Consider the following 144,179-nt stretch of genomic DNA (forward strand, 5'->3'; position numbering starts at 1 on the left):
TCGGTAACAAGAGGGCACACACATAACGATCGGTAACAAGGGGAACACACAGAACGATCAGTAAGAAGGGGGCACACACATAACGATCAGTAACAAGGGGAACACACATAACGATCAGTAACAAGGGGCACACACATAACGATCGGTAACAAGGGGAACACACATAACGATCAGTAAGAAGGGGGCACACACATAACGATCGGTAACAAGGGGAACACACATAACGATCGGTAACAAGGGGAACACACATAACGATCAGTAAGAAGGGGGCACACACATAACGATCAGTAACAAGGGGAACACACATAACGATCAGTAACAAGGGGAACACACACAACGATCAGTAACAAGGGGAACACACATAACGATCAGTAACAAGGGGAACACACATAACGATCGGTAACAAGGGGGCACACACATAACGATCGGTAACAAGAGGGCACACACATAACGATCGGTAACAAGGGGAACACACATAACGATCAGTAAGAAGGGGGCACACACATAACGATCGGTAACAAGGGGAACACACATAACGATCAGTAACAAGGGGGCACACACATAACGATCGGTAACAAGGGGGCACACACATAACGATCGGTAACAAGGGGGCACACACATAACGATTGGTAACAAGGGGGCACACACATAACGATCGGTAACAAGAGGGCACACACATAACGATCGGTAACAAGGGGGCACACATAACGATCAGTAACAAGGGGCACACACATAACGATCAGTAACAAGGGGCACACACATAACGATCAGTAACAAGGGGGCACACACATAACGATCGGTAACAAGGGGCACACACATAACGATCAGTAACAAGGGGCACACACATAACGATCAGTAACAAGGGGCACACACATAACGATCGGTAACAAGGGGCACACACATAAAGATCAGTAACAAGGGGGCACACACATAACGATCAGTAACAAGGGGGCACACACATAACGATCAGTAACAAGGGGGCACACACATAACGATCGGTAACAAGGGGCACACACACAACGATCGGTAACAAGGGGGCACACACATAACGATCAGTAACAAGGGGGCACACACATAACGATCAGTAACAAGGGGGCACACACATAACGACCGGTATCAAGGGGCACACACACAACGATCAGTAACAAGGGGGCACACACATAACGATCGGTAACAAGGGACACACACATAACGATCAGTAACAAGGGGGCACACACATAACGATCAGTAACAAGGGGCACACACATAACGATCGGTAACAAGGGGCACACACATAACGATCAGTAACAAGGGGGCACTCACATAACGATCAGTAACAAGGGGCACACACATAACGATCAGTAACAAGGGGGCACACACATAACGATCAGTAACAAGAGGGCACACACGTAACGATCAGTAACAAGGGGGCACACACATAACGATCAGTAACAAGGGGGCACACACATAACGATCGGTAACAAGGGGGCACACACATAACGATCAGTAACAAGGGGGCACACACATAACGATCGGTAACAAGGGGGCACACACATAACAATCAGTAACAAGGGGGCACACACATAACGATCGGTAACAAGGGGGCACACACATAACGATCAGTAACAAGGGGGCACACACATAACGATCAGTAACAAGGGGGCACACACATAACGATCGGTAACAAGGGGGCACACACATAACGATCGGTAACAAGGGGGCACACACATAACGATCAGTAACAAGGGGGCACACACATAACGATCGGTAACAAGAGGCACACACATAACGATCGGTAACAAGGGGGCACACACGTAACGATCAGGAACAAGGGGGCACACACATAACGATCAGTAACAAGAGGGCACACACGTAACGATCAGTAACAAGGGGGCACACACATAACGATCAGTAACAAGGGGGCACACACATAACGATCGGTAACAAGGGGGCACACACATAACGATCGGTAACAAGGGGGCACACACATAACGATCAGTAACAAGAGGGCACACACATAACGATCGGTAACAAGGGGGCACACACATAACGATCAGTAACAAGGGGGCACACACATAACGATCAGTAACAAGGGGGCACACACATAACGATCAGTAACAAGGGGGCACACACATAACGACCGGTAACAAGGGGCACACACATAACGATCGGTAACAAGGGGCACACACACAACGATCGGTAACAAGGGGGCACACACGTAACGATCGGTAACGAGGGTCACACACATAACGATCAGTAACAAGGGGGCACTCACATAACGATCAGTAACAAGGGGGCACACACATAACGATCGGTAACAAGGGGGCACAGACATAACGATCAGTAACAAGGGGGCACGCACATAACGATCAGTAACAAGGGGGCACACACATAACGATCAGTAACAAGGGGGCACACACATAACGATCAGTAACAAGGGGGCACACACACAACGATCAGTAACAAGGGGGCACACACATAACGATCGGTAACAAGGGGGCACACACATAACGATCGGTAACAAGGGGGCACACACACAACGATTGGTAACTCGGGGCACACACACAACGATTAGTAACAAGAGGGCACACACATAACGATCGGTAACAAGGGGCACACACACAACGATCAGTAACAAGGGGCACACACATAACGATTGGTAACTCGGGGCACACACACAACGATTAGTAACAAGAGGGCACACACATAACGATCAGTAACAAGGGGCACACACATAACGATCAGTAACAAGGGGAACACACATAACGATCAGTAACAAGGGGAACACACATAACGATCAGTAACAAGGGGAACACACATAACGATCAGTAACAAGGGGAACACACATAACGATCGGTAACAAGGGGAACACACATAACGATCAGTAACAAGGGGAACACACATAACGATCGGTAACAAGGGGAACACACATAACGATCGGTAACAAGGGGAACACACATAACGATCAGTAACAAGGGGAACACACATAACGATCAGTAACAAGGGGAACACACATAACGATCGGTAACAAGGGGAACACACATAACGATCAGTAACAAGGGGAACACACATAACGATCAGTAACAAGGGGAACACACATAACGATCAGTAACAAGGGGAACACACATAACGATCAGTAACAAGGGGGCACACACATAACGATCGGTAACAAGGGGGCACACACATAACGATCGGTAACAAGGGGGCACACACATAACGATCAGTAACAAGGGGGCACACACATAACGATCAGTAACAAGGGGGCACACACATAACGATCGGTAACAAGGGGGCACACACATAACGATCAGTAACAAGGGGAACACACATAACGATCAGTAACAAGGGGAACACACATAACGATCAGTAACAAGGGGAACACACATAACGATCAGTAACAAGGGGAACACACATAACGATCAGTAACAAGGGGAACACACATAACGATCGGTAACAAGGGGAACACACATAACGATCAGTAACAAGGGGAACACACATAACGATCAGTAACAAGGGGCACACACATAACGATCGGTAACAAGAGGCACACACATAACGATCAGTAACAAGGGGGCACACACATAACGATCAGTAACAAGGGGGCACACACATAACGATCAGTAACAAGGGGCACACACATAACGATCGGTAACAAGGGGCACACACATAACGATCAGTAACAAGGGGGCACACACATAACGATCGGTAACAAGGGGAACACACATAACGATCAGTAACAAGGGGAACACACATAACGATCAGTAACAAGGGGAACACACATAACGATCAGTAACAAGGGGAACACACATAACGATCAGTAACAAGGGGGCACACACATAACGATCGGTCATAAGGGGAACACACATAACGATCGGTAACAAGGGGAACACACATAACGATCAGTAACAAGGGGAACACACATAACGATCAGTAACAAGGGGAACACACATAACGATCAGTAACAAGGGGAACACACATAACGATCCGTAACAAGGGGAACACACATAACGATCAGTAACAAGGGGAACACACATAACGATCAGTAACAAGGGGGCACACACATAACGATCGGTAACAAGGGGAACACACATAACGATCAGTAACAAGGGGGCACACACATAACGATCAGTAACAAGGGGGCACACACATAACGATCAGTAACAAGGGGAACACACATAACGATCAGTAACAAGGGGGCACACACATAACGATCGGTAACAAGGGGAACACACATAACGATCGGTAACAAGGGGGCACACACATAACGATCGGTAACAAGGGGAACACACATAACGATCGGTAACAAGGGGGCACACACATAACGATCGGTAACAAGGGGAACACACATAACGATCGGTAACAAGGGGGCACACACATAACGATCGGTAACAAGGGGGCACACACATAACGATCGGTAACAAGGGGAACACACATAACGATCGGTAACAAGGGGGCACACACATAACGATCGGTAACAAGGGGGCACACACATAACGATCGGTAACAAGGGGAACACACATAACGATCGGTAACAAGGGGGCACACACATAACGATCGGTAACAAGGGGAACACACATAACGATCGGTAACAAGGGGAACACACATAACGATCGGTAACAAGGGGGCACACACATAACGATCGGTAACAAGGGGAACACACATAACGATCGGTAACAAGGGGGCACACACATAACGATCAGTAACAAGGGGGCACACACATAACGATCAGTAACAAGGGGGCACACACATAACGATCGGTAACAAGGGGAACACACATAACGATCAGTAACAAGGGGAACACACATAACGATCAGTAACAGGGGGAACACACATCACGATCAGTAACAAGGGGAACACACATAACGATCCGTAACAAGGGGAACACACATAACGATCAGTAACAAGGGGAACACACATAACGATCAGTAACAAGGGGGCACACACATAACGATCGGTAACAAGGGGAACACACATAACGATCAGTAAGAAGGGGAACACACATAACGATCAGTAACAAGGGGAACACACATAACGATCAGTAACAAGGGGAACACACATAACGATCAGTAACAAGGGGAACACACATAACGATCAGTAACAAGGGGAACACACATAACGATCAGTAACAAGGGGGCACACACATAACGATCAGTAACAAGAGGGCACACACATAACGATCAGTAACAAGGGGAACACACATAACGATCAGTAACAAGAGGGCACACACATAACGATCAGTAACAAGGGGAACACACATAACGATCGGTAACAAGGGGGCACACACATAACGATCGGTAACAAGGGGGCACACACATAACGATCGGTAACAAGAGGGCACACACATAACGATCGGTAACAAGGGGGCACACATAACGATCAGTAACAAGGGGCACACACATAACGATCAGTAACAAGGGGCACACACATAACGATCAGTAACTAGGGGCACACACATAACGATCGGTAACAAGGGGCACACACATAACGATCGGTAACAAGGGGGCACACACATAACGATCAGGAACAAGGGGGCACACACATAACGATCGGTAACAAGGGGCACACACATAACGATCGGTAACAAGGGGGCACACACATAACGATCAGTAACAAGGGGCACACACATAACGATCAGTAACAAGGGGGCACACACATAACGATCAGTAACAAGGGGGCACACACATAACGATCAGTAACAAGGGGCACACACATAACGATCGGTAACAAGGGGCACACACACAACGATCGGTAACAAGGGGGCACACACATAACGATCAGTAACAAGGGGCACACACATAACGATCAGTAACAAGGGGGCACACACATAACGATCAGTAACAAGGGGCACACACATAACGATCAGTAACAAGGGGGCACACACATAACGATCAGTAACAAGGGGGCACACACATAACGATCAGTAACAAGGGGCACACACATAACGATCGGTAACAAGGGGCACACACACAACGATCGGTAACAAGGGGGCACACACATAACGATCGGTAACAAGGGGCACACACATAACGATCGGTAACAAGGGGCACACACATAACGATCAGTAACAAGGGGGCACACACATAACGATCAGTAACAAGGGGGCACACACATAACGATCAGTAACAAGGGGGCACACACATAACGATCAGTAACAAGGGGGCACACACATAACGATCAGTAACAAGGGGCACACACATAACGATCGGTAACAAGGGGCACACACATAACGATCAGTAACAAGAGGGCACACACATAACGATCGGTAACAAGGGGCACACACATAAAGATCAGTAACAAGGGGAACACACATAACGATCAGTAACAAGGGGAACACACATAACGATCAGTAACAAGGGGGCTCACAGATGACGATAGGTAACAAGGGGAACACACATAACGATCGGTAACAAGGGGAACACACATAACGATCGGTAACAAGGGGGCACACACATAACGATCAGTAACAAGGGGAACACACATAACGATCAGTAACAAGGGGAACACACATAACGATCAGTAACAAGGGGAACACACATAATGATCAGTAACAAGGGGGCACACACATAACGATCAGTAACAAGGGGAACACACATAACGATCGGTAACAAGGGGGCACACACATAACGATCGGTAACAAGGGGGCACACACATAACGATCGGTAACAAGAGGGCACACACATAACGATCGGTAACAAGGGGGCACACATAACGATCAGTAACAAGGGGCACACACATAACGATCAGTAACAAGGGGCACACACATAACGATCAGTAACAAGGGGGCACACACATAACGATCGGTAACAAGGGGCACACACATAACGATCAGTAACAAGGGGCACACACATAACGATCAGTAACAAGGGGCACACACATAACGATCGGTAACAAGGGGCACACACATAAAGATCAGTAACAAGGGGGCACACACATAACGATCAGTAACAAGGGGGCACACACATAACGATCAGTAACAAGGGGGCACACACATAACGATCGGTAACAAGGGGCACACACACAACGATCGGTAACAAGGGGGCACACACATAACGATCAGTAACAAGGGGGCACACACATAACGATCAGTAACAAGGGGGCACACACATAACGACCGGTATCAAGGGGCACACACACAACGATCAGTAACAAGGGGGCACACACATAACGATCGGTAACAAGGGACACACACATAACGATCAGTAACAAGGGGGCACACACATAACGATCAGTAACAAGGGGCACACACATAACGATCGGTAACAAGGGGCACACACATAACGATCAGTAACAAGGGGGCACTCACATAACGATCAGTAACAAGGGGCACACACATAACGATCAGTAACAAGAGGGCACACACGTAACGATCAGGAACAAGGGGGCACACACATAACGATCAGTAACAAGAGGGCACACACGTAACGATCAGTAACAAGGGGGCACACACATAACGATCGGTAACAAGGGGGCACAAACATAACGATCGGTAACAAGGGGGCACACACGTAACGATCAGTAACAAGGGGGCACACACATAACGATCAGTAACAAGGGGGCACACAGATAACGATCGGTAACAAGGGGGCACACACATAACGATCAGTAACAAGGGGGCACACACATAACGATCGGTAACAAGGGGGCACAGACATAACGATCAGTAACAAGGGGGCACACACATAACGATCAGTAACAAGGGGGCACACACATAACGATCAGTAACAAGGGGGCACACACATAACGATCAGTAACAAGGGGGCACACACACAACGATCAGTAACAAGGGGGCACACACATAACGATCGGTAACAAGGGGGCACACACACAACGATTGGTAACTCGGGGCACACACACAACGATTAGTAACAAGAGGGCACACACATAACGATCGGTAACAAGGGGCACACACACAACGATCGGTAACAAGGGGGCACACACATAACGATCAGTAACAAGGGGGCACACACATAACGATCAGTAACAAGGGGGCACACACATAACGATCAGTAACAAGGGGGCACACACATAACGATCAGTAACAAGGGGCACACACATAACGATCGGTAACAAGGGGCACACACATAACGATCAGTAACAAGAGGGCACACACATAACGATCGGTAACAAGGGGAACACACATAAAGATCAGTAACAAGGGGAACACACATAACGATCAGTAACAAGGGGAACACACATAACGATCAGTAACAAGGGGGCTCACAGATAACGATAGGTAACAAGGGGAACACACATAACGATCGGTAACAAGGGGAACACACATAACGATCGGTAACAAGGGGAACACACATAACGATCAGTAACAAGGGGAACACACATAACGATCAGTAACAAGGGGGCACACACATAACGATCAGTAACAAGGGGAACACACATAACGATCGGTAACAAGGGGGCACACACATAACGATCGGTAACAAGGGGGCACACACATAACGATCGGTAACAAGAGGGCACACACATAACGATCGGTAACAAGGGGGCACACATAACGATCAGTAACAAGGGGCACACACATAACGATCAGTAACAAGGGGCACACACATAACGATCAGTAACAAGGGGGCACACACATAACGATCGGTAACAAGGGGCACACACATAACGATCAGTAACAAGGGGCACACACATAACGATCAGTAACAAGGGGCACACACATAACGATCGGTAACAAGGGGCACACACATAAAGATCAGTAACAAGGGGGCACACACATAACGATCAGTAACAAGGGGGCACACACATAACGATCAGTAACAAGGGGGCACACACATAACGATCGGTAACAAGGGGCACACACACAACGATCGGTAACAAGGGGGCACACACATAACGATCAGTAACAAGGGGGCACACACATAACGATCAGTAACAAGGGGGCACACACATAACGACCGGTATCAAGGGGCACACACACAACGATCAGTAACAAGGGGGCACACACATAACGATCGGTAACAAGGGACACACACATAACGATCAGTAACAAGGGGGCACACACATAACGATCAGTAACAAGGGGCACACACATAACGATCGGTAACAAGGGGCACACACATAACGATCAGTAACAAGGGGGCACTCACATAACGATCAGTAACAAGGGGCACACACATAACGATCAGTAACAAGAGGGCACACACGTAACGATCAGGAACAAGGGGGCACACACATAACGATCAGTAACAATAGGGCACACACGTAACGATCAGTAACAAGGGGGCACACACATAACGATCGGTAACAAGGGGGCACAAACATAACGATCGGTAACAAGGGGGCACACACGTAACGATCAGTAACAAGGGGGCACACACATAACGATCAGTAACAAGGGGGCACACACATAACGATCGGTAACAAGGGGGCACACACATAACGATCAGTAACAAGAGGGCACACACATAACGATCGGTAACAAGGGGGCACACACATAACGATCAGTAACAAGGGGGCACACACATAACGATCAGTAACAAGGGGGCACACACATAACGATCGGTAACAAGGGGCACACACACAACGATCGGTAACAAGGGGGCACACACGTAACGATCGGTAACGAGGGTCACACACATAACGATCAGGAACAAGGGGGCACACACATAACGATCAGTAACAAGGGGGCACACACATAACGATCGGTAACAAGGGGGCACAGACATAACGATCAGTAACAAGGGGGCACACACATAACGATCAGTAACAAGGGGGCACACACATAACGATCAGTAACAAGGGGGCACACACATAACGATCAGTAACAAGGGGGCACACACATAACGATCAGTAACAAGGGGGCACACACACAACGATCAGTAACAAGGGGGCACACACATAACGATCGGTAACAAGGGGGCACACACACAACGATTGGTAACTCGGGGCACACACACAACGATTAGTAACAAGAGGGCACACACATAACGATCGGTAACAAGGGGCACACACACAACGATCAGTAACAAGGGGCACACACATAACGATCAGTAACAAGGGGCACACACACAACGATCGGTAACAAGGGGCACACACACAACGATCAGTAACAAGGGGCACACACATAACGATCAGTAACAAGGGGCACACACACAACGATCGGTAACAAGGGGCACACACACAACGATTAGTAACAAGAGGGCACACACATAACGATCAGTAACAAGGGGAACACACATAACGATCAGTAACAAGGGGGCACACACATAACGAACAGTAACAAGGGGGCACACACATAACGATCAGTAACAAGGGGGCACACACATAACGATCAGTAACAAGGGGGCACACACATAACGATCAGTAACAAGGGGGCACCCACATAACGATCGGTAACAAGGGGGCACACACATAACGATCAGTAACAAGGGGCACACACATAACGATCGGTAACAAGAGGCACACACATAACGATCGGTAACAAGGGGGCACACACATAACGATCGGTAACAAGGGGAACACACATAACGATCAGTAACAAGGGGAACACACATAACGATCAGTAACAAGGGGAACACACATAACGATCAGTAACAAGGGGGCACACACATAACGATCGGTAACAAGGGGAACACACATAACGATCAGTAACAAGGGGAACACACATAACGATCAGTAACAAAGGGAACACACATAACGATCAGTAACAAGGGGAACACACATAACGATCGGTAACAAGGGGGCACACACATAACGATCGGTAACAAGGGGAACACACACAACGATCAGTAACAAGGGGAACACACATAACGATCAGTAACAAAGGGAACACACATAACGATCAGTAACAAGGGGGCACACACATAACGATCGGTAACAAGGGGAACACACATAACGATCGGTAACAAGGGGAACACACATAACGATCAGTAACAAAGGGAACACACATAACGATCAGTAACAAGGGGAACACACATAACGATCAGTAACAAGGGGAACACACATAACGATCAGTAACAAGGGGGAACACACATAACGATCAGTAACAAGGGGAACACACATAACGATCAGTAACAAGGGGAACACACATAACGATCGGTAACAAGGGGAACACACATAACGATCAGTAACAAGGGGAACACACATAACGATCAGTAACAAGGGGAACACACATAACGATCGGTAACAAGGGGAACACACATAACGATCAGTAACAAGGGGAACACACATAACGATCAGTAACAAGGGGAACACACATAACGATCAGTAACAAGGGGAACACACATAACGATCAGTAACAAGGGGCACACACATAACGATCGGTAACAAGGGGGCACACACATAACGATCGGTAACAAGAGGGCACACACATAACGATCGGTAACAAGGGGGCACACATAACGATCAGTAACAAGGGGCACACACATAACGATCAGTAACAAGGGGCACACACATAACGATCAGTAACAAGGGGGCACACACATAACGATCGGTAACAAGGGGCACACACATAACGATCAGTAACAAGGGGCACACACATAACGATCAGTAACAAGGGGCACACACATAACGATCGGTAACAAGGGGCACACACATAAAGATCAGTAACAAGGGGGCACACACATAACGATCAGTAACAAGGGGGCACACACATAACGATCAGTAACAAGGGGGCACACACATAACGATCGGTAACAAGGGGCACACACACAACGATCGGTAACAAGGGGGCACACACATAACGATCAGTAACAAGGGGGCACACACATAATGATCAGTAACAAGGGGGCACACACATAACGACCGGTATCAAGGGGCACACACACAACGATCAGTAACAAGGGGGCACACACATAACGATCGGTAACAAGGGACACACACATAACGATCAGTAACAAGGGGGCACACACATAACGATCAGTAACAAGGGGCACACACATAACGATCGGTAACAAGGGGCACACACATAACGATCAGTAACAAGGGGGCACTCACATAACGATCAGTAACAAGGGGCACACACATAACGATCAGTAACAAGAGGGCACACACGTAACGATCAGGAACAAGGGGGCACACACATAACGATCAGTAACAAGAGGGCACACACGTAACGATCAGTAACAAGGGGGCACACACATAACGATCGGTAACAAGGGGGCACAAACATAACGATCGGTAACAAGGGGGCACACACGTAACGATCAGTAACAAGGGGGCACACACATAACGATCAGTAACAAGGGGGCACACACATAACGATCGGTAACAAGGGGGCACACACATAACGATCAGTAACAAGAGGGCACACACATAACGATCGGTAACAAGGGGGCACACACATAACGATCAGTAACAAGGGGGCACACACATAACGATCAGTAACAAGGGGGCACACACATAACGATCGGTAACAAGGGGCACACACACAACGATCGGTAACAAGGGGGCACACACGTAACGATCGGTAACGAGGGTCACACACATAACGATCGGTAACAAGGGGGCACACACATAACGATCAGTAACAAGGGGGCACACACATAACGATCAGTAACAAGGGGGCACACACATAACGATCAGTAACAAGGGGGCACACACATAATGATCAGTAACAAGGGGGCACACACATAACGATCAGTAACAAGGGGGCACACACACAACGATCAGTAACAAGGGGGCACACACATAACGATCGGTAACAAGGGGGCACACACACAACGATTAGTAACAAGAGGGCACACACATAACGATCAGTAACAAGGGGAACACACATAACGATCAGTAACAAGGGGGCACACACATAACGATCAGTAACAAGGGGGCACACACATAACGAACAGTAACAAGGGGGCACACACATAACGATCAGTAACAAGGGGGCACACACATAACGATCAGTAACAAGGGGGCACACACATAACGATCAGTAACAAGGGGGCACCCACATAACGATCGGTAACAAGGGGGCACACACATAACGATCAGTAACAAGGGGCACACACATAACGATCGGTAACAAGAGGCACACACATAACGATCAGTAACAAGGGGGCACACACATAACGATCGGTAACAAGGGGAACACACATAACGATCAGTAACAAGGGGAACACACATAACGATCAGTAACAAGGGGAACACACATAACGATCAGTAACAAAGGGAACACACATAACGATCAGTAACAGGGGGAACACACATAACGATCGGTAACAAGGGGGCACACACATAACGATCAGTAACAAGGGGAACACACATAACGATCAGTAACAAGGGGAACACACATAACGATCAGTAACAAAGGGAACACACATAACGATCAGTAACAAGGGGGCACACACATAACGATCGGTAACAAGGGGAACACACATAACGATCAGTAACAAGGGGAACACACATAACGATCAGTAACAAAGGGAACACACATAACGATCAGTAACAAGGGGAACACACATAACGATCAGTAACAAGGGGAACACACATAACGATCAGTAACAAGGGGGAACACACATAACGATCAGTAACAAGGGGAACACACATAACGATCAGTAACAAGGGGAACACACATAACGATCAGTAACAAGGGGGAACACACATAACGATCAGTAACAAGGGGAACACACATAACGATCAGTAACAAGGGGAACACAGATAACGATCAGTAACAAGGGGGCACACACATAACGATCAGTAACAAGGGGAACACACATAACGATCAGTAACAAGGGGGCACACATAACGATCAGTAACAAGGGGAACACACATAACGATCAGTAACAAGGGGGAACACACATAACGATCAGTAACAAGGGGAACACACATAACGATCAGTAACAAGGGGAACACACATAACGATCAGTAACAAGGGGGAACACACATAACGATCAGTAACAAGGGGAACACACATAACGATCAGTAACAAGGGGAACACACATAACGATCAGTAACAAGGGGAACACACATAACGATCAGTAACAAGGGGACACACATAACGATCAGTAACAAGGGGAACACACATAACGATCAGTAACAAGCGGAACACACATAACGATCAGTAACAAGGGGCACACACATAACGATCGGTAACAAGGGGGCACACACATAACGATCGGTAACAAGAGGCACACACATAACGATCAGTAACAAGGGGGCACACACATAACGATCGGTAACAAGGGGGCACACACATAACGATCGGTAACAAGGGGGCACACACATAACGATCAGTAACAAGAGGCACACACATAACGATCAGTAACAAGGGGGCACACACATAACGATCAGTAACAAGGGGGCACACACATAACGATCAGTAACAAGGGGGCACACACATAACGATCAGTAACAAGGGGGCACACACATAACGATCGGTAACAAGGGGGCACACACATAACGATCAGTAACAAGGGGGCACACACATAACGATCAGTAACAAGGGGGCACACACATAACGATCAGTAACAAGGGGGCACACACATAACGATCAGTAACAAGGGGGCACACACATAACGATCGGTAACAAGGGGGCACACACATAACGATCGGTAACAAGGGACATACACATAACGATCGGTAACAAGGGGGCACACACATAACGATCAGTAACAAGGGACATACACATAACGATCGGTAACAAGGGGGCACACACATAACGATCGGTAACAAGGGGCACACACATAACGATCGGTAACAAGAGGGCACACACATAACGATCGGTAACAAGGGACATACACATAACGATCGGTAACAAGGGGGCACACACATAACGATCGGTAACAAGGGGCACACACATAACGATCGGTAACAAGGGGGCACACACATAACGATCGGTAACAAGGGACATACAGATAACGATCGGTAACAAGGGGGCACACACGTAACGATCAGTAACAAGGGGGCACACACATAACGATCGGTAACAAGGGGGCACACACATAACGATCGGTAACAAGGGGGCACACACATAACGATCGGTAACAAGGGGCACACACATAACGATCGGTAACAAGGGGGCACACACATAACGATCGGTAACAAGAGGCACACACATAACGATCGGTAACAAGGGGGCACACACATAACGATCAGTAACAAGGGGGCACACACATAACGATCGGTAACAAGAGGCACACACATAACGATCAGTAACAAGGGGGCACACACATAACGATCGGTAACAAGGAGGCACACACATAACGATCGGTAACAAGGGGGCACACACATAACGATCAGTAACAAGGGGCACACACATAACGATCAGTAACAAGGGGGCACACACATAACGATCGGTAACAAGGGGGCACACACATAACGATCGGTAACAAGGGGCACACACATAACGATCAGTAACAAGGGGGCACACACATAACGATCGGTAACAAGGGGCACACACATAACGATCAGTAACAAGGGGGCACACACATAACGATCAGTAACAAGGGGGCACACACATAACGATCGGTAACAAGGGGCACACACATAACGATCAGTAACAAGGGGGCACACACATAACGATTAGTAACAAGAGGCACACACATAACGATCAGTAACAAGGGGGCACACATAACGATCGGTAACAAGGGGGCACACACATAACGATTAGTAACAAGAGGCACACACATAACGATCAGTAACAAGGGGAACACACATAACGATCAGTAACAAGGGGAACACACATAACGATCAGTAACAAGGGGGCACACATAACGATCAGTAACAAGGGGGCACACACATAACGATCAGTAACAAGAGGCACACACATAACGATCGGTAACAAGAGGCACACACATAACGATCGGTAACAAGAGGCACACACATAACGATCGGTAACAAGGGGGCACACACATAACGATCGGTAACAAGGGGCACACACATAACGATCAGTAACAAGGGGGCACACACATAACGATCGGTAACAAGGGGGCACACACATAACGATTAGTAACAAGAGGCACACACATAACGATCAGTAACAAGGGGGCACACATAACGATCGGTAACAAGGGGGCACACACATAACGATTAGTAACAAGAGGCACACACATAACGATCAGTAACAAGGGGAACACACATAACGATCAGTAACAAGGGGAACACACATAACGATCAGTAACAAGGGGGCACACACATAACGATCGGTAACAAGGGGAACACACATAACGATCAGTAACAAGGGGGCACACATAACGATCAGTAACAAGGGGCACACACATAACGATCAGTAACAAGGGGGCACACACATAACGATCAGTAACAAGGGGAACACACATAACGATCAGTAACAAGGGGGCACACATAACGATCGGTAACAAGGGGGCACACACATAACGATCAGTAACAAGGGGAACACACATAACGATCAGTAACAAGGGGGCACACACATAACGATCGGTAACAAGGGGGCACACACATAACGATCAGTAACAAGGGGGCACACACATAACGATCGGTAACAAGGGGCACACACATAACGATCAGTAACAAGGGGAACACACATAACGATCAGTAACAAGGGGGCACACATAACGATCGGTAACAAGGGGAACACACATAACGATCAGTAACAAGGGGGCACACATAACGATCAGTAACAAGGGGGCACACACACAACGATCAGTAACAAGGGGAACACACATAACGATCAGTAACAAGGGGAACACACATAACGATCAGTAACAAGGGGGCACACACATAACGATCAGTAACAAGGGGAACACACATAACGATCGGTAACAAGGGGAACACACATAACGATCAGTAACAAGGGGAACACACATAACGATCAGTAACAAGAGGCACACACATAACGATCAGGAACAAGGGGAACACACATAACGATCAGTAACAAGGGGAACACACATAACGATCAGTAACAAGGGGGCACACATAACGATCAGTAACAAGGGGGCACACATAACGATCAGTAACAAGGGGGCACACACATAACGATCAGTAACAAGGGGGCACACACATAACGATCAGTAACAAGGGGAACACACATAACGATCAGTAACAAGGGGAACACACATAACGATCGGTAACAAGGGGGCACACACATAACGATCAGTAACAAGGGGAACACACATAACGATCAGTAACAAGGGGAACACACATAACGATCAGTAACAAGGGGGCACACACATAACGATCAGTAACAAGGGGAACACACATAACGATCAGTAACAAGGGGGCACACACATAACGATCAGTAACAAGGGGAACACACATAACGATCAGTAACAAGGGGAACACACATAACGATCAGCAACAAGGGGAACACACATAACGATCAGTAACAAGGGGAACACACATAACGATCGGTAACAAGGGGAACACACATAACGATCGGTAACAAGGGGAACACACATAACGATCGGTAACAAGGGGAACACACATAACGATCAGTAACAAGGGGGCACACATAACGATCAGTAACAAGGGGAACACACATAACGATCAGTAACAAGGGGGCACACATAACGATCAGTAACAAGGGGAACACACATAACGATCAGTAACAAGGGGAACACACATAACGATCGGTAACAAGGGGAACACACATAACGATCGGTAACAAGGGGAACACACATAACGATCAGTAACAAGGGGGCACACATAACGATCAGTAACAAGGGGGCACACACATAACGATCGGTAACAAGGGGAACACACATAACGATCAGTAAGAAGGGGGCACACACATAACGATCAGTAACAAGGGGAACACACATAACGATCAGTAACAAGGGGAACACACATAACGATCAGTAACAAGGGGGCACACACATAACGATCAGTAACAAGGGGAACACACATAACGATCGGTAACAAGGGGGCACACACATAACGATCGGTAACAAGGGGGCACACACATAACGATCGGTAACAAGGGGGCACACACATAACGATCGGTAACAAGAGGGCACACACATAACGATCGGTAACAAGGGGGCACACATAACGATCAGTAAAAAGGGGCACACACATTACGATCAGTAACAAGGGGCATACACATAACGATCAGTAACAAGGGGGCACACACATAACGATCGGTAACAAGGGGCACACACAGAACGATCAGTAACAAGGGGCACACACATAACGATCAGTAACAAGGGGCACACACATAACGATCGGTAACAAGGGGCACACACATAAAGATCAGTAACAAGGGGGCACACACATAACGATCAGTAACAAGGGGGCACACACATAACGATCAGTAACAAGGGGGCACACACATAACGATCGGTAACAAAGGGGCACACACATAACGATCAGTAACAAGGGGGCACACACATAACGATCAGTAACAAGGGGCACACACATAACGATCGGTAACAAGGGGCACACACACAACGATCGGTAACAAGGGGGCACACACACAACGATCGGTAACAAGGGGGCACACACATAACGATCGGTAACAAGGGGCACACACACAACGATCGGTAACAAGGGGGCACACACATAACGATCAGTAACAAGGGGCACACACATAACGATCAGTAACAAGGGGGCACACACATAACGATCAGTAACAAGGGGGCACACACATGACGATCAGTAACAAGGGGCACACACATAACGATCGGTAACAAGGGGCACACACATAACGATCAGTAACAAGGGGGCACTCACATAACGATCAGTAACAAGGGGCACACACATAACGATCGGTAACAAGGGGCACACACATAACGATCGGTAACAAGGGGCACACACATAACGATCAGTAACAAGGGGCACACACATAACGATCGGTAACAAGGGGGCACACACATAACGATCGGTAACAAGGGGCACACACATAACGATCGGTAACAAGGGGCACACACATAACGATCGGTAACAAGGGGCACACAAATAATGATCGGTAACAAGGGGCACACACATAACGATCGGTAACAAGGGGCACACACATAACGATCAGTAACAAGGGGGCACACACATAACGATCAGTAACAAGGGGGCACACACATAACGATCGGTAACAAGGGGCACACACATAACGATCGGTAACAAGGGGCACACACATAACGATCGGTAACAAGGGGGCACACACATAACGATCAGTAACAAGGGGGCACACACATAACGATCGGTAACAAGGGGCACACACATAACGATCGGTAACAAGGGGCACACACATAACGATCGGTAACAAGGGGGCACACACATAACGATCAGTAACAAGGGGGCACACACATAACGATCAGTAACAAGGGGCACACACATAACGATCGGTAACAAGAGGGCACACACATAACGATCAGTAACAAGGGGGCACACACATAACGATCAGTAACAAGGGGCACCCACATAACGATCAGTAACAAGGGGCACACACATAACGATCAGTAACAAGGGGCACACACATAACGATCAGTAACAAGGGGGCACACACATAACGATCAGTCACAAGGGGCACACACATATCGATGGGTAACAAGGGGCACACACATAACGATCGGTAACAAGGGGCACACACATAAAGATTGGTAACAAGGGGCACACACATAACGATCGGTAACAAGGGGCACACACATAACGATCGGTAACAAGGGGCACACACATAACGATCGGTAACAAGGGGAACACACATAACGATCGGTAACAAGGGGCACACACATAACGATCAGTAACAAGGGGCACACACATAACGATCGGTAACAAGGGGCACACACATAACGATCGGTAACAAGGGGCACACACATAACGATCAGTAACAAGGGGCACACACATAACGATCGGTAACAAGGGGCACACACATAACGATCGGTAACAAGGGGGCACACACATAACGATCAGTAACAAGGGGCACACACATAACAATCAGTATCAAGGGGGCACACACATAACGATCAGTAACAAGGGGACACACACATAACGATCAGTAACAAGGGGCACACACATAACGATCAGTAACAAGGGGACACACACATAACGATCAGTAACAAGGGGCACACACATAACGATCAGTAACAAGGGGAACACACATAACGATCAGTAACAAGGGGAACACACACAACGATCAGTAACAAGGGGCACACACATAACGATCAGTAACAAGGGGCACACACATAACGATCAGTAACAAGGGGCACACACATAACCATCGGTAACAAGGGGCACACACACAACGATCAGTAACAAGGGGGCACACACATAACGATCGGTAACAAGGGGGCACACACATAACGATCGGTAACAAGGGGGCACACACATAATGATCGGTAACAAGGGGGCACACACATAACGATCAGTAACAAGGGGGCACACACATAACGATCAGTAACAAGGGGCACACACATAACGATCAGTAACAAGGGGCACACACATAACGATCAGTAACAAGGGGCACACATATAACGATCAGTAACAAGGGGGCACACACATAACGATCAGTAACAAGGGGGCACACACATAACGATCAGTAACAAGGGGGCACACACATAACGATCAGTAACAAGGGGCACACACATAACGATCAGTAACAAGGGGCACACATATAACGATCAGTAACAAGGGGGCACACACATAACGATCAGTAACAAGGGGCACACACATAACGATCAGTAACAAGGGGCACACACATAACGATCAGTAACAAGGGGGCACACACATAACGATCAGTAACAAGGGGGCACACACATAACGATCAGTAACAAGGGGGCACACACATAACGATCAGTAACAAGGGGGCACACACATAACGATCGGTAACAAGGGGGCACACACGTAACGATCAGTAACAAGGGGGCACACACATAATGAAACGTAGGCCTGAAAAGATCAGCTGACCTATCAAGCCTTTCCCTTACGGTAATGGTGCAACTTACATACATCACAACCCCTCCCGCCCCTCCCCCCACCAACCAGACACACAATCTCCCAGGAGAGGTGGAAAAAAAACAGGGAAAAATGCTTGGGAAAAAGAACACTGGGAAATTCCTCTCCAACCTCACGAATTTGATTGAGTTTTTTGAAGGGGTAACCAAGAAGATAGATGAGGGCTGTGCAGTAGACGTGGTCTACATGGACTTCAGCAAAGCATTTGACAAGGTACCGCATGGTAGGTTGTTGCATAAGGTTAAATCTCACGGGATCCAAGGTGAGGTAGCCAATTGGATACAAAATTGGCTTGACGACAGAAGACAGAGGGTGGTTGTCGAGGGTTGTTTTTCAAACTGGATGCCTGTGTCCAGCGGTGTGCCTCAGGGATCGGTGCTGGGTCCGCTGTTATTTGTTATTTATATTAATGATTTGGATGAGAATTTAGGAGGCATGGTTAGTAAGTTTGCAGATGACACCAAGATTGGTGGCATTGTGGACAGTGAAGAAGGTTATCTGGGATTGCAACGGGATCTTGATCAATTGGGCCAGTGGGCCGATGAATGGCAGGTGGAGTTTAATTTAGATAAATGTGAGGTGATGCATTTTGGTAGATCGAATCGGGCCAGGACCTACTCCGTTAATGGTAGGGCGTTGGGGAGAGTTATAGAACAAAGAGATCTAGGAGTACAGGTTCATAGCTCCTTGAAAGTGGAGTCACAGGTGGATAGGGTGGTGAAGAAGGCATTCGGCATGCTTGGTTTCATTGGTCAGAACATTGAATGCAGGAGTTGGGATGTCTTGTTGAAGTTGTACAGGGCATTGGTGAGGCCACACTTGGAGTACTGTGTACAGTTCTGGTCACCCTATTATAGAAAGGATATTATTAAACTAGAAAGAGTGCAGAAAAGATTTACTAGGATGCTACCGGGACTTGATGGTTTGACTTACAGGGAGAGGTTAGACAGACTGGGACTTTTTTCCCTGGAGAGTAGGAGGTTAAGGGGTGATCTTATAGAAGTCTATAAAATAATGAGGGGCATAGATAAGGTCGATAGTCAAAATCTTTTCCCAAAGGTAGGGGAGTCTATAACGAGGGGGCATAGATTTAAGGTGAGAGGGGAGAGATACAAAAGGGTCCAGAGGGGCAATTTTTTCACTCAAAGGGTGGTGAGTGTCTGGAACGAGCTGCCAGAGGCAGTAGTAGAGGCGGGTACAATTTTGTCTTTTAAAAAGCATTTGGACAGTTACATGGGGAAGATGGGTATAGAGGGATATGGGCCAAGTGCAGGCAATTGGCACTAGCTTAGTGGTATAAACTGGGCGACATGGACATGTTGGGCCGAAGGGCCTGTTTCTATGTTGTAACTTCTATGATTCTATGATTCTATGATTCTATAACCCCTGAAGGCAATTAAACAAGTTCCAGGAGACCACGGTGATTGAGATATCTGTCCCCCAACACCCACCTTTTGTGAGACAGTAGCTCCACGCAAATCCCTCTCGGGATCCCTGACCCCTTTCGTGCCCCTTGACCCCGCTCATGCCCGATGGCCTCTTTCGTGGCTCTTTCCTCATCCCTCTGATGCCCCACTGGACCCTGTGACCCCTTGTGCCCCATGACCTCGCTTATGCCCCACTGACCTCTCCTGTGCCCCACTGAACCATTGTGTCCCTCTGACCCCTCTCTTGCTGCTCTGGACCCTTGGGTGCCCCACTAACCCCGCATCTCCCTCTGACCCCCCCTGTGTTACACTAGGCTGTTTTTCTCATTATATTATTTGAATCTGTTTATGTTGAGGCCTGTGTCCAGTTGGTGAATTGTCTGTCAGGGGGTCTCAGCTGACAGTCAGTGGAATCAATTTGATAAATAAGAGGTTAGTGTGCAAAATTAAAGCACATGGGATTGGGGGTAATATACTGGCATGGATTGAAAATTTGTTAACAGACAGGAAACAGAGAGTAGGAATAAATGGGTCTTTTTCGGGGTGGCAGGCAGTGACTAGTGGGGTACCGCAGGGATCGGTGCTTGGGCCCCAGCTATTCACAATATGTATCAATGATTCGGATGAGGGAACCAAATGTAATATTTCCAAGTTTGATGACGACACAAAACTAGGTGGGATCGTGAGTTGTGAGGAGGATGCAAAGAGTCTTCAAGGCGTTTTAGACAAGTTGAGTGAGTGGGCGAATACATGGCAGATGCAGTATAATGTGGATAAATGTGAAGTTATCCACTTCGGAAGGAAAAACAGAAAGGCAGAGTATTATTTAAATGGTGATAGAATGGGAAATGTTGATGTACAAAGGGACCTGGGCGTCCTTGTACACCAGTCACTGAAAGCAAACATGCAGGTGCAGCAAGCAGTTAGGAAGGCAAATGGTATGTTGGCCTTCATTGCAAGAGGATTTGAGTATAGGAGCAAGGATGTCTTACTGCAGTTATACAGGGTCTTGGTGAGACCACACCTGGAGTATTGTGTGCAGTTTTGGTCTCCTTACCTAAGAAAGGATATACTTGCCATAGAGGGAGTGCAGCGAAGGTTCACCAGACTGATTCCTGGGATGGCGGGACTGTCGTTTGAGGAGAGATTGGGTCGACTCGGACTGTATTCACTCGAGTTTAGAAGAATGAGGGGATCTCATTGAAACGTATAAAATTCTGACAGGGCTAGACAGACTGGACGCAGGGAGGATGTTTCCCCTGGCTGAGGGGTCCAGAACGAGGGGTCACTGTCACAGGATATGGGGTAGAACATTTAGGACTGAGATGAGGAGAAATTTCTTCACTCAGAGGGTGGTGAACCTGTGGAATTCTCTACCACAGGAGGCTGTGGAGGCCAAGTCACTGAATATATTTAAGAAGGAGCTAGATAGATTTCTAGACACAAAAGGCATCAAGGGGTATGGGGAGAGAGCGGGAATATGGTATTGAGATAGAGGATCAGCCATAATCATATTGAATGGCGGAGCAGGCTGGAAGGGCCGAATGGCCCACTCCTGCTCCTAGTTTCTGGGGACACCGGCCTCACCATAGACAGGTTCAAATAATTTCAGAGGCACTGAGCGGCTGCGGAACAATTTGCTCCATGGTTCTGGCACACAGTCAGTGCCAGCCGGTTGATTTATATTTAAAGTAATTGAGCTGGAATATTTAATTCACTGGGGGCAGAGTTTGGGAATTGCTCCAACAATGTGAAGCAGGCCTGCAGCCCACACTCAGCACCTGTCAATCAGCCCGAGGGCGCACCGCGCCTGCGCGCCTCTCCCTCCCCCCCCGGGGCGGGGCTACCTGGTGACGCCATCACGTTGTGTTTACGTTTCTTTTAGCCGGGCCGAGCGGAGCCGGTGCGGGCCGGAGGGAGCGGCGGACGAACGGACGGCGGAGGAGGAGGAGGAGGAGGAGGAGGCGCGGCGCTCGGCCGCTCGCACCGTGCGCGCCGCTCGCTGGCCGGTAAGAAGGCGCGGCGCGCTCCCGGGTCGGGTCGCGCGCTTCCGCCGCTGTCCCCGATTGGGGCGTACCTGGAGGCGCGCCAGGTTACCGCTGATTGACGGCAAAGATAACCAATGGGGAGAGGCGGGGGCGGGACTTACGGCTGGCCACCAGGTTAGGTTGAGCGGGCAGTCCCACCCAGCAGGTTAGGTTGAGCGGGTAGTCCCACCCAGCAGGTTAGGTTGAGCGGGCAGTCCCACCCAGCAGGTTAGGTTGAGGGACTGACCCAGCAGGTTAGGTTGAGGGGCTGAGCCAGCAGGTTAGGTTGAGGGACTGACCCAGCAGGTTAGGTTGAGGGGCTGAGCCAGCAGGTTAGGTTGAGGGGCTGAGCCAGCAGGTTAGGTTGAGGGGCTGAGCCAGCAGGTTAGGTTGAGGGGCTGAGCCAGCAGGTTAGGTTGAGGGGCTGACCCAGCAGGTTAGGTTGAGGGGCTGAGCCAGCAGGTTAGGTTGAGGGGCTGACCCAGCAGGTTAGGTTGATATTGCCCTCTCCACCAGCAGGTTTGATAAGAGAAGGAAACTATGGGGAACATCTGGGCAACAGCGATCACAGCCTAATAAAGTTTAAAATAATGGTGGAGGAAGACGTAAGTAAAACCAAGACCAAAGTAATAGATCAGAAAAAAGCTAATTTTGAGGGAATGAGAATGGAAAATAAACTGGAGAAGATAAACTGGAAACAAATATTGATAAACAAAGAGATTGAACAGCTGTGGGAAATATTTAAAATGATTGTCAACGGAGTTCAGAACAAATATATGCCTCTTAAAAAAAAACTAGCCAATAATGAAACAGGATGGGTGAATATTATCAGAGCGAGCCAGCATGGATTATTAAAGGGTAAGTCATGTCCAATGAAGTTGAATTTTTTGACGATGTAACTAATATGGTAGATAAGCGAGTGTCTATGAATGTTATTTATATGGCCTTCCAGAAGGCAATCAATAAGGTTCCACATAAGAGACTGTGCATGGAATTAGCAGCAACCTATTGACATGGGAATTGGTTAGGAGGTAGGAGAAAGAGAGTAGGGATAATGGGTATGTATTCAAATTGGCAGGATGTGACTACTGGTGCCCCTCAGGGATCCGAGCTTTTCAATATATTTATAGAAACATAGAAACTAGGAGCAGGAGTAGGCCATTCGGCCCTTCGAGCCTGCTCCGCCATTCAATATGATCATGGTTGATCCTGTATCTCAATACCATATTCCCGCTCTCTCCCCATACCCCTTGATGCCTTTTGTGTCTAGAAATCTGTCTAGCTCTTTCTTAAATATATTCAGTGACTTGGCCTCCACAGCCTTCTGTGGTAGAGAATTCCACAGGTTCACCACCCTCCAAGTGAAGAAATTTAGAGTCATAGAGTCATACAGCACGGATAGAGGCCCTTCGGCCCATCGTGTCCGCACCGGCCATCAGCCCTGTCTACTCTAATCCCATATTCCAGCATTTGGTCCGTAGCCTTGTATGCTGTGGCATTTCAAGTGCTCATCCAAATGCTTCTTGAATGTTGTGAGGGTTCCTGCCTCCACAACCCTTTCAAAATTTTCCCTATCGTCCCAGGGTGGGCTCGAACCACCAACCTTTCAGTTAACAGCCGAACGCGCTAACCGATTGCGCCACAGAGACACGACACTAATTTCTCCTCATCTCAGTCCTAAATGTCCTACCCCATATCCTGAGACTGTGACCCCTCGTTCTGGACCCCCCCAGCCAGGGGAATCATCCTCCTTGCATCCAGTCTGTCTAGCCCTGTCAGAATTTTATATGTTTCAATGAGATCTCCTCTCATTCTTCTAAACTCGAGTGAATACAGGCCGAGTCGACCCAACCTCTCCTCATGCGACAGTCCTGCCATCCCAGGAATCAGTCTGGTGAACCTTCGCTGCACTCCCTCTATGGCAAGTATATCCTTTCTTAGGTAAGGAGACCAAAACCGCACACACTATAAATGGCTTAGATGAAGGAATAGAGAGTCGTATATCCAAGTTTGCTGAGACACTAAGTTAGATGGCACAGTAAATAGTGTAGATGGGAGCAGAAAGTTGCAAAGGGACATTGATAGATGTGAGTGGGCAAAACTGTGGCAGATGGAGTTCAATGTGGGGAAGTGTGAGGTCATCCACTTTGGACATAACAACAACATTTATAATGTGCCTTTAATGTAAAACGTCCCAAGGCACTTCACAGGAGTGATTATCAGACAAAATTTAACACCGAGCCTCATAAGGAGATATTAGGAGAGGTGACCAAAAGCTCGGTCAAAGAGGTAGGTTTTAAGGAGCATCTTAAAGGAGGAGAGAGAGTTAGAGAGGTGGAGAGGTTTAGGGAGGGAATTCCAGAGCTCAGGGCCTAGGCAGCTGAAGGCACGGCCGCCAATGGTGGAGCGATTAAAATCAGGGATGCGCAAGAGGCCAGAATTGGAGGAGCGCAGAGATCTCGGAGGGTTGTAGGGCTGGAGGGGGTTACAGAGATAGGGAGGGGCGAGGCCATGGAGGGATTTGAACACAAGGATGAGAATTCTAAAATCGAGGCGTTCCAGGACCGGGAGCCAGTGTAGGTCAGCGAGCACAGGGGGTGATGGGTGAACGGGACTTGGTGCGAGTTAGGATACAGACAGCAGGGTTTTGGATGAGCTCAAGTTTATAGAGGGTGGAAGATGGGAGGCCGACCAGGAGAGCATTGGAATAGTCAAGTCTAGAGGTAACAAGGGCATGGATGAGGGTTTCAGCTGCAGATGAGCTGAGGCAGGGATGATGATACGGAGGTGGAAGTAGACGGTCTTGGTGATGGAGCGGGTGTGTGGTCGGACTCTCATCTCAGGGTCAAATAGGACGCCAAGATTGCGAACGGTCTGGTTCGGCCTCAGACAGTGGCCAGAGAGAGAGATGGAGGCTGTGGCAGGGAATGGGGTTTGTTAATATTTACTCTGATCTTAATAAGAAAGATAGATCGGAATATTTTCTAAATGGTGAGAAGCTGGAACTGTGGAGGAGCAGAGAGATTTCTGGGTCCAAGTAGAGAAATCACTAAAAGCACAGGCACAAAAATGTATTAAAAGGGCTAATGGAACGTTGGCCTTTATTTCAAGGGGGCCAGAATACAAAGGGGAGGAAGTTATCTCACAGTTATAGAAAGCTCTGGTCAGACCCCATTTAGGGCTCAACATTGATTTCAATAACTTCAGATCATAACCACTGCTCCCATATCAGTTAGTGCCGGTAATGGTTCTGCTGATACCATTTACAGCTCCTCTAGACCCATCTTTTGTTTCTTAACCTGTCCCATTCCCACCCTCCTTGCCTTGCATCATCATCCCTTTTGTCATTTAATCACTCCTGCCCTCCACCCTATCACAGACCTTCCCTTTTGTTCTTTCCTCCCCTCCCCCCCTTTCCCTTGCTTAAAAACTTTAACTCTTTTAACTTCTTCAAGTTCTAATGAAAGGACTTCGACCTGAAACGTTAACTCTGTTTCTTTCTCTGACTTGCTGAGCTTCTCCAGCGTTTTCTGTTTTTGTTTCAGATTTCCAGATTTTGCTTTTGATTTCCCATTTAGAGTATTGCGTTCAGTTCTGGGCACCGCACTTCAGGAAGGATATATCGGCCTTGGAGGGGGTGCAGCGCAGATTGATGTCGGGGCTAAAAGGGTTAAATTATGAAGACAGGCTGCATAGACTCGGCTTGTATTCCCTTGAGTGCTGAAGATTAAAGGGTGTTTAAGATGATTAAAGGAGATGATAAGATAGAGAGAAACTATTTCCTCTGGTGGGGAAATCCAGAACAAGGGGGCATAAGCTTAAAATTAGAGCCAGGCCGTTCAGGGGTGATGTCAGGAAGCACTTCTTCACACAAAGGGGAGTGGAAATCTGGAACTCTCTCCCCCAAAAAGCTGTTGAGACTGGGTCAAGGGTATTAAGGGATACAGAACCAAGGCGGATAGATGGAGTTAAGATACAGATCAGCCATGATCTAATTGAATGGTGGAACAGACTCGAGGGGCTGAATGGCCTACTCTTATGTTCCTACGTTTTACAAAGAATTACATAGAATGTACAGCTCAGAAACAGACCATTTGGTGTTTATTCTCCACTCAAGCCTCCTCCCACTCCTCTTCATCTCACCCTAAGGGATACACACAATAAACTCACAGGTAATGATGGCGAAATGGCAGAGATATTGAATAGTTACTTTGCCTCAGTATTTACCGGGGAGACTAATAAGGTGGGCAGGACATTAGAAGAAGAGATCAAAAATGATATAAAGATATTTAAGATAGAAAGGGCAGAGATAATTGATAAACTAATCGAACTTAGAGAAGATAAAACCCCTGGTCTGGATGGATTGCATCCAATATAGTAAAAGAAGTTAGGGAGGAGATAGCAGAGGCACTATTACATATATATAAAAATTCATTGGAAAATGGCATAGTGCCAGAGGACTGGCGGACAGCTAATGTGATTCCTATATTTAACATAAGAACATAAGAAATAGGAGCAGGAGTAGGCCATCCGGCCCCTCGAGCCTGCTCCGCCATTTAATCAGATTATGGCTGATCTTCAACCTCAACTCCACTTTCCCTTAGAGTCCAAAAACCTCAGCCTTGAATATACTCAGTGACTGAGCATCCACAGCCCTCTGGGGTAGAAAATTCCACATATTCACAACCCTCTGAGTGAAGAAATTCCTCCTCATCTCAGTCCTAAATGTCCGACCCCTTATCCTGAGACTATGCCCCCTAGTTCTAGACTGTCCAGCCAGGGGAAACATCCTCTCAGCATCCACCCTGTCAAGCCCCCTTAGAATCTTATATGTTTCAAGGAGATCGCCTCTCATTCTTCTAAACTCCAGAGGGAGATAGAACAAGTCCAGGGAACTATAGACCAATTAGCTTAACGTCGGTGGTAGGAAAGATAATGGAATTTTTACTCAAAGATGTAATAGAAAAACATCTAGAAACCGAAAATATAATAAAGAATAGACAGCACGGATTTCAGAAGGGAAGGTCATGCCTGACCAATCTAATTGAATTCTTTGAAGAAGTAACAGAAAGAGTAGACAAGGGTAATGTAGTAGATGTAATATACTTGGATTTTTAAAAGGCCGTTGATAAGGTACCATATAATAGATATATGACTAAGGTCAGAGCATGTGGAGTCAGAGGACAGGGAGCAGAATGGATAGCAAGTTGGCTCCAAAACAGAAAACAGAGAGTAGGGGTTAAGGGTAGTTACTCAGACTGGCAAAAGGTGGGAAGTGGTGTTCCACGGGGATCGGGGCTGGGACCGCTGTTGTTCATCATTTACATCAATGATTTGGACTCGGGAATCGGAAGTACAATTTCAAAATTTGCAGATGACACCAAATTAGGGGGTTATAGTTAATACTGAGGAAGACTGCGACAAAATACAAGAATAGGCTAATAAGCTTGCAGGATGGGTGTGTAAATGGCAGATTAATTTCAATATTTTAAGTGATGAAAAGCTAGGAACAGTGGAGGTCCAAAGAGATTTAGGGGTCCATGTACATAGATCACTAAAATGTAGTCGTCAGGTACAGAAAATAATCAAAAAGGCTGATGAAATGTTAGTATTTATAACGAGAGGGCTAGAATATAAAGGGGAGGAAGTTTTGCTGCAGCTACACAAAGCTCTGGTTAGACCACATCTGGAGTTCTGTGTACAGTTCTGGGCATTGAATCTTCGATAGGATATATTGGCCTTGGAAGGAGCAGCGCAGATTCACCAGAATGTTACCAGGGCTCCAAGGGTTAGATTAGGAGGAGAGATTACATCAACTAGGCTTGTATTCCCTGGAATATAGAAGGTTAAGGGGTGATTTGATTGAGGTTTTAGGATTTTGAAAGGAATTGATGGGGTAGATGGGTTTCAGCTGGTGGGGGGAGTCTAGGACAAGGGGGCATAACCTTAAAATCAGAGCCAGGCCATTCAGGAGGGAAGCCAGAAACACCTCTTCATGCAAAGGGTGGTAGAAGTGTGGAACTCTCTCCCACAAAAAGCAGTAGATGCTAGCTCAATTAATCACTTTAAATCTGAGATCGATCGATTTTTGCTAGCCAAGGGATATGGAGCCAAAGGCGGGTAAATGGAGTTAGGATACAGATCAGCCATGAATGGTGGCACAGGCTTGAGGGGCTGAATGGCCTACTCCTGTTCCTATAAGTGTGAGGCTGTGCAGTTTGGTAGGAGGAATAAGGAGGCCCCATACTCCTTGGAAAATAAGGATCTAAATGGGGTAGAGGGATCAAGGGATACAGAAACACAAATCACTAAAAGTAGCGACTCAAGTTAACAAGGCAATAAAAAATGCAAACAATGCATTGGGGTTCATTTCAAGAGGAATAGAATCGAAAAGCAAGAGAAGTTAAGTCGAACTTGTATAGAACCTCGGTTAGGCCACTCTTAGTGTACGATGTACAGTTCTGGTCTCCTTATTACAAAAAGGAGATAGAGGCACTGGAGAAGGTGCAAAAACGATTTGCAAGGATGATACCAGAACTGAGAGGTTATAACTATCAGGAAAGACTGAACAGGCTGGGGCTCTTTTCTCTAGAAAACAGAAGGCTGAGGGGTGACCTGAGAGAGGTCTTTAAGATTGTGACGTAGAGACACAACCTGTGGGGAGCCCAAAAATGGCGGCCAAAAATCTAAAGAATTCAGTAGAAACTTCTTTACCCAGAGAGTGGTTAGAATGTGGAACTCATTACCACGTGGAGTAGTTGAGGTGAATAGTGTAGATGCATTTAAGAGGAAGCGAGATAAGCTAGATTAGGATGATTAAGAAATTGATAAAGAGGGAGAAAATTGAATGAGAGTAAACTAGCAAGAAATATAAAAACAGATTGTAAGAGCTTCTACAAGTATATAAAAAGTAAGAGAGTAGCGACAGTAAACCTTAGAGGCAGAGACAGGAGAAATTATAATGGGGAATAAGGAAATGGCAGAGATGTTAAACAAATATTTTGTATCTGTCGTCACAGTAGAAGACACACACAACATACCAGAAATAGTGGGGAACCAAGGGTCTAATGAGAGGGAGGAACTTAAAGTAATTAAGATTAGTAAAGAGAAAGGACTGGAGAAATTAATGGGACTAAAAGCCAACAAATCCCCTGGACCTGATGGCCTACATCCTAGGGTTGCTGACTGCAGAGATAGGGGATGCATTGGTTTAGATCTTCCAGAATTCCCTAGATTCTGGAACGGTCCCTGTGGATTGGAAGGTAGCAAATGTAATCTTGCTGTTCAAGAAAGGAGGGAGAGAAAAAACAGGGAACTACAGGCCAGTTAGCCTGACATACGTAGTAGGGAAAATGCTAGAATCTATTATTAAGGAAGTAGTAACAGGGCACTTAGAAAATCATAATATGATTAGGCAGAGTCAACATGGTTTTATGAAAGGGAAATCGTGTTTGACAAATCTATTCGAGTTTTTTGAGGGTGTAACTAAGGGTAGATAAGAGGGAATCAGTGGATGTAGTATATTTGGATTTTCAAAAGGCATTCGATAAGGTGCCACACAAGAGGTTGTTACACAAGATTAGGGCTCATGGGATTGGGGGTAATATATTAGCATGGATTGAGGATTGGTTAACGGACAGAAAACAGAGAGTAAGAATAAACGGGTCATTTTCAGGCTGGCAGGCTGTAACTAGTGGGGTGCCGCAAGGATCAGTGCTTGGGCCTCAGCTATTTACAATCTATATTAATGACTTAGATGAAGGGACCGAGTGTAATGTATCCAAGTTTGCTGATGATACGAAGCTAGGTGGGAGAGTAAACTGTGAGGAGGACACAGAGTCTGCAAAGGGATATAGACAGGTTAAGTGAGTGGGCAAGGAGGTGGCAGATGGAGTATAATGTGGGGAAATGTGAAATTATCCACTTTGATAGGAAGAATAGAAAAGCAGAATATTTTTTAAAAGGTGAGACACTAAAGAATGTTGGTAGTCAGAGCGATTTGTACATGAATCACAGAAAGCTAAGATGCAGGTACAGTAAGCAATTAGGAAGGCAAATGGTATATTAGCCTTTATTGCAAGGGGTTTGGAATATAAGAGTACGGAGGTCTTGCTACAGTTATACAGGGCTCTGGTGAGACCACACCTGGAGTACTGTGTACAGTTTATCTAAGGGAAGACATACTTGCCTTGGAGGCGGTGCAATGAAGGTTCACTAGATTGATTCCTGGGATGAGAGGTTTGTCCTATGAGGAGAGGTTGAGTAAAATGGGCCTATACTCTCTGGAGTTTAGAAGAATGAGAGGTGATCCATTGAAACGTATAAAATTCTCAGAGGGTAGATGCTGAGAGGTTGTTTCCCCTGGCTGGAGAGTCTAGAACTAGGGGGCATAGTCTCAAGGAAAGGGGTCGGCCATTTAGGACTGAGATGAGGAGGAATTTCTTCACTCAGAGGGTTGTGAATCTTTGGAACTCTCTACCCCAGAGGGCTGCGGATGCTCAGTCGTTGAGTCTATTCAGGACTGAAATCATAGAATCATAGAATGGTTACAGCTCAGAAAGAGGCCGTTCAGCCCATCAAGCCTGTGCCGACTCTTTGTAAGAGCAATCCGGTTAGCCCCATTCACGCACTCTTTCCCCGTTGCCCTGCAAATTTTTTTCCTTTCAAGTACTTATCCAATTCCCTTTTGAAGGCCATGATTGAATCTGCCTCCACCACCCCCTCGGGCAGTGCATTCCAGATCCTAACCACTCGCTGTGTAAAAATGTTTTTCCTCATGTCGCCTTTGGTTCTTTTGCCAATCACCTTAAATCTGTGCCCTCTGGTTCTTGACCCTTTCGCCAATGGGAACAGTTTCTCTCTATCTACTCTGTCCAGACCCTTCATGATTTTGAATAACTCGATCAAATCTCCTCTCAACCTTCTCTGTTCCAAGGAGAACAACCCCAGCTTCTCCAGTCTATCCACGTAACTGAAGTCCCTCATCCCTGGAATCATTCTAGTAAATATTTTCAGCACCCTCTCTAAGGCCTTCACATCCTTCCTAAAGTGCGGTGCCCAGAATTGGACACAATACTCCAGTTGTGGCCGAACCAGTGTTTTATAAAGGCTCATCATAACTTCCTTGTTTTTGTACTCTATGCCTCTATTTATAAAGCCCAGGATCCTATATGCTTTTTTAACTGCTTTCTCAACCTGTCCTGCCACCTTCAAAGATTTGTGCACATATACCCCCAGGTCTCTCTGCTCCCACACCCCCTTTAGAATTGTACCATTTAATTTATATTGCCTCTCCTCATTCTCCCTGCCAAAATGTATCACTTCACACTTCTCTGTGTTAAATTTCATCTGCCATGTGTCCGCCCATTCCACCAGCCTGTTTATATCCTCTTGAAGTCTATCACTATCCTCCTCACTGTTCACTACACTTCCAAGTTTTGTGTCATCTGCAAATTTTGAAATTGTGCCCTGTACACCAAAGTCCAAGTCATTAATCAAAAAAAGCAGTGGTCCCAGCACCGACCCCTGGGGAACACCACTGTACACCTCCCTCCAGTCTGAGAAACAACTGTTCACCACTACTCTCTATTTCCTGTCACTTAGCCAATTCTGTATCCATGCTGCCGCTGCCCCTTTTATTCAATGGGCTTGAATTTTGTTGAAAAAGCCTATTATGTGGCACTTTATCAAATATTTCCAATCCATATACAGAACATCAACTGCATTGCCCTCATCAACCCTCTCTGTTACCTCATCAAAAAACTCGATCAAGTTAATTAAACACGATTTGCCTTTAACAAATCCGTGCTGGCTTTCCTTTATTAATCCACACTTGTCTAAGTGACTATCAATTTTGTCCCAGATTAACATTTCTAAAAGCTTCCCCACCACTGAGATTAAACAGACTGGCCTATAGTTGCTGGGTTTATCCTTACACCCTTTTTTGAACAAGGGTGTAACATTTGCAATTCTCCAGTCCTCTGGCACCACCCCCGTACCTAACGATGTTTGGAAGATTATGGCCAGTACCTCCGCAATTTCCACCCTTACTTCCCTCAGCAACCTGGGATGCATCCCATCCGGACCGGGTGACTTATCTACTTTAAGTACAGCTCGCCTTTCTAGAACTTCCTCTCTATCAATTTTTAGCCCATCCAGTATCTCATTTAAATCTTCCTTTACTGAGACTCTGGCAGCATCTTCTTCCTTGGTAAAGACAGATGCAAAGTACTCATTTAATACCTCGACCATCCCCTCTGCCTCCATGAGTAGATCTCCTTTATGGTCCCTAATCGGCCCCACCTCTCCTCTTACTACCCGTTTACTGTTTACATGCCTGTAGAAGATTTTTGGATTCCCTTTTAAGTTGGCCGTCACTCTATTCTCATACTCTCTCTTTGCCCCTCTTATTTCCTCTTTCACTTCCCCTCTGAGCTTTCTATATTCTGCCTGGTTCTCATTATTATCAACCTGACATCTGTCATACTCCCCCTTTTTCAGCTTCATCTTACTCACTATCTCTTTTGATGTGGAGATGCCGGTGATGGACTGGGGTTGACAATTGTAAACAATTTTACAACACCAAGTTATAGTCCAGCAATTTTATTTTAAATTCACAAGCTTTCGGAGACTTCCTCCTTCCTCAGGTAAATGTTCAGGAGCTTCTGAACATTTACCTGAGGAAGGAGGAAGTCTCCGAAAGCTTGTGAATTTAAAATAAAATTGCTGGACTATAACTTGGTGTTGTAAAATTGTTTACAACTATCTCTTTTGTCATCCAGGGAGCTCTGGCTTTAGTTGCCCTACCTTTCCCCCTCGTGGGAATGTGCCTACACTGTACCTGAACCATCTCCTCCTTAAAGGCCGCCCACTGTTCAATTACAGTTTTGCCTGCCAATCTTTGATTCCAATTTACCCGGGCCAGATCTGTTCTCATCCCACTGAAATTGGCCCTCCTCCCATGAAGTATTTTTACTCTAGATTGTTCCTTGTCCTTTGTCATAACTAATCTAAACCTTATGATGTTATGATCACTGTTCCTTAAATGTTTTGGATTTTCAAAAGGCATTCAGTAAGGTGCCACATAAAAGGTTGTTATGCAAGATAAGGTTGGGGGTAACATTAGCATGGATAGAGGATTGGAAAGCAGACAGAAAACAGAGAGTAGGGATAAACGGGTCATTCTCAGGTTGGCAGACTGTAACTAGTGGGGTGACACAGGGATCAGTGCTCGGGCCTCAGCTATTTACAATCTATATTAATGACTTGGATGAAGGGACCGAGTGTAATGTATCCAAGTTTGCTGATGATACAAAGCTAGGTGGGAAAGTAAGCTGTGAGGAGGACACAAAGGGCTCGATTTTTGGGTGAAGGAGCCAGTGCACTGGGGGCGGGCGGGCCCTGAAAATCGCTGAAATCCCGAGCGGGTTCAGAGCCCGGCTCCAACCTGCCAACTTCCGGGTTCCCCAGTGACGGGTCGGGTCTGCGCGCGCCTCCCGAATGCGGAAGTCCCACCGGCAATTAAAGCCGGCGGGATGATAGTTTGTCAGCTAGTTGAAGTATTTAATTGTCTTGACATTTTGGCAGGGGTGCGATTTTGGAGGATCCTCAGCGTGTTTCCCGTGCTGTGGGAAACACTCTCTGTTGCAACAGTGTTTCAGCTGGCAGCCAGTGGGAGATGCAAATGCTTATTTGACAGATGGGGAGAAAAGGTCATTTATTACAGCAGGGCATTCTGTCACTTCAGACAAAGTTTTGGCTGCAAGATCTTTGTGTTTTTGCTCCAAATTCTTACTTTCCACCCAAAACTCTGCAGTTCAAACATATTTGCCTACTTTGCGGACCCCCTCAAACTCACACCATCAGGATGGGGGGTCGCCATGGCTGCATTCATCACTACATCCGAGGACGAGCAACATCACCAGCCTCGCCAGGCATGACGTCCACCTCTGCCACGTGGAGCTCCACAACACAGTGCTGTGCCACAGGCATCTGCACAAGAGCACAGAGGGCAATAACAGAGAGAGCGATGTCGCAGGAGGCACTACCCTCGCCACAGGGTCTACAGATCGAGGCTCAGCTTCCTGGACCTCTCTGAGGAGCAGTGCATAAGGAGGCTCAGAGTCAGTCGCCAGGTAGTCGCAGACATCTGCAGCCTCCTTCATGCCGAGCTGCTCCCGGCTGGGCCGAGCAGCATCTCCTTACCTGTTGCTGACAAAGTCATCACTGCCCTCAACTTCTTCGCCTCCGGATCATTCCAGGGTGGCACCGGGGATGTCGCCGGGGTCTCTCAGTCATCTGCACACAAGGCATAAGGCAGGTCACCGACGGCTTGTTTCGCAGGGCCTCGCACTACATCAACTTCCCCATGGACGACCTCAGCCAGACAGAGAGGGCAGTGGGATTCCACTCCGTGTCTGGCTTCCCACGGGTGCAGGGTGTAATCGACTGCACCCATATAGCAATACGAGCACCTCCACATGAGCCAGGACTGTTCATCAACAGGAAGGGCTATCACTCCATCAACACTCAGCTCTTTTGTGACCACCGCAAGAGATTCCTTCACGTGTGCGCCAGATTCCCTGGCAGCTGCCATGATTCCTTCATCCTCCGGGAATCCAACACCCGCCCCTCTTCCACAGTCCAAACCCCCGTAAGGGCTGGCTCCTTGGCTGCACACATGGTTCATGACATTTCTGAGGAATCCTATCACTGAGCAACAGTGTTGATATAACGACAGCCACATCGCTACCAGGTCTATAATTGAGCACTTCAGGTGCCTTGATCATTTGGGGGAGCGTTTCAGACAGAGTGGGACGCATTATAGTCATCTGTGGTTCCCTGCACAACATGGCACAACAGAGAGGGGTATCGCTGGAGGAGGCCCCATCCACATCTACCACTCACATTGAGGAGGAGGAGGAGGAGGAGGAGGAGGAGGAGGAAGAGCAGGAGCAACCCATGAGCAGAACAGCGGCTCACCTGACTGCTCGTGAGTCGTTGATATGTGAACGTTTCTCCTAACATCAGACAGTGTGAAGAGTCCAGTCCTCAGACCACCTGGATAGAGCAACGCCCACATCAGCCCCCTCCCTCACCCCTCCCTGCACAATACTGGCCTGCAACTACACATACACCCACTGTAGAGTGACCCAATTGTTTGTGTTCATGGTGAACCTCATGAAAGGGCCTTATCACAGAAGCCAGTCAAGAATGGCCAAGACGAGGTAATAGTGGTGACAATAATAATATTTAACAAAAAGCAAAAAAAAACATGACAAACCGTCAAACACTCTTGTGCATCCCCTTCGTGCTCACAAAACCTTTGCCTTTCTCTTCCGACCAGTCCTATGTGCTGCTTCCCCTGTGGCTGCAGCAGAGATAGTGCCAGGTTGCTCTTGTTCATGCCCTGACCGATTAGATGCTTTGGACCTCGCCCTCTGGGTTTTGGTGCCCGTGAGGGCCCCTCCAAAGACTGGTCCACCTGCACCTGTGCAGGGGCAGACTCGGCCACCTGGAGAGGAGGCAGCATTGCTGGTACTGGTTGAGAGGGAAGCAAAGGGTGAGACGTGGGAGTGCTTTGAGTGGCGTCCCCACTTCCATGTCCCCTTTCGCCATCATCCCTCCCCTGGGCCAGGCCCACATCACTCCTACCACTCTGCTGGACGACAGTTTGGAGGACATGTGTGATGCCTTGAAAGGCCAGTGCTAGTGTATCTGCCTGCCTGTTTAAGGCGGCAGAATGTTGTTCACCCTGAGTCCGAACGGCCGTTGTCAGGGCCTGAACGGACTTATTTGTGAGCTGTGCTTGAAGCTCAATGGAGGCTAGCCTTCCCTCCATCGCATACATTCCTGCACATCCCTGTGACAGTATCTCAGAGAGTTGCTCACGTCCCTGTGACACTATCTCAGAGATTCCCTCCTTTACCTGTGCCACCATTCCACTCATGCAGGAGTTGGACTCCTCCATCCTCTGTGCTATTGTGGAGAGTGCGCTTGGCACCTGTTCCAGCACCTCGCAAATGTGCTGCTGTCCCTCGATCATTCTCCTTTTAAAGGATGGCCCCCAGGGTTCAGCATCTGTGTCCAGCTGAGCAGAGCCTGGAGAGGAGTGCTCCCACTGACGCGGACTCTCCACAGCTGCCCCTGCCACCAGTATCTGCTCATGCTCACATGTGTGAGATAACTCACCAGGTGCCAACCCAACTAACTGTGGACTAGGACCCACCGAGGTGTGAGTATCGGCGCTGGTGGATGGCTCGCTCAGATGTGACGGTGCCCCCTCAGAGTCCGGCAGGTCCTCTGAGGAATCACCCTCTCCCGTCACAGCGGTCGCTGAAGGGCCTGTAAGAGAACAGAAGGCAATATTAAGTATGATCACAGATGTGTGATGTTGCGATGAGCATACTGAGATGCTGAAGATGGCGAGGCATGTTAACATCAATTCATATTGTGTGTGCTGAATGTTAAAGTTCTGTCACCAGATGTTTGTCGGGTGGTAGTCTCGACGTCTCCGACAGACAGGCACTCGAGGGTGTGACTCAGCTCCAGCGCCTCCTGCTCAGCGTCTGTGAGGACAATGATTTGTTGCGGCCCCCCTCCGGTCCTCGCCCTCTCCCGTGCATTCTGGACTCTCTTCTCCTATAAGGGGAGAAAGTACAAACGTGTGAGTGAGTGATGGTGACCTGGTCAACCGATGAATGCATTGGTTTGGGTGCGGCTGACCGTGAAAGAGATGCACAGAGGGTGAGTATGAGACAGAGCCATGAGATTGTATGAGGATTGGGTTGAGTGGCAGTGGTGGGATGAGTACTGGGGAGGTGAGGAAGTGCAGGTAAGTTGAGGATGAGCTTTGAGTGGGTGTGAGGAGTGATGTGATAGAGTAGTGTTGGCAGTGCAGAATGAGTTGGGCGGTGGGGACGGTGATGTGGAAGACGGAGTGTAGGGGAATGAGTAAGTGTACTCACTTTGACTGACCTGGTTAGGTCATTGAAACGCTTCCTGCACTGGATTCAGGTGCGGGAGATGTTGCTGCTGCTGGTGACCTCCTCTGCCACCTCGAGCCAGGCCTTCGAGTTGGCAGAGGCAGGCCACTTCCTCCCGTCCGTCGGGTAGAACACATCCATCCTCCTCCTCCTCACCCCATCCATTAGCACCTGGAGTGAGGCATCGCTGAATCCAGGAGCAGCCTTTCCCCTGGGCTGCTCCATTGTGCTGTGTGGGTGTTTGCTCCAGGAGCGGCCATTGGGGGACTTCCCCTTTAAATAGAGCTCCTCCTGCAGACAGCCTGTGACGCGGGGGCGCAGTCCGCCCACTGCACAGCTTTCGGACGGCAAACTCGGAAGCCACGTTAAGTGGCTCCAATTGACCCGCGATTGCGTGGGAAACATTTTTTATTGGGGCGGGTTACCCACGCGCCCAATCGCCCCCCCCACCCGCTACCATCCCGCCTCCCCGCTAATATCGGGGCCAAAGACTCTGCAAAGGGATATCGACAGGTTAATTGATTGGGTAAGAAGGTGGCGGATGGAGTATAATGTGGGGAAATGTGAGATCATTCACTTCGGTAGGACGAATAGAAAAACAGAATATTTTTTAAATGGTGAGAAACTATTAAATGTTGGTGTCCAGAAAGACTTCTTACAAGAAACACAAAAAGTTAGTATGCAGGTACAGCAGGCAATTAGGAAGGCAAATGGCATGATGGCCTTTATTGCAAGGGGGTTGGAGTACAAGAGTAAGGAAGTCTTACTACAATTGTACAGGGCTTTGGTGAGACCTCACCTGGAGTACTGTGTACAGTTTTGGTCTCCTTATCTAAGGAAGGATATACTTGCCTTAGAGGGGATGCAATGAAGGTTCACAAGATTAATTCCTGGGATCAGAGGGTTGTCCTATCATAGAATCATAGAATCATAGAAGTTACAACATGGAAACAGGCCCTTCGGCCCAACATGTCCATGTCGCCCAGTTTATACCACTAAGCTAGTCCCAATTGCCTGCACTTGGCCCATATCCCTCTATACCCATCTTACCCATGTAACTGTCCAAATGCTTTTTAAAAGACAAAATTGTACCCGCCTCTACTACTGCCTCTGGCAGCTCGCTCCAGACACTCACCACCCTTTGAGTGAAAAAATTGCCCCTCTGGACCCTTTTGTATCTCTCCCCTCTCACCTTAAATCTATGCCCCCTCGTTATAGACTCCCCTACCTTTGGGAAAAGATTTTGACTATCCACCTTATCTATGCCCCTCATTATTTTATAGACTTCTATAAGATCACCCCTTAACCTCCTACTCTCCAGGGAAAAAAGTCCCAGTCTGTCTAACCTCTCCCTGTAAGTCAAACCATCAAGTCCCAGTAGCATCCTAGTAAATCTTTTCTGCACTCTTTCTAGTTTAATAATATCCTTTCTATAATAGGGTGACCAGAACTGTACACAGTACTCCAAGTGTGGCCTCACCAATGCCCTGTACAACTTCAACAAGACATCCCAACTCCTGCATTCAATGTTCTGACCAATGAAACCAAGCATGCCGAATGCCTTCTTCACCACCCTATTCACCTGTGACTCCACTTTCAAGGAGCTATGAACCTGTACTCCTAGATCTCTTTGTTCTATAACTCTCCCCAACGCCCTACCATTAACGGAGTAGGTCCTGGCCCGATTCGATCTACCAAAATGCATCACCTCACATTTATCTAAATTAAACTCCATCTGCCATTCATCGGCCCACTGGCCCAATTTATCAAGATCCCATTGCAATCCTAGATAACCTTCTTCACTGTCCACAATGCCACCAATCTTGGTGTCATCTGCAAACTTACTAACCATGCCTCCTAAATTCTCATCCAAATCATTAATATAAATAACAAATAACAGCGTACCCAGCACCGATCCCTGAGGCACACCGCTGGTCACAGGCATCCAGTTTGAAAAACAACCCTCTACAACCACCCTCTGTCTTCTGTCGTCAAGCCAATTTTGTATCCAATTGGCTACCTCACCTTGGATCCCATGAGATTTAACCTTATGTAACAACCTACCATGCGGTACCTTGTCAAATGCTTTGCTGAAGTCCATGTAGACCACGTCTACTGCACAGCCCTCATCTATCTTCTTGGTTACCCCTTCAAAAAACTCAATCAAATTCGTGAGACATGATTTTCCTCTCACAAAACCATGCTGACTGTTCTTAATTAGTCCCTGCCTCTCCAAATGCCTGTAGATCCTGTCCCTCAGAATACCCTCTAACAACTTACCCACTACAGATGTCAGGCTCACTGGTCTGTAGTTCCCAGGCTTTTCCCTGCTGCCCTTCTTAAACAAAGGCACAACATTTGCTGCCCTCCAATCTTCAGGCACCTCACCTGTAGCGGTGGATGATTCAAATATCTCTGCTAGGGGACCCGCAATTTCCTCCCTAACCTCCCATAACGTCCTGGGATACATTTCATCAGGTCCCGGAGGAGAGATTGAGTAGAATGGGCCTATACTCTCTGGAGTTTAGAAGAATGAGAGGTGATCTCATTGAAACTTATAAGATTCTGAGGGGAGCTTGACAGGGTAGATGCTGAGAGGTTATTTCCCCTGGTTGGACAGTCTAGAACTAGAGGGCATAGTCACAGGATAAGGGGTCGGCCATTCAAGACTGAGATGAGGAGGCATTTCTTTGGAATTCTCGACCCCAGAGGGCTGTGGATGCTGAGTCGTTGAATATATTCAAGGCTGAGATCGATAGATTTTTGGACTCTATGGGAATCGGGCAGGAAAGTGGAGTTGAGGTCGAAGATCAGCCATGATCTGATTGAATGGTGGAGCAGGCTCGAGGGGCCTTATGGCCTACTCCTGCTCCTATTTCTTATGTTCTTAGATGAGGGAGAAAGGAATCGAAGGATATACTGATAGGCTTAGATGAAGTAGGGTGGGAGGAGGCTCGTGTGGTGCATAAACACCGGCACAGACCAGTTGGGCCGAATGGCCTGTTTCTGTGTTGTAAATTCTATGTTAGGTTCAGAGGAATGCACCACCCAGCAGGTTAGATTCAGGGGAAGCCCCACACAGCAGGTAAAGTTGAAAATCTCCTCTGCACCCTCTCTAGTGCAACTACATCCTTCCTGTAATGTGGTGACCAGAACTCTACGCAAGCTGTGGCCTAACTAGTGTTTTATACAGTTCCAGCATGACCTCCCTGCTCTTATATTCTATGCCTTGGCTAATAAAGGAAAGTATCCCTTATGCCTTAGTACCTTATCTACCTGTCCTGATACCTTCAGGGATCCATGGACATGCACTCCAAGGTCCCTCATTTCCTCTACACCTCCCAGTATTCTCCCATTTATTGTTTACTCCCTTGCCTTGTTTGCCCTCCCCAAATGCATTACCTCACACTTCTCTGGATTGAATTCCATTTGCCACTTTTCTGCCCACCTGACCAGTCCATTGATATCTTCCTCCAGTCTACAGCTTTCCTCCTCACTATCAACCACACGGCCAATTTTTGTATCATCTGCAAACTTCTTAATCACGCCCCCTACATTTAAGTCCAGATCATCAATATATATCAAAAAAAGCAAGGGACCTCGTACTGAGCCCTGCGGAACCCCACTGGAAACAGCCTTCCAGTCACAAAAATGCCCGTCGACCATTACCCTTTGCTTCCTGCCGCTGAGCCAATTTTGGATCCAACTAGCCACTCTCCCTTGGATCCCATGGGCTTGTACTTTTTTGACCAGTCTGCCATGTGGGACCTTGTCAAAAACCTTGCTAAAATCCATGTACACTACATCAAGCGTGTTACCCTCATCCTTGTTACCTCCTCAAAAAATTCAATCAAGTTAGTCAGACACAACCTTCCCTTAACAAATCCATGCTGACTGTCCTTGATTACTCCGTGCCTTTCTAATTGATGGTTTATCCTGTCCCTCAGAATTGATTCCAATAATTTGCCCACCACCGAGGTTGGACTGATTGACCTGTAATTCTCAGTCTATCCCTCTCTCCCTTTTTAAACAACGGTACAATGCTAGCAGTCCTCCAATCCTCCGGCATCACGCCTGTATCCAGTGAGGATCGGAAAATGGTCAGAATCTCCACTATTTCCTCCCTTGCTTTTTACAGGCTGGGATACATTTCATCCAGGCCTGGTGATTTATCAACTTTCAAAGATGCTAATCCCCTTAATATTTCCTCTCTCACTATGTTTATCCTATCCAATATTTCACACTCCTCCTCCTTAACTACAATGTCCGAATCGTCCCTCTCTTTTGTGAAGACAGATGCAAAGTATTCATTAAGAGCCATACCCACATCTTCCGTCTCCACACACAGTTTACCTTTTTGGTCTCTAATAGGTCCTGCTCTTTCTTTAGTTATCCTCTTGATCTTAATGTATTAATCAAACATCTTTGGGTTTTCCTTGGTTTTACTTGCCAATATTTTTTCAGGCTCTCTCTTTGCTTTCCTAATTTCCTTTTTAATTTCACCCCTGCACTTTCTATACTCCTCTTGGCTTTATACTTTCTGCAGTATTGAGCTCTCGGTGTCTGACATAAGCTTTCCTTTGCTGCCTTATCTTACCCTGTATGCTCCTTGTCATCCAGTGGGCTCTAGATTTGGCAGTCCCACCCTTTTTCTTTGTGGGAACATGTTTACTCTGAACCCCTTGAATCTCCCCCTTGAATGCCTCCCACTGCTCTGACACTGATTTACCGTCAAGTAGCTGTTTCCATTCCATTTTTGCTAAATCGCTTCTCAGCTTAGTAAAATTGGCCTTTCCCCAATTGAGAGCTTTTACTCCTGTTCTGTCTTTGTCCTTTTCCATAACTGTGCTAAATCTAACTGATTTATGATCAAAATGCTCTCCCACTGATACTCCTTCCACCTGCCCAGCTTCATTTTGTAAAACTAAATCCAGAACTGCTCCCTCTCTTGTTGGGCTTACTACGTACTGGCTAAAAATGTTCTCCTGAATGTAATTTAAGAATTTTGTTCCCTCCATACCTTTCACACTCTTTGTATCCCAGTTAATATTCGGGTAGTTGAAATCCCCTACTATTACTGCCCTATTGTTTTTGCACTTCTCAGAAATTTGCCTACATATTTGCTCTTCCATCTCCCTCTGAGACTGTTTGGGGGTCTATAGTACACTCCCAGTAGAGTGACTACCCCTCTTTTGTTCCTTAGCTCAACCCATATGGCCTGATTTGATGATCCTTCTAACATATCATCCCCCCTCACAGCTGTAATTGTTTCTTTAACCAAAATTGCCATCCCCCTCCATTTTTCAATGTTATGTCCCCTTGTCCCAGACTCCCCCATCAGCGGAAAAACTTTCTCTCTATCTACCCTATCAATTCCTGTTTGGTCCCAGTAGGTTTGGTTGAGCAGTGAGATGGTTGCAAGTTAATTCAATTGATGTAGAAATGATATTAGGCACAATATGTTTCATTATAGGATAATTACAGGATCTGGAGTTTGAAGCAAGCACTGGTCAGAATTAAGGTTCCAACATTGTAGATCTGATTCTCTGGCCTGTCCTCCCTGGGAGCTCGGATTTACACCTTCTAAACAGAGATTAGGTTGTGTAATATGTAGGTTGTGGATATTAGGTTGTGTAATATTAGGTTGTGTAATATTAGGTTGTGTAATATTAATATGTAGGTTGACATCTCATGCGTCGCTCGTGTATTTACTTGGATTGGGCCCTCCCCATACTCGGGAGGCTACGGCTCAGCACACTGTGTCAGGCATCATGCTCTCTCGTTCTGTAACCTAATTGGTGAAAGGAACTTCACGGCACCATCACACTCAGACACAAGACTTTTAATATAGACAGAGAGACAGACAACGAGACAGACCGGCAGGTAGACAGACAGTTAGACAGGAAACAACACAACAAGGAACCAACACAAGGAAAAATAGAGAACGAGAAAATACAGACTCCAAATGCACGGATCTGAAATTATGAAACACATCGAATTGGCCACTGTGCTGACATCTCCCCTCCCCACACTGGTAGACTGCTGTGAAGAGAATGGAGGATATGACCAAGGTCAGTGACACTGACTGTTCAGACCAGGGGCCTGCGGAAGGTCCACCAGAAAGATGAGATACAAGTCCTGGAGCTCGAGATGAGCTTCATTGGAACTGAGTAGGAAGCCAAAGGTCGGAGTGGGAATGGGCAAAGTGAAGTGAAGAGAAGTATAATTCGGGGAATTATGGGCTTGTACTGGACGTCCTTGGAAAGCCCATCACCGGAGATGGAGGGAGATGTCCAGGAAGGAAAGGGAAGAGTTAGAGATGGACTAGGTGAGGGTGAGAGATGGGTGGGGATTGGAAGCATACGTCTGGAATTTCCAAGAGATTCTCCGGTAGGAGATGGTAAAATTACATAGAATGTACAGCACAGAAACAGGCCATTCGGCCCAACTGGTCCGTGCTGGTGTTTATGCTCCACACGAGCCTCCTCCCTCTCCTCTTCATCTAACCCTATCAGGCTATCCGTCTATTCCTCTGTCCATCTTGTACTTATCGAGCTTCCCCTTAAATGCATCTATTCACCTCAACCACTCCTTGTGGTGGCAAGTTCCATATTCTAACCACTTTCTGTGTAAAGACGTTTCTCCTGAATTCTTTATTGGATTTATTAGTGACCATCTTATATTTATGGCCCCTAATTTTGGACTCCACTCAAATGGAAACATCTTCTCTACGTCTACTCTATCAAACCCCTTCATAATTTTAAAGACCTCTTTTAGGTCACCCCTCAGCCGCCTTTTTTTTAAGAGAAAATGCCGTAAATGGCTAAAAATGGCCGTTTATGCCATGTCCCTGATGGTTTCACTAGTCATGGCAGGAGAACCACGGAAATTCAATCGTCATTGTTCATGAAATTCTCCAGCTAGGAACGAGAGCAGTAAGCAGCACCAGAGAGGGGCCTGAGTGGGATTGGAATGGAGAAAGGCATAGTCTGAACCCAGGTGGGTTCCCATAGCAACACTGTTTATCTGGAGGAAGTGAATGGAGTTAAAAGAGAAGTTGTGTAAGGTGAGAAGAAGTTCAGCTGAAGGTTGGTGGTGCGAGAGGATGGTTGGGCTGCTATTCAAAGAAGAAGCAGAGAGCGTGGAGACTGTCCTGGTGAGCGATAGAGTGCAGAACATCCTCGGTCAAAGGGAGATAATTGGCTAAAGGATCTTAAAACATTAAAGTGGTGCAGGGCATCGGAGGAATCATCAATACAGGTGGGTAGGAACTGGATAAAAGTGGAAAGGTTAGTCTCGATGGAGGTGGGAAACAGCTGGATAATGGGGGAAGGATAGAGTCTAGATAATGGTGGGAAGGGACTGGACAATGGGGGACGGATAGAGTCTAGATAATGGTGGGAAGGGACTGGACAATGGGGGACGGATAGAGTCTAGATAGAGGTGGGAAGGGACTGGACAATGGGGGAAGGTTAGAGTCTAGATAGAGGTGGGAAGGGACTGGACAATGGGGGACGGATAGAGTCTAGATAGTGGTGGGAAGGGACTGGACAATTGGGGACGGATAGAATCTAGATAGTGGTGGGAAGGGACTGGACAATTGGGGACGGATAGAATCTAGATAATGGTGGGAAGGGACTGGACAATGGGGGATGGATAGAGTCTAGATAGAGGTGGGAAGGGACTGGACAATGGGGGACGGATAGAGTCTAGATAGAGGTGGGAAAGAGCTGGACAATTGGGGACGGATAGAATCTAGATAATGGTGGGAAGGGACTGGACAATGGGGGACGGATAGAGTCTAGATAGTGGTGGGAAAGAGCTGGACAATGGGGGATGGATGGGTTAAATTGGGACGTATAGCGCCTGTTTTTTAGGCGCTCGTGGCCAACTAAGACTCAAAAATGGGGTCTGAGATGCGCGTGCACGTCCAACGGGAAGTGTGCAGGACGCCATCTTGGTAAAGGGGTTTGTGTGTGCACACCTAATGAATGCTGGCAGCCTGCAGAGTAGGTGGATTATGATGCGAGTCAGTGCACAACGCTGATTTCCTAGAATCATAGAAAGTTACATCACAGAAGGAGGCAGAAAAAGAGCTATCCAGCTGAATCCCACTTTCCAACACTTGGTCCGTAGCCCTGTAGGTTACGGCACTTCAGGTGCACATCCAAGTACTTTTTAAATGAGTTGATGGTTTCTGCCTCTACCACCCTTTCAGGCAGTGAGTTCCAGACCCCCACCACCGTCTCCTCAGCTCCCCTCTAATCCTTCTACCAATTACTTTAAATCTATATCCCCGGTTATTGACCTCGCTGCTAAGCGGCTCTCTATCCACTCTATCTAGTCCTGTCATAATTTTATATACCTCAATTAAACCTCCAAAGAAAACAACCCCAGTCAATCCAATCTTTTCTCATAGCTAAAATTCTCCAGCCCTGGCAACATCCTCGTAAATCTCCTCTGTACCCTCTCTAGTGCAATCGCATCTTTCCTGTAATGTGGTGAGCAGAACTGTACGCAATACTCAAGCTGTGGCCGAACCAATGTTTTATACAGTTCTAGCATAACCTCCCTGCTCTTATATTCTATGCCTCGGCTAATAAAGGAAAGTATCCTGTATGTCTTTTTAACCACCTTATCTACCTGTCCTGCTACCTTCAGGGATCTGTGGACATGCACTCCAAAGTCTCTCTGTTCCTCGACACCTCTCAGTATCCTTCCATTTATTGTGTATTCCCTTGCCTTGTTTGCTCTCCCTAAATGCATTACCTCACACTTCTCTGGATTGAATTCCATTTGCCACTTTTCTGCCCACCTGACCAATCCATTGATATCTTCCTACAGTCTACAGCTTTCCTCCTCACTATCAAACACAAGGCTAATTTTTGTATCATCTACAAACTTCTTGATCAAGCCCCCCCATTCAAGTCCAAATCATTAATATATACCACTAAAAGCAAGAGACCTGGTACTGAGCCTTGCGGGACTCCACTAGAAACAGCCTTCCAGTCACAAAAACACCCGTCGACCATTACCCTTTGCTTCCTGCCACTGAGCCAGTTTTGGATCCAACTAGCCACTTTCCCTTGGACTTTGACCAGTCTGCCATTTGGCAGGGGGATGGGCACCAGGATGTAGCATTGGAAAGGAGAAACAAGGGGCACAAAGTAAAGGGGGAGAAAGATAGTACTGTTGCAAGTAATAGTGCAGTATTAGGTGGGATCAGACTAACAGAGTGTAAAGAAAGTCTAAGACTGGTTTACAGTGCATGTGTGTAAACACACAAAGCGTGGTAAACAAGGTTGGTGAGCTGCAGGTACAAATAGCCACATGGGAATATGATGTTGTGGTGATAACGGAGACCTGGCTCAAAAAAGAGCAGGATTGGATACTAAATATTCCTGGATACAAGGTGTTCAGGAAAGACAAGGAGGGAAAGAAATTGGGGGGCGGGGGCAGGGTGGCAGTATTGATTAAAGAGAATATTGCAGTACTGGAGAGAGAGGATGTCCTGGAGGGGTCAAGGACAGAATCTATTTAGTTTGAGTTAAGAAACAATAGCGGTCCCATTACACTACTGGGTGTATTCTATAGGCCACCAACCAGTGGGAAGGATATAGAGGAGCAAATTTGGAGGGAAATTACAGAGAGGTGCAAAAGCCATAGAGTAGTGATAACTGGGGACTTCAACTATCCTAATATAGACTGGGATAATACAAGGGGCAAAGAGGGGGAGGAATTTTTGAAATGTGTTCAGGATAACGTCCTTGACCAGTACATTTCCAGTCCAATGAGGAAGGAGGCATTGCTGGACTTGGTTCGAGGGAATGAGGGGGTCAAGTGGAGTAAGTGTCAGTGGGGGAGCATTTAGGGAGCAGCGATCATAGTGTCATAAGGTTTAGAATAGCTATGGAAAAGGACACGGACCACTCTAAAGTAAAAATACTCAATTGGAGGAGGGCCAATTTCAATGGGATGAGAACAGATCTGGCCCGGGTAAATTGGAATCAAAGATTGGCAGGGCAAAACTGTAATTGAACAGGGGGCAGCCTTTAAAGTGGAGATGGTTCGGGTACAGTCTAGGTATATTCCCACGAGGCAGAAAGGTAGGGCAACTAAAGCCAGAGCTCCCTGGATGACAGAAAGATAGTGAAGCAGAAAAAAGGGGAGTATGACAGATGTCAGGTTGATAACACAAGTGAGAGCCAGACAGAATATAGAAAGTTCAGAGGGGAAGTGAAAAAGGAAATAAGAGGGGCAAAGAGAGTATGAGAATAGACTGGCGGCCAACATAAAAGGGAATCCAATAGTCTTCTACAGGCATGTAAACAGTAAACGGGTAGTGAGAGGAGGGGTGGGGCCAATTAGGGACCATAAAGGAGATCTACTCATGGAGGCAGAGGGCATGGCCGAGGTACTAAATGAGTACTTTGCATCTGTCTTTACCAAGGAAGAAGATGCTGCCAGAGTCTCAGTAAAGGAAGATATAGTTGAGATGCTGGATGGGCTAAAAATTGATAAAGAAGAGGTACTAGATAAATGTGAGGTGATGCATTTTGGTAGATCGAATCGGGCCAGGACCTACTCCGTTAATGGTAAGGCGTTGGGGAGAGTTATAGAACAAAGAGATCTAGGAGTACAGGTTCATAGCTCCTTGAAAGTGGAGTCACAGGTGGATAGGGTGGTGAAGAAGGCATTCGGCATGCTTGGTTTCATTGGTCAGAACATTGAATGCAGGAGTTGGGATGTCTTGTTGAAGTTGTACAGGGCATTGGTGAGACCACACTTGGAATACTGTGTACAGTTCTGGTCACCCTATTATAGAAAGGATATTATTAAACTAGAAAGAGTGCAGAAAAGATTTACTAGGATGCTACCGGGACTTGATGGTTTGACTTATAGGGAGAGGTTAGACAGACTGGGACTTTTTTCCCTGGAGAGTAGGAGGTTAAGGGGTGATCTTATAGAAGTCTATAAAATAATGAGGGGCATAGATAAGGTCGATAGTCAAAATCTTTTCCCAAAGGTAGGGGAGTCTATAACGAGGGGGCACAGATTTAAGGTGAGAGGGGAGAGATACAAAAGGGTCCAGAGGGGCAATTTTTTCACTCAAAGGGTGGTGAGTGTCTGGAACGAGCTGCCAGAGGCAGTAGTAGTGGCGGGTACAATTTTGTCTTTTAAAAAGCATTTGGACAGTTACATGGGTAAGATGGGTATAGAGGGATATGGGCCAAGTGCAGGAAATTGGGACTAGCTTAGTGGTATAAACTGGGCGACATGGACATGTTGGGCCGAAGGGCCTGTTTCCATGTTGTAACTTCTATGATTCTATGTGATAAAGGCGAGCTGTACTTAAAGTAGATAAGTCACCCAGTCCAGATGGGATGCATCCTCGGTTGCTGAGGGAAGTAAGGGTGGAAATTGCGGAGGTACTGGCCATAATCTTCCAAACATCCTTAGATGCAGGGGTGGTGCCAGAGGACTGGAGAATTGCAAATGTTACACCCTTGTTCAAAAGGGTGTAAGGATAAACCCAGCAACTACAGGCCAGTCAGTTTAACCTCAGTGGTGGGGAAACTTTTAGAAACGATAATCCGGGACAGAATTAACAGTCACTTGGACGAGTCTGGATTGATTAGGGAAAGCCAGCACGGATTTGTTAAAGGCTAATCATGTTTAACTAACCTGATAGTTTTTTGCTGAGGTAACAGAGGGTAGATGAGGGCAATGCAGTTGATGTGGTGAATATGGACTTTCAAAAGGCGTTTGATAAAGTGCCGCATGGTAGGCTTATCATCAAGATTGCAGCCCATGGAATAAAGGGGGCAGTAACAACATGGATACAGAATTGGCTAAATGACAGAGAGTAGTGGTGAACGGTTATTTTTCGGACTGGAGGGAGGTGTACAGTGGTGTTCCCCGGGGTCAGTGCTGGGAACACTGCTTTTCTTGATATATATTAAGGACTTGAACTTGGGTGTAGAGGGCACAATTTCCAAATTTGCAGATGACACGAAACTTGGAAGTGTAGTGAACAGTGAGGAGGATAGTGATAGACTTCAAGAGGATATAGACAGGCTGGTGACATGGGCGGACACGTGGCAGATGAAATTTAATGCAGAAAAATGCGAAGTGATACATTTCGGTAGGAAGAACGAGGAGAGGCAATATAAACTGGAGGGAACAATTCTAAAAGGGGTCCAGGAACAGAGAGATCTGGGGGTATATGTGCACAAGTCATTGAAGGTGGCAGGGCAGGTTGAGAAAGCAGTTAAAAAAGCATATGGGATCCCGGGCTTTATAAATAGAAGCATAGAGTACAAAAGTAAGGAAGTCATGATGAACCTTTATAAAACACTTGTACGGCCTCAACTGGAGTATTGTGTCCAGTTCTGGGCACCGCACTTTAGGAAAGATGTGAAGGCCTTAGAGAGGGTGCAGAGGAGATTTACTAGAATGATTCCAGGGATGAGGGACTTTAGTTATGTGGATAGACTGGAGAAGCTGGGGTTGTTCTCCTCAGAGCAGAGAAGGTTGAGAGAAGATTTGATCGAGGTATTCAAAATCATGAAGGGTTTAGACAGAGTAGATAGAGAGAAACTGTTCCCATTGGTGGAAGATTCAAGACCCAGAGGACACAGATTTAAGGTGATTGGCAAAAGATCCAAAGGTGACATGAGGAAAAACTTATTTACACAGCGAGTGGTTAGGATCTGGAATGCACTGCCTGAGGGGGTGGTGGAGGCAGATTCAATCATGGCTTTCAAAAGGGAACTGGATAAGTACTTGAAAGTAAAAAACTTACAGGGCTATGGGGATAGGGCGGGGGAGTGGGACTTGCTGGATTGCTCTTGCATAGAGCCGGCTTGGACTCAATGGGCTGAATGGCCTCCTTCCTTGCTGTAACCTTTCTATGATTCTATGATTCTGTGATGTTGGACCTTGTTAAAAGCCTTTCTAAAATCCATGTACACTACATTAAATGCGTTACCCTCATCAACCCTCCTTGTTACCTGCTCAAAAAATTCAATCAAGTTAGTCAGACATGACCTTCCCTTAACAAATCCATGCTGACTGTCCTTGATTAATCTGTGCCTTTCTAAATGACGATTTATGCTGTCCCTCAGAATTGATTCCAATAATTTGCCCACCACCGAGGTTAGACTGACTGGCCTGTAATTACTCGGTCCAACTCTTTCTCCCTTTCTAAACAACGGTACAACGTTAGCAGTCCTCCAATCCTCCGGCACTATGCCTGTATCCAGGGAGGATTGGAAAATGATGGTCAGAGCCTCCGCTATTTCCTCCCTGGCTTCTTTTAACAGTCTGGGATACATTTCATCCGGGCCTGGCGATTTATCCACTTTCAAAGATGCTAATCCCCTTAATACTTCCTCTCTCACTATGTTTATCCATTCCAATATCTCACATCCCTCCTCATTTGTGAAGACAGATGCAAAGTATTCATTAAGAACCATCCCCACATCTTCCACCTCCACACACAGGTTACCTTTTTGGTCTCTAATAGGCCCTACTCTTTCCTCAGTTTTCCTCTTGCTCTTTATGTATTTATAAAACATTTTTGGGTTTTCCTTGATTTTACTTGCCAGTAATTTTTCATGCCCTCTCTTTGCTTTCCTAATTTCCTTTTTAATTTCACCCCTGCACTTTCTATCCTCCTCTAGGCTTTCTGCAGTATTGAGCTCTCGGTGTCTGACATAAGCTTCCCTTTTTTGCCTGTATGCTGCTGCCATTTTGCGACTCCACATTGCACCCAGCGCCCTGTCTTAGCCTCACACAGCTGAACACAACATTAAACGGCATGAACGACCCCCCCCCCCAGCACTATTTAAAGGGAGCATGACGTGTTTCCAGGTTGCTGGATTATTTCTGCTGGCTGCTGGTACAATTGTACCCTGTTTTGAAAGTTTCCTATACTTGGCTAAAGTTGAAGTAACTACTCTCCAGGGTGTGTCTGGCTGATCTTGCAGTCATTTTTGTGTCATTTAAATATTGTGCTGAAAAAAGTTGATTCCAGGCATGGGTGGCCTGGTCGGGCTTCCTCTGGGAATTGAACATGACTGGGAGAATGAAGAGAGGCCTCGCAGAGCAGGGTAAGCTGCTAGACGAGGAAGGAGGAGGAGAAGGAGGAGGAAGTGCAGAGGAGGTGGAGGACGAGGAAGGGAGGCTCCAAGGCCCTTTCTGCCAGGGCTCCACGTGGTCAGATTATTCTTGAGCGATACCAGTAACCTCAACTCCACCTCCCCTCTTCACTACCAGTCCCACACTCCTCACCTTTCCTCTCTCTCTGACCATCACATCGTCCTCTTTCTGACAACAAATATTGTTTCCTCCCTCAGTTCACCGCAGAAATAAAAACCACCACCAAAACCAAATGCAAATTCAAATCCAAATTCAAATCCAAATTTATCAATTCACTCATTAAATAATGCATATGAAATGAAACTCTTCACCTTTGTACATTCCCTCAGTGCCTGTCGTTCGTCTGCCTTTACCTTTCCTCGTGCTCCTATGGGTGATGGAAGGCTGCTGACCTTCAATGGAGGAGTGTGCAGATGGCCGTGGAGGATGACCTCGAGGAGCTCTGGGCCGGGGAGGCCCGGATGCAGTCTGCACCATCACGGCCTGGGCTGTAGCAATCTGGCCTGACTGGCTGACAGGCAACAGCAAGGGCACTGGTGGAGAGGCAGGGGTGGGAGCAGGAATGCTGTCATCCTGAGAGAGGACAGCAGGTTCGTCTCCCATGGCGCCCTGCCACTCTCCCGGGGCGGTGCCTCAGCACTCCTGGTGATCAGCTGGAGAACAGATTGCTGGACAGCTGTGATGCCCTGGAAGCCCCTTTCAATAGTGGGACCCAGAGCCACGACAGCAGCAGTCTGAGCTTCCAAATGCAGCAGTCAGACCTTGGATGGTAGATGTTTGTGCTGCGGTGGAAGCTGTGACATTGGTCATCAGACGCTGTGGGTTCCACGGCTTTGCTGATTGAGGTGACCACATGTGGGAAAGGATGGCTCCAAGCTCTGTGCCAAGTTAGAGCTGGACTCCTCCATGCTCCTTGACATTGTGTACTTCTGGAAAACTTTCTAGTGCCCCAAGCACTTGGTGGTGTCGGCCCATCAGCCTTCTTCTGTAGCCTGGCCCATCGGAGTCATCATCTGACTCCTCTGCAACAGTACCATTGTGCGACCTCGCCCTCTGGCGAGCTGGCACCTGCAGTATCCATTCCCCCCGCCCCGGCTCCTGCGCACTTGTGCCCGGTGTCTCACCACATGCAGATCCCTCCTCTACCCTAGCCTCAGTCTCTGAGCTGGTGGCTGCGAGTGTAAGATCGAGCAACAGTGTGTCTTCATCATCACTGTCGTCTTCCTCTCCCTCCTCTGTCTGGGAAGGTTCCAATTCTTGGGTATCTGGAATGACAAAGGGACATGGGTTGAGTTGTGGAGTGGGGAGAGGAGAAAGTAAGAAATGCTGCTTACACCACCTGCAGCGCATAAGTCAGAAAAGATTGTGGGATGAGGGAGAAGTGGGAAGAGGGAAGGAGGATTAGGTTTAGAGAGACCCTCATCATCGATCCCTCCAGCGTTGCCAGTGGCTGCGGCCTCAGCGATGGCCCTTTCAATGATGGCTAGCACTGTCTCCTCCATGGGGGTTAAAACGTGTGGGCACACATGTCCTCCTCCAGCTCTCTGTTGCTGCCTCCTGTTATGTGCCATTGTCACCTGCAAGAGGGAAGTATGTCAGTGAGTGTCCTGCAAGATGTTTAGGTGATGGGGCTGTCATGGTTGAATAGCTGCCTGTGTGTGAGTTGTGGGTGTGAGGCTTGCAACACTGCTAAGTGTGTGAGGGTGAGAGGAATCATGTGAACAGTTGAGTACTGATTGATAGAGATTGTTGGTAGTGGGGTGATGGGAGGTGTGGTGAATTTAGCAGAGGGTGAGGCTAGTGGTGCAGTTGGTAAGAGATGCCACTTGTAGCATTAACTCACTCACCTTGACAACTCGTGTCAGTTCATTGAACTTCTTCCTGTTTTGCATTCCTGTTCGTGGTGGGATGCTCCTGGCATTGACCTTGTCGACTACTTCCTCCCACTGCCTCTTCAGCGTATGTCTGGAGGGCCTCCTGCCCCACTGCGGATACAGGTTGCCTCTCCTTCTCACCATGTCCTGCACCAACGCCTCCAGTGCATTATCAAAGAATCTTGGTGCAAGCTCTCTCGCGTGTTCAGCCATTCTTCAATATATTACAGCACCGATTCAGTTCACCAACGACTCCCACCACTTCTTGCAGCCACAATGCATTTTCCCTTTAAGAGATGCAGGCTGCCTTTAAGTGGTACTAGCCACACGTGTTATCAGGCTCCCTGCTGATGCGTGCAGCCAATGAACAGCACAGATAGCACTGGCTGCACACAGCAATCATGTAAAGAGAGGGGGCAAAACTTGACCTCCTCTTGGGAAATAAGGAAGGGCAGGTGACAGAAGTGTTAGTGAGGGATCACTTTGGGACCAGTGATCATAATTCCATTAGTTTTAAGATAGCTATGGAGAAGGATAGGTCTGGCCCAAAAGTTAAAATTCTAAATTGGGGAAAGGCCAATTTTGATGGTATTAGACAGGAACTTTCAGAAGTTGATTGGGAGAGTCTGTTGGCAGGCAAAGGGACGTCTGGTAAGTGGGAGGCTTTCAAAAGTGTGTTAACCAGGGTTCAGTGTAAGCACATTCCTTATAAAGTGAAGGGCAAGGCTGGTAGAAGTAGGGAACCTTGGATGACTCGGGAGATTGAGGCACTAGTCAAAAATAAGAAGGAGGCATATGACATGCATAGGCAGCTGGGATCAAGTGGATCCCTTGAAGAGTATAGAGATTGCCGGAGTAGAGTTAAGAGAGAAATCAGGAGGGCAAAAAGGGGATATGAGATTGCTTTGGCAGATCAGGCAAAGGTGAATCCAAAGAGCTTCTACAAATACATAAAGGACAAAAGGGTAACAAGGGAGAGAGTAGGGCCTCTTAAGGATCAACAAGGTCATCTATGTGCGGAACCACAAGAGATGGGTGAGATCCTGAATGAATATTTCACATCGGTATTTACGGTTGAGAAAGGCATGGATGTTAGGGAACTTGGGGAAATAAATAGTGATGTCTTGAGGAGTGTACATATTACAGAGAGGGAGGTGCTGGAAGTCTTAACGCGCATCAAGGTAGATAAATCTCCGGGACCTGATGAAATGTATCCCAGGACGTTATGGGAGGTTAGGGAGGAAATTGCGGGTCCCCTAGCAGAGATATTTGAATCATCCACCGCTACAGGTGAGGTGCCTGAAGATTGGAGGGTAGCAAATGTTGTGCCTTTGTTTAAGAAGGGCGGCAGGGAAAAGCCTGGGAACTACAGACCAGTGAGCCTGACATCTGTAGTGGGTAAGTTGTTAGAGGGTATTCTGAGGGACAGAATCTACAGGCATTTGGAGAGGCAGGGACTAATTAGGAACAGTCAGCATGGTTTTGTGAGAGGAAAATCATGTCTCACGAATTTGATTGAGTTTTTTGAAGGGGTAACCAAGAAGATAGATGAGGGCTGTGCAGTAGACGTGGTCTACATGGACTTCAGCAAAGCATTTGACAAGGTACCGCATGGTAGGTTGTTACATAAGGTTAAATCTCATGGGATCCAAGGTGAGGTAGCCAATTGGATACAAAATTGGCTTGACGACAGAAGACAGAGGGTGGTTGTAGAGGGTTGTTTTTCAAACTGGATGCCTGTGTCCAGCGGTGTGCCTCAGGGATCGGTGCTGGGTCCGCTGTTATTTGTTATTTATATTAATGATTTGGATGAGAATTTAGGAGGCATGGTTAGTAAGTTTGCAGATGACACCAAGATTGGTGGCATTGTGGACAGTGAAGAAGGTTATCTAGGATTGCAACGGGATCTTGATAAATTGGGCCAGTGGGCCGATGAATGGCAGATGGAGTTTAATTTAGATAAATGTGAGGTGATGCATTTTGGTAGATCGAATCGGGCCAGGACCTACTCCGTTAATGGTAGGGCGTTGGGGAGAGTTATAGAACAAAGAGATCTAGGAGTACAGATTCATAGCTCCTTGAAAGTGGAGTCACAGGTGGATAGGGTGGTGAAGAAGGCATTCAGCATGCTTGGTTTCATTGGTCAGAACATTGAATGCAGGAGTTGGGATGTCTTGTTGAAGTTGTACAGGGCATTGGTGAGGCCACACTTGGAGTACTGTGTACAGTTCTGGTCACCCTATTATAGAAAGGATATTATTAAACTAGAAAGAGTGCAGAAAAGATTTACTAGGATGCTACCGGGACTTGATGGTTTGACTTACAGGGAGAGGTTAGACAGACTGGGACTTTATTCCCTGGAGAGTAGGAGGTTAAGGGGTGATCTTATAGAAGTCTATAAAATAATGAGGGGCATAGATAAGGTCGATAGTCAAAATCTTTTCCCAAAGGTAGGGGAGTCTATAACGAGGGGGCACAGATTTAAGGTGAGAGGGGAGAGATACAAAAGGATCCAGAGGGGCAATTTTTTCACTCAAAGGGTGGTGAGTGTCTGGAACGAGCTGCCAGAGGCAGTAGTAGAGGCGGGTACAATTTTGTCTTTTAAAAAGCATTTGGACAGTTACATGGGGAAGATGGGTATCGAGGGATATGGGCCAAGTGCAGGCAATTGGGACTAGCTTAGTGGTATAAACTGGGCGACATGGACATGTTGGGCCGAAGGGCCTGTTTCCATGTTGTAACTTCTATGATTCTATGATTCTACTGCACGAATGTAACACGCTGCCTGCAGCGCAATGAACGGGCGCGGGTTAATCACAAACCATGATCCCCATGCCCGTTTTCGGGGGTTATCCAATTTAACCCCCGTAGAGTCTAGATAGAGGTGGGAAGGGACTGGACAATAGGGGAACGATAGAGTCTAGATAGAGGCCAGAGGTCCCTGGATGACAAAAGAGATAGAGAGTCAGATAAAGCAGATAAAAGGGGCCTGTGACGGATGTCAGGTTGGTAATACAAGTGAGAACCAGGCAGAATATAGAAAGTTCAGAGGGGAAGTGAAAAAGGAAATAAGAGGGGCAAAGAGAGAGTATGAGAATAGACTGGCGGCCAACATAAAAGGGAATCCAAAAGTCTTCTTTAGGCATGTAAACGGTAAATGGGTAGTAAGAGGAGGGGTGGGGCAGATTAGGGACCATAAAGGAAATTTACTCATGGAGGCAGAGGGGATGGCCGAGGTACTAAATGAGTACTTTGCATCTGTCTTTACCAAGGAAGAAGATGCTGCCAGAGTCTCAGTAAAAGAAGATATAGTTGAGATACTGGATGGGCTAAAAATTGATAAAGAAGAGGTACTAGAAAGGCTGGCTGTACTTAAAGTCGATAAGTCACCCGGTCCGGATGGGATGCATCCTAGGTTGCTGAGGGAAGTAAGGGTGGAAATTGCGGAGGTACTGGCCACAATCTTCCAAACATCCTTAGATACGGGGGGTGGTGCCAGAGGACTGGAGAATTGCAAATGTTACACCCTTGATCAAAAAAGGGTGTAAGGATAAACCCAGCAACTACAGGCCAGTCAGTTTAACCTCAGTGGTGGGGAAACTTTTAGAAATGATAATCCGGGACAGAATTAACAGTCACTTGGACGAGTGTGGATTGATTAGGGAAAGCCAGCACTGCAAAGGCTGTTAAAGGCAAATCGTGTTTAACTTGATTGAGTTTTTTGATGAGGTAACAGAGAAGCTTGATGTGGGCAATGCAGTTGATATGGTGTATATGGACTTTCAAAAGGCATTTGATAAAGTGCTGCATAATAGGCTTCTCATCAAGATTGCAGCCCATGGAATAAAGGGGGCAGTAGCCACATGGATACAGAATTGGCTGAGTAACAGGAAACAGAGAGTAGTGGTGAACGGTTGTTTTTCGGACTGGAGGGAGGTGTACAGTGGTGTTCCCCAGGGGTCGGTGCTGGGACCACTGCTTTTCTTGACACATATTAATGACTTGGACTTGGGTGTACAGGGCATAATTTCCAAATTTGCAGATGGCACAAAACTTGGAAGGGTAGTAAACAGTGAGGAGGATAGTGATAGACTTCAAGAGGATATAGACAGGCTGGTGACATGGGCGGACACTTGGCAGATGAAGTTTAATGTGGAAAAATGCGAGGTGATACATTTCGGTAGGAAGAACGAGGAGAGGCAATATAAACTAGAGGGCACAATTCTAAAAGGGGAACAGGAACAGAGAGATCTGGGGGTATATGTGCACAAATCGTTGAAGGTGGCCGGGCAGGTTGAGAAAGCGGTTAAAAAAGCATACGGGATCTTGGGCATTATAAATGGAGGGATAGAGTACAAAAGTAAGGAAGTCATGATGAACCTTTATAAAACACTGGTTCGACCACAACTGGAGTATTGTGTCCAATTCTGGGCACCGCACTTTAGGAAGGATGTGAAGGCCTTAGAGAGGGTGCAGAAGAGATTTACTAGAATGATTCCAGTGGATAGACTGGAGAAGCTGGGGTTGTTCTCCTTGGAACAGAGAAGGTCGTGAGGAGATTTGATAAATGTATTCAAAATCATGAAGGGTCTAGACAGAGTAGATAGAGAGAAACTGTTCCCATTGGCGGAAGGGTCAAGAACCAGAGGGCACAGATTTAAGGTGATTGGCAAAAGAACCAAAGATGACATGAGGTAAAACTTTTTTACACAGCGAGTGGTTAGGATCTGGAATGCACTGCCTGAGGGGGTGGTGGAGGCAGATTCAATCATGGTCTTCAAAAGGGAACTGGATAAGTAGTCGAATGTAAAGAAGTTGCAGGGCTATGGGGATAGGGTGGGGGGGTGGGACTGGCTGGATCGCTCTTACATAGAGCCGGCGCGGACTCGATGGTCCGAATAGCCTCCGTCCATGCTGTAACCTTTCTATGATTCTATGATTCTAGGTCGGGAGGGACTGAACAATGGGAGAAAGATAAAGCCTAGGTAAGAGGAAATTATTCAGTGAGACATGACCAGGCTGAAATTGGGGTGCAGTTTGAAATGGGCCGTCCAGACAGATTGAAGACGATTAGAGAGGTGGACAGACAGACAGGTAGATTTGGAGATAGATACAACCGGTGTTTACATGTATAGATGGACAGTTCGACAGAGGAATGTGCAGAAAGATAGATGGAAAGAATGGACGCTAGATAGAAAGACAAGTAGACAGACAGATGGAATCCCCGTCTCAGGGTACACATGGTATAGGTTACAGGGGGTGCGGGGGTGCCTTGTGTTGGGGGTTCCCACGCTCCTGTTTGGGGCTCAGTCTCCTGGTTTACGTTCTAGCTCTGCTGTGGCCCAGTTTTCTCCCCCTCAGTTATGATATGTGTTGAGTTGTTTCCTGGTTTTGATTTCTTACCTTGTCCTGTCTGCAGGCCAGCGGTCTGTGTCAGTGAGCACTGGCCTCACTACTGCACCTGCGATTACTTTGCTTTGCTTTTTATACAAAAGGATTTTTGAAATTTCTCATTATTTCTGATGCAGGGAGTATGCTGGTGAGTAAATGCTGGAGATGTCAGGCAGTCCGCTGCCCCCAGTCCCAGGGATTGATATATTTCTTTGTAATCAACACAGAATCTCACAGCCAGCTGTTTACGTGTTACCTTTTACACATGTTGAGGGGCTGAGATCACGAACAGCAGAGAGTCGGACTGATCCCAGGGAAGTAAAGCAAACTCAATGCCTGGTGTCACTCCTGTGGAGTGGGTGAGGTGACTCTGGACTTCCTGCGCTCATGGCAGTCAGTGCTCACTGCTCCTGCACTTTACCCATAGCCTGTTTATCCCGGAAGGGGCTTTGTTTAATTTATGTTATGATTTGGAATGGAGTTTACAGTCGGTTTACAAAGGGATAGCTCCCAGAGACACACTGGCCATTTAGACGCTTGATGAAGACAATTAGGTGAATACCGGTCGGAACTGCCCACTCTCTGCATATTTATATCAGCTTTGAGTCAGTGGTCATTGAAGACACCCTAACGATGTTCACACCCTTAGTGATAGAGTGAGATTTCATTAGTTTGCTCAGTGGTGCAGGGCTGGCGGGGGCTTGGCTAAACAGACTGTAGTGGCCCACGCTCTCTCCGCAAGGGGGAGGTTTCCCATTCTAGGTGCTAACTTTGTTTGGTCGCTCAGCGAGGCAATGTTCAACACAGAGCACTGAGGTCAGCAGTCATCCTTTCTCTCTCTCTCTTTCTCTCTGGAGAAGTCAGTCTAGAGCAGTCTGTGCGTGGAACGGCCGGAGATACAGAGAGGTCTCACTTTCCTCTTCGGCCAGTGAGGGAGGCTATGAGACTCCACAACGAGGCGTGAACATGAGGAAAGGTTAGTGCTGGTTACTACAGGGGCTGCTCGACCTTGTGAGTGAGTTCAGCCATCACAGAGGGGCGGAGTTGTGTAATTTATTATTTATGCATATATCGCACTGGAAAACTTCATTCGGTTCATTCATTTATTTGATGTAAAATAAGCCAGTTTATTAGTTTACAGTTAACTTTGTCTCATTAGAGTGCTTTTCAGTCTGCCTTCCGAAAAGATGGCAGTGCTTGTAAGATCATCGTATCCAGTACACATAGAAGAGCTCTTACTGTAATGACCCTCCCTGGTTATGCTATAATTTATATAGATATCGGACAGCAAAGGTGCACTCCAGATCATAGAGGACACGATGCCCAAATGTAGGAGTGGTTGGTGATACTTAACCCAAGAGAATATCTGCTGTAGACAAGTGAAAGTTGTAACACCGAGTTTGGTAGGATGGACGAGCACCTGTAGTGCTGGACGAGCCTGCCATTAGCCACTTAGTATGTAAGGAGGGAAGAACAAACTAACTTGCATTTCTATGGCACCTTTCATGACCTGTTTGGATTTCCCAAAGCCAATTAACTATTTTTGAAGTGTAGTTACTTTTGTAATGTAGGAAACGCAGCAGCCAATTTGTGCAAGATCCCACAAACAGCAATGTGATATATTAACCAAATAATTGTATTAAAATTTTGGTTGAGGGATAAATATTGGCCCGGACACTGAGGAGAACTTCCCTGCTCTTCTCCAAATAGTGCCGTGGGAGCTTTTACCTCCACCTGAGTGGACAGACGGGGCCACTGAGCCAAGGTTGACACCTAATGACATTTACTTGCTATAATGCATCTAGCAGTGTACCTACTGTGATGTACTTACCATTATGTACCTAAGAGCGCACCTATCCTCTGTACATACGCAGTGGGAGGAGCCTTCCTGCAATTGCCCAGGAGCCTCATTTCGACCCTCCACATCAGTTTGATTAAAAACTTAACTTGCTTAATTTTACAACTTTAAGACTTTCTTTGTCTCTCTCTCGCTCTGTCTCTCTCTCGCTCTGTCTCTCTCTCGCTCTGTCTCTCTCTCGCTCTCTCTCTCTCGCTCTGTCTCTCTCTCTCGCTCTGTCTCTCTCTCTCGCTCTGTCTCTCTCTCGCTCTGTCTCTCTCTCGCTCTGTCTCTCTCTCGCTCTGTCTCTCTCTCGCTCTGTCTCTCTCTCTCTCGCTCTGTTTCTCTCTCTCACTCTGTCTCTCTTACGCTCTGTCTGTATGTTTCGCTCTTTCTGTCCCTCTCTGTCTCTGTCTCTGTCTCTGCCTCTCTCTGTTTCTCTCTCTCTCTGTCTCTCTCTCTCTCTCTGTCTCTCTGTTTCTGTCTCTCTCTGTCTCTCTCTCTGTCTCTCTGTCTGTCTCTCTCTCTGTCTCTCTGCCCTCTCTCTCTCTGTCTCTCTGCCCTCTCTCTCTCTGTCTCTCTTTCTCTCTCTCTCTGTTTCCCCCTCCCTCTGTTGTTTGTGGAAACGTGTCAAATGTTTTCCCCAACTTTTTACATTCTGTCATTTGTAGAAACTGTCTAATGACCCTCTTCTAACCGTCTCTGAACCTTCCAGTTTAGGGGTGGACAAAGGATGACCTTATTTTCCCCCTTGAGGGACAGGAGCAGGTGATCACTCAGAAGGATGAATTCTATCCTCACCCCAATGCCTTCCCAAGGCCTTTCTTTACTTATTGGACCTTTCGCAAGAACCACAACCCATTACTCAGCCCACAGGCCCATGGCCTCAACAGGTCGCATTTAGACTCCAGCCAAGCAGGAAATAGTCTCAATTTAAACCTCTTGGAACATTGGCAAGTATAACTCCTTTGTTTGAGTTTCAGCTTTACACAATTCAAGGATTAACCCTTTGTTATATAGACTTCTGTATGGTTTAGAAAGGCCAGTTTTCTGACAAATGCCCCATTGCAAAGATGGAAGGTTTGGTTTCTGCTTCTTTGCAAAGGACCTCCATGGAGCCCGTGTTTGAATGGACCATGTTGACATGTCACACAATTAATACCTGAGGCAGCCATTATCGTCAGAGTCGAAGGGACACAGTCAGGGCTGGGGGATTCTGAATTATTTGGCAGATTTTCAGACCGGATGAGTGATGTAGATCTGTATAAAAATGTAGCTTCTGATTTTCTTAGGCAGGTTATTGTTGTGAGCTGCTGTTTAATGTTTGTTGTGAGTTTGTTGGTGTGAAGTTTGTCTTTTTGCTCTGAATTCTTTTGATTTTCCCGTCCTTTGTCTCTTCTTGTCTCAAAGTCAGAAACCGAGTGGTGGGCCTCTGCCAGTCCTGCTCCCAGTAGTCCTCCCTCCCCCATGGGAGAGCACTTAGCCTTTGCTCGGGACCGTGGGCTGAGGACAGGCAGCCCTGGGCGTGGAGAAACGCTGGGCCCCATTTTAACTCCCTGCCCCTGGCAGACACCGGGCTTGGGAGACAGTTAAAATATCTCCTCATGCTCTTTTGAGCAGGACACCCGCAGGGAGGCAGTGGGGTCATATTTTAAACATGCAGATCAGACCCAATGATGTCAGTAATTTTATTCCGAGGCCTTCCCCCACCCCCAGGCCAAACCTGCTGGGAGGAAAATCGCGGGCCAGATGAGGCCCAGCAGATAAGTTTTAAAGTGTTATTTTAGGTTTCCCTGTGGGCCTGGAGGGGCAGGGCTGCTCCATCCAGGCCTCTCTTACCCCAGGCACCCTCACTCCCCCCCCCCGATCGCATCCAGAGCCCCCTCCCGACACTTAGCTGGGAACGCCTGCCGCCGAATTCCTGCTCCTGCCCTCTGGCCAGGCAATGGGTCTGGCCATGCGGGAGTCAGAGAAAATTCATGCAAATCAGGCCCGGCCGTTAAGACCAGAGAGACTCCTCCTCCCCGGACTCCCCGAGTTCGCCACCCACTTCGGGGCTCGTGTCTATCATACACACCCCCCCCCCTTAAAATCGGGGCCTCTGTGCCCCCATTTTATAATTGAGCCCTGGGAGACACCACTAGTCACATCCTACCAATTGGAGTAAAGACCCATTATCCTTACCCTCTGCTAACCAACTCCCTACTCATGTTCATAAGGTTGCCTCCAATTCCAAGCGCTCTCATTTTTGTTAACAGTCTCTACTGTGGAACCTTATCAAATGCCTCCCGAAATCCATATAAATAACATCCACAGACATTCCCTTATCTACCACATTAGTGACCGCCTCAAAAAATTCAACTAGGTACGTTAGACATGACTTACCCGTTCATGCTGGCTCTCTCTGATCAGCTCATATTTGTCCAAATGCTCAGTCACTCTGTCCCTAATAATTGATTCTAATAACTTCCCACAACTGACGTTAGACTAATAGGCCTGTAATTTCTTGGTTTATCTCTCCTACCCTTCTTAAATAATGGAGTGGCATTGGCAGCTTTCCAATCCAAGGGGACAATTCCTGTATCAAGAAGGTGAGTTTGAGTTCCAGGTTGGATGTGGGTGGGTTCGAGTAATTTGCGTCCCGCCGGTTTGGAAGTTCCTCTTTGAAGTAAGAGCCATTGTGTCCCATGCAATATTGTAACACACCGTCACCATGATAACTCTGCTGCTCTAGAAATGCCTGGCACTGTTTGCAAAGTCTTAAGATAATTGACAAGCCACAGTTAATATTGTTGAGCAAAGTTTGCTCAGTATTTCTGGAGACTTTGTGCGAGCAGTGAGATAGTTCCTGTCATTAAAGTACAGTTTTTGTTTTAACCCAGGTCCTGCAGGTGAAAGGCCAGGGCCTCAGCCTCCTGTGCCACCTAGTCGGAGAGCACAACCTGGCTCAGCGTCCATGATGGATTTGAACCTAGGTCACAAAAGGAAAAAGGTAATATTTTTAAAAATCTTTTTTGTTTCGCTGTAAAAACTCATACCTATATAAATTATTCAAAATCTCATTCTGCATACACTGCCATTATAAACTCCTATGACCATATTTATCATGGAAACTGTCTGTATTAACTGGTCACGCTGTAATGACGCCCCTCCTACCATGGCTGTACCACCTCAGTATGTGTCTCCCAGTTCCTCAGCCCGTCCACCAGAGAAACTCCCAACTCTACTTTCCTGCTTCCCAAGTTGTCATGGGGTTTGCTATTTAACTATAATAATAATTTAAAATCAAAGTATTGTATAAAAATAAGGACAGAGTGTATGACTAAAATTGGGATTGAATTATGACTGGGCGCTTGGTTCAATTATCCCCCGCCCCTAGAATCATAGAATCATACAGCACAGAAGGAGGCCATTTGGCCCATTGTGCCTGTGCCGGCTCTTTGAAAGAGCTATCCAATTAGTCCCACTCCCCTGATCTTTCCCCATAGCCCTGCAAATTTTTCCTTTTTAAGTATTTTAAGTATTTTAAGTATTTATCCAATTCCTTTTTGAAAGTTATTATTGAATCTGCTTCCACCGCCCTTTCAGGCAGCGCATTCCAGATCATTACAACTCGCTGCGTAAAAAAAATTCTCCTCATCTTCCCCTCTGGTTCTTTTGTCAATTACCTGTGTCCTCTGGTTACCGACCCTCCTGCCACTGGAAACAGCTTCTCCCTTTGTATCTATCAAAATCCTTCATAATTTTGAATATCGCTATTCAATCTCCCCTTAACCTTCTCTGTTCTAAGGAGAACAATCCCAGCTTCTCCAGTCTCTCCACATAACTGAAGTCCCTCATCCCTGGTACCATTCCAGTAAATCTCCTCTGCACCCTCTCTAAGGTCTTGACATCCTTCCTAGAGTGTGCTGCCCAGAATTGGACACAATATTCCCGCTGAGGCCTAACCAGTGATTTATAAAGGTTTAGCATAACTTCCTTGCTTTTGTACTCTGTCTCTATTTATATGCACGATCCCAAATGCTTTTTCAACCATCTTCTCAACCTGTCCTGCCATCTTCAAAGATTTTTTATGTGCACCCCCAGGTCTCCCCGTTCCTGCACTCCCTTTAAAATTGTACCATTTAGTTTATATTGCCTCTCCTCATTCTTCCTTCCAAAATGCATCACATCATGCTTCTCTGCATTAAATTTCATCTGCCAGGTGTCTGTCCATTTCACCAGTCTGTCTATGTCCTCCTGAAGTCTGTTACAATCCTTCACATTGCTTACTACATTTCTGAGTTTCGTGTCATTTGCAAATTTTGAGATTATACCCTGTATACCCAAGTCCATGTCAAAATATATCAAAAAGAGCAGTGGTCCTAATATTGACCCCTGGGGAACACCACTATATACTTTCCTCCAGTCTGAGAAACTTCACCACTACTCTCTACTTTCTGTCCCCTAGCCAATTTTGTATCCACGCTGCCACTGTCCCTTTAATCCCATGAGTTTTAATTTTATTAATAAGTTTATTATGTGGTACTTTATCAACCACCTTTTGAAAGTCCATATACACAACATCAACCGCACTACCCTCATCAACCCTCTCCGTTACTTCATCAAGGAACTCAATTAAGTTTGTCAGACACGATTTGCCTTTAACAAAACCGTGCTGACTTTTATTTATTAACCCATGTTTTTCCAAGTGCCAATTAATCTTGTCCCAGATTATTGTCTCTAAAGGTTTCCCCACCATCGACATTAGACTGACTGGCCTGTAATGGCCGGGTTTATCCCTCTCCCCTTTATTGAACAGGGGTGTAACATTTGCAATCCTCCTGTCCTCTGGCACCGTCCTCATATCTAAGGAGGATTGGAAGATTGTGGCCAGAGCCTCCAAAATTTCCACCCTTACTTCCCTCAATAACTGAGGATGCATCCCATCGGGACCGTGTGATTTTTCTACTTTGAGCACTGCCAATCTTTTAAGTGCCTCCTCTTTATCTGTTTTTATCCTTTCCAATTTCTCTACCCCTCTTCTCCTTTACTGTGACATTGGCAGCATCCTCTTGCTTTGTGAAGACGGATGTGAAGCATTCATTCAGTACCTCAGTCATGCCCTCTGCCTCCACAAGAAGGTCCTTTTTGGTCCCTAATCGGCCCCACCCTTCCTTTGACTACCCTTTTACTATTTATATATTTATAAAAGACTTTTGGATTTCCTTTTCTGTTACCCACTATTGTTTTCTCATACACTTTCTTTGCCCCTCTTATTTCCTTTTTCAATTCTCCTCTGTACTTTCTGTATTCAGCTTGATTCTCTCTTGTATTATTATCCTGACATTTACCATAAGCCTCCTTTTTCTGCTTCATTTGAATCTCTATATCTTTAGTCATCCAGGAAGCTCTAGTTTTGGATGCCCTTCCTTTCCCCCTCATAGGGGTGTACCCGAACAATCTCCTCTTTGAAGGCCTTCCATTGGTCATTTACTGTTTTCCTGTTAATCTTTGTTTTCAATCTACCTGGGCCAGATCCCTTTCCAACTCACTGAAATTAACCCTCTTCCAATTGAGTATCTTCACTTTCGATTGTTCCTCATCCCGTTCCATAACTACTCTAAACCTAACGATATTGTGATCACTGTTTCCCAAATGCTCCCCCACTGAAACTTGCTCCACTTGCCCCACTTCATTCCCCAGAACTAGATCTAGAACTGCTTCCTTCCTCATTGGACTGGAAACATACTGATCAAGAAAATTCTCTTGCACACATTTCAGGAATTCCTCCCCCTCCTTGCCCTTTGGACTGTTTCCCCCCCAGTCTATATTAGGATAATTGAAGTCCCCCATTATCACTGCTCTGTTGTTTTTGCATCTTTCAAAAAATTGTTTGCAGATTTGCTCCTCCATCTCCTTCCCATGATTTGGGGGTCTATAGTAAACACCCAGCAGCAATACAGCACCTCTTCTGTTCCTTAACTCCAACCGAGTAGATTCTGTCTTTGAATCCTCAAACACACCATCCAATACCAGGTCTGTAATAGTATCTTTGATCAATACTGCCACCTCCCTGCCCTTTTTCCTTCCCTATTCCGCCTGAATACATTCTAACCCCACTTCACCTGATGGCTTTGTTCAGTCTTCACTCCCATGTTCTCTGCCTCAGGAGACTTACTGGTGACTATTTCAAAGTCAACGCATCAAAGTATGGAAAAGAGAAAGAAAACCAGTCAATTTGTGCTGGTCTCTTCACACCTGGAGCAGGAACTTTACAAGTGCCTGCCAATCTGCAAACTACCCCCACCGATAACAATTAGCCTCTCAGTGACATCAGGTTTTACAGTAATTGGACTTTGTGGCCTGAGTGTGGCCTGCAGCTTAGTGTCAGCAGCAGAAGAATAGTGTTACATTGCTTTGGTATAAAACAGCGCATTATCCATCTTATCGGGAGCAACTCCACAGGAGATCCCCAGACCATGAAATAAATTTACAAGAATATCCTCAACGTCAAAACTGCAAACCATGACCAGAAAGGATTGTACTTCCACAGCACGTAACACAGGAAGTGCTTCACTTACACTGAATTACTTTAAAGGCAGTGACAGTTGGCAAATTGCAGCAGGCATTTTGCACACAGCAAGATCCCACAAACAGCAAAGAGGGGAACTTGTTTTTGGTGGAGTTGGTTGATAGAGGAATATTAGGAGGACGTCTGGAGAATTCCAGGCTTGTGTTGAAGTACATGGACTCTTTAACATTCATCCAAACCGATGCAGAACAAACATATGGGGTCTCAGTTTAATATCTCCTGTGAAGGATGGCACCCCGATAATACAGCACCCCCGATAATACAGCACCCCGATAATACAGCACCCCGATAATACAGCACCCCGATAATACAGCACCCCGATAATACATCACCCCCGATAATACAGCACCCCGATAATACAGCACCCCGATAATACAGCACCCCGATAATACAGCACCCCGATAATACAGCACCCCGATAATACAGCACCCCGATAATACAGCACCCCCGATAATACAGCACCCCCGATAATACAGCACCCCGATAATACAGCACCCCGATAATACAGCACCCCGATAATACAGCACCCCGATAATACATCACCCCCGATAATACAGCACCCCGATAATTCATCACCCCCGATAATACAGCACCCCGATAATACAGCACCCCGTTAATACATCACCCCCGATAATACAGCACCCCCGATAATACAGCACCCCCGATAATACAGCACCCCCGATAATACAGCACCCCCGATAATACAACACCCCGATAATACAGCACCCCCGATAATACAGCACCCCGATAATACAGCACCCCCGATAATACAGCACCCCGATAATACAGCACCCCCGATAATACATCACCCCCGATAATACAACACCCCGATAATACAGCACCCGCGATAATACAGCACCCCGATAATACAGCACCCCCGATAATACAGCACCCCCGATAATACAGCACCCCGATAATACAGCACCCCGATAATACAGCACACCGATAATACAGCACCCCGATAATACAACACCCCGATAATACAGCACCCCCGATAATACATCACCCCCGATAATACAGCACCCCGATAATACAGCACCCCGATAATACATCACACCCGATAATACAGCACCCCGATAATACATCACCCCGATAATACAGCACCCCGATAATACAGCACCCCGATAATACATCACACCCGATAATACAGCACCCCGATAATACATCACCCCGATAATACAGCACCCCGATAATACAGCACCCCGATAATACATCACACCCGATAATACAGCACCCCGATAATACATCACCCCCGATAATACATCACCCCCGATAATACAGCACCCCCGATAATACAGCACCCCGATAATACATCACCCCCGATAATACAGCACCCCCGATAATACATCACCCCCGATAATACATCACCCCCGATAATACAGCACCCCCGATAATACAGCACCCCGATAATACAGCACCCCGATAATACATCACCCCCGATAATACATCACCCCGATAATACATCACCCCCGATAATACATCACCCCGATAATACAGCACCCCCGATAATACAGCACCCCTGATAATACAGCACCCCGATAATACATCACCCCGATAATACATCACCCCCGATAATACAGCACCCCCGATAATACAGCACCCCCGATAATACAGCACCCCGATAATACATCACCCCCGATAATACAGCACCCCGATAATACAGCACCCCCGATAATACATCACCCCCGATAATACACCACCCCCGATAATACAGCACCCCCGATAATACAGCACCCCCGATAATACAGCACCCCCGATAATACAGCACCCCGATAATAGAGCACCCCCGATAATACAGCACCCCCGATAATACATCACCCCCGATAATACAGCACCCCCGATAATACAGCACCCCGATAATACAGCACCCCCGATAATACAGCACCCCCGATAATACAGCACCCCGATAATACAGCACCCCCGATAATACAGCACCCCCGATAATACATCACCCCCGATAATACAGCACCCCCGATAATACATCACCCCCGATAATACATCACCCCCGATAATACAGCACCCCGATAATACAGCACCCCCGATAATACAGCACCCCGATAATACAGCACCCCCGATAATACATCACCCCCGATAATACAGCACCCCGATAATACATCACCCCCGATAATACAGCACCCCGATAATACAGCACCCCCGATAATACAGCACCCCCGATAATACATCACCCCCGATAATACAGCACCCCGATAATACAGCACCCCGATAATACAGCACCCCCGATAATACAGCAACCCGATAATACATCACCCCGATAATACATCACCCCGATAATACATCACCCCCGATAATACAGCACCCCGATAATACAGCACCCCGATAATACATCACCCCCTATAATACATCACCCCGATAATACAGCACCCCCGATAATACAGCTCCCCGATAATACAGCACCCCGATAATACAGCACCCCGATAATACATCACCCCCGATAATACATCACCCCGATAATACAGCACCCCCGATAATACATCACCCCCGATAATACATCACCCCGATAATACATCACCCCCGATAATACATCACCCCGATAATACATCACCCCCGATAATACAGCACCCCGATAATACAGCACCCCGATAATACAGCACCCCCGATAATACAGCAACCCGATAATACATCACCCCGATAATACATCACCCCGATAATACATCACCCCCGATAATACAGCACCCCGATAATACAGCACCCCGATAATACATCACCCCCGATAATACAGCACCCCGATAATAGAGCACCCCCGATAATACAGCACCCCCGATAATACATCACCCCCGATAATACAGCACCCCGATAATACATCACCCCCGATAATACAGCACCCCGATAATACATCACCCCCGATAATACATCACCCCGATAATACATCACCCCCGATAATACATCACCCCCGATAATACAGCACCCCCGATAATACAGCACCCCGATAATAGAGCACCCCCGATAATACAGCACCCCCGATAATACATCACCCCCGATAATACAGCACCCCGATAATACATCACCCCCGATAATACAGCACCCCGATAATACAGCACCCCCGATAATACAGCACCCCGATAATACAGCACCCCCGATAATACATCACCCCCGATAATACAGCACCCCGATAATACATCACCCCCGATAATACAGCACCCCGATAATACAGCACCCCCGATAATACAGCACCCCCGATAATACAGCACCCCCGATAATACAGCACCCCGATAATAGAGCACCCCCGATAATACAGCACCCCCGATAATACATCACCCCCGATAATACATCACCCCCGATAATACATCACCCCCGATAATACAGCACCCCCGATAATACAGCACCCCGATAATACAGCACCCCCGATAATACATCACCCCCGATAATACAGCACCCCGATAATACATCACCCCCGATAATACATCACCCCGATAATACATCACCCCCGATAATACAGCACCCCGATAATACAGCACCCCCTATAATACATCACCCCGATAATACAGCACCCCCGATAATACAGCTCCCCGATAATACAGCACCCCGATAATACATCACCCCCGATAATACATCACCCCGATAATACATCACCCCCGATAATACATCACCCCCGATAATACATCACCCCGATAATACATCACCCCCGATAATACATCACCCCCGATAATACATCACCCCGATAATACATCACCCCCGATAATACAGCACCCCGATAATACAGCACCCCGATAATACATCACCCCCGATAATACAACACCCCCGATAATACAGCACCCCGATAATACATCACCCCCGATAATACATCACCCCGATAATACATCACCCCCGATAATACAACACCCCCGATAATACAGCACCCCGATAATACATCACCCCGATAATACATCACCCCCGATAATACATCACCCCCGATAATACATCACCCCGATAATACAGCACCCCGATAATACAGCACCCCGATAATACAGCACCCCGATAATACAGCACCCCGATAATACATCACCCCCGATAATACATCACCCCCGATAATACATCACCCCCGATAATACATCACCCCCGATAATACAGCACCCCCGATATTACAGCACCCCCGATAATACAGCACCCCGATAATACAGCACCCCCGATAATACAGCACCCCGATAATACAGCACCCCGATAATACATCACCCCCGATAATACAGCACCCCGATAATACATCACCCCCGATAATACATCACCCCGATAATACATCACCCCGATAATACAGCACCCCGATAATACATCACCCCCGATAATACATCACCCCCGATAATACAGCACCCCCGATAATACAGCACCCCGATAATACAGCACCCCCGATAATACATCACCCCCGATAATACAACACCCCGATAATACAGCACCCCCGATAATACAGCACCCCGATAATACAGCACCCCGATAATACAGCACCCCCGATAATACAGCACCCCGATAATACAACACCCCGATAATACAGCACACCGATAACACATCACCCCCGATAATACAGCACCCCGATAATACAGCACCCCGATAATACATCACCCCCGATAATACAGCACCCCGATAATACAGCACCCCCGATAATACAGCACCCCGATAATACAGCACCCCGATAATACAGCACCCCCGATAATACAGCACCCCCGATAATACAGCACCCCGATAATACAACACCCCGATAATACAGCACACCGATAACACATCACCACCGATAATACAGCACCCCCGATAATACAGCACCCCGATAATACATCACCCCCGATAATACAGCACCCCGATAATACATCACCCCGATAATACAGCACCCCGATAATACAGCACCCCGATAATACAGCACCCCCGATAATACATCACCCCCGATAATACATCACCCCCGATAATACAGCACCCCGAGAATACAGCACCCCGATAATACATCACCCCCGATAATACAGCACCCCCGATAATACAGCACCCCGATAATACATCACCCCCGATAATACATCACCCCGATAATACAGCACCCCGATAATACATCACCCCCGATAATACATCACTCCGATAATACAGCACCCCCGATAATACAGCACCCCGATAATACATCACCCCCGATAATACATCACTCCGATAATACAGCACCCCCGATAATACAGCACCCCGATAATACATCACCCCCGATAATACATCACCCCGATAATACAGCACCCCCGATAATACAGCACCCCGATAATACATCACCCCCGATAATACAGCACCCCCGATAATACAGCACCCCGATAATACATCACCCCGATAATACATCACTCCGATAATACAGCACCCCCGATAATACAGCACCCCGATAATACATCACCCCCGATAATACATCACCCCCGATAATACATCACCCCCGATAATACATCACCCCCGATAATACATCACCCCCGATAATACAGCACCCCCGATAATACAGCACCCCGATAATACAGCACCCCCGATAATACAGCACCCCGATAATACAGCACCCCCGATAATACACCACCCCCGATAATACACCACCCCCGATAATACAGCACCCCCGATAATACATCACCCCCGATAATACGTCAACCCCGATAATACAGCACCCCGATAATACAGCACCCCCGATAATACAGCACCCCGATAATACATCACCCCCGATAATACATCACCCCGATAATACATCACCCCCGATAATACATCACCCCCGATAATACAGCACCCCCGATAATACAGCACCCCGATAATAGAGCACCCCCGATAATACAGCACCCCCGATAATACATCACCCCCGATAATACAGCACCCCGATAATACATCACCCCCGATAATACAGCACCCCGATAATACATCACCCCCGATAATACATCACCCCGATAATACATCACCCCCGATAATACAGCACCCCCGATAATACAGCACCCCGATAATAGAGCACCCCCGATAATACAGCACCCCCGATAATACATCACCCCCGATAATACAGCACCCCCGATAATACAGCACCCCGATAATACAGCACCCCCGATAATACAGCACCCCCGATAATACAGCACCCCGATAATACAGCACCCCCGATAATACATCACCCCCGATAATACAGCACCCCGATAATACATCACCCCCGATAATACAGCACCCCGATAATACAGCACCCCCGATAATACAGCACCCCCGATAATACATCACCCCCGATAATACATCACCCCCGATAATACAGCACCCCGATAATACAGCACCCCCGATAATACAGCACCCCGATAATACAGCACCCCCGATAATACATCACCCCCGATAATACAGCACCCCGATAATACATCACCCCCGATAATACAGCACCCCGATAATACAGCACCCCCGATAATACAGCACCCCCGATAATACAGCACCCCGATAATACAGCACCCCCGATAATACATCACCCCCGATAATACATCACCCCCGATAATACATCACCCCGATAATACAGCACCCCGATAATACAGCACCCCGATAATACAGCACCCCCGATAATACATCACCCCCGATAATACAGCACCCCGATAATACATCACCCCCGATAATACAGCACCCCGATAATACAGCACCCCCGATAATACAGCACCCCCGATAATACATCACCCCCGATAATACAGCACCCCGATAATACAGCACCCCCGATAATACAGCACCCCGATAATACATCACCCCGATAATACATCACCCCGATAATACATCACCCCCGATAATACAGCACCCCGATAATACAGCACCCCGATAATACATCACCCCCTATAATACATCACCCCGATAATACAGCACCCCCGATAATACAGCTCCCCGATAATACAGCACCCCGATAATACAGCACCCCGATAATACATCACCCCCGATAATACATCACCCCGATAATACAGCACCCCCGATAATACATCACCCCCGATAATACAGCACCCCGATAATACAGCACCCCGATAATACAGCACCCCCGATAATACAGCACCCCGATAATACATCACCCCGATAATACATCACCCCGATAATACATCACCCCCGATAATACAGCACCCCGATAATACAGCACCCCGATAATACATCACCCCCTATAATACATCACCCCGATAATACAGCACCCCCGATTATACATCACCCCCTATAATACAGCACCCCGATAATACAGCACCCCGATAATACAGCACCCCCGATAATACAGCACCCCGATAATACATCACCCCGATAATACATCACCCCGATAATACAGCTCCCCGATAATACAGCACCCCGATAATACAGCACCCCGATAATACATCACCCCGATAATACATCACCCCGATAATACATCACCCCCGATAATACAGCTCCCCGATAATACAGCACCCCGATAATACAGCACCCCGATAATACATCACCCCCGATAATACATCATCCCGATAATACATCACCCCGATAATACATCACCCCCGATAATACATCACCCCCGATAATACATCACCCCAGATAATACATCACCCCCGATAATACATCATCCCGATAATACATCACCCCGATAATACAGCACCCCCGATAATACATCACCCCCGATAATACAGCACCCCGATAATACATCACCCCCGATAATACATCACCCCCGATAATACATCACCCCAGATAATACATCACCCCCGATAATACATCATCCCGATAATACATCACCCCGATAATACATCACCCCCGATAATACATCATCCCGATAATACATCACCCCGATAATACAGCACCCCCGATAATACATCACCCCCGATAATACAGCACCCCGATAATACAGCACCCCGATAATACATCACCCCCGATAATACAACACCCCCGATAATACAGCACCCCGATAATACATCACCCCCGATAATACATCACCCCGATAATACATCACCCCCGATAATACATCACCCCGATAATACATCACCCCGATAATACATCACCCCCGATAATACATCACCCCGATAATACAACACCCCCGATAATACAGCACCCCGATAATACATCACCCCCGATAATACAGCACCCCGATAATACATCACCCCCGATAATACATCACCCCGATAATACATCACCCCCGATAATACAACACCCCGATAATACATCACCCCGATAATACATCACCCCGATAATACATCACCCCCGATAATCCATCACCCCCGATAATACAGCACCCCGATAATACAGCACCCCGATAATACATCACCCCCGATAATACATCACCCCCGATAATACAGCACCCCGATAATACATCACCCCCGATAATACAGCACCCCGATAATACAGCACCCCGATAATACATCACCCCCGATAATACATCACCCCCGATAATACAGCACCCCGATAATACAGCACCCCCGATAATACAGCACCCCGATAATACATCACCCCGATAATACATCACCCCGATAATACATCACCCCCGATAATACAGCACCCCGATGATACAGCACCCCCTATAATACATCACCCCGATAATACAGCACCCCCGATAATACAGCTCCCCGATAATACAGCACCCCGATAATACAGCACCCCCGATAATACATCACCCCCGATAATACATCACCCCGATAATACATCACCCCCGATAATACATCACCCCCGATAATACATCACCCCGATAATACATCACCCCCGATAATACATCACCCCCGATAATACATCACCCCGATAATACATCACCCCCGATAATACAGCACCCCGATAATACAGCACCCCGATAATACATCACCCCCGATAATACAACACCCCCGATAATACAGCACCCCGATAATACATCACCCCCGATAATACATCACCCCGATAATACATCACCCCCGATAATACAACACCCCCGATAATACAGCACCCCGATAATACATCACCCCCGATAATACATCACCCCCGATAATACATCACCCCGATAATACAGCACCCCGATAATACAGCACCCCGATAATACAGCACCCCGATAATACAGCACCCCGATAATACATCACCCCCGATAATACACCACCCCCGATAATACAGCACCCCCGATAATACATCACCCCCGATAATACAGCACCCCGATAATACAGCACCCCCGATAATACAGCACCCCGATAATACATCACCCCCGATAATACATCACCCCGATAATACATCACCCCCGATAATACATCACCCCCGATAATACAGCACCCCCGATAATACAGCACCCCCGATAATACATCACCCCCGATAATACAGCACCCCGATAATACATCACCCCCGATAATACAGCACCCCGATAATACATCACCCCCGATAATACATCACCCCGATAATACATCACCCCCGATAATACATCACCCCCGATAATACAGCACCCCCGATAATACAGCACCCCGATAATAGAGCACCCCCGATAATACAGCACCCCCGATAATACATCACCCCCGATAATACAGCACCCCGATAATACATCACCCCCGATAATACAGCACCCCGATAATACAGCACCCCCGATAATACAGCACCCCGATAATACAGCACCCCCGATAATACATCACCCCCGATAATACAGCACCCCGATAATACATCACCCCCGATAATACAGCACCCCGATAATACAGCACCCCCGATAATACAGCACCCCCGATAATACAGCACCCCCGATAATACAGCACCCCGATAATAGAGCACCCCCGATAATACAGCACCCCCGATAATACATCACCCCCGATAATACATCACCCCCGATAATACAGCACCCCGATAATACAGCACCCCCGATAATACAGCACCCCGATAATACAGCACCCCCGATAATACATCACCCCCGATAATACAGCACCCCGATAATACATCACCCCCGATAATACAGCACCCCGATAATACAGCACCCCCGATAATACAGCACCCCCGATAATACAGCACCCCGATAATACAGCACCCCCGATAATACAGCACCCCCGATAATACATCACCCCCGATAATACATCACCCCCGATAATACATCACCCCGATAATACAGCACCCCGATAATACAGCACCCCGATAATACAGCACCCCCGATAATACATCACCCCCGATAATACAGCACCCCGATAATACATCACCCCCGATAATACAGCACCCCGATAATACAGCACCCCCGATAATACAGCACCCCCGATAATACATCACCCCCGATAATACAGCACCCCGATAATACAGCACCCCCGATAATACAGCACCCCGATAATACATCACCCCGATAATACATCACCCCGATAATACATCACCCCCGATAATACAGCACCCCGATAATACAGCACCCCCTATAATACATCACCCCGATAATACAGCACCCCCGATAATACAGCTCCCCGATAATACAGCACCCCGATAATACAGCACCCCGATAATACATCACCCCCGATAATACATCACCCCGATAATACAGCACCCCCGATAATACATCACCCCCGATAATACAGCACCCCGATAATACAGCACCCCGATAATACAGCACCCCCGATAATACAGCACCCCGATAATACATCACCCCGATAATACATCACCCCGATAATACATCACCCCCGATAATACAGCACCCCGATAATACAGCACCCCGATAATACATCACCCCCTATAATACATCACCCCGATAATACAGCACCCCCGATAATACATCACCCCCTATAATACAGCACCCCGATAATACAGCACCCCGATAATACAGCACCCCCGATAATACAGCACCCCGATAATACATCACCCCGATAATACATCACCCCGATAATACATCACCCCCGATAATACAGCTCCCCGATAATACAGCACCCCGATAATACAGCACCCCGATAATACATCACCCCGATAATACATCACCCCGATAATACATCACCCCCGATAATACAGCTCCCCGACAATACAGCACCCCGATAATACAGCACCCCCGATAATATATCACCCCCGATAATACATCATCCCGATAATACAGCACCCCCGATAATACATCACCCCGATAATACATCACCCCCGATAATACATCACCCCCGATAATACATCACCCTGATAATACATCACCCCCGATAATACATCACCCCGATAATACATCACCCCCGATAATACATCACCCCCGATAATACAGCACCCCGATAATACATCACCCCAGATAATACAGCACCCCGATAATACAGCACCCCGATAATACAACACCCCCGATAATACAGCACCCCGATAATACATCACCCCCGATAATACATCACCCCGATAATACATCACCCCCGATAATACATCACCCCGATAATACATCACCCCGATAATACATCACCCCCGATAATACATCACCCCGATAATACATCACCCCCGATAATACATCACCCCGATAATACAACACCCCCGATAATACAGCACCCCGATAATACATCACCCCCGATAATACAGCACCCCGATAATACATCACCCCCGATAATACATCACCCCGATAATACATCACCCCCGATAATACAACACCCCGATAATACATCACCCCGATAATACATCACCCCGATAATACATCACCCCCGATAATCCATCACCCCCGATAATACAGCACCCCGATAATACAGCACCCCGATAATACATCACCCCCGATAATACATCACCCCCGATAATACAACACCCCCGATAATACAGCACCCCGATAATACATCACCCCCGATAATACAGCACCCCGATAATACAGCACCCCGATAATACATCACCCCCGATAATACATCACCCCCGATAATACATCACCCCCTATAATACATCACCCCCGATAATACAGCACCCGGATAATACATCACCCCCGATAATACATCACCCCCTATAATACATCACCCCGATAATACAGCACCCCCGATAATACAGCTCCCCGATAATACAGCACCCCGATAATACATCACCCCCGATAATACAGCACCCCGATAATACAGCACCCCGATAATACATCACCCCCGATAATACAACACCCCCGATAATACATCACCCCCGATAATACATCACCCCGATAATACATCACCCCCGATAATACAACACCCCCGATAATACATCACCCCGATAATACATCACCCCCGATAATACATCACCCCCGATAATACATCACCCCGATAATACAACACCCCCGATAATACAGCACCCCGATAATACATCACCCCCGATAATACATCATCCCGATAATACAGCACCCCGATAATACATCACCCCCGATAATACAGCACCCCGATAATACATCACCCCCGATAATACATCACCCCCGATAATACATCACCCCGATAATACAGCACCCCGATAATACAGCACCCCGATAATACATCACCCCCGATAATACAGCACCCCGATAATACAGCACCCCGATAATACAGCACCCCCGATAATACAGCACCCCCGATAATACATCACCCCGATAATACAGCACCCCGATAATACATCACCCCCGATAATACAGCACCCCCGATAATACAGCACCCCGATAATACATCACCCCGATAATACAGCACCCCGATAATACATCACCCCCGATAATACATCACCCCCGATAATACATCACCCCCGATAATACAGCACCCCCGATAATACAGCACCCCGATAATACAGCACCCCCGATAATACATCACCCCCGATAATACAACACTCCGATAATACAGCACCCCCGATAATACAGCACCCCGATAATACAGCACCCCCGATAATACAGCACCCCGATAATACAGCACCCCCGATAATACAGCACCCCGATAATACAACACCCCGATAATACAGCACCCCGATAACACATCACCCCCGATAATACAGCACCCCGATAATACAGCACCCCGATAATACATCACCCCCGATAATACAGCACCCCGATAATACAGCACCCCGATAATACAGCACCCCGATAATACAGCACCCCCGATAATACATCACCCCCGATAATACATCACCCCCGATAATACATCACCCCCGATAATACAGCACCCCCGATAATACATCACCCCGATAATACAGCACCCCGATAATACAGCACCCCCGATAATACAGCACCCCGATAATACATCACCCCCGACAATACAGCACCCCGATAATACATCACCCCGATAATACAGCACCCCCGATAATACAGCACCCCCGATAATACAGCACCCCGATAATACATCACCCCCGACAATACATCACCCCCGATAATACATCACCCCGATAATACAGCACCCCCGATAATACAGCACCCCCGATAATACAGCACCCCCGATAATACAGCACCCCCGATAATACATCACCCCCGATAATACAGCACCCCCGATAATACAGCACCCCCGATAATACAGCACCCCCGATAATACAGCACCCCCGATAATACATCACCCCCGATAATACAGCACCCCCGATAATACATCACCCCCGATAATACAGCACCCCCGATAATACAGCACCCCCGATAATACACCACCCCCGATAATACAGCACCCCCGATAATACATCACCCCGATAATACATCACCCCCGATAATACAGCACCCCCGATAATACAGCACCCCGATAATACATCACCCCCGATAATACATCACCCCGATAATACAGCACCCCCGATAATACAGCACCCCCGATAATACATCACCCCCGATAATACATCACCCTGATAATACAGCACCCCGATAATACATCACCCCCGATAATACATCACCCCCGATAATACAGCACCCCCGATAATAGAGCACCCCCGATAATACATCACCCCCGATAATACAGCACCCCGATAATACAGCACCCCGATAATACATCACCCCCGATAATACATCACCCCCGATAATACAGCACCCCGATAATACATCACCCCCGATAATACAGCACCCCGATAATACAGCACCCCCGATAATACAGCACCCCGATAATACAGCACCCCCGATAATACAGCACCCCCGATAATACATCACCCCCGATAATACAGCACCCCCGATAATACATCACCCCCGATAATACAGCACCCCGATAATACATCACCCCCGATAATACAGCATCCCGATAATACAGCACCCCCGTTAATACAGCACCCCGATAATACAGCACCCCGATAATACAGCACCCCGATAATACAGCACCCCCGATAATACAGCACCCCCGATAATACATCACCCCCGATAATACAGCACCCCGATAATACCGCACCCCCGATAATACAGCACCCCGATAATACAGCACCCCGATAATACATCACCCCCGATAATACAGCACCCCGATAATACATCACCCCGATAATACATCACCCCGATAATACAGCACCCCCGATAATACATCACCCCGATAATACATCACCCCCGATAATACATCACCCCGATAATACATCACCCCCGATAATACAGCACCCCGATAATACATCACCCCGATAATACATCACCCCGATAATACAGCACCCCCGATAATACATCACCCCGATAATACATCACCCCGATAATACATCACCCCGATAATACATCACCCCGATAATACATCACCCCCGATAATACATCACCCCCGATAATACAGCACCCCCGATAATACATCACCCCGATAATACATCACCCCGATAATACATCACCCCCGATAATACAGCACCCCGATAATACAGCACCCCGATAATACAGCACCCCCGATAATACATCACCCCGATAATACATCACCCCCGATAATACATCACCCCCGATAATACATCACCCCCGATAATACATCACCCCGATAATACATCACCCCCGATAATACAGCACCCCGATAATACAGCACCCCGATAATACAGCACCCCCGATAATACATCACCCCCGATAATACATCACCCCGATAATACAGCACCCCCGATAATACAGCACCCCGATAATACAGCACCCCCGATAATACAGCACCCCGATAATACAGCACCCCGATAATACATCACCCCCGATAATACATCACCCCCTATAATACAGCACCCCGATAATACAGCACCCCCGATAATACAGCACCCCGATATTACATCACCCCCGATAATACAGCACCCCCTATAATACAGCACCCCCGATAATGCAGCACCCCCGATAATACAGCACCCCGATAATACAGCACCCCGATAATACATCACCCCCGATAATACATCACCCCCTATAATACAGCACCCCCGATAATACATCACCCCCGACAATACTTCACCCCCTATAATACATCACCCCGATAATACAGCACCCCCGATAATACAGCTCCCCGATAATACAGCACCCCGATAATACATCACCCCCGATAATACATCACCCCGATAATACAGCACCCCCGATAATACAGCACCCCCGATAATACAGCTCCCCGATAATACAGCACCCCGATAATACATCACCCCCGATAATACATCACCCCGATAATACAGCACCCCCGATAATACATCACCCCCGATAATACAGCACCCCGATAATACATCACCCCGATAATACAGCACCCCGATAATACATCACCCCCTATAATACAGCACCCCGATAATACATCACCCCGATAATACATAACCCCCGATAATACAGCACCCCGATAATACAGCACCCCGATAATACAGCACCCCCGATAATACATCACCCCGATAATACATCACCCCGATAATACAGCACCCCGATAATACAGCACCCCCGATAATACAGCACCCCCGATAATACAGCACCCCGATAATACATCACCCCCGATAATACAGCACCCCGATAATACATCACCCCCGATAATACGTCACCCCCGATAATACGTCACCCCCGATAATACAGCACCCCGATAATACAGCACCCCCGATAATACATCACCCCCGATAATACAGCACCCCCGATAATACATCACCCCCGATAATACATCACCCCCGATAATACAGCACCCCCGATAATACACCACCCCCGATAATACAGCACCCCCGATAATACATCACCCTGATAATACAGCACCCCGATAATACATCACCCCCGATAATACAGCACCCCGATAATACATCACCCCCGATAATACAGCACTCCCGATAATACATCACCCCCGATAATACATCACCCCCGATAATACAGCACCCCCGATAATACAGCACCCCCGATAATACACACCCCGATAATAGAGCACCCCCGATAATACAGCACCCCCGATAATACATCACCCCCGATAATACAGCACCCCGATAATACATCACCCCCGATAATACAGCACCCCGATAATACATCACCCCCGATAATACAGCACCCCGATAATACATCACCCCCGATAATACAGCACCCCGATAATACATCACCCCCGATAATACAGCACCCCGATAATACATCACCCCCGATAATACAGCACCCCGATAATACAGCACCCCCGATAATACAGCACCCCGATAATACAGCACCCCGATAATACATCACCCCGATAATACATCACCCCGATAATACATCACCCCCGATAATACATCACCCCCGATAATACAGCACCCCGATAATACATCACCCCCGATAATACATCACCCCGATAATACATCACCCCCGATAATACATCACCCCCGATAATACAGCACCCCCGATAATACATCACCCCGATAATACATCACCCCCGATAATACAGCACCCCGATAATACAGCACCCCGATAATACAGCACCCCCGATAATACATCACCCCGATAATACATCACCCCCGATAATACATCACCCCGATAATACATCACCCCCGATAATACATCACCCCGATAATACATCACCCCCGATAATACATCACCCCGATAATACATCACCCCCGATAATACAGCACCCCGATAATACAGCACCCCGATAATACAGCACCCCCGATAATACATCACCCCCGATAATACATCACCCCGATAATACAGCACCCCCGATAATACAGCACCCCGATAATACAGCACCCCCGATAATACAGCACCCCGATAATACAGCACCCCGATAATACATCACCCCCGATAATACATCACCCCCTATAATACAGCACCCCGATAATACAGCACCCCCGATAATACAGCACCCCGATATTACATCACCCCCGATAATACAGCACCCCCTATAATACAGCACCCCCGATAATGCAGCACCCCCGATAATACAGCACCCCGATAATACAGCACCCCGATAATACATCACCCCCGATAATACATCACCCCCTATAATACAGCACCCCCGATAATACATCACCCCCGATAATACTTCACCCCCTATAATACATCACCCCGATAATACAGCACCCCCGATAATACAGCTCCCCGATAATACAGCACCCCGATAATACATCACCCCCGATAATACATCACCCCGATAATACAGCACCCCCGATAATACATCACCCCCGATAATACATCACCCCCGATAATACAGCACCCCGATAATACATCACCCCGATAATACATCACCCCGATAATACATCACCCCGATAATCCATCACCCCCGATAATACAGCACCCCGATAATACATCACCCCGATAATACATCACCCCCGATAATACATCACCCCGATAATACATCACCCCGATAATACATCACCCCGATAATACATCACCCCCGATAATACAGCACCCCGATAATACAGCACTCCCTTAGCCTGAAACATGGCTAAGGGAGGGGCAGGACTGGCAGCTCAATGTTCCAGGGTACAGATGCTATAGGAAAGATAGAGCAGGAGGTAAGAGAGGAGGGGGAGTTGCGTTCTTGATTAGGGAGAACATCACGGCAGTAGTGAGAGGGGATATATCCGAGGGTTCGCCCACTGAGTCCATATGGGTAGAACTGAAAAATAAGAAGGGAGAGATCACTTTGATAGGATTGTACTACAGACCCCCAAATAGTCAACGGGAAATTGAGGAGCAAATATGTAAGGAGATTACAGACAGCTGCAAGAAAAATAGGGTGGTAATAGTAGGGGACTTTAACTTTCCCAACATTGACTGGGACAGCCATAGCATTAGGGGCTTGGATGGAGAGAAATTTGTTGAGTGTATTCAGGAGGAATTTCTCATTCAGTATGTGGATGGCCCGACTAGAGAGGGGGCAAAACTTGACCTCCTCTTGGGAAATAAGGAAGGGCAGGTGACAGAAGTGTTAGTGAGGGATCACTTTGGGACCAGTGATCATAATTCCATTAGTTTTAAGATAGCTATGGAGAAGGATAGGTCTGGCCCAAAAGTTAAAATTCTAAATTGGGGAAAGGCCAATTTTGATGGTATTAGACAGGAACTTTCAGAAGTTGATTGGGAGAGTCTGTTGGCAGGCAAAGGGACGTCTGGTAAGTGGGAGGCTTTCAAAAGTGTGTTAACCAGGGTTCAGTGTAAGCACATTCCTTATAAAGTGAAGGGCAAGGCTGGTAGAAGTAGGGAACCTTGGATGACTCGGGAGATTGAGGCACTAGTCAAAAATAAGAAGGAGGCATATGACATGCATAGGCAGCTGGGATCAAGTGGATCCCTTGAAGAGTATAGAGATTGCCGGAGTAGAGTTAAGAGAGAAATCAGGAGGGCAAAAAGGGGATATGAGATTGCTTTGGCAGATCAGGCAAAGGTGAATCCAAAGAGCTTCTACAAATACATAAAGGGCAAAAGGGTAACTAGGGAGAGAGTAGGGCCTCTTAAGGATCAACAAGGTCATCTATGTGCGGAACCACAAGAGATGGGTGAGATCCTGAATGAATATTTCACATCGGTATTTACGGTTGAGAAAGGCATGGATGTTAGGGAACTTGGGGAAATAAATAGTGATGTCTTGAGGAGTGTACATATTACAGAGAGGGAGGTGCTGGAAGTCTTAACGCGCATCAAGGTAGATAAATCTCCGGGACCTGATGAAATGTATCCCAGGACGTTATGGGAGGTTAGGGAGGAAATTGCGGGTCCCCACCGCTACAGGTGAGGTGCCTGAAGATTGGAGGGTAGCAAATGTTGTGCCTTTGTTTAAGAAGGGCGGCAGGGAAAAGCCTGGGAACTACAGACCAGTGAGCCTGACATCTGTAGTGGGTAAGTTGTTAGAGGGTATTCTGAGGGACAGAATCTACAGGCATTTGGAGAGGCAGGGACTAATTAGGAACAGTCAGCATGGTTTTGTGAGAGGAAAATCATGTCTCACGAATTTGATTGAGTTTTTTGAAGGGGTAACCAAGAAGATAGATGAGGGCTGTGCAGTAGACGTGGTCTACATGGACTTCAGCAAAGCATTTGACAAGGTACCGCATGGTAGGTTGTTACATAAGGTTAAATCTCATGGGATCCAAGGTGAGGTAGCCAATTGGATACAAAATTGGCTTGACGACAGAAGACAGAGGGTGGTTGTCGAGGGTTGTTTTTCAAACTGGATGCCTGTGTCCAGCGGTGTGCCTCAGGGATCGGTGCTGGGTCCTCTGTTATTTGTTATTTATATTAATGATTTGGATGAGAATTTAGGAGGCATGGTTAGTAAGTTTGCAGATGACACCAAGATTGGTGGCATTGTGGACAGTGAAGAAGGTTATCTAGGATTGCAACGGGATCTTGATAAATTGGGCCAGTGGGCCGATGAATGGCAGATGGAGTTTAATTTAGATAAATGTGAGGTGATGCATTTTGGTAGATCGAATCGGGCCAGGACCTACTCCGTTAATGGTAGGGCGTTGGGGAGAGTTATAGAACAAAGAGATCTAGGAGTACAGATTCATAGCTCCTTGAAAGTGGAGTCACAGGTGGATAGGGTGGTGAAGAAGGCATTCAGCATGCTTGGTTTCATTGGTCAGAACATTGAATGCAGGAGTTGGGATGTCTTGTTGAAGTTGTACAGGGCATTGGTGAGGCCACACTTGGAATACTGTGTACAGTTCTGGTCACCCTATTATAGAAAGGATATTATTAAACTAGAAAGAGTGCAGAAAAGATTTACTAGGATGCTACCGGGACTTGATGGTTTGACTTACAGGGAGAGGTTAGACAGACTGGGACTTTATTCCCTGGAGAGTAGGAGGTTAAGGGGTGATCTTATAGAAGTCTATAAAATAATGAGGGGCATAGATAAGGTCGATAGTCAAAATCTTTTCCCAAAGGTAGGGGAGTCTATAACGAGGGGGCATAGATTTAAGGTGAGAGGGGAGAGATACAAAAGGATCCAGAGGGGCAATTTTTTCACTCAAAGGGTGGTGAGTGTCTGGAACGAGCTGCCAGAGGCAGTAGTAGAGGCGGGTACAATTTTGTCTTTTAAAAAGCATTTGGACAGTTACATGGGGAAGATGGGTATCGAGGGATATGGGCCAAGTGCAGGCAATTGGGACTAGCTTAGTGGTATAAACTGGGCGACATGGACATGTTGGGCCGAAGGGCCTGTTTCCATGTTGTAACTTCTATCTATAATACATCACCCCCGATAATACAGCACCCCGATAATACAGCACCCCCGATAATACATCACCCCCTATAATACAGCACCCCGATAATACATCACCCCGATAATACAGCACCCCGATAATACAGCACCCCGATAATACATCACCCCGATAATACATCACCCCCGATAATACATCACCCCCGATAATACATCACCCCCGATAATACAGCACCCCGATAATACAGCACCCCGATAATACAGCACCCCCGATAATACATCACCCCCGATAATACAGCACCCCCGATAATACATCACCCCCGATAATACATCACCCCCGATAATACATCACCCCGATAATACAGCACCCCCGATAATACAGCACCCCCGATAATACATCACCCCCGATAATACAGCATCCCGATAATACATCACCCCGATAATAGAGCACCCCCGATAATACAGCACCCCCGATAATACATCACCCCCGATAATACAGCACCCCCGATAATACATCACCCCGATAATACAGCACCCCCGATAATACAGCACCCCCGATAATACAGCACCCCCGATAATACATCACCCCGATAATACAGCACCCCCGATAATACAGCACCCCCGATAATACAGCACCCCCGATAATACATCACCCCGATAATACAGCACCCCCGATAATACATCACCCCCGATAATACAGCACCCCCGATAATACAGCACCCCGATAATACAGCACCCCCGATAATACAGCATCCCGATAATACAGCACCCCGATAATACAGCACCCCCGATAATACATCACCCCCGATAATACAGCACCCCCGATAATACAGCACCCCGATAATACAGCACCCCCGATAATACATCACCCCGATAATACAGCACCCCCGATAATACAGAACCCCGATAATACAGCACCCCCGATAATACAGCACCCCGATAATACAGCACCCCGATAATACAGCACCCCCGATAATACATCACCCCCGATAATACATCACCCCGATAATACATCACCCCGATAATACATCACCCCGATAATACAGCACCCCGATAATACATCACCCCCGATAATACAGCACCCCCGATAATACATCACCCCCGATAATACATCACCCCCGATAATACAGCACCCCGATAATACAGCACCCCGATAATACATCACCCCCGATAATACATCACCCCCGATAATACAGCACCCCGATAATACAGCACCCCCGATAATACAGCACCCCCGATAATACATCACCCCGATAATACAGCACCCCGATAATACAGCACCCCGATAATACAGCACCCCCGATAATACATCACCCCGATAATACAGCACCCCGATAATACAGCACCCCGATAATACATCACCCCCGATAATACAGCACCCCGATAATACATCACCCCCGATAATACATCACCCCCGATAATACAGCACCCCGATAATACAGCACCCCCGATAATACATCACCCCCGATAATACAGCACCCCCGATAATACATCACCCCCGATAATACATCACCCCCGATAATACATCACCCCGATAATACATCACCCCCGATAATACATCACCCCCGATAATACATCACCCCGATAATACATCACCCCGATAATACATCACCCCCGATAATACATCACCCCGATAATACAGCACCCCCGATAATACAGCACCCCCGATAATACATCACCCCCGATAATACATCACCCCCGATAATACAGCACCCCCGATAATACATCACCCCCGATAATACATCACCCCGATAATACAGCACCCCGATAATATATCACCCTGATAATACAGCACCCCGATAATATATTACCCCGATAATACAGCACCCCCGATAATACAGCACCCCCGATAATACAGCACCCCCGATAATACAGCACCCCCGATAATACATCACCCCCGATAATACAGCACCCCGATAATACATCACCCCCGATAATACAGCACCCCGATAATACAGCACCCCCGATAATACAGCACCCCGATAATACAGCACCCCCGATAATACATCACCCCCGATAATACAACACCCCGATAATACAGCACCCCCGATAATACATCACCCCGATAATACAGCACCCCCGATAATACAACACCCCGATAATACAGCACCCCGATAATACAGCACCCCCGATAATACAGCACCCCGATAATACAGCACCCCCGATAATACAGCACCCCGATAATACAGCACCCCGATAATACAGCACCCCGATAATACAGCACCCCCGATAATACATCACCCCCGATAATACAGCACCCCGATAATACATCACCCCCGATAATACAGCACCCCCGATAATACATCACCCCGATAATACAGCACCCCCGATAATACATCACCCCGATAATACATCACCCCCGATAATACAGCACCCCGATAATACATCACCCCGATAATACATCACCCCCGATAATACAGCACCCCGATAATACATCACCCCCGATAATACATCACCCCCTATAATACAGCACCCCGATAATACATCACCCCGATAATACATCACCCCCGATAATACATCACCCCCGATAATACAGCACCCCGATAATACATCACCCCGATAATACATCACCCCCGATAATACAGCACCCCGATAATACATCACCCCCGATAATACATCACCCCCGATAATACAGCACCCCGATAATACATCACCCCTATAATACATCACCCCCTATAATACAGCACCCCGATAATACATCACCCCGATAATACATCACCCCCGATAATACATCACCCCCGATAATACAGCACCCCCGATAATACAGCACCCCCGATAATACAGCACCCCGATAATACAGCACCCCCGATAATACAGCACCCCGATAATACATCACCCCCGATAATACAGCACCCCCGATAATACATCACCCCGATAATACAGCACCCCGATAATACAGCACCCCGATAATACAGCACCACCGATAATACAGCACCCCGATAATACAGCACCCCGATAATACAGCACCCCCGATAATACAGCACCCCGATAATACAGCACCCCCGATAATACAGCACCCCCGATAATACAGCACCCCGATAATACAGCACCCCGATAATACAGCACCCCGATAATACAGCACCCCGATAATACAGCACCCCCGATAATACAGCACCCCGATAATACAGCACCCCGATAATACAGCACCCCGATAATACAGCACCCCGATAATACAGCACCCCGATAATACAGCACCCCCGATAATACAGCACCCCGATAATACATCACCCCCGATAATACAGCACCCCCGATAATACAACACCCCGATAATACAACACCCCGATAATACAGCACCCCCGATAATACAGCACCCCGATAATACAGCACCCCGATAATACAGCACCCCGATAATACAGCTCCCCCGATAATACATCACCCCGATAATACATCACCCCGATAATACATCACCCCCGATAATACAGCACCCCGATAATACAGCACCCCCGATAATACAGCACCCCGATAATACATCACCCCGATAATACAGCACCCCCGATAATACAGCACCCCCGTTAATACAGCACCCCGATAATACAGCACCCCGATAATACATCACCCCCGATAATACATCACCCCCTATAATACAGCACCCCCGATAATACATCACCCCCGATAATACTTCACCCCCTATAATACATCACCCCGATAATACAGCACCCCCGATAATACAGCTCCCCGATAATACAGCACCCCGATAATACATCACCCCCGATAATACATCACCCCGATAATACATCACCCCCGATAATACATCACCCCCGATAATACATCACCCCCGATAATACATCACCCCGATAATACATCACCCCGATAATACATCACCCCGATAATACATCACCCCCGATAATCCATCACCCCCGATAATACAGCACCCCGATAATACAGCACCCCGATAATACATCACCCCCGATAATACATCACCCCGATAATGCATCACCCCGATAATACATCACCCCCGATAATACATCACCCCGATAATACATCACCCCGATAATACATCACCCCCGATAATACATCACCCCGATAATACATCACCCCCGATAATACAGCACCCCGATAATACAGCACTCCCTTAGCCTGAAACATGGCTAAGGGAGGGGCAGGACTGGCAGCTCAATGTTCCAGGGTACAGATGCTATCGGAAAGATAGAGCAGGAGGTAAGAGAGGAGGGGGAGTTGCGTTCTTGATTAGGGAGAACATCACGGCAGTAGTGAGAGGGGATATATCCGAGGGTTCGCCCACTGAGTCCATATGGGTAGAACTGAAAAATAAGAAGGGAGAGATCACTTTGATAGGATTGTACTACAGACCCCCAAATAGTCAACGGGAAATTGAGGAGCAAATATGTAAGGAGATTACAGACAGCTGCAAGAAAAATAGGGTGGTAATAGTAGGGGACTTTAACTTTCCCAACATTGACTGGGACAGCCATAGCATTAGGGGCTTGGATGGAGAGAAATTTGTTGAGTGTATTCAGGAGGAATTTCTCATTCAGTATGTGGATGGCCCGACTAGAGAGGGGGCAAAACTTGACCTCCTCTTGGGAAATAAGGAAGGGCAGGTGACAGAAGTGTTAGTGAGGGATCACTTTGGGACCAGTGATCATAATTCCATTAGTTTTAAGATAGCTATGGAGAAGGATAGGTCTGGCCCAAAAGTTAAAATTCTAAATTGGGGAAAGGCCAATTTTGATGGTATTAGACAGGAACTTTCAGAAGTTGATTGGGAGAGTCTGTTGGCAGGCAAAGGGACGTCTGGTAAGTGGGAGGCTTTCAAAAGTGTGTTAACCAGGGTTCAGTGTAAGCACATTCCTTATAAAGTGAAGGGCAAGGCTGGTAGAAGTAGGGAACCTTGGATGACTCGGGAGATTGAGGCACTAGTCAAAAATAAGAAGGAGGCATATGACATGCATAGGCAGCTGGGATCAAGTGGATCCCTTGAAGAGTATAGAGATTGCCGGAGTAGAGTTAAGAGAGAAATCAGGAGGGCAAAAAGGGGATATGAGATTGCTTTGGCAGATCAGGCAAAGGTGAATCCAAAGAGCTTCTACAAATACATAAAGGGCAAAAGGGTAACTAGGGAGAGAGTAGGGCCTCTTAAGGATCAACAAGGTCATCTATGTGCGGAACCACAAGAGATGGGTGAGATCCTGAATGAATATTTCACATCGGTATTTACGGTTGAGAAAGGCATGGATGTTAGGGAACTTGGGGAAATAAATAGTGATGTCTTGAGGAGTGTACATATTACAGAGAGGGAGGTGCTGGAAGTCTTAACGCGCATCAAGGTAGATAAATCTCCGGGACCTGATGAAATGTATCCCAGGACGTTATGGGAGGTTAGGGAGGAAATTGCGGGTCCCCTAGCAGAGATATTTGAATCATCCACCGCTACAGGTGAGGTGCCTGAAGATTGGAGGGTAGCAAATGTTGTGCCTTTGTTTAAGAAGGGCGGCAGGGAAAAGCCTGGGAACTACAGACCAGTGAGCCTGACATCTGTAGTGGGTAAGTTGTTAGAGGGTATTCTGAGGGACAGAATCTACAGGCATTTGGAGAGGCAGGGACTAATTAGGAACAGTCAGCATGGTTTTGTGAGAGGAAAATCATGTCTCACGAATTTGATTGAGTTTTTTGAAGGGGTAACCAAGAAGATAGATGAGGGCTGTGCAGTAGACGTGGTCTACATGGACTTCAGCAAAGCATTTGACAAGGTACCGCATGGTAGGTTGTTACATAAGGTTAAATCTCATGGGATCCAAGGTGAGGTAGCCAATTGGATACAAAATTGGCTTGACGACAGAAGACAGAGGGTGGTTGTCGAGGGTTGTTTTTCAAACTGGATGCCTGTGTCCAGCGGTGTGCCTCAGGGATCGGTGCTGGGTCCTCTGTTATTTGTTATTTATATTAATGATTTGGATGAGAATTTAGGAGGCATGGTTAGTAAGTTTGCAGATGACACCAAGATTGGTGGCATTGTGGACAGTGAAGAAGGTTATCTAGGATTGCAACGGGATCTTGATAAATTGGGCCAGTGGGCCGATGAATGGCAGATGGAGTTTAATTTAGATAAATGTGAGGTGATGCATTTTGGTAGATCGAATCGGGCCAGGACCTACTCCGTTAATGGTAGGGCGTTGGGGAGAGTTATAGAACAAAGAGATCTAGGAGTACAGATTCATAGCTCCTTGAAAGTGGAGTCACAGGTGGATAGGGTGGTGAAGAAGGCATTCAGCATGCTTGGTTTCATTGGTCAGAACATTGAATGCAGGAGTTGGGATGTCTTGTTGAAGTTGTACAGGGCATTGGTGAGGCCACACTTGGAATACTGTGTACAGTTCTGGTCACCCTATTATAGAAAGGATATTATTAAACTAGAAAGAGTGCAGAAAAGATTTACTAGGATGCTACCGGGACTTGATGGTTTGACTTACAGGGAGAGGTTAGACAGACTGGGACTTTATTCCCTGGAGAGTAGGAGGTTAAGGGGTGATCTTATAGAAGTCTATAAAATAATGAGGGGCATAGATAAGGTCGATAGTCAAAATCTTTTCCCAAAGGTAGGGGAGTCTATAACGAGGGGGCATAGATTTAAGGTGAGAGGGGAGAGATACAAAAGGATCCAGAGGGGCAATTTTTTCACTCAAAGGGTGGTGAGTGTCTGGAACGAGCTGCCAGAGGCAGTAGTAGAGGCGGGTACAATTTTGTCTTTTAAAAAGCATTTGGACAGTTACATGGGGAAGATGGGTATCGAGGGATATGGGCCAAGTGCAGGCAATTGGGACTAGCTTAGTGGTATAAACTGGGCGACATGGACATGTTGGGCCGAAGGGCCTGTTTCCATGTTGTAACTTCTATCTATAATACATCACCCCCGATAATACAGCACCCCGATAATACAGCACCCCCGATAATACATCACCCCCTATAATACAGCACCCCGATAATACATCACCCCGATAATACAGCACCCCGATAATACAGCACCCCGATAATACATCACCCCGATAATACATCACCCCCGATAATACATCACCCCCGATAATACAGCACCCCGATAATACAGCACCCCGATAATACATCACCCCCGATAATACATCACCCCCGATAATACAGCACCCCGATAATACAGCACCCCGATGATACAGCACCCCCGATAATACATCACCCCCGATAATACATCACCCCCGATAATACATCACCCCGATAATACAGCACCCCCGATAATACAGCACCCCCGATAATACATCACCCCCGATAATACAGCATCCCGATAATACATCACCCCGATAATAGAGCACCCCCGATAATACAGCACCCCCGATAATACAGCACCCCCGATAATACATCACCCCCGATAATACAGCACCCCCGATAATACATCACCCCGATAATACAGCACCCCCGATAATACATCACCCCGATAATACAGCACCCCCGATAATACAGCACCCCCGATAATACAGCACCCCCGATAATACATCACCCCCGATAATACAGCACCCCCGATAATACAGCACCCCCGATAATACAGCACCCCCGATAATACATCACCCCGATAATACAGCACCCCCGATAATACATCACCCCCGATAATACAGCACCCCCGATAATACAGCACCCCGATAATACAGCACCCCCGATAATACATCACCCCCGATAATACATCACCCCGATAATACATCACCCCCGATAATACAGCACCCCGATAATACAGCACCCCCGATAATACATCACCCCCGATAATACAGCACCCCCGATAATACAGCACCCCGATAATACAGCACCCCCGATAATACATCACCCCGATAATACAGCACCCCCGATAATACAGAACCCCGATAATACAGCACCCCCGATAATACAGCACCCCGATAATACAGCACCCCGATAATACAGCACCCCCGATAATACATCACCCCCGATAATACATCACCCCGATAATACATCACCCCGATAATACAGCACCCCGATAATACATCACCCCCGATAATACAGCACCCCCGATAATACATCACCCCCGATAATACATCACCCCGATAATACATCACCCCCGATAATACAGCACCCCGATAATACAGCACCCCGATAATACATCACCCCCGATAATACATCACCCCCGATAATACAGCACCCCCGATAATACAGCACCCCGATAATACAGCACCCCCGATAATACAGCACCCCCGATAATACATCACCCCGATAATACAGCACCCCGATAATACAGCACCCCGATAATACAGCACCCCCGATAATACATCACCCCGATAATACAGCACCCCGATAATACAGCACCCCGATAATACATCACCCCCGATAATACAGCACCCCGATAATACATCACCCCCGATAATACATCACCCCCGATAATACAGCACCCCGATAATACATCACCCCCGATAATACATCACCCCCGATAATACATCACCCCCGATAATACAGCACCCCCGATAATACATCACCCCCGATAATACATCACCCCCGATAATACAGCACCCCCGATAATACATCACCCCCGATAATACATCACCCCGATAATACATCACCCCCGATAATACATCACCCCCGATAATACAGCACCCCGATAATACATCACCCCGATAATACATCACCCCCGATAATACATCACCCCCGATAATACATCACCCCGATAATACATCACCCCCGATAATACAGCACCCCGATAATACATCACCCCCGATAATACAGCACCCCGATAATACAGCACCCCGATAATACATCACCCCCGATAATACATCACCCCGATAATACAGCACCCCGATAATATATCACCCTGATAATACAGCACCCCGATAATATATTACCCCGATAATACAGCACCCCCGATAATACAGCACCCCCGATAATACAGCACCCCCGATAATACAGCACCCCCGATAATACAGCACCCCGATAATACATCACCCCCGATAATACATCACCCCCGATAATACAGCACCCCCGATAATACAGCACCCCGATAATACAGCACCCCCGATAATACAGCACCCCGATAATACAGCACCCCCGATAATACATCACCCCCGATAATACAACACCCCGATAATACAGCACCCCCGATAATACATCACCCCGATAATACAGCACCCCCGATAATACAACACCCCGATAATACAGCACCCCGATAATACAGCACCCCCGATAATACAGCACCCCGATAATACAGCACCCCCGATAATACAGCACCCCGATAATACAGCACCCCGATAATACATCACCCCCGATAATAAATCACCCCCGATAATACAGCACCCCGATAATACATCACCCCCGATAATACAGCACCCCCGATAATACATCACCCCGATAATACAGCACCCCCGATAATACATCACCCCGATAATACATCACCCCCGATAATACAGCACCCCGATAATACATCACCCCGATAATACATCACCCCCGATAATACAGCACCCCGATAATACATCACCCCCGATAATACATCACCCCCTATAATACAGCACCCCGATAATACATCACCCCGATAATACATCACCCCCGATAATACATCACCCCCTATAATACATCACCCCGATAATACATCACCCCCGATAATACATCACCCCCTATAATACAGCACCCCGATAATACAGCACCCCCGATAATACAGCACCCCGATAATACATCACCCCCGATAATACAGCACCCCCGATAATACATCACCCCGATAATACAGCACCCCGATAATACATCACCCCCGATAATACAGCACCCCGATAATACAGCACCCCGATAATACAGCACCCCGATAATACAGCACCACCGATAATACAGCACCCCGATAATACAGCACCCCGATAATACAGCACCCCGATAATACAGCACCCCCGATAATACATCACCCCGATAATACAGCACCCCCGATAATACAGCACCCCGATAATACAGCACCCCGATAATACAGCACCCCGATAATACAGCACCCCGATAATACAGCACCCCCGATAATACAGCACCCCGATAATACATCACCCCCGATAATACAGCACCCCCGATAATACAACACCCCGATAATACAACACCCCGATAATACAGCACCCCGATAATACAGCACCCCCGATAATACAACACCCCGATAATACAGCACCCCGATAATACAACACCCCGATAATACAGCACCCCGATAATACAACACCCCGATAATACAGCTCCCCCGATAATACATCACCCCGATAATACATCACCCCGATAATACATCACCCCCGATAATACAGCACCCCGATAATACAGCACCCCCGATAATACAGCACCCCGATAATACATCACCCCGATAATACAGCACCCCCGATAATACAGCACCCCCGATAATACAGCACCCCGATAATACAGCACCCCCGATAATACAGCACCCCGATAATACAGCACCCCCGATAATACAGCATCCCCGATAATACAGCACCCCGATAATACATCACCCCCGATAATACAGCACCCCCGATAATACAGCACCCCCGATAATACAGCACCCCGATAATACAGCACCCCCGATAATACAGCACCCCGATAATACAGCACCCCGATAATACATCACCCCCGATAATACAGCACCCCGATAATACATCACCCCCGATAATACATCACCCCGATAATACATCACCCCGATAATACAGCACCCCCGATAATACAGCACCCCCGATAATACATCACCCCCGATAATACATCACCCCGATAATACAGCACCCCCGATAATACAGCACCCCCGATAATACATCACCCCGATAATACAGCACCCCGATAATACAACACCCCGACAATACAGCACCCCCGATAATACAGCACCCCGATAATACAGCACCCCGATAATACAGCACCCCCGATAATACAGCACCCCGATAATACAGCACCCCGATAATACAGCACCCTCGATAATACAGCACCCCAATAATACAACACCCCCGATAATACAGCACCCCGATAATACAGCACCCCGATAATACAGCACCCCGATAATACAGCATGCCTCCCCCACCCCCGATAATACAGGACCCATTGATTATGGGATTTCGGGTGAGGGACCGATTGATTATGGGATTTTGGGGTGAGGGACCCATTGATTATGGGATTTGGGGTGAGGGACCCATTGTTTATGGGGTTTTGGGGTGAGGGACCCATTGATTATGTGATTTGTAGTGAGGGGCCCATTCATTATGGGGTTTTGGGGTGGGGGACCCATTGATTATGGGGTTTTGGGGTGAGAGACCCATTGATAATTGAGTTTGGTGTAAGGGACCCATTGATTATGAGGTTTTGGGGTGAGGGACCCATTGATAATGGGATTTTGGGGTGAGGGACCCATTGATTATGACATTTGGGGTGAGGGACCCATTGATTATGGGGCTTCGGGTGAGGGACCCATTGATTATGAGGTTTTGGGGTGAGTGACCCATTGATTATAAGGTTTTGGGGTGAGGGACCCATTGATTATGAGATTTAGGAGTGAGGGACCCATTAATTATGGGGTTTTGGGGTGAGGGACCCATTAACTATGGGGTTTTGGGGTGAGGGACACATTGATTATCGAGTTTGGGGTGAGGGACCTATTGATTATGATGTTTTGGGGTGAGGGACCCATTGATTATGGGGTTTTGAGGTGAGGGACCCATAGGTTATGGGGCTTGTGTTGAGGGACCCATTGATTATTTGGGATTTGGGGTGAGGGACCCATTACTTATGAGGTTTTGGGGTGAGGGACCCATGGATTATGAGGTTTTGGGGTGAGGGACCCATTAATTATGGGGTTTTGGGGTGAGCGACCCATTAATTATGGGGTTTTGGGGTGTGGGACCCATTGATTATCGAGTTTGGGGTGAGGGACCCGTTGATTATGAGGTTTTGGGGTGAGGGACCCATTGATTTTTGAGTTTGGGGTGAGGGATCCATTGATTATGGGATTTGGGATGAGGCACCCATTGATTATGGGGCTTGGGATGAGGGACCCATTGATTATGGAATTTTGGGGTGTGGGAACCATTGATTCTGAGGTTTTGGAGTGAAGGACCCATTAATTCTGGGGTTTTGGAGTGAGGAACCCATAGGTTATGGGGCTTGGGTTGAGGGACCCATTGATTATGAGGTTTGGGCTGAGGGACCCGTTGATTATGGAATTTTGGGGTGAGGGACCCATTAATTATGAGGTTTTGGAGTGAAGGACCCATTGATTATGAGATTTTAGGGTGAGGGACCCATTGATTATTAGGTTTTGGGGTGAGGGACCCATTAATTTTAAGGTTTTGGGGTGAGGGACCCATTGTTTATGGGGATCTGGGGTTAGGGACCCATTAATTATGGGGTTTTGAGGTGAAGGACCCATAGGTTATGGGGCTTGTGGTGAGGGACCCATTGATTGTGGGGATTTAGGGGGAGGGACCCATTGATTATGGGGATTTGGGTGAGGGACCCATTACTTACGAGGTTTTGGGGTGAGGGACCCATTGATTATGAGGTTTTGGGGTGAGGGACCCATGATTATGAGGTTTTGGGGTGAGGGACCCATTGATTATGGGATTTTGGGGTGAGGGACCCATTGATTATGGGATTTTTAGTGATGGACCCATTGATAATCGAATTTGGGGTGAGGGACCCATTGATTATGAGGTTTTGGGTTGAGGGATCCATTGATTATGTGGCTTGGGATGAGGGACCCATTGATTATGGGATTTGGGGTGAAGGACCCATTGATTAGGCGTTTTTGTGGTGAGGGACCCATTGATTATGGGATTTTGGGGTGAGGTACCCATTCATTGTGGGATTTTGGGGTGAGGCACCCATTGATTAGGGGGTTTTGGGGTGAGGGACCCATTGATTATGGGGTTTTGGGGTGAGGGACACATTGATTATGGGATTTCGGGTGAGGGACCGATTGATTATGGGGCTTGGAGTGAGGGACCCATTGATTATGTGGTTTTGGGGTGAGGGACCCATTGATTATGGGGCTTCGGGTGAGGGACCCATTGATTATGTGGTTTTGGGGTGAGGGACCCATTGATTATGGGGCTTGGAGTGAGGGACCCATTGATTATGTGGTTTTGGGGTGAGGGACCCATTGATTATGTGGTTTTGGGGTGAGGGACCCATTGATTATGTGGTTTTGGGGTGAGGGACCCATTGATTATGAGGCTTTGGGGTGAGGGACCCATTGATTATGTGGTTTTGGGGTGAGGGACCCATTGATTATGAGGCTTTGGGGTGAGGGACCCATTGATTATGGGATTTGGGATGAGGCACCCATTGATTATGGGATTTGGGGTAAGGGACCAATTGATCACGGGATTTGTGGTGAGGGATCCTTTGATTATGCGGTTTTGGGGTGTGGGACCCATTGATTATGGGATTTTGGGGTGAGGGACCAATTGATTACGGGATTTGGGGTGAGAGACCCATCGATTATGGGGTTTTGGGGTGAAAGACCCATTGATTATGGGATTTGGGATGAGGGACCCGTTGATTATGAGATTTGGGGTGAGGGACCAATTGATTCTGGGATTTGGGGTGTGTGACCCATTATGGGATTTATGGTGTGTGACCCATTGATTATGGGATTTGGGATGAGGGACCCATTGATTATGGGATTTGGGTGAGGGACCAATTGATTATGGGATTTTGGGGTGAGGGACCCATTGTTTGTGAGGTTTTGGGGTGAGGGACCCATTGATTATGGGCTTTGTCTAACACTCCTTGAAGTAACATTGATGTCTTTTTGTTCAGGTCTGTGTGCAGTTTTCGGAGGCTGGGAGGATGATGCCAGCTGTGGAGCCTCTCAGTGCCCTCTCACGCTGGTACCTTTATGCCATCCATGGGTATTTTTGTGAAGTGATGTTCACAGCCATCTGGGAGTTTGTCATCAATTTCAATTGGAAGTTCCCAGGAGTCACCAGTGTCTGGGCACTTTTCATCTATGGCACATCCATCATGGTGGTGGAGAGGATGTACCTGTGTCTGAAAGACCGGTGCCCTAGCGTCGTGAGGTGCCTCATCTACACTGCCTGGACTTATGTCTGGGAGTTCTCGACTGGATACATCCTGCGTCAGTTCAACGCTTGCCCCTGGGACTACTCCCAGTTTGATTATGACTTCATGGGGTTAGTGACACTGGAGTACGCTGTCCCCTGGTTCTGTGCTTCATTCATTGTGGAAAAGTTGGTGATCAGGAATACCCTGCGTTTGCGATTTGACGAGAACGGGGAGCCCAGGTCCCCCACCATTGCCCCAGCCACACTGTGGGGCCACTTGAAGCTGAGAAAGGAGTAGAGCAGCCGCTTTCTGTTCTGATTAACACCAGCCTGAGCTTGGTGTCTTCCTGTTTACATTCCAGAGTTAGGCAACAAGCAACTATAACGGGACCTCAGGCCAGTTAAAAAAATTTCGTTTTTATTTTTTTTCCTTTTTTGACGTATTTAGACTCCAACGCAGTGTGATTTGGTCTAAGTGCGCTGCCCAGTGTTACCGACACGCTGCTCGCTATGGAGTCCTCACTCCTCGTGCACGCAGTGTCCATTGACCAGTATTTTATCCTCACTAACAGCGGCTCAGGCCGGGGACTCACAGGATGATCTATTATTTATAATAAGTTGTTTCAGTTACTGGACACTCCAAGATCTACTGAGCCAATCCCAGCCCCTGCATGTTACGGCATTTTATGCCAATTGACTTGTTGCTGTTGCACGAGGATTGTAGGAATGACTGTGCATAGTCGTGCAAAGATCATACTGACTGTGCATAGTCGTGCAAAGGCCATACCTACCGTGTAGTCGTGCAAAGGTCATACTGCCTGTGCATAGTTGTGCAAAGGTCATACTAACTGCGTAGTCGTGCAAGGCCACACTGATTGTGCAGTTGTGCAAAGGTCACACTGTGCTCAGTTGTGCGAAGGTCACACTTTTAATATTTTTTTGTTAGTTTGCAAGAAGAATGGGCCCTGATCAGATACACCGACATATTACAGGGGTAGGTGGGGGGACAGTTGATATTCGGCATGGTGGTCTCCCCACGAGGAGAATAAGATGTCATCACGAGCGGCACATTGTGTGTGTTTGGAGGTCAGTCTTCGGATGAAATGCTTTTGCCCGATTATTGTCCGAGGGTTGCTCTCGGATCAGGGAGCTTCTTATCCATTTCTGATCTGTGTCATGAGAATAAAATCCATCCAGTACAGGAAATCACTGGCACTTTCTACTTCCAGTTTTCATCCATCCTCTCAGGAATGCACTGACTCTCACTGGGGTACGGGTTCCACACACACTGACTCTCACTGGGGTACGGGTCCCACACACACTGACTCTCACTGGGGTACGGGTCCCACACACACTGACTCTCACTGGGGTACGGGTTCCACACACACTGACTCTCACTGGGGTACGGGTCCCACACACACTGACTCTCACTGGGGTACGGGTCCCACACACACTGACTCTCACTGGGGTACGGGTCCCACACACACTGACTCTCACTGGGGTACGGGTCCCACACACACTGACTCTCACTGGGGTAGATGTCCCTGGTTCTGCACACTCTGTTGCTTTGGCTTTGAGGAATCAGGTGTGAGCCAATGCAGAGTGGCAGCAGGCAGTTTTACCATGGGAGGCAATGCAGCCAGGCCCAGGCCACACACACTTTCCAGTGGGGGGAGGTTGGGGAGTGGGAGGGGGGCGACACTGGAGAGCAATCAGGGCTGGAAACCCAGGGGTGTGGAGACCAGTAGTGGAGCCCGGCTGTGCTCGGTGGGCCCTCAGCTCGTGCAAGGTGCAGCCAGTGTATGAGAGGATGGAGCCGTCCTTCGGCACACCAGAGGTGATGGAACAAAAGGAATTATCGATAGGCTCAGATCACTCAGCTCACAGGTCTGGTAATCAGTAACCCCCAGTGCAGTGTTCAGGTTCCACACTGGGAAACACTCTGACCGCGGTCTCCCGCTGTGTGCAGTGGTCTTTGACCGCAGGCTGATTGCGTTCCTACGTACACTGTCCTGAGAACAGGGTTTCTTTTTGCTCATTCCCATTAGTTAAGCCTCAACAACAGGTTTGTACTCGCTGTGCTGATACAGATCAGCAAATACGAAGGGAACTGGAGCTAACCCAGCACAGCCGGTGCGATCCCAAAATACACAAACTATCCCTCGGTGTGTGGAGCTCTGGGCTGTGAAGCCCCTCGTTCAGTAACACAGAGCTCAGGTGGTGCCAGTTACCAGGGCTTGTCTACCTGGTATTATCCTGCCCACCCCTCTACTCCGCTCCCCAACCCACCCCACCCCTCCCCTCCCCTCCACACCCCACCCCTCCCCTCCCCTCTACAGCCCACCCCACCCCTCCGCTCCGCTCCACTCCCCTCCCCTCTGCTCCCCACCCCTCCCCTCCCCTCCACTCCCCACCCCACCCCTCCCCTCCCCTCCCCTTCACTCCCCACCCAACCTCTCTACTCCCCACCCCACCCCTCCCCTCCCCTCTACAGCCCACCCCACCCCTCCGCTCCCCACCCCTCCCCTCCCCTCCACTCCCCACCCCACCCCTCCCCTCCCCTTCACTCCCCACCCCTCCCCTCCACTCCCCACCCCACCCCTCCCCTCCCATCCGCTCCCCAACCCACTTCTCCCCTCCCCTCCCCTCCCCTCCACTCCCCACCCCACTCCTCCCCTCCGCTCCCCACCCCTCCGCTCCCCACCCCACTCCTCCCCTCCACTCCCCACCCCACCCCATCCCTCCGCTCCGCTCCCCACCCCTCCGCTCCCCACCCCTCCCCTCCACTCCCCACCCCACCCCTCCACTCCCCAACCCACCTCTCCCCGCCCCTCTGCTCTCCACCCATTGACTCCCCATCTCACTTCACCCCTCCTCACCCCACCCCTCACCTCCCCAACCCACCCCTCACCTCCGCTCCCAACCCATCGCCACCCCAACCCACCCCTCACCTCCCCACCCCTCTCCAACCCACCCCACCCTTCTCCACTCTACCCCACCTACTCCTCCCCGCCCCTCCACTCCCCACTCCTCCCAACCCAATCCCTCCTTTACCCATCCCTCCTCTCCCAACTCCTCCTTACCCCTCCCCTCCCCACTCCTCCCTTCCTCACTCCTCACTTCCCTACCCCTCCCCTACCATCCCCACCTCTCCCCATCCCGGGAGTGAGTTACAGGCTGGGATCTAATTGATGGGTTCGGGTGGTTTGTATCGAATAACAGAAACCCAGGAATGGGTTATAGGCTGGAATCTAATTGGGGAGTGAGGATGGATTATATATAGAATAACATCTACTCAGGAGTGAGTTACAGGCTGGGATCTAATCAAGGGGTTCGGGTGGTTTATATATAGAATAACAATATCAATTGGCTTCATAAATAGGGGCATATATTACAAAAGCAAGGAAGTTATGCTAAACCTTTGTAAATCACTGGTTAGACCTAAACCAGTGTATTGTATCCAATTCTGGGCACCACACTTTAGGAAGAAGGAGATTTACTAGAATGGTACCAGGGATGAAGGGTTTCAGTTATCTGGAGAGAATAAAGAAGCTGGGATTGTTCTCCTTTGAAGAGAGAAGGTTAACGGGAGATTTAATAGAGGTGTTCAAAATCATGTGTTGTTTTGATAGTGTAGATAGGGAGAAACTCTTTCCAATGGCAGGTGGGTCGTTAACCAGAGGACACAGATTTAAGATAATTGGCAAAAAACGCCAGGGGGGAGAGGAGGAGAATTTTTTTTACGCAGCGAGTTGTTCTGATCTGGAATGCTCTGCCTGAAAGGGTGGTGGAAGCAGATTCAATAGTAACTTTCAAGAGGGAATTGGATAAATACTTGAAAAGGAAAAATTTGCAGGGCTATGGGGTAAGGGCAGGAGAGTGGGACTAATTGGATAGCTCTTTCATATTGAGTTTGAGAGTGATGTAGCTAAGTCCGAAACTAGGATCTTAAATTTAAACAAAGCCAATTATATAGGTATGAGGGGCGAGTTGGCTAAGGTAGATTGGGAAATTCGATTAAAAGATATGATGGTAGATAAACAATGGTGAACATTTAAAGAAATAATTCATAATTCTCAACATTCCTTTGATGAATAAAAATTCCACGGGAAAAGTGATCCAACCGTGGCTAACTAGAGAGGTTAAGGATAGTATTAGATTAAAAGAAGAGACTTACAATGTTGCCAAAAAGAGTAGTAAGCCTGAGGATTGGGAGGGTTTTAGAAATCAGCAAAGGATAACCAAGAAATTGATAAAGAGGGAGAAAATTGAATATGAGAGTAAAGTAGTAAGAAATGTAAAAACAGATTGTCAGAGCTTCATTAAGGATATAAAAAGGAAGAGATTAGCAAAAGTAAACATGGGTCCAGAGACAAGAGAATGTAATGGGGAATAAGGAAATGGCAGAGACGTTAAACAAATATTTTGTATCTGTCTTCACAGTGGAAGACACAAAAAATATATCAGAACTATTGGGGAATCAAGGGCTAATGAGTGTGAGGAACTTAAAGTAATTAAGATTAGTAAAGAGAAAGTACTGGAGAAATTAATGGGACTAAAAGCCAACAAATCCCCTGGACCTGATGGCCTACATCCATGGGTTCTAAAAGAGGTGGCTGCAGAGATAGTGGATGCATTGGTTTTGATCTTCCAGAATTCCCTAGATTCTAGAATGGTCCCTGTTGATTTGAAGGTAACAAATGTAATCCCACTATTCAAGAAAGGAGGGAGAGAGAAAACAGGGAACTACAGGCCAGTTGGCCTGACATTAATAGTAGGGAAAATGCTCGAATCTATTATTAAAGAAGTAACAACAGGCCACATACAAAATCATAATATGATTAGGCAGAGTCAACATGGTTTTATGAAAGGGAAATCGTGTTTGACAAATCTATTAGAGTTTTTTGAGGGTGTAACGAGCAGGTTAGAAAAAGGGGAACCAGTGGATGTATTTGGATTTTTAAAAGGCATTTGATGAGGTGCCACACAAGAGGTTACTACACAAGATTAGGGCTCATGGGATTGGGTGTAATATATTAGCATGGTTTGAGGATTGGTTAACGGACAGAAAACAGAGAGTAGGAATGAACGAGTCATTTTCAGGTTGGCGGGTTGTAACTAGTGGGGTGACGCAAGGATCAGTGCTTGGACCTCAGCTATTTACAATCTATATTAATGACTTAGATGAAGGGACCGAGTGAAATGTATCCAAGTTTGCTGACGATACAAAGCTAGGTGGGAAAAAAGCTGTGGGGAGGCTGCAAAGGGATTTCGACAGGTGGGCGAGTGGGCGAGAAGGTGGCAGATGGAGTATAATGTGGGGAAATATGAAATTATCCACTTCGGTAGGGTAGGAAGAATAGAAAAGCAGAATATTTATTCAAAGGTGAGAGACTAGGAAATGTTGGTGTTCAGAGGGATTTGAGTCCTCTAACACGAATCACAGAAAGTTAACATGCAGGTACAGCAGCCAATTAGGAAGGCAAATGATATGTTGGCCTAAATTGCAATGGGGTTGGAGTATAAGAGTAAGGAGGTCTTGATGCAATTATATAGGGCTCTGGTGAGACCACACCTGGAGTACTGTATACAGTTTTGGTCTCCTTACCTAAGGAAGGATATACTTGCCTTAGAGGCGGTGCAATAAAGGTTCACTAGATTAATTCCTGGGATGAGAGGTTTGCCCTATGAGGAGAGATTGTGTAGAATGGGCCTATATTCTCTGGAGTTTAGCAGAATGAGAGGTGATTGCATTGAAACTTACAAAATTCTTAGAGGGTTTGACAGGGTAGATGCTGAGAGGCTGTTTCCCCTGGCTGGAGAGTCTAGAACTAGAGGGTCATAGTCTCAGGGTAAGGGGTCGGCCATGTGGAACTGAGATGAGGAGAAATTTATTCAGAGGATTGTGAATCTTTGGCATTCTCTACCCCAGAGGGCTGTGGATGCTGAGTCGTTGAGTATACTCAAGACTGAGATCGATAAATTTTTGGACACTAAGGGAATCAAGAGATATGGGGATAGGGCAGGAAAGTGGATTTGAGGCCCCTCGAGACTGCTCTGCCTTTCAACAAGATCATGGCTGATCTTCTACCTCAGCGCCATTTTCCTGCACTATCCCCATATCCCTTGATACCTTTAATATCTAGAAATCTATCGATCTCTGTTTTGAATGTACTCAATGACTGAGCCTCCACAGCCCTGGGATAGAGAATTCCAAAGATTCACCACCCTCTGAGAGAAGAAATTTCTCCTCATCTCAGTCGTAAATGGCCCACCCCTTATTCTGAGACTGTAGCCCCTGGTTCGAGAATCCCCAGTCAGGGGAAACATCCTCCCTGCATCTTTCCTGTCGAGCCTGTAAGAATTTTGTATGTTTCAATGAGAGGGGTTCGGGTGGTTTATGTATAGAATAATGGATACCCAGGTGTCAGTTACAGGCTGGAATCTACTGTATGGTTTATAGAAAATAATAGATACCCGGGATTGAGTTAAATGTAGAATCTGCTCACAGAGTTTGAGTGGTTTATATATCAAACATATAATTCAGGTACCCTGAAGTGAGTTACAGGCCGGAATCTAATCAAGGGGTTCAGGTGTTTTATATATTGAATAACAGGTACCTGTGTATCAGTTACTGGCTGGTATCTAATCGATGGGTTCGGGGGGAGTTTATATATAGAATAACAGATACCTGGGAGTAAGTTACAGACTGGAATCTAATCGAGGGGTTTGGGGTTTATATATAGAATAACAGATAGCTGGGAGTGAGTTACAGGCTGGAATCTAATCGAGGGGTTCGGGGTATTTATATATCGAATAACAGAAAACTGGGATTAAGTTACAGGCTGGAATATCATCGAGGAATTCGGATGGTTTATCTATAGAATAACAGATACCCAGGTGTGAGTTACAGGCTGGAATCTAATCATGTGGTTCAGGGGTTTATATGGAATAACAATTAACCGGGAGTGAGTTATAGGCTGGAATCTAATCGAGTGGTTCGGGTGGTTTATGTATAAAATAACAGATACCCGAGAGTGAGTTACAGGGTGGAATGTAATTGAGCAGTTCGGATGATTTGTAAAGGATAATTGATATCTGACGAAACTGATTGAATGTTTTGAAGAGGTGACTAAAGTAGTGGACAGGGGAATGTCTGCGGATGTTGTTTATATGGACTTCCAGAAGGCATTCGATATAATCCCTCATGGAATTTAGGGCAAATTATTGACCTGGTTAGGAAATTGGCTGAGCGACAGGAGACAGAGAGTAGGGATAATGGGCAGGGACTCAAATAGGCAGGATATGACCAGTGGTGTCCCACAGGGATCTGTGTTGGGGCCTCAACTATTCACTGTATTTATTAACGACTTCGATGACGGGATAGAGAGCCACATATCCAAGTTTGCTGATGACACAAAGATAGGCGGCATTGTAAACAATGTAGATGGAAGCATAAAATTACAGAGAGATATTAATAGATTAAATGAAAGGGCAAAACTGTGGCAAATGGATTTCAATTATAGGCAAGTGTGAGGTCATCCACTTTGGACCTAAAAAGAATAGATCAGAGTACTTTCTAAATGGTGAAAAGCTGGAAACAGTGGAAGTCCAAAGAGACTTAGGGGTCCATGTACATAGATCATTAAAATGTCATGGACAGGTACAGAAAATAATCAGAAAGGCTAATGGAATGCTGGCTTTATATCTAGAGGACTCGAATACAAGGGGGTAGAAGTTATGCTACAGCGATACAAAGCCCTGGTTAGACCACACCTGGAGTAGTGTGTTCAGTTCTATATTGGCCTTGGGAGGAGTGCAGCGTAGATTTACTAGAATGAAACCAAGGGTTAAGTTACGAGGAGCGATTACACAAACTAGGGTTGTATTCCCTGGAATTTAGAAGATTAAGGGGTGATTTGATCGAAGTTTTCAAGATATTAAGGGGAACTGATAGGGTAGATAGAGAGAAACCATCTCCGCTGGTTGGGGAGTCTAGGACGAGGGGACATAGTGTAAAAATTAGAGCCAGGACATTCAGGAGTGAAGATAGGAGACATTTCTACACACAAAGGGTGGTAGAAGTTTGGAACTCTCTTCCGCAAATGGCAGTTGATGCTCGCTCACTTGTTCATTTTAAATCTGAGATTGATAGATTTTTGTTAACCAGAGGTATTAAGGGGTTTGGGGCTAAGGCGGGTTTATAGAGTTAGGCCACAGATCAGCCATGATCTCATTGAATGGTGGAACAGGCTTGAGGGGCTAAATGGCCTACGTTCCTATATAGAATAATAGATAACTGAGAGTGAGTTACATGCTGGGATCTAATCAAGGGGTTCGGGGGGTTTATGCACAGCATAATAGTTACCTGGGTGTCAGTTGCCAGCTGGAATCTGATCGAGGGGTTCGGGGTTTTATCTATAGAATAACAGATACCCGAGAGTGTATTACAAGCTGGATTGTGATTGAGGGGTTCGTGTGGTTATTATATGGAATAAAAGATACCTGGGAGTGAGATACAGGCTGGAATCTAATCAAGGTGTTCAGGGGGTTTATATATAGAATAACAAGTACACGGGAATGTAGGGGTTCGGGTGGTTTGTAGATAGAATAATAGATACCCGTCTGTAATAGAATTACAGTCTGGAATCTGATCGAGGGATTTGGGGGGTTTATATATAGAATAACGGACGCGGGAGTGAGTTACAGGTTTGAATCTAATCGAGGGGTTCGGGAGAAGGGGCTGATTGGAGCATAAAGTGGGCCATGGGAGGAATCAAAAATCAAGCAAAAGGTCAAAAATTGACATCACAAGACAAGAAGGAGGGCTGAGGGTTAGTCAGTTAGTATGTCGTTCATTGGTTAGTGTTTTACTGTCAGATAAACAGTAAATTGCCTTAAAGCTAAACAAACAGTTTTAATAATTGTTAGTTAACATGGCGGGACAGCTGGGGCCCGTCGCATGCACACCCTGTGGAATGTGCGAACTCCAGAACACCATGTGTGTCCTGGAAAACCACATGTGCAGGAAGTGCGGCCAACTGCTCGAGTTCGAGCCCAGAGTTTCTGAGCTTGAGGGACGGCTGGTGTCACTGCAGTGCATACGGGAAGCTGAGAGTTTCATGGATAGCACGTTGCAGGAGGTGTTCACCCTGCAGCTACAGAGAGTTCAGGCGGAGAGGGGGTGGGTGACCACCAGACAGAACTAGGAGGAACAGGCAGGCAATGCAGGAATCCCTTGGGAGTGTGGCACTCACAAATCGGTATTCACAAACTGTTATTCTGTATGTAAACCAACTGGTCCCCTGGATTAGATTCCAGCCTATAACTTACTCCCGGGTATCTGTTATTCTATATATAAACCCCCCCAAACCACTCAATTAGATTCCAGTCTGGAACTCACTCCTGGGTATCTGTTATTCTATATATAAAACCCTCGGACCACTCGATTAGATTCCAGCCTGTAATTCACTCCTGGGTATCTGTTATTCTATATATAAACACCCCCACCCCGGAATCCTTCGATAGATTCCAGCCTATAACTCACTCCCGGGTATCGGTTATTCTATATATAAATCCACGAACCCCTTGATTAGATTCCAACCTATAACTCACTCCTGGATATCTGTTATTCTATATATAAACCAATTAAAACCCTGAATTACATTCCAGTCTGTAACTCCCTTCCGGGTATCTGTATTTCTATATATAAACCCCCAAACCACTCGATTAGATTCCAGTCTGGAACTCACTCCTGGGTATCTGTTATTCTCTATATAAAACCCTCAGACCACTCGATTAGATTCCAGCCTTTAATCACTCCCAGGTATATTATATATTCTAAATATAAAACAACCAAAAGCCGTGATTCGATTCCAGCCTATAACTCACTCCCGGGAATATGTTATTCTACATAAGCCTCCGAACCCCACGATTTCATTCCAGCCTGTACCTCACTCCCGGTTATCTGTTATTCTATATTTAAACCATCTGAACCCCTTGATTAGATTCCAGCCTGTAACTCACCCCCAGATATCTGTTATTCTATATATAAACCAATTAAAACCCTGATTTAGATTCCAGTCTGTAACTCCCTTCTGGGTATCGGTTATTCTATATATAAACCCCCAAACCCCATGATTAGATTCCAGCCTGCAACTCTCTCTCAGATGTCTGTTATTCTGCATATTAATCCATGAACCCCATGATTAAATTCCAGCCTAGCTAACCCCCGAGTATCTGTTAGTATATGTATAAACCCCCCAAACCCCTTGATTAGGTTCCAGCCTGTAATTCACTCCAGGGTATCTGTTAACCTATATATAAACCCTCCGAACCCCTCGATTAGATTCCAGCCTGTAACTCACTCCAGGGTATCTGTCATTCTATATATAAACCCTCCGAACCCCTCGATTAGATTCCAGCCTGTAACTCACTCTCGGGTATCTGTTATTCTATATATAAACCCCCCGAACCCCTCGTTTGGATTCCAGCCTGTAACTCACTCTCGGGTATCTGTTATTCTATATATAAACCCCCCAAACCCCTCGTTTAGATTCCAGCCTGTAACTCACTCCTGTGTATCTACTTTCCATATAAGCCACCCGAACCCTTGATTAGAATCCAACCTGTAACTCACTCCTGTGCATTTGTTATCCTATATAAATCATCGAACCCCTCGATTAGATTCCAGCCTGTAACTCACTCTCGGGTATCTGTTATTCTATATATAAACCCCCCGAACCCCTCGTTTGGATTCCAGCCTGTAACTCACTCTCGGGTATCTGTTATTCTATATATAAACCCCCCAAACCCCTCGTTTAGATTCCAGCCTGTAACTCACTCCTGTGTATCTACTTTCCATATAAGCCACCCGAACCCTTGATTAGAATCCAACCTGTAACTCACTCCTGTGCATTTGTTATCCTATATAAATCATCGAACCCCTCGATTAGATTCCAGTCTGTAACTCACTCCCGGGTATCTATTATTCTATATATAAACCCCCCAAACCCCTCGTTTAGATTCCAGCCTGTAACTCACTCCCGGGTATCTGTTATTCTATATATAAAACCCCCCCCCAACCGAACCCCTCGATTAGATTCCAGTCTGTAACTCGCTCCCGGGTATCCGTTATTCTATATATAAACCCCCCCCCGAGACCCTCAATTAGATTCCAGCCTGTAACTCACTCCCGGGTATCTGTTATTCTATATATAAACCCCCCCAAACCCCTCGATTAGATTCCAGCCTGTAACTCACTCCCGGGTATCTATTATTCTATATATAAACCCCCAAACCCCTCGATTAGATTCCAGCCTGTAACTCACTCCCGGGTATCTGTTATTCTATATATAAACCCCCCCTCCCCGAACCCCTCGATTAGATTCCAGCCTGTAACTCAGTCCTGGGTATCCGTTATCATAGTAGGTAAAAAAACAGGAGGTCCAATTCCATTTTGAAAGTTATTATTGAATCTGTTTCCACCACCCTTTCAGGCAGCGCATTCCAGATCATCACAACTCGCTGCATAAAAAAATGTTTTCTCATGTCGCCTCTGACTCTTTTGCCAATTATCTTAAATCTGTGTCCTCTGGTTACCGACCCTTCTGCCACTGGAAACAGTTTCTCCTCATTTACTCTATCAAAACCGTTGGTGATTTTGAACACCTCTATCAAATCTCCCCTTAACCTTCTCTGCTCTAAGGAGAACAATCCCAGCTTCTCCAGTGTCTCCACATAACTGAAGTCCCTCATCCCTGGAACCATTCTGGTAAATCTCCTCAACCCTCTCCAAGGCCTTGTCATCCTTCCTAAAGTGTGGTGCCCAGAATTGAACACAATACTCCAGCTGGAGATTAACTAGTGTTTTATAAAGGTTTAGCATAACTTTCTTACTTTTGTACTCTCTGCCTCTATTAATAAAGCCAAGGATCCCATATGCTTTTTTAACTTGTCCTGCCACCTTCAAAGATTTGTGTACATACACCCCCAGGTCTCTCTGTTCCTGCACCCCCTTTAAAATTGTATTATTTAGTTTGTATTGTCTCTCCTCATTTTTCCTCCCAAAATGTATCACTTTGCACTTCTCTGCATTAAATTTCATCTGCCATGTGTCTGTCCATGGTGCTATTGAATATAAAAATAGGAGGATAGAGCAGATGAATGCGTGGCTGGAGAGATGGTGCAGGAGGGAGGGCTTTAGATTCCTGGGGCATTGGGACCAGTTCTGGGGGAGGAGGGAGATAAAGTAAATTAAGAGAAACTGTTCCCATTGGCGGAAGAGTCAAGAACAAGAGGACACAGATTTACGGTGATTGGCAAAAGAACCAAAGGCGACATGAGGAAAAACTTTTTTACACAGCGAGTGGTTAGGATCTGGAATGCACTGCCTGAGGGGGTGGTGGAGGCAGATTCAATCATGGCCTTCAAAAAGGATTTGGATAAATATTTGAAGGGAGAAAAACTTGCAGGGTTACGGGAAAGACCGGGGGAATGGAACTAACTGGATTGCTCTTACAAAGAGCCGGCATAGGCTTGATGGGCTGAATGGCCTCGTTCTGTGCTGTGACCATTCTATGATTCCATGATTCGAGTACCTCAGCCGTGCCCTCTGCCTCCACAAGATGATCATTCTTGTCCCAAATCGGCCCCACCCTTCCTTTGACTACCCTTTTACTATTTATATGTTTATAAACGACTTTTGGGTTCCCTTTTATGTTAGCCGCTAACCTATTCTCATACTCTCTCATTGCCCCTCTGATTAGATCTCCTCTGTACTTTCTGTATTCAGCCTGGTCCTCTACTGTATCTTTCTGTTTCATTTTAATCTCTATATCTTTAGTCATCCAGGGAGCTCGAGCTTTGGATGCCCTTCCGTTCCCCCTCACGGGAATGTGTCTACTCTGTCCCTGAACCATCTCCTCCTTGCCTGCCAATTTTTGACTCCAATCCATCTGGGCAAGATCCCTTTTTAACTCAGAGAAATTAGCCCTCCTCTAGATTTACACATTTGATTGTTCCTTATCCTTTTCCATAACTATTCTAAAACTGCTTAAATCAAATCAAGGGACTTGGGTGGTTTATATACAGACTAACAGATACTGGGGAGTGAATTACAGGCTGGAATCTAATCACGAGGTTTGGGGGGGGGGGTTATATATAGAATAACAAATTCCCAGGAGTAAGTTACAGGCTGGAATCTAATCGAAGGGTTCAGTGGTTTTAATAATTGAGGAGTTCGGGTGGTTTATACAAACATGGAAATATATCGCCGTTCCTTCATCGTCGCTGGGTCAAAATCCTGGAACTCCCTACCTAACAGCACTGTGGGAGAACCTTCACCACACGGACTGCAGCGGTTCAAGAAGGCGGCTCACCACCACCTTCTCAAAGGCAATTCGGGATGGGCAATAAATGCCGGCCTTGCCAGCGACGCCCACATCCCATGAACGAATAAAAAAATAATTGGCCCAGAAATTGCTCTGTGTGGTGAACGAACGGCCCTCACCGCTCCATAGATTTATTCACACCCGCGAACTTACTGCGGGAAGTTCCTCTAATTCAAAGCTGAGAAGAGTCCAGCATTAACCCCAGGAGAGCTAGGACCCTGTAAGTGAGGAGGAGAGTGCTGTCCCCTCGACCAATCAGGTTGCAGCATTTTTGACACATCAGTGAGTCAAAACCAGGAAGCGAAAGGTAAAGAATTATAAACCTTGTAAAAACAGTTAGAGACAGTGAAATAAAGAGGGTAAGAAATATCAAATTCAAAGATGGAGATAAAAGAGACAGAGAGAAAAAGTCAAAAAATGAAAATTAAAAATCTATTTTTATATAGATGTCCAACAACAACACTTAAAATCAAAAGTAATGCGACTGCACATTTCCTAAATTTAATTTTCAGTGCCAGAGAGATTGTTTGGCAGTCATTAAGACATACCATGTAAGGGATGGGACTAATTGAATAGCTCTTTCAAAGAGCTGGCACAGGCACGATGGGCCGAATGGCCTCCTCCTGCGCTGTACCTACTATGATTCCACACCATTAAATCTGAGTTCAGAACTGATATTTTTGAGCATATTTTTTTTGTGGCGATATTACTTAGTTTCCAGCTGGGCATGAGAGCAAGTTGGCGCTGCTCCATTGATTCCAGTGATCACAGCCAGCAGGTCCCTTTAATGGGAGTCTGTCGGACAAAACACATCACCATCGACAAAACACCTCATCATCGACAAAACACAGCATCTTCGAAAAAACACATCATCATCGAAAAAACACATCACCAAAAAAAACATATCATCATTGACAAAATAATTCATCATCGACAAAACACATTATCATCCAGAAAACACATCATCACCAACAAAGCTCATCATCATCGTCAAAACACATCATGGACAAAGCATATCAACATCGACAAAACACGCCATCATCGACAAAACACGCCATCATCGACAAAACACATCATCATCGACAAAACACATCATCATCGACAAAACACATCATCATCGACAAAACAAATCATCATCGACAAAACACATCATCATCGACAAAACACATCATCATCGACAAAACACATCATCATCGACAAAACACATCATCATCGACAAAACACATCATCATCGACAAAACACATCATCATCGACAAAACACATCATCATCGACAAAACACATCATCGCCGACAAAACACAGCATCATCAACAAAACCCATCATCATCGACAAAACATATAATTAAGAACAAAACACGACATCATCAAAAAACACATCATCATCGACAAAACACATCATCATCGGCAAAAAACATCGACACGACACATCATTGAAAAAAAACACATCAGCATCAACAAATTGCATCAGCATCGACACAACACAACATGAATAAAATGCGTCATCATCGACAAAACACATCATCATCAACAAAACACATCATCATCGACAAAACACATCATCATCGAGAAAACACAACTTCATCAACAAAACATATCATCACCAACAAAACATATCATCACCAACAAAACACATCATCATTGACAAAACACAAAATGGACAAAACACATCATCATCAACAAAACACATCATCATCCACAAAACACAAAATGGACAAAACACATCATCATCGACAAAACACATCATCATCGACAAAACACATCATCATCGAGAAAACACATCATCATTGACAAAACACATCATCGCTGACAAAATATATCATCAACAAAACACATCATTATCAACAAGACACATAATTATCAACAAGACACATCATCATCGACAAAACACATCATTATCAACGAGACACATCATCGACAAAACAAATCTTCAACAAAACAAATCTTCGACAAAACACATCATCATCGAAGAAACACATCAACATCGACAAAACACATCATCGACAAAATACATCATCATCGAGAAAACACAACATCAACGAAAAAAAACACACCATCATCGACAAAACACATCATCATTGACAAAGCACATCATCGTCGAGAAAACACATCAGCACCAACAAAACCCATCATGATTGACAAAACACATCATCACCGACAAAACACACCAACATCGAAAAAAAACATCATCATCGACAAAACACATCATCGTCGAGAAAACACATCAGCACCAACAAAACCCATCATGATTGACAAAACACATCATCACCGACAAAACACACCAACATCGAAAAAAAACACATCATCATCAACAAAACACATCATCATCAACAAAACACATCATCATAATCAAGACACATCATCGTCGACAAAAAATCTTCGACAAAACACATCATCACCGACAAAACACATCATCATCGACAAAACACAACATCATCGAAAAACACATCATCACTGACAAAACACATCATCTGGATTGGGGGTAATATTCTGGCATGGGTGGAGGATTGGTTATCTAACAGGAAGCAGAGAGTTGGGATAAATGGTTAATTCTCGGACTGGCAACCAGTAGCCAGTGGTGTTCCGCAGGGGTCGGTGCTGGGTCCCCAACTCTTTACAATCTATAGTAACGATTTGGAGGAGGGGACCGAGTGTAACATATCAAAGTTTGCAGATGATACAAAGATGGGAGGGAAAGTAGAGAGTGAGAAGGACATAAAAAACCTACAAGGGGATATAGACAGGCTGGGTGAGTGGGCGGAGATTTGGCAGATGCAATACAATATTGGAAAATGTGAGGTTATGCACTTTGGCAGGAAAAATCAGAGAGCAAGTTATTATCTTAATGGCAAGAAACTGGAAAGTACTGCAGTACAAAGGGATCTGGGGGTCCTAGTGCAAGAAAATCAAAAGGTTAGTATGCAGGTGCAGCAGGTGATCAAGAAGGTCAACGGAATGTTGGCTTTTATTGCTAGGGGGATAGAATATAAAAACAGGGAGGTATTGCTGCAGTTATATAAGGTATTGGTGAGACCGCACCTGGAATACTGCATACAGTTTTGGTGTCCATACTTAAGAAAAGACATACTTGCTCTCGAGGCAGTACAAAGAAGGTTCACTCGGTTAATCCCGGGGATGAGGGGGTGGACATATGAGGAGAGGTTGAGTAGATTGGGACTCTACTCATTGGAGTTCAGAAGAATGAGAGGCGATCTTATTGAAACATATAAGATTGTGAAGGGGCTTGATTGGGTGGATGTGGTAAGGATGTTCCCAAGGATGGGTGAAACTAGAACTAGGGGGCATAATCTTAGAATAAGGGGCTGCTCCTTCAAAACTGAGATGAGGAGAAACTTCTTCACTCAGAGGGTGGTAGGTCTGTGGAATTTGCTGCCCCAGGAAGCTGTGGAAGCCACATCATTAAATAAATTTAAAACAGAAATCGACAGTTTCCTAGAAGTAAAGGGAATTAGGGGTTACGGGGAGGGGGCAGGAAATTGGACATGAATTTGGATTTGAGGTTGGGATCAGATCAGCCATGATCTTATTGAATGGCGGAGCAGGCTTGAGGGGCCGATTGGCCTACTCCTGCTCCTATTTCTTATGTTCTTATCATGGACAAAACACATCATCATCGACAAAACACAACATCATCGAAAAACGCATCATCACCGACAAAACCCATCATCATCGACAAAACTCATCATCATCGAAAAACACATCATCACCGACAAAACACATCATCATTGACAAAACACAGCATCATCGACAAAAAACATCATTATCAAAAAACACATCATTATCAAAAAAACACATCAGCATCAACAAATCTCATCAGCATCGTCAAAACACATCATGGACAAAACACATCATCATTGACAAAACACGCAATTATCGACAAAACACACCATCATCGAAAAAAAACATCACCGACCAAACACATCATCATTGACAAAAAACATGTTTATAAACAAGACACATCATCATCGACAAAACACATCATCATCGACAAAACACATCATCGTCAACAAAACACACCATCACCGACAAAAGACATCATCATCGACAAAACAAACCATCATCGACAAAACACATCATCATCGACAAAAGACATCATCATCGACAAAACACATCATCATCGACAAAACACATCATCGTCGACAAAACACATCATCGAAAAACACATCATCATCGAAAAAACACATCATCATCGACAAAACACATCATCGATAAAACACATCATCATCGACAAAACACATCATTGACAAAACACATCATCATCGACAAAACACATCATCATTGACAAAACACATCATCATCGACAAAACACATCATCACCGACAAGACACATCATCTTCGACAAAACACATCATCATCGAAAAAACACATCATCATCGACAAAACACATCATCGATAAAACACATCGTCATCGACAAAACACATCATTGACAAAACACATCATCACCAACAAAACCCATCATCATCGACAAAACACATCATCATCGACAAAACACATCATCATCGACAAAACACATCATCATCGACAAAACACATCATCCTCAACAAAACGCATCATTATCGACAAGACACATCATCATCGACAAAACAAATCTTCGACAAAACAAATCTTCGACAAAACACATCATCATCGAAGAAACACATCAACATTGACAAAACACATTATCATCCAAAAACACATCATCGACAAAACACTTCATCATCAACAAAGCACTTCATCATCAACAAAACATATCATCATCAACAAAACATATCATCATCAACAAAACACTTCATCATCAACAAAACATATCATCATCAACAAAACACATCATCATCAAGACACATCATCGTCGACAAAAAAATCTTCGACAAAACACATAATCATCGAAAAAAACCATCATCATCAACAAAACTCATCATCATCGACAAAACTCATCATCATCGACAAAACTCATCATCATCGACAAAACAAATCATCACCGACAAAACACTTTATCTTCGACAAAACACATCATCATCGACAAAAAACATCGAAATTGTACATCATTGAAAAAACAAATCACCATCAGCAAAACACATCATTATCAATAAAACACATCAGCATCGACATAACACAACATGAACAAAATGAGTCATCATTGACAACTCACATCATCATCACCAAAACACATCATCTGCGACAGTGTGCCACGGGGCTCAGTGTTGGGTCCCTTGCTGTTTGTGGTATATATTAATGATTTGGACTTGAATATAGGGAGCATGATTGGCAAATTTGCAGACGACACAAAAATTGGCCTTGTAGTTGATAGTGAAGAGGATAGCTGTAGACTCCAAGAAGATATCAATGGGTTGGTGGAGTGGGCAGAAAGGTGGCAAATGGAGTTGAACCCAGAGAAGTGTGAGGTAATGCACTTAGGGAGGGCAAACAGTATAAGGGAATACGCAGTAAATGGGAATATATTGAGAGGAGTAGAGGAAGTGAGAGATCTTGGAGTGCATGTGCACAGGTCCCCAAAGGTGGCATTACAGGTTGATAAGGTTGTGAAGAAGGCATACGGAATGCTCTCCGTTATTAGCCGAGGTATAGAATACATAAGCAGGGATGTAATGATGGAACTGTATAAAATGCTGGTAAGGCCACAGCTGGAGTATTGTTCGCAGTTCTGGTCACCACATTACAGGAAGGACGTAATTGCTCTGGAGAGAGTGCAGAGAAGATTTACAAGAATGTTGCCAGGGTTTGAAAATTGCAGCTACGAGGAGAGATTGGATGGGCTGGGGTTGTTTTCCTTGGAGCAGAGGAGGCTGAGGGGAGACTTGATTGAGGTATACAAAATTATGAGGGTTCCAGAGAGTAGACAGGAAGTACCTGTTTCCCCTAGCAGAGAGTTCAAGAACTGGAGGACATAGATTAAAGCTGATTGGAGGAAGGATTAGAGGGGACATGAGGAAAAACTTTCTTACCCAGAGGGTGGTGGGTGTATGGAATTCACTGCCTGAATTGGTGGTAGAGGTAGGGACCCTCATATCTTTTAAAAAGTAGCTGGACCTGCACCTAAAGTGCTGTAAGCTGCAGGGCTACGGACCGGGTGCTGGAAGGTGAGATTAGAATGGGCACCTGGTTGTTCTTTGAACCGGCGCGGACACGATGGGCCGAATGGCCCCCTTCTGTGCTGTATCTTTTCTATGGTTATAAGGTTAAAAAACACATTATCAACAAAACACAACTTCATCAACAAAATGCATCAGCATCGACAATAAACATCATCATCAACAAAACACATCATCAAGAAAACACATCATCATCAACAAAACACATCGGGGGAAGAATTGGATAATGGTCCGTTCTGGGCGATGGTGGCCTGATGTGCTAACACCCCACACCCGACAGACCCTGGGCAGGCAGGACGCAGGTTTGGTCCCAAGGGAGCAATTTCCTGCAATCAATGTTCCTTTCCAGTCCTTGCACGTGGAGTGAATGCAATTCACAGTTTCCACCACCAGAGGGAGCTCCATCTCTTAGCGGGAGGATGTTCTATAGAAATCTCTCAAAGGTCGAAGGTACCTGTTATTTGATGAAAATCACAGTCTGCTGTCTGCACGGAGTCTGAACAGACATCAGACATCACACACGTAAAACACAGATACAGATCTCATCCCTATGTTCACACACTGATGAGTTATGGGCAAGAGACCCTCCAGACATAAATCCAAAAGGCAGTGGGAGGCAGCGGGGGATGAAGTCAATGCCAGGCGCACAGCATCATGAACATGGACGCAGTGCAGGAAGAAATTCAACGCTTTGACACGAGTGGTCAAGGTGAGTGATGTCAACTGTCAAGTGGCGTCTCCTGCCAACTGCCCCATGCACTACACCCCCATCCCCACATACCAATAAACTCTTTCCATCAGTACTCAACTCTTCCAATCAGATGCTTCCTCCCGCCCTTACACATTACCACTGTTTCAAGCCGCCCACCCACAACTCACAGGCCACACACACACTGGCAGCTATTCAACCATGATAGGCACATCACCCAGGCACACATCCCGCTTCCTTGCAGGAGAAGGAGGTGCATATCAAGAGGCAGCAAGTGGCCGTGGCATTTAGCCCCTCGAGCCTGTTCCACCATTCAGTGAGATCATGGTGGACCTGTGACCTAACTCCATATACCTGCCTTAGCCCCATATCCCTTAATACCCTTGGTTCACAGAAATCTATCAAACTCAGATTTAACATTCACAATTGAGCTCGCATCAACTGCCGTCTGCAGAAGAGCATTCCAAACATCTCCCACCCTTTGCGTGTAGAAGCATTTCCTAACTTCAGTCCTGCACGTCCTGGCTCTAAATGTTAGGCTGTGTCCCCGTGTCCTAGTATTGAAGTCTAGGAGACCTCCAAAAACAGTTACAAATGTCTCGGCAGCCAAAATCAATAATCCAGCCACTAACCTGTAAATCCTGCATGGTCCCTTTAAATAGCATGGTGGGGAGTCCTCCAGGTACTCTAAGACTCGTTCAGATGGTTGGGGTTAAGACTATGAGTTGAGTTGAGCGTTAAGTCCCAAAATAGTGGCAATCACTTTAAATCAGCGTTACACACTGATTGAAGCCATGTCCTCCCTATGTTACATGATTCCAGTGTTCAGGGTTAGCGCAAGCACTAACTTGTATGTCAAGATGGCTTCTGCCACACGACACGCAGGAAACATGCATGCGCATGCAAGACGCCATCTTGGATGTTGGAGGGGCCATGTAACACCGAATAAACAGGCGCGACACGACCAACAAATCTCATTGTCGACAAAACACATCAACATAGGCAAAACATATCATCGACAAAACATATAATCATTGACAAAACATATCATCATCGACAAAACATATCATCATCGACAAAACACATCATCATCGACAAAACCCTTCATCGTCGACAAAAACATATCATCATCCACAAAACATAACATCATCAACAAAAGACATCATCATTGACAAAACGCATCATCATCGACAAAACATATCATCATCGACAAAACATATCATCATCGACAAAACACATCATCATCGACAAAACACATCATCATCAACAAAACATATCATCAACAAAACACATCATCATCCACAAAACATAACATCATCAACAAAAGACTTCATCATCGACAAAACACATCATCATTGACAAAACACATCATCATCGACAAAACACATCATCATCAACAAAACATACCATCATCAACAAAACATATCATCAACAAAACACATCATCATCGACAAAACACATCATCATCAACAAAACTCATCGTCATCAACAAAAGACATCATCATCGACAAAACACATCATCATCGACAAAACACATCATCATCGACAAAACACATCATCATCGACAAAACATATCATCATCGACAAAACACATCATCATCGACAAAACACATCATCGATAAAACACATCATCATCGACAAAACACATCATTGACAAAACACATCATCATCGACAAAACACATCATCATTGACAAAACACATCATCGTCGAGAAAACACATCATCACCGACAAGACACATCATCTTCGACAAAACACATCATCATCGAAAAAACACATCATCATCGACAAAACACATCATCATCGACAAAAGACATCATCATCGACAAAACACATCATCATCGACAAAACACATCATCGTCGACAAAACACATCATCAACAAAACTCATCGTCATCAACAAAACACATCATCATCAACAAAACTCATCGTCATCAACAAAAGACATCATCATCGACAAAACACATCATCATCGACAAAACACATCATCATCGACAAAACACATCATCATCGACAAAACACATCAGCGACAAACGATATCATCATTGACAAAACATATGGTCGACAAAACACAGCATCATCGACAAAACATATCATCAGGGACAAAACGTCATCATCGACAAAAGATATCACCTTCGACAAATCATATCATCGACAAAACACATCGTCGACACAACACATCATCATCGACAAAACACATCATTATGGACAAAACACATCGGGCACTAAATTGGGCAATGTAGCGCACGTTGTTTCAGCACTACACGGCCTCTCTGATCGTGTCTTAGAGTGCCTGGAGGACCCCCCACCAGTGCTATTTAACGGGACCATGCAGGATTTACAGGTTCGTGGCTGGATTATTGATTTTGGCTGCCGAGACGTTTGTAACTGTTTTCGGAGGTCTCCTAGACTTCAATACTAGGACACGGGGACACAGCCTAACATTTAGAGCCAGGACATGCAGGAGTGAAGTTAGGAAATGCTTCTACACGCAAAGGGTGGGAGACGTTTGGAATGCTCTTCTGCAGACGGCAGTTGATGCTAGCTCAGTTGTGAATGTTAAATCTGAGATTGATAGATTTCTGTGAACCAAGGGTATTAAGGGATATGGGGCTAAGACGGGTATATGGAGTTAGGTCACAGGTCAACCATGATCTCATTGAATGGTGGAACAGGCTCGAGGGGCTAAATGCCACGGCCACTTGCTGCCTCTTGTTCTGCGCCACTTTCTCCTGAAAGAAAGCAGGAGGTGTGTCTGGGTGATGTGCGTGTCATGGTTGAATAGCTGCCAGAGTGTGTGGCCTGTGAGATTTTTTTTATTCGTTCATGGGATGTGGGCATCGCTGGTGAGGCCAGCATTTATTGCCCATCCCTAATTGCCCTTGAGAAGGTGGTGGTGAGCCGCCTTCTTGAACCGCTGCAGTCCGTGTGGTGAAGGTTCTCCCACAGTGCTGTTAGGAAGGGAGTTCCAGGATTTTGACCCAGTGACGATGAAGGAACGGCGATATATTTCCAAGTCGGGATGGTGTGTGACTTGGAGGGGAATGTGCAGGTGGTGTTGTTCCCATGTGCCTGCTGCCCTTGTCCTTCTAGGTGGTAAAGGTCGCGGGTTTGGGAGGTGCTGTCGAAGAAGCCTTGGCGAGTTGCTGCAGTGCATCCTGTGGATGGTACACACTGCAGCCACAGTGCGCCGGTGGTGAAGGGAGTGAATGTTTAGGGTGGTGGATGGGGTGCCAATCAAGCGGGCTGCTTTGTCCTGGATGGTGTCGAGCTTCTTGAGTGTTGTTGGAGCTGCACTCATCCAGGCAAGTGAAGAGTATTCCATCACACTCCTGACTTGTGCCTTGTAGATGGTGGAAAGGCTTTGGGGAGTCAGGAGGTGAGTCACTCGCCGCAGAATACCCAGCCTCTGACCTGCTCTTGTAGCCGGAGTATTTATATGGCTGGTCCAGTTAAGTTTCTGTTGATGGTGGGGGTTTCGGCGATGGTAATGCCGTTGAATGTCAAGGGGAGATGGTTAGGCACTCTCTTGTTGGAGATGGTCATTGCTTGACACTTGTCTGGCGTGAATGTTACTTGCCACTTATCAGCCCAAGCCTGGATGTTGTCCAGGTCTTGCTGCATGCGGGCACGGACTGCTTCATTATCTGCCGGGTTGCGAATGGAATTGAACATTGTGCAATCATCAGCGAACATCCCCATTTCTGACCTTGTGATGAAGGGAAGGTCATTGATAAAGCAGCTGATGATGGTTGGGCCTAGGACACTGCCCTGAGGAACTCCTGCAGCAATGTCCTGGTGGGTGGGCGGCTTGAAACAATGGTAACGTGCAAGGGTGAGAGGAAGCATCTGATTGGAAGAGTTGAGTACTGATGGAAAGAGTTTATTGGTGTGTGGGGTGTAGTTGGTCGGAGGCGCCACTTGACAGTTGACCTCACTCACCTTGACCACTCATGTCAAAGCATTGAATTTCTTCCTGCACTGCGTCCATGTTCATGATGCTGTGTGCCTGGCATTGACTTCATCCCCCGCTGCCTCCCACTACCTTTTGAGTATATGTCTGGAGGGCCTCTTGCCCCCCCTGCCCCCCGCAGATATAGGATGTCCCTCCTTCTGTCCACCTCTTGCTCCAAGGTCTCTAGTGCATCAGCACAGAATCTTGGTGCATGCACTCTCGCAGGCCTGGTACCAACTCAGATCGGCAGATTGGTGACGTCTGGTGTGCAAATTGGATGATGTGGGATTTAGTAGTGCGCAACCTTTATTCAATGTTTTAACATAACTCATCAGTGTGTATAGGGATGGGATCTGCATCTGTGTTTTATGTGTGCATTGCCTAATCTCCATTCCAACTCCATGCAGACAGTAGACTGTTATTTGCAGCAAATAACAGGTACAAGCTACCTTTTAAGAGATTTCGAAGAAAAATTCTCCCTTTAAGAGATGGAGCTCCCTCTGGTGGTATGAAGTGCGAATTGCAAGGCCTGGAAAGGGTCCCTTGTGACCAAACGTGCGTCCTGCCTGTGCGGGGTCCGTCGGGTGCGGGGATAGTTACCGCATCGCGCCACTATCGCCCAGAATGGACACTGATCCAATTTTTCCCCCCTCATCATCAACAAAGCACATCAATGACAAATCACATCTTCATTGACATAACACATCATCATCGTACAAAACACATCATCAAAAAAAGACATCATTATTGAGAAAACACATCATCATCTACAAAACACATCATCATTGACCAAGCACATCATCATTGACAAAACACATCATTATCGAAAAACCACATCATCATTGTACAAGGACATCATCATCAAACAAAAAAATTGTTGATAGTACACATAATTATTGACAAAACACGTGATTATTGAAAATAAGATCTTTGACAAAACACACGAACATCGACAAAGCACATCATCAACATATCATATCACCATCGCCAAACTCTTCAACATTGACAAAACAGATCATTATCGAAAGAATACATCATCGACAAAGAACATCATCAAGGAAACAAATCATAATCGAGAAAATACATCATCATCGACAAAACACAGAATTATCGACAGAACACATCATCAAATACAAAATTCATCATCATAGACAAAACACATCATCATTGACAAAACAGATCATTTTGGACAAAACACATCCTCATCGACAAAACACATCAGTCACAAAACACACCATCATCGACAAAACACATCTTCATCGACAAAACACATCATCGTCGATAAAACACATCATCATTGACAAAACACATCATCATTGACAAAACAGATCATTTTGGACAAAACACATCATCATCGACAAAACACATCAGTCACAAAACACATCATCATCGACAAAACACATCTTCATCGACAAAACACATCTTCATCGACAAAACACATCATCATCGACAAAACGCTTCATCATCGACAAAACGCTTCACCATCGACAAAACAGATCATTATCGACAAAACACATCATCATCGACAAAACGCTTCATCATCGACAAAATACATCACCTTCGGCAAAACACATCATCGACAAAATGCATCATCATCGACAAAATGCCTCATTATCGACAAAACGCTTCATCATCGACAAAACCCATCATCATCGACAAAACACATCATCATCGACAAAACCCTTCATCATCAACAAAACCCTTCATCATCAACAAAACATATCATCATCGACAAAACATATCGTCGACCAAACACAGCATCATCGACAAATACATCATCATTGACAAAACATATCACCTTCGACAAATCATATCGTGACAAAACACATTGTCGACACAACACATCATCATCGACAAAACAAATCATCATCGACAAAACACATCATCATCAACAAAACCCATCATGTACAAAACACATCAGCATCGACAAAACACATCATCATCGACAAAGCCCATCACCATCGACAAAACACATCATCATCGACAAAACACATTATCAACAAAACACATCAGCATCGACAAAACACATCATCATCGACAAAACACATCATCGATAAAACACATCGTCATCGACAAAACACATCATTGACAAAACACATCATCACCAACAAAACCCATCATCATCGACAAAACACATCATCATCGACAAAACACATCATCATCGACAAAACACATCATCATCGACAAAACACATCATCCTCAACAAAACGCATCATTATCGACAAGACACATCATCATCGACAAAACAAATCTTCGACAAAACAAATCTTCGACAAAACACATCATCATCGAAGAAACACATCAACATTGACAAAACACATTATCATCCAAAAACACATCATCGACAAAACACTTCATCATCAACAAAGCACTTCATCATCAACAAAACATATCATCATCAACAAAACATATCATCATCAACAAAACACTTCATCATCAACAAAACATATCATCATCAACAAAACACATCATCATCAAGACACATCATCGTCGACAAAAAAATCTTCGACAAAACACATAATCATCGAAAAAAACCATCATCATCAACAAAACTCATCATCATCGACAAAACTCATCATCATCGACAAAACTCATCATCATCGACAAAACAAATCATCACCGACAAAACACTTTATCTTCGACAAAACACATCATCATCGACAAAAAACATCGAAATTGTACATCATTGAAAAAACAAATCACCATCAGCAAAACACATCATTATCAATAAAACACATCAGCATCGACATAACACAACATGAACAAAATGAGTCATCATTGACAACTCACATCATCATCACCAAAACACATCATCTGCGACAGTGTGCCACGGGGCTCAGTGTTGGGTCCCTTGCTGTTTGTGGTATATATTAATGATTTGGACTTGAATATAGGGAGCATGATTGGCAAATTTGCAGACGACACAAAAATTGGCCTTGTAGTTGATAGTGAAGAGGATAGCTGTAGACTCCAAGAAGATATCAATGGGTTGGTGGAGTGGGCAGAAAGGTGGCAAATGGAGTTGAACCCAGAGAAGTGTGAGGTAATGCACTTAGGGAGGGCAAACAGTATAAGGGAATACGCAGTAAATGGGAATATATTGAGAGGAGTAGAGGAAGTGAGAGATCTTGGAGTGCATGTGCACAGGTCCCCGAAGGTGGCATTACAGGTTGATAAGGTTGTGAAGAAGGCATACGGAATGCTCTCCGTTATTAGCCGAGGTATAGTAGAGTACAAAAGCAAGGAAGTTATGCTAAACTTTTATCAAACACTGGTCAGGCCGCAGCTGGAGTATTCAGTTCTGGGCACCGCACTTTAGGAAGGATGTTAAGGCCATAAAGAGGGTGCAGAAGAGATTTACTAGAATGGTACCAGGGATGAGGGACTTCAGTTATGTGGAGAGACTGGAGAAACTGGGGTTGTTCTCCTTGGAGCAGAGAGGAGGCTGAGGGGAGACTTGATTGAGGTATACAAAATTATGAGGGTTCCAGAGAGTAGACAGGAAGTACCTGTTTCCCCTAGCAGAGAGTTCAAGAACTGGAGGACATAGATTAAAGCTGATTGGAGGAAGGATTAGAGGGGACATGAGGAAAAACTTTCTTACCCAGAGGGTGGTGGGTGTATGGAATTCACTGCCTGAATTGGTGGTAGAGGTAGGGACCCTCATATCTTTTAAAAAGTAGCTGGACCTGCACCTAAAGTGCTGTAAGCTGCAGGGCTACGGACCGGGTGCTGGAAGGTGAGATTAGAATGGGCACCTGGTTGTTCTTTGAACCGGCGCGGACACGATGGGCCGAATGGCCCCCTTCTGTGCTGTATCTTTTCTATGGTTATAAGGTTAAAAAACACATTATCAACAAAACACAACTTCATCAACAAAATGCATCAGCATCGACAATAAACATCATCATCAACAAAACACATCATCAAGAAAACACATCATCATCAACAAAACACATCGGGGGAAGAATTGGATAATGGTCCGTTCTGGGCGATGGTGGCCTGATGTGCTAACACCCCACACCCGACAGACCCTGGGCAGGCAGGACGCAGGTTTGGTCCCAAGGGAGCAATTTCCTGCAATCAATGTTCCTTTCCAGTCCTTGCACGTGGAGTGAATGCAATTCACAGTTTCCACCACCAGAGGGAGCTCCATCTCTTAGCGGGAGGATGTTCTATAGAAATCTCTCAAAGGTCGAAGGTACCTGTTATTTGATGAAAATCACAGTCTGCTGTCTGCACGGAGTCTGAACAGACATCAGACATCACACACGTAAAACACAGATACAGATCTCATCCCTATGTTCACACACTGATGAGTTATGGGCAAGAGACCCTCCAGACATAAATCCAAAAGGCAGTGGGAGGCAGCGGGGGATGAAGTCAATGCCAGGCGCACAGCATCATGAACATGGACGCAGTGCAGGAAGAAATTCAACGCTTTGACACGAGTGGTCAAGGTGAGTGATGTCAACTGTCAAGTGGCGTCTCCTGCCAACTGCCCCATGCACTACACCCCCATCCCCACATACCAATAAACTCTTTCCATCAGTACTCAACTCTTCCAATCAGATGCTTCCTCCCGCCCTTACACATTACCACTGTTTCAAGCCGCCCACCCACAACTCACAGGCCACACACACACTGGCAGCTATTCAACCATGATAGGCACATCACCCAGGCACACATCCCGCTTCCTTGCAGGAGAAGGAGGTGCATATCAAGAGGCAGCAAGTGGCCGTGGCATTTAGCCCCTCGAGCCTGTTCCACCATTCAGTGAGATCATGGTGGACCTGTGACCTAACTCCATATACCTGCCTTAGCCCCATATCCCTTAATACCCTTGGTTCACAGAAATCTATCAAACTCAGATTTAACATTCACAATTGAGCTCGCATCAACTGCCGTCTGCAGAAGAGCATTCCAAACATCTCCCACCCTTTGCGTGTAGAAGCATTTCCTAACTTCAGTCCTGCACGTCCTGGCTCTAAATGTTAGGCTGTGTCCCCGTGTCCTAGTATTGAAGTCTAGGAGACCTCCAAAAACAGTTACAAATGTCTCGGCAGCCAAAATCAATAATCCAGCCACTAACCTGTAAATCCTGCATGGTCCCTTTAAATAGCATGGTGGGGAGTCCTCCAGGTACTCTAAGACTCGTTCAGATGGTTGGGGTTAAGACTATGAGTTGAGTTGAGCGTTAAGTCCCAAAATAGTGGCAATCACTTTAAATCAGCGTTACACACTGATTGAAGCCATGTCCTCCCTATGTTACATGATTCCAGTGTTCAGGGTTAGCGCAAGCACTAACTTGTATGTCAAGATGGCTTCTGCCACACGACACGCAGGAAACATGCATGCGCATGCAAGACGCCATCTTGGATGTTGGAGGGGCCATGTAACACCGAATAAACAGGCGCGACACGACCAACAAATCTCATTGTCGACAAAACACATCAACATAGGCAAAACATATCATCGACAAAACATATAATCATTGACAAAACATATCATCATCGACAAAACATATCATCATCGACAAAACACATCATCATCGACAAAACCCTTCATCGTCGACAAAAACATATCATCATCCACAAAACATAACATCATCAACAAAAGACATCATCATTGACAAAACGCATCATCATCGACAAAACATATCATCATCGACAAAACATATCATCATCGACAAAACACATCATCATCGACAAAACACATCATCATCAACAAAACATATCATCAACAAAACACATCATCATCCACAAAACATAACATCATCAACAAAAGACTTCATCATCGACAAAACACATCATCATTGACAAAACACATCATCATCGACAAAACACATCATCATCAACAAAACATATCATCATCAACAAAACATATCATCAACAAAACACATCATCATCGACAAAACACATCATCATCAACAAAACTCATCGTCATCAACAAAAGACATCATCATCGACAAAACACATCATCATCGACAAAACACATCATCATCGACAAAACACATCATCATCGACAAAACATATCATCATCGACAAAACACATCATCATCGACAAAACACATCATCGATAAAACACATCATCATCGACAAAACACATCATTGACAAAACACATCATCATCGACAAAACACATCATCATTGACAAAACACATCATCGTCGAGAAAACACATCATCACCGACAAGACACATCATCTTCGACAAAACACATCATCATCGAAAAAACACATCATCATCGACAAAACACATCATCATCGACAAAAGACATCATCATCGACAAAACACATCATCATCGACAAAACACATCATCGTCGACAAAACACATCATCAACAAAACTCATCGTCATCAACAAAACACATCATCATCAACAAAACTCATCGTCATCAACAAAAGACATCATCATCGACAAAACACATCATCATCGACAAAACACATCATCATCGACAAAACACATCATCATCGACAAAACACATCAGCGACAAACGATATCATCATTGACAAAACATATGGTCGACAAAACACAGCATCATCGACAAAACATATCATCAGGGACAAAACGTCATCATCGACAAAAGATATCACCTTCGACAAATCATATCATCGACAAAACACATCGTCGACACAACACATCATCATCGACAAAACACATCATTATGGACAAAACACATCGGGCACTAAATTGGGCAATGTAGCGCACGTTGTTTCAGCACTACACGGCCTCTCTGATCGTGTCTTAGAGTGCCTGGAGGACCCCCCACCAGTGCTATTTAACGGGACCATGCAGGATTTACAGGTTCGTGGCTGGATTATTGATTTTGGCTGCCGAGACGTTTGTAACTGTTTTCGGAGGTCTCCTAGACTTCAATACTAGGACACGGGGACACAGCCTAACATTTAGAGCCAGGACATGCAGGAGTGAAGTTAGGAAATGCTTCTACACGCAAAGGGTGGGAGACGTTTGGAATGCTCTTCTGCAGACGGCAGTTGATGCTAGCTCAGTTGTGAATGTTAAATCTGAGATTGATAGATTTCTGTGAACCAAGGGTATTAAGGGATATGGGGCTAAGACGGGTATATGGAGTTAGGTCACAGGTCAACCATGATCTCATTGAATGGTGGAACAGGCTCGAGGGGCTAAATGCCACGGCCACTTGCTGCCTCTTGTTCTGCGCCACTTTCTCCTGAAAGAAAGCAGGAGGTGTGTCTGAGTGATGTGCGTGTCATGGTTGAATAGCTGCCAGAGTGTGTGGCCTGTGAGATTTTTTTTATTCGTTCATGGGATGTGGGCATCGCTGGTGAGGCCAGCATTTATTGCCCATCCCTAATTGCCCTTGAGAAGGTGGTGGTGAGCCGCCTTCTTGAACCGCTGCAGTCCGTGTGGTGAAGGTTCTCCCACAGTGCTGTTAGGAAGGGAGTTCCAGGATTTTGACCCAGTGACGATGAAGGAACGGCGATATATTTCCAAGTCGGGATGGTGTGTGACTTGGAGGGGAATGTGCAGGTGGTGTTGTTCCCATGTGCCTGCTGCCCTTGTCCTTCTAGGTGGTAAAGGTCGCGGGTTTGGGAGGTGCTGTCGAAGAAGCCTTGGCGAGTTGCTGCAGTGCATCCTGTGGATGGTACACACTGCAGCCACAGTGCGCCGGTGGTGAAGGGAGTGAATGTTTAGGGTGGTGGATGGGGTGCCAATCAAGCGGGCTGCTTTGTCCTGGATGGTGTCGAGCTTCTTGAGTGTTGTTGGAGCTGCACTCATCCAGGCGAGTGGAGAGTATTCCATCACACTCCTGACTTGTGCCTTGTAGATGGTGGAAAGGCTTTGGGGAGTCAGGAGGTGAGTCACTCGCCGCAGAATACCCAGCCTCTGACCTGCTCTTGTAGCCGGAGTATTTATATGGCTGGTCCAGTTAAGTTTCTGTTGATGGTGGGGGATTCGGCGATGGTAATGCCGTTGAATGTCAAGGGGAGATGGTTAGGCACTCTCTTGTTGGAGATGGTCATTGCTTGACACTTGTCTGGCGTGAATGTTACTTGCCACTTATCAGCCCAAGCCTGGATGTTGTCCAGGTCTTGCTGCATGCGGGCACGGACTGCTTCATTATCTGCCGGGTTGCGAATGGAATTGAACATTGTGCAATCATCAGCGAACATCCCCATTTCTGACCTTATGATGGAGGGAAGGTCATTGATAAAGCAGCTGATGATGGTTGGGCCTAGGACACTGCCCTGAGGAACTCCTGCAGCAATGTCCTGGTGGGTGGGCGGCTTGAAACAATGGTAACGTGCAAGGGTGAGAGGAAGCATCTGATTGGAAGAGTTGAGTACTGATGGAAAGAGTTTATTGGTGTGTGGGGTGTAGTTGGTCGGAGGCGCCACTTGACAGTTGACCTCACTCACCTTGACCACTCATGTCAAAGCATTGAATTTCTTCCTGCACTGCGTCCATGTTCATGATGCTGTGTGCCTGGCATTGACTTCATCCCCCGCTGCCTCCCACTACCTTTTGAGTATATGTCTGGAGGGCCTCTTGCCCCCCCTGCCCCCCGCAGATATAGGATGTCCCTCCTTCTGTCCACCTCTTGCTCCAAGGTCTCTAGTGCATCAGCACAGAATCTTGGTGCATGCACTCTCGCAGGCCTGGTACCAACTCAGATCGGCAGATTGGTGACGTCTGGTGTGCAAATTGGATGATGTGGGATTTAGTAGTGCGCAACCTTTATTCAATGTTTTAACATAACTCATCAGTGTGTATAGGGATGGGATCTGCATCTGTGTTTTATGTGTGCATTGCCTAATCTCCATTCCAACTCCATGCAGACAGTAGACTGTTATTTGCAGCAAATAACAGGTACAAGCTACCTTTTAAGAGATTTCGAAGAAAAATTCTCCCTTTAAGAGATGGAGCTCCCTCTGGTGGTATGAAGTGCGAATTGCAAGGCCTGGAAAGGGTCCCTTGTGACCAAACGTGCGTCCTGCCTGTGCGGGGTCCGTCGGGTGCGGGGATAGTTACCGCATCGCGCCACTATCGCCCAGAATGGACACTGATCCAATTTTTCCCCCCTCATCATCAACAAAGCACATCAATGACAAATCACATCTTCATTGACATAACACATCATCATCGTACAAAACACATCATCAAAAAAAGACATCATTATTGAGAAAACACATCATCATCTACAAAACACATCATCATTGACCAAGCACATCATCATTGACAAAACACATCATTATCGAAAAACCACATCATCATTGTACAAGGACATCATCATCAAACAAAAAAATTGTTGATAGTACACATAATTATTGACAAAACACGTGATTATTGAAAATAAGATCTTTGACAAAACACACGAACATCGACAAAGCACATCATCAACATATCATATCACCATCGCCAAACTCTTCAACATTGACAAAACAGATCATTATCGAAAGAATACATCATCGACAAAGAACATCATCAAGGAAACAAATCATAATCGAGAAAATACATCATCATCGACAAAACACAGAATTATCGACAGAACACATCATCAAATACAAAATTCATCATCATAGACAAAACACATCATCATTGACAAAACAGATCATTTTGGACAAAACACATCCTCATCGACAAAACACATCAGTCACAAAACACACCATCATCGACAAAACACATCTTCATCGACAAAACACATCATCGTCGATAAAACACATCATCATTGACAAAACACATCATCATTGACAAAACAGATCATTTTGGACAAAACACATCATCATCGACAAAACACATCAGTCACAAAACACATCATCATCGACAAAACACATCTTCATCGACAAAACACATCTTCATCGACAAAACACATCATCATCGACAAAACGCTTCATCATCGACAAAACGCTTCACCATCGACAAAACAGATCATTATCGACAAAACACATCATCATCGACAAAACGCTTCATCATCGACAAAATACATCACCTTCGGCAAAACACATCATCGACAAAATGCATCATCATCGACAAAATGCCTCATTATCGACAAAACGCTTCATCATCGACAAAACCCATCATCATCGACAAAACACATCATCATCGACAAAACCCTTCATCATCAACAAAACCCTTCATCATCAACAAAACATATCATCATCGACAAAACATATCGTCGACCAAACACAGCATCATCGACAAATACATCATCATTGACAAAACATATCACCTTCGACAAATCATATCGTGACAAAACACATTGTCGACACAACACATCATCATCGACAAAACAAATCATCATCGACAAAACACATCATCATCAACAAAACCCATCATGTACAAAACACATCAGCATCGACAAAACACATCATCATCGACAAAGCCCATCACCATCGACAAAACACATCATCATCGACAAAACACATTATCAACAAAACACATCAGCATCGACAAAACACATCATCATCGACAAAACACATCAGCGACAAAACACATCATCATCGACAAAACACATCAGCGACAAAAGATATCATCATCGACAAAACATATGGTCGACAAAACACAGCATCATCGACAAAACACATCATCAGGGACAAAACATCATCATCGACAAAAGATATCACCTTCGACAAATCATATCGTGACAAAACACATTGTCGACACAACACATCATCATCGACAAAACACATCATCAACGACAAAACACATCATCATCGACAAAACATATCTTCGACCAAACACAGCATCATCGACAAACACATCATCAGGGACAAAACATCATCATTGACAAAACATATCACCTTCGACAAATCATATCGTGACAAAACACATTGTCGACACAACACATCATCATCGACAAAGCAAATCATCAGCGACAAAACACATCATCATCAACAAAACACATCATCATCAACAAAACACATCATCATCAACAAAACACATCATCATCGACAAAACACATCATCATCAACAAAACCCATCATGTACAAAACACATCAGCATCGACAAAACACATCATCATCGACAAAGCACATCATCATCAACAAAACACATCACCGACAAAACACATCATCATCGACAAAACACATCGTTGAAAAAAAAATCATCATCGACAAAACACATCTTCATCGACAAAACACATCATCGTCGACAAAACGTACCATCATCGACAAAACACATCATCATCGACAAAACATAACAGCGACAAAACACAATCTCAGCGACAAAACACATCATCATCGACAAAACATATCATCATCGACAAAACACATCATCGACAAAACACTTCATCATCGGCAAAACACATCATCATCGACATAACACATCATCATCGACAAAACACATCATCATCGGCAAAACACATCATCATCGACAAAACAGATCATTTTGGACAAAACACATCATCATCGACAAAACACATCAGTCACAAAACACACCATCATCGACAAAACACATCTTCATCGACAAAACACATCATCGTCGATAAAACACATCATCATTGACAAAACACATCATCATTGACAAAACAGATCATTTTGGACAAAACACATCATCATCGACAAAACACATCAGTCACAAAACACATCATCATCGACAAAACACATCTTCATCGACAAAACACATCTTCATCGACAAAACACATCATCATCGACAAAACACATCATCATCGACAAAACGCTTCATCATCGACAAAACGCTTCACCATCGACAAAACAGATCATTATCGACAAAACACATCATCATCGACAAAACGCTTCATCATCGACAAAATACATCACCTTCGGCAAAACACATCATCGACAAAATGCATCATCATCGACAAAATGCCTCATTATCGACAAAACGCTTCATCATCGACAAAACCCATCATCATCGACAAAACACATCATCATCGACAAAACCCTTCATCATCAACAAAACCCTTCATCATCAACAAAACATATCATCATCGACAAAACATATCGTCGACCAAACACAGCATCATCGACAAATACATCATCATTGACAAAACATATCACCTTCGACAAATCATATCGTGACAAAACACATTGTCGACACAACACATCATCATCGACAAAACAAATCATCATCGACAAAACACATCATCATCAACAAAACCCATCATGTACAAAACACATCAGCATCGACAAAACACATCATCATCGACAAAGCCCATCACCATCGACAAAACACATCATCATCGACAAAACACATTATCAACAAAACACATCAGCATCGACAAAACACATCATCATCGACAAAACACATCAGCGACAAAACACATCATCATCGACAAAACACATCAGCGACAAAAGATATCATCATCGACAAAACATATGGTCGACAAAACACAGCATCATCGACAAAACACATCATCAGGGACAAAACATCATCATCGACAAAAGATATCACCTTCGACAAATCATATCGTGACAAAACACATTGTCGACACAACACATCATCATCGACAAAACACATCATCAACGACAAAACACATCATCATCGACAAAACATATCTTCGACCAAACACAGCATCATCGACAAACACATCATCAGGGACAAAACATCATCATTGACAAAACATATCACCTTCGACAAATCATATCGTGACAAAACACATTGTCGACACAACACATCATCATCGACAAAGCAAATCATCAGCGACAAAACACATCATCATCAACAAAACACATCATCATCAACAAAACACATCATCATCAACAAAACACATCATCATCGACAAAACACATCATCATCAACAAAACCCATCATGTACAAAACACATCAGCATCGACAAAACACATCATCATCGACAAAGCACATCATCATCAACAAAACACATCACCGACAAAACACATCATCATCGACAAAACACATCGTTGAAAAAAAAATCATCATCGACAAAACACATCTTCATCGACAAAACACATCATCGTCGACAAAACGTACCATCATCGACAAAACACATCATCATCGACAAAACATAACAGCGACAAAACACAATCTCAGCGACAAAACACATCATCATCGACAAAACATATCATCATCGACAAAACACATCATCATCGACAAAACACTTCATCATCGGCAAAACACATCATCATCGACATAACACATCATCATCGACAAAACACATCATCATCGGCAAAACACATCATCATCGACAAAACAGATCATCATCGACAAAACAGATCATCATCGACAAAACACATCATCATCGACAAAACATATCATCGTCCACAAAACACATCATCAGCGACAAAACAGATCATTATCGACAAAACACATCATCATCAGCAAAACACATCATCGACAAAACACAGCATCATCGGCAAAACACATCATCGACAAAATGCATCATCATCGACAAAATGCCTCATCATCGACAAAACGCTTCATCATCGACAAAACCCATCATCATCGACAAAACCCATCATCATCGACAAAACATATCATCATCGACAAAACACATCACCATCGACAAAACATATCATCGACCAAACACAGCATCATCGACAAACACATCATCAGTGACAAAACATCATCGTTGACAAAACATATCACCTTCGACAAATCAAATCGTGACAAAACACATTGTCGAAACAACACATCAGCATCGACAAAACACATCATCATCGACAAAGCTCATCATCATCAATAAAACACATCAGCGACAAAACACGTCATGGACAAAACACATCAGCATCGACAAAACACATCATCATCGACAAAACACATCATCATCGACAAAGCTCATCTTCATCAATAAAACACATCAGCGACAAAACACGTCATGGACAAAACACATCAGCATCGACAAAACACAACATCATCAACAAAACACATCATCATCGACAAAACACATCATTGGCAAAACACATCATCATCGACAAAACACAACATGATCGACAAAACCCATCATCATCGACAAAACACATCATCATCGACAAAACATATGGTCGACAAAACACATCATCAGGGACAAAACATCACCATCGATAAAAGATATCACCTTCGACAAATCATATCGTTGACAAAACACATTGCTGACAAAACACATCATCATCAACAAAACACATCAGCATCGACAAAACACATCATCATCGACAAAGCACATCATCATCAACAAAACACATCAGCGACAAAACACATCATCATCGACAAAACACATCGTTGAAAAAACCCATCATCATCGATAAAACACATCAGCGACAAAGTACTACATCATCGGCAAAACACATCAGCATCGACAAAGCACATCCTCATCGACAAAACGCATCAGTAACAAAACACACCATCATCGACAAAACACATCTTCATCGACAAAACACATCATCGCTGACAAAACGCATCATCTTCGACAAAACGCATCATCATCGACAAAACATAACAGCGACAAAACACATCATCATCGACAAAACAGATCATTTTGGACAAAACACATCATCATCAACAAAACACATCATCATCGGCAAAACACATCATCATCGACAAAACACATCATCATCGACAAAACACATCATTATCGGCAAAACACATCATCATCGACAAAACAGATCATTATCGACAAAACACATCATCATCAGCAAAACACATCATCATCAACAAAACACATCATCATCGGCAAAACACATCATCATCGACAAAACGCTTCATCATCGACAAAACCCATCATCATCGGCAAAACACATCATCATCGACAAAACAGATCATCACCGACAAAACGCTTCATCATCAACAACACCCATCATCATCGACAAAACACATCATCATCAATAAAACACATCATCATCGACAAAATGCATCATCATCGACAAAATGCCTCATCATCGACAAAACGCTTCATCATCGACAAAACCCATCATCATCGACAAAACATTTCATCATCGACAAAACACATCATCATCGACTAAACCCATCATCATCGACAAAACATTTCATCATCGACAAAACACATCACCATCGACAAAACATATCGTCGACCAAACACAGCATCATCGACAAACACATCATCAGGGACAAAACATCATCATCGACAAAACATATCATCTTCGACAAATCATATCATGACAAAACACATTGTCGACACAATACATCATCATCGACAAAACAAATCATCAGTGAAAAAACACATCAGCATCGACAAAACACATCATCATCGACAAAACGCATCATCATCGACAAATCGCATCATCATCGACAAAACACATTATCATCGACAAAACACATCATCATCGACAAAACACCACAGCGACAAAACACATCCTCATCGACAAAACACATCATCGTAGACAAAACAAATTATCATCAACGAAATACATCATCAGAAACAAAACCCTTCATCATCGACAAAACAGATCATCATCGACAAAACCCATCATCATCGACAAAACACATCGTGGACAAAACACATCATCAAAACAAAACACATCAGCGACAAAACACATCATCATCAACATAACACATCACCATCAACAAAACGCAACATCATCAACAAAACACAACATCAATGACAAAACACATCATTGACAAAACCCATCATCATCGACAAAAACCATCATAATCGACAAAACACATCAACAGCAAAACATATCATCATCGACAAAACACATCACCAGCAACAAAACACATCACCATCGATAAAAAACATCACTACCGACAAAACACATCATCGTTGACAAAACATATCATCATCGACAAAACACATCATCATCGACAAAACACATCATCGTCGACAAAACATATCATCATCGACAAAACACATCATCGTCGACAAAACACATCATCGTCGACAAAACACATCATCATCGACAAAACACATCATCGTCAACAATACTCATCATCACCGACAAAACACATCATCATCGACAAAACACTTCATCGTCAACAATACTCATCATCACCGACAAAACACATCATCGTCGACAAAACACATCATCATCGACAAAACACATCATCGTCAACAATACTCATCATCACCGACAAAACACATCATCACCGACAAAACACATCATCGTCAACAATACTCATCATCACCGACAAAACACATCATCACCGACAAAACACATCAACGACAATACTCACCATCGAGAAAACTCATCATCGGCGACAAAACACATCATCATCGACAAAACACATCATCATCGACAAAACACATCATCGACAAAACACATCAGCATCGACAAAACACATCATCATCGACAAAACACATCATCATCGACAAAACACATCATCGACAAAACACATCATCAGCGACAAAACACATCATCATTTACAAAACACATCATCATCGACAAAACACATCATCATTGACAAAACACATCATCATCGACAAAACACATCACCATCGACAAAACACATCATCATCGACAAAACAAATAATTTTGGACAAAACACATCATCATCGACAAAACACATCACCTTCGGCAAAACACATCATCATCAGCAAAATGCATCATCGACAAAACACAGCATCATCGGCAAAACACATCATCGACAAAATGCATCATCATCGACAAAATGCTTCATCATCAACAAAACCCTTCACCATCGACAAAACCCATCACCATCGACAAAACACAGCATCATCAACAAAACACATCATCATCGACAAAACACATCAACATTGACAAAGCTCATCATCATCAATAAAACACATCAGCGACAAAACACGTCATGGACAAAACACATCAGCATCGACAAAACACAACATCATCAACAAAACACATCATCATCGACAAAACACATCATTGGCAAAACACATCATCATGGACAAAACACAACATGATCGACAAAACCCATTATCATCGA

At 46.0% G+C, this 144,179-nt stretch overlaps 1 protein-coding gene and 1 non-coding gene across 4 annotated transcripts; one reads left to right on the plus strand and one right to left on the minus strand.

Annotated features, from left to right (window-relative positions):
* Positions 1-24,114: 24,114 nt before the first annotated feature.
* LOC137305855 (transmembrane protein 229B-like) lies at positions 24,115-104,432 on the plus strand. 3 transcript variants are annotated; one of them, XM_067974792.1, is made up of 4 exons: positions 24,115-24,226; positions 63,209-63,446; positions 65,376-65,485; positions 102,982-104,432. In XM_067974792.1, the coding sequence occupies exons 3-4, from the start codon at positions 65,450-65,452 to the stop codon at positions 103,522-103,524; spliced, it is 579 nt and encodes a 192-aa protein (XP_067830893.1). In that variant the 5' UTR covers positions 24,115-24,226; positions 63,209-63,446; positions 65,376-65,449; the 3' UTR covers positions 103,525-104,432. The 3 variants fall into 3 exon arrangements, with proteins under 3 accessions (XP_067830893.1, XP_067830891.1, XP_067830892.1); XM_067974791.1 differs by lacking the exon at positions 24,115-24,226 and adding an exon at positions 61,539-61,632; XM_067974790.1 differs by lacking the exon at positions 63,209-63,446.
* trnan-guu (transfer RNA asparagine (anticodon GUU)) lies at positions 25,820-25,893 on the minus strand. Its single transcript has one exon. It is a non-coding gene; the product is annotated as a tRNA-Asn (tRNA).
* Positions 104,433-144,179: the final 39,747 nt, after the last annotated feature.

This window comes from Heptranchias perlo, chromosome 41 (assembly GCF_035084215.1).
Source record: "Heptranchias perlo isolate sHepPer1 chromosome 41, sHepPer1.hap1, whole genome shotgun sequence".
In the NCBI taxonomy this organism is placed as follows: Eukaryota; Metazoa; Chordata; class Chondrichthyes; order Hexanchiformes; family Hexanchidae; genus Heptranchias; species Heptranchias perlo.

Excerpts from the sequence above, each read along its gene's own strand:
- LOC137305855 (XM_067974792.1), top strand. The coding sequence starts at position 65,450 with ATGATGGATTTGAACCTAGGTCACAAAAGGAAAAAG. Across the intron at positions 65,486-102,981 it reads TAGGTCACAAAAGGAAAAAG|GTCTGTGTGCAGTTTTCGGA; the intron begins GTAATATTTTTA and ends CTTTTTGTTCAG.